This window comes from Mytilus galloprovincialis, chromosome 5 (assembly GCF_965363235.1).
Source record: "Mytilus galloprovincialis chromosome 5, xbMytGall1.hap1.1, whole genome shotgun sequence".
Classification (NCBI taxonomy): Eukaryota; Metazoa; Mollusca; class Bivalvia; order Mytilida; family Mytilidae; genus Mytilus; species Mytilus galloprovincialis.
In genome coordinates, this window is record NC_134842.1 from 80619515 (window position 1) to 80738079 (window position 118565).

At 32.2% G+C, this 118565-nt stretch overlaps 2 protein-coding genes across 11 annotated transcripts; one reads left to right on the forward strand and one right to left on the reverse strand.

Annotated features, from left to right (window-relative positions):
• Positions 1–20251: 20251 nt before the first annotated feature.
• Positions 20252–32814, reverse strand: LOC143076481 (caspase-3-like). 2 transcript variants are annotated; one of them, XM_076252274.1, is made up of 9 exons: positions 32613–32814; positions 30288–30426; positions 29009–29189; positions 28103–28203; positions 26391–26561; positions 24971–25193; positions 24081–24245; positions 23476–23585; positions 20252–20875 (listed from the first exon to the last, which is right to left on the reverse strand). In XM_076252274.1, the coding sequence occupies exons 2-9, from the start codon at positions 30414–30416 to the stop codon at positions 20732–20734; spliced, it is 1224 nt and encodes a 407-aa protein (XP_076108389.1). In that variant the 5' UTR covers positions 30417–30426; positions 32613–32814; the 3' UTR covers positions 20252–20731. The 2 variants fall into 2 exon arrangements, with proteins under 2 accessions (XP_076108389.1, XP_076108390.1); XM_076252275.1 differs by lacking the exon at positions 32613–32814 and adding an exon at positions 31060–31078.
• A 5066-nt stretch (positions 32815–37880) lies between these two features.
• Positions 37881–114927, forward strand: LOC143076486 (kinesin-like protein KIF12). 9 transcript variants are annotated; one of them, XM_076252285.1, is made up of 22 exons: positions 37881–37896; positions 44136–44256; positions 60086–60166; positions 63466–63544; positions 64342–64463; positions 67713–67788; positions 68325–68348; positions 71103–71129; positions 74318–74455; positions 78411–78546; positions 92522–92680; positions 93181–93264; positions 97306–97424; positions 103892–103996; positions 106259–106427; positions 107219–107285; positions 108047–108154; positions 108483–108576; positions 108965–109089; positions 109909–110000; positions 112333–112386; positions 112845–114927. In XM_076252285.1, exons 2-22 carry the CDS (start codon positions 44159–44161, stop codon positions 112982–112984), a joined length of 2097 nt encoding a protein of 698 aa, XP_076108400.1. In that variant the 5' UTR covers positions 37881–37896; positions 44136–44158; the 3' UTR covers positions 112985–114927. The 9 variants fall into 9 exon arrangements, with proteins under 9 accessions (XP_076108400.1, XP_076108401.1, XP_076108399.1 ...); XM_076252286.1 differs by lacking the exons at positions 37881–37896; positions 44136–44256 and adding an exon at positions 46135–46286; XM_076252284.1 differs by lacking the exons at positions 37881–37896; positions 44136–44256 and adding an exon at positions 50539–51579.
• Positions 114928–118565: the final 3638 nt, after the last annotated feature.

The following is a 118565-nucleotide window of genomic DNA, read 5'->3' on the forward strand; positions in this document are numbered from 1 at the left end:
AGAAATAGGATTAATTTAAGATTATAATAGAACTAAATACTGATATTACATTTAAACACAATGCACATTGCAATACTAATTAATAGCAATTAGCTATGTTATATATATATATATATGTCCGGTTTGTTTTGAATCTAACTTCAAACATAAAATATCGTACAGATTACGTTGACATAATCAAAACTAATAAATGAAGGCGGTGATTAATTTTCTTTACCATAACACATGAATATAATAGAAAAGGCGTCTACCAATTTGACAAAATCCGATGAAAATTACAAATATAACATCAATCTAAATACATAAATTTAGGATAGATAAGTACCTTAACACGTCTTATAGTAATGCAAATTCACACTCAGCAAAACAGTCACAATTGGGAATAAGTCACGTTCGGTCATTAAAAGATTAGACGACGTAATGACAAACCACAATCTACCATGTGGTAAAAATGTCCTTACTTAGTTTGGTCAAAGACACATCGTATGGATCAACTAATTCGTGATGCTGTCCATAAAATTTACGGAGTGTCAATTTTAATCTGTTCTCCTCATAACTTTGTTGAAGCAGTTTCTGTGTAAGGAGCACACTTCTGTATATGAAGTCCATATAGTGTGAACATGCACGAGAATAACGTATCAATTGTGATATGTAAACACCATACGAAGAGGCAGAGGGTATGTCACTGCTGAGAAATGGGAAATTGATAATTTGGAAGTTAAAATCGTCCCGTTTATCATAGATTTTCGTGTGAAGTCGTCCATCTGCGTCAATATTGAGGAAAAGATCAAGGTATGAAGCAGTCCTTCTAGTATCAGTAGTATCCTTAATTTCAAGTTTGCTGGGATATATGAGATGTAAGTATTGGCTGAAATATGGGTTATTCAATGATAGAACATCATCAATATATCGGAAAGTAAAATTAAAGAATTTCGCAAGGTGCTTTTTCTTTTTGTCTTTTAGAAGGTTCTGAATGAATTCTGATTCATACGAATACAAAACAAATCGGCCAGTAGGAGTGCACAATTAGTACCCATCGGAATACCGACTGTCTGTTGAAATATAAATCCTCCAAACTCAACAAATATATGTCGATCAAAAAGTCCAGCATTTTGATAATATTATTTTCATTATATTTTCTGGAAGATTCAGTGTGATTCTTCACATAATATGAATAAGTGTAACCCAAATCAGAAATTGTATCTACGATTCCCATTTTTATAGAAAAAGCTCTGTTTTATGAGATAGTGAAGTCGATCTTTCAACTGAGCATGGGGGAATAGTAGTGTATAGCGTAGAAAAATCAAAAGTCTTTATGTTGCTGCAAAGTTGCAAAGATTGTGATTGTAGATTAAGCAGTAGATCTTTCGAATTTTTGAGAATCCACATCTGGTTAACACCACTGGTAGAATATATCTCATCACAATATTTTTGAAGCCCATCTTTAAAAGAGGAACGAAAGATACCAAAGGGACAGTCAAACTCATAAATCTAAAACAAACTGACAACGCCATGGCTAAAAATGAAAAAGACAAACAAACAACAGCAGTTGTGATCCTTTACAAAGTAGGATTTATCCCTGCCCAAGACAAGATACTTGTATCTACGTTGGCCATTCTTTTTTACGAAGCAAAGCAATACCAACTCTTTCAATTTGTCTTTTAGTTTGGAATGTGGAATACTAGTGTACAGAGTAGAAAAGTCAAATGTTTTAATACTGTTACAAGATGAAAGAGAGTTAGATTGTATGTACTCTAAAAGATCTTTGGAATTTTTAAGTATCCACATCTGATTCACGCCCCCTCTAGAATAGGCAGTTTCACAATAACTCTGAAGCCCGTCTTTGATTGCTGATAAAATAGATGTTAATAATTTAGAAAGAGGTTTCGTGGAGCACTTGGAAGACCCAGCAATATACCGTTGTTTGTAAGGACACTTATGTAGTTTAGGTATCCAATACAGTGATGGCAGATCCAGTTCTTCCTCTTTGGTTGAAATTCCAAATGAACACAGAACAGACCTATGATTATCCAGGATTTCCTCTTTGGTAAGTGTCGTGAGGGTATATGTTGAGTGTCCAAGTGAATTGTCAATACCTAATTCGTTTATCAAGCACTTAATGTAATGAGTTTTACATACAAAAATGATGTTGTTTGGGGCTTTATCTGCGGGGACAACAACATATTTGTCATGGCGATAGGATAGGTGTTTTGCAACATTTGGGTCTTTAAAGATTGACGTAGCATGGGCATTGATAGACCCATTCAGTTTCTTTAATCTGATTTGTATTAACGACCTCACTGCCTTAATCCATTCGGAAAGAGTGTCTACGTCTTCTTTCTCGCGCTTAGTCCATTGCCTGGCATAATCCTCAACTGAATCCATCAAAATTTTAAAGTTGTATTTCCAATTGATGGATTTAGGCTCACGATATTTCGGACATTTCGATAACTCATTTCGTAGAGAAGTGTTATTAACAATGTTGAGGTCACCGGTAATAACGTGGCCAGCTGGATTATATGTGAATTGGGAATTATTCTTAACTGTAGAAAGAATAGTAGTCAGTACTTTAGAAAGATGTTTAGTCGAACATTTTGAAGAACCAGCTATGTATCGTTCTTTATATTGAGTTTTGTGTAATTTAGATATTTTGATGTTGATACCAAAAGAAAGAAGGACAGATTTATGATTTTGTAAAATTTCGTCCTTGGTAAATGATGTTAAAGACTATGTCGGGTTACCAGTAGTTTTATTTATTCCAAGTTCTGTTGTGAGACATTGCAAATAATGTTTTTAAGACATCATATAAAGATACTTGCACATAACATAACATAAGCATATTTGCACGTCATATAAAGGTGTTTGCACATCATAAAATGAAAAGGGCACATCATATAACACTAAATTTACATTATTTAATGAAAATGGTTATACAAGACAGTATGGGCGTTCCATACATATCTCACAAAAAACTATTTAAGTAGTCTTTATTTAATGACGTTATAATGGAAGTGTTATCTTGAGGAATAATAAAAAACTGGCACATGTCACTAATATATTGTTAACACTAAAATATATATGGTAAGATTAAAAACCAATTCTTCAGAGAACAATTGAAGGTCTTTCCACCTCGATAATAAGAATGAAATTTAAAAAACGATGTTAGAAAATGTCACTCCTTATTGATGTAATTTGGTTCTTCAAATTGATATTACAAAATAAAATTAATAGGTATATGCAGAAGACTTAATTGTTTTATTATGAACAGAATATAATTTTTAGCGAAGGTCAAAATCTAGAACGTCAAATTGACCTTTGACCTTGACCTCAATTTCAAGGTCATAGGTCAGTGATCTCAAATCAAAAGACCCCATGTCAATCATTTGTATGGTTGTGGAGAAATACTGATTTCAAATACATAAGGGGAGAAAACTCCTATAAGGGTTTACCAAAACACTTCGACTGAAATAGGTTGAAGTTGCGTCTTTTTTGTAAGCAAAAATTTGACAAACAAATCATATCATTAACTGTAACAGTTTCTTTTGAATAACGATAACAAGCAAAATTCTAAATTTATAACATGACCTTGACTTTCGACCTTGATCTCAATTTCAAGGTCATAGGTCAGTGAACTCAAAATAGAAGACCGGAGGTCAATCACTTGTATGGTTGTGGAGAAATACTGATTTGAAATACATAAGGGGAGAAAACTTCTATAAGGGTTAACCATAACACTTTGACTGAAATAGGTTAAAGTTGCGCCTTATTGTAAACAGTTATTTGGCAAATACATCATAGCATTTACTGTCACAGTTTCTGTGGAATAACGATAACAAGCAAAATACAAAATTTAGAACATGACCTTGACCTTTGACCTTGACCTCAATTTCCTTCAAATGGACCAAGGACTTCATATCAAAAGACTGTAGGCCTCTACGACTTATAACGTATGAATTTATCCAACAAAACGCCTATCTTGAATTTTCAAAGGGAAATAACTCCCATAAGATGTCTTCCGATCACTCAAGTCAAATAAATTAAATCATTCTCAAGAGTAGACGAACAATTTGTTGAAAACAGTTTGCTAAAATCTTTTACGGTTTTAGAGATATAGTGATAACAAGAAAAAGGGGACGCGGGGAGATAACTCCTATAAGAATAAGTGTTTGGTCACACAGGGTGAGTTTTGAAATCCCCATTACTGTACAACATCATTGGTCAAATGACAAAAAAAAAGCATCTCAGACGGCAAAAAAAAAAAAAATAATCAGAAGAAAAACAAAAGGTCTTTTCACGAAAAGTGGAAAGACCTAATAATGTAAGCGGACAAGTTTTAGGTGAAGGGGAAGGGTTGAGATCTCACTAAACATGTTTAACCCAGCTGAATTTTCGCACATATCCGAAGTGAGGAGCCTCTGGCCTATGTTAATCTTGTATGATTTTTAATTTTAGTTCATTTATATGTTTTTGAATCTAGTATGACGTACACTGAACTGGAACACATTTTTATTTAGAGGCCAGCTGAAGCCCACATCTGGGTTCGGAATTTTCTCACTGTGTTCAGGACCCTTTGATGGCTTTCGGTTGTTTTCTGCTCTATTGTCGGGTTGTTGTCTTTTTGACACATTCCCCATTTCAATTCTCAAATTTAAATTCACACTTACTTCAAATTTTAAAATAGCTGATGCGTTGATACACAGACATATCGTATATGTCAACCAATACGTTATGTGAACCGTGAAACTTGTAAAGTATCAGTTCCAGTAGGTATTATTCATAAGTGTATATTACCCAATTAAAATGGATTCAGTTAAAATTATTGCCATACTTTTTCATGTTTTTATCGGATAAGGAGGTTTGTTTACTATTTGATCGTTTCTTGCACTAGTAAATAAATTTTACTCATAAAAAACGGTTGTGTTGATCTAAACATCATCTTACGTTATAGTTAGTAAAATGTTGAAGTTATTTTTCAGATATCATCTTGTAAATTATGTACTGCTCGGATAATTACCTTGAAGTCAATACAGTATTTTTCAGTAACCTTTCATGCAATTCAGTAAGTTATTGTTTTATAGAAATAGATAAAGACTCCTGATAATTCTTAACAAAGACTGACCAAATTTTATACGACTGCAAGCCAGTTATTTGAACATAACTGTCCCCAGGAAATAGATCTAAAAATGAAATGAAAGACTTCACAAATCTTAATAATTGGTTTAACGATCTTTTATGAGCTGTTCATAAAGAAATGATTGTTTCAGTTTAAATTTGTTCACTAGTGTTACTGAAATGCGCAAACGAATATCTGTGGCTGATCCCCTAAGAAAATTTAGTCTCCAGAATTTCATCTTTTATAATTAAATTCTTTTCGATAGACAGTGAGTTCCTCTCACGTATTAAAGCTTTAAATTGATTTTCTCTGAAAATGAACAGTTTCGATTAGATAATTGTTTTCTTATAACTAATTCCTGTATGCTAAATTGACGTTCAAACTCATAAAATTGAGAAAGAAAATGAGGAATATGACAAAGAGACAACAACCATACCAAAGAGTAGATAACAGCCGAAGGACACCAATGGATCTTCAATGCAGCGAGAAAATCCAGCATTCAGAGGTGGGCCTAAGCTGGCCCCTAATTAAATTATGCACTAGTTCAGTGAAAATGGATGTCACATTAAACTCCAAAACATATAAATGAACTAAAAATTAAAAAAAAGACCAACAAAAGCCATAGGCTCCATACTTTGGACAGGCGCAAAAATGCGGAAGTGTTAAACATATTTTGTCAGATCTCATCCCTCCCCTATACATCTAGCCAATGTAGAACAAATAAACACACAGTATACACAAGGAAAAAATAAGCAACCCTCCCCTTATACCTCTAGTCAATGTAGAATAAACAAACACACAGTGTACTCACAGTAACTTTACTTTACTATATTTGTTGTATAGTAAGGTACTGACAAACAACTATATGTTAAAGTTGATTTGCTAGCATCTACATAGGGTGGTCTCTGGTGGATACAGAAACTGTCGTAACGGAAATCACAATCACATCTTCTTATTTTTAAATATTAAAAGCAGAAGATGCGGTATGATTGCCAATGAGACAACTCTCCATAAGAGACCAAAATGACAAAGAAATTAACAAATATATGTCACCGTACGGCTTTCACCACTTCAACAATGGGTAAAACTTATACCGCATACTCAGCTATAAAAGGCCCCGTAATGCCAAAATGAAATCAATTCAAACGAGAATTCTAACGGCCTGATTCATGTACACAATGATGAACGAAAAACAATTAAATATCATGTTCAACAACAAACGAAAACCACAAAATAACCGACTTCTGACTTGTGACAGGTACATCAAGAATGTAGCGGGGTTAAAGTAGTCAGATGTCGTTAACTCTTCCTCATAACATGAGACAGTGGTGTAACAGCAAAAACAAATACGCTCTATAAAACTATTAACTAAAAACAAAAGTCATGAACAGAAACAAACAGCAAATACTTTATAAATTACAGGCTCCTGACTTGGGACAGACACTTAAAGAATGGAGCGGGTAAACCTTTTTAAAATATTGAAACATTTATGATGTACTTAGACGCTTAGCGGGCCCCGAACTGTATTATGGAATACTTGTTCAAGCTTAATTTTTATTCCTTTATTTCACAATGTTGTTTATTTATTCTGTGTAAAGTATCATTGATAAAATGTTTACTCACACTATTTAGAAAATGATCTGTAGATCCATCCACTATGTCGACCAAATCTCCATAAAGTTCACCTTACCTCCAGATTGTGTAGTAGTTTTTAATTCCGAGAAAACCAATATTTAAATCTTTAGTTTAGGGTTTTAAAATTATATCTCACCGTTTACAATAAGTAATACGATCTTCTTTTTGATAGTAAGGCTTCGGGGTCAAAACATGAAGGTCATCTTTTGATATCTTAATGAATTAAAATTCACGAGAACAAAACAAGAATGTTTTACAGCCTGTAAAATTAAATTAGAGGTGTGTTTTCTAAAGTGTTCCGATTGGCTGTTATAGTGATGATATAACAACAGATATAAGATATATTTGTTTGTCGATTAGATGAATTAAGGTCGCAATGCAGTATAATCAAGATAATAGAATTTAGTTATGTTAATTTTCGCGGGAAAAACAAATTACTCAAAGATTTACTGTCATTCAACAGAGTTCATTAAGAATTTGTTGCATTCAATATTCTAATATTATGGATGTTGAAGACGACATATCAAACATGCTGGATGAGGAAATAGAAAGATGTTCATCCATACGTGACTATTTCCCCCTTGCATGGTTAATATTCTATAACTGTAAACTCAGAACCTATGGCAGATACTTTTGAATCCTTTAAAACCAATCGGCATGTTAATTTGGTCGATCTCAAACCTGAATTAACAAGAAAGAATTTGTTCTTAAACGTTTTGGGAAGACAAGCTATATAATCTGAAAGGGAAGGCAATTGGCTTTATGTTCGCTATAATATAGAAATCCTAGCCAGGTTTAACAGGTAAAATTAATTGTCCTCTGATTCTATGGTGGCTTCCTTTACCACATAATTAAGTGATAAAGATGGAGAACGAAACAAACTTACAGGCATTGCTGATATCGATATTGATAACAAGAACAACGAAATAGCTGACAACGACGAGTATGAATTGATAATCAGTCAGCCAAAACTTAGAACCTCAAGTTAACGAGAGAGAAACAGCTAAGACTGATAATAATCCTGTCACCCATAATACTTTTGAACGACATTTACCTCATCATTTTCGTGCAGCCACAGTGACGTTTGCCAGTTATACAAACAATATGTCAACTGGAGGAAGAACTGTCCTGTCAGATTCACCTCATCGACCAATGTTTAGGTCTGCCAATACAATTATTAACAAACATTAATTCAACAAAAGAGGGGCGAAGATACAAGAGGGACACTTAAACTAATAGGTAGAAAACAAACTGACAACGCCATGGCTAAAAAAGAATGACAAATATAAAAATAAAAGTACAGAAGACACAACATAGAAAACCAAACTAAGCAACACGAATGCCACCAAATACTGTGGGTGATCTCAGGTGGTCTGGAGGGGTAGGCAGATTCTGTTCCACATGTGGCATCCGTCGTGTTGCTCATGTTATTACACACCCGGTAAATAGTCAAATGTTACAAAAGATCAGTATTGTTTTGTTTTGGTCAAAATCAGGAATTTCATGGTGAATTGCAAGATAGATTACGGTAAAATGTAAATTTTGGGAAACGTCTACAATTAAAAACAGATATTTTCAATGTCTAGACCCTCCGAAAAAAATATTTATGAAAAATAATAAATCAGCATTAAGAATGTTGAATTCGCAGATCTTTTAAAATCGCTGTTTTTATGAAGTTCTCTCTGTTGAAGTCGTATTAAATCCTTTAAGTTTAACGAGAGAAAAAGGAAACAAGAAAAAGACGCATTTTGGACCTTAGTTAACACACATTTCAAAAAGATAACTTGTTATTTGCAGATTGAAGATAAGCCTTACAACTATTCAAACAGGATCATTTCTGTTCTAATTTGATTTAAAATCTAGACAGCATCAATTTGTCATAAAAAAATGTTTTTCATATTACTGTTTTTATGCTTTTGCTCGTGCTGTCTTTTTATCCTGTCGTTTTTGTTTGAGAAAAATAGTAAAATGTTTTGGAGGAAAAATCTTCTGTGAAAATATCTCACTGATGGATTTTAAATAGCTGAATCCTATTTTGAATGTGAACATAACTCAAAATGTATTTGAAATTCTTTTAAAATAAACTCATCATAAATACCAGGATTAAACTTTGTACTTACGACAGACGCGTGTTTCGTCTACAAAAGTCTCATCAGTGACGCTCGAATTCCAAAAAGTTAAAAAGGCCAAATAAAGTACGAAGTAGAAGAGCATTGAGGGCCAAAATTCCAAAAAGTTTTGCCAAATACAGCTAAGGTAATACACTCCTGAGGTAGAAAAAGTGCTTGGTTCTTAGTAATTGAAGAAAAATCAATAGTTTGACCTGAGCGTCACTGATGAAACACGCGTGTGGTGTTTTTAATTATAAGCCTGGTACCTTTGATAACTATGAGCATGTCAAAATGTTCTATTGTATTGTTTATTTGTGCATTTATCTGTCCTGAATTTTCTTGTTTTTATTGGTACTGTAGTCCTGTCATGTAATGATGTCATTTTAGTGTTATATTTAACATTGTCATAAAAGTACGAGGTTTGGCTAGCCATAAAACCAAGTTCAACCCACCATTTTTTTTAAAATGCCCTGTACCAAGTCAGGAAAATGGCAGTTGTTATCTTAGTGTTCTTTTCTGTGTGTGTTGCATCGTCGGTCGGTTTTGTGTTGCACTTCAGTGTTTCTGTTGTTTTGTTGTTGTTCTCTTATAGTTGATGTGTTTCCCCCATTTTTAGTTTGTTGCCCGGATGTGTTTTCTCTTAATCAATTTATGACTTTCGAACAGCGGTATAGTACTGTTGCCTTTCCTTAGTCAGTAATTAGAAAATTAGAGTTCTAGAGAAATGAAACGAAATGTTGAAAAAGTCACTTGAAAATGCATTGTCACACTTAACAATTACATTTACAGGAAAAACTTTAAAATTGCATGCCAACTAAAAACTGTTTATACATTATCATGATTATGAAATCGGTTAGTATTAAACAACATTTACAAAAACTTGCATTCTCTACTTTTTCAATGTGCAAATAGTCCTCCATCAGAAGCTGATATAACAAAAATATACAGAGAAAAGTATCAAATTTTAGTGACAATCATTTAAACCATCGCCGTTACGACATTCGTTTCATTTACCTCTTTTTCTAGACTCAAGACCTCTTAAGTTGATCGCAGAAAGGGACTCACTAAATTATATCAATTGTTTGAATTGTTTTGAGTTGGCTTATTTATTGATTTCTTCACACTTATGGAATTCATGATCATCCCTTTCAGCATAATTGAGTACTAGCGTTAGTGATTACTTATCATGAAGTATGATTATCATGCTCTTACACAAAAAACAGATGAATTTGCCCCATTGTTGTCTATGATTTTTCCACCTACTTTTAACTAAATAAAACAAATTCTTTGACATGTTTTGACCATATAATACCAGATAGACGTATAGTTCTTTTGGAAAAGTTTCTTCAAATAATACAAATATGTGCCATTCGCTATTAAAAGGTGGTTTTTACAATTAAACCAATTTTTGATCACTTTAAATTGATCCCTCATTTAAGGGATAGTCGTTTACCCTTATTTGAGTGGTTGATCCAAACCTGTTGAATATATTCCTTCATAAAGACTGTTTTCTTTTATGAACCATCGTAAATGAACAAGTTGAGACGTAAAACTATGATTGAAACACGTGCGTCGCTAAATTACCCTCTCATATCAATTATCTATATCAAAGTCAAAGGGTAAAGTTTTAAGTTGGAGATTTGTCTTGATTTGAACATATTTCGTCTTAACAACAGTTTTCTGTCCGGACCATCGTCTTTTTAGAAGGAGAGGAGACGTCAACAGTTTGATTCAAACACGTGCGTCGCAAAGTGGTAAATAAATCCTTTCAAGTACATGTGACGGACGCCATTTAACCCTATCATTTTGTCAAACAAAACAATCAACACCTTTATTAACTAATCTTTTGTTACCTACAGCTATAAAATGCAATCAGCTGATTATTGATTTTCTGTCAAAATCTTAACGAGCTCAATGTCAATACCAAGTATTGTCTGATCAGGCAAATTCCGAGAAACCCGAAAAAAAGTAAACAAACAAGATGGATAAAATTTAATTATTTCGCCAAATCCTTTCGCAAATGATGATATTTAATCTCCACAATTATTAGCTTTTGACCGCCAGCGGAAACCCTGATTGGTTGTATTCAAGAATTTTCAGTGTAAATCAAATGTTTATAATTGATGCATGAACTCTTTTAATTTGCAGCATTTCATTTAAAGTTTAGTGTTATTGATGTAGGGAATTTATTTTATTTTAATGTGTTATAGATATCAGTTGACACAACAATACACAGTAAAGATTCCTGATTGTGAGTATGAATGTAAATCATATGATGATTAATTCTTTTTATGTACAGTTTAAATCAATTTATACATTTGAGTTACAGATAATTGTATTGCACAGATAACATTTTGGTCCGGCTTTTTACATCCAACACTATTTCATTATGGCAAGGAAAAAGTAAATTATCAAAAATTCTGAACTCCGAGGAAAATTAAAAATTAAATGGTAAAATCAAAAGTTCAAATAAAGGCAACAGTAGTATACCGCTGTTCAAAACTCATAAATCCATGGACAAAAAACTAAATCGGGGTAACAAACTAAAACCGAGGGAAACACATTAAATATAAGAGGAGAACAACGACACAACACTAAAATGTAACACACAGAAACGGACCAAGCATCAGACAAAATCCCACGAGAATAACAAATATAACATCAAAACCAAATACATGAATTTGGGATAGACAAGTACCGTGACACGTCTTATCGCAATGTGAATTTAAACTAAAAAAAAGAGAAAACAAACGACGCAACATTAAAATGTAACACACACAGAAACGAACAATAACATAACAATGGCCATATTCCTGACTTGGTACAGGACATTCTTAAAGGAAAAAATGGTGGGTTGAACCTGGTTTTGTGGCATGCCAAACCTCGCACTTTAATGGCATTGTTAAATATAACATTGAAATGACAACATAATATTACAGGACTACAATACAAATAAATAGGAGAACGTATTAGACAAAGAAAGTCAAACACATGATTAATAGATAACAAAAAGCACAAGGTTCAAAATTCAATACGCCAAAAACGCGCCTCGTCCACACAAGACTCACCAGTGACGCCCAGATATAAAAGGTTGAAAGTGAAAAAAAGTACAAAGTTGTACAGCACTGAAGATCAAAAGTTGAAAAAGGTTGTGTCAAATACGGCTATGCTTGGGATAAGAACATCCTTGTTATTTAGAACAATCAATGCTATTGCAAACAGTAAATTTTATCCAAATAATATAAAAGATATACATAATGAAACTGGAGTATTAACTAATTACATAAAACAAATCCGAATACATAATGCAAACACCAACACAGAATAGACACACCCGACTCAGTCCAGGCCTCAACGCAATAAATCATAAAAATGACGTCACATACGATGGTGAAAAGGCAGAAAAATTACATCACATTTGAATTCATGAAATTTCTGAAACAGCCCAAAAATGACGTCACATATAAAAAAAAACTATATCTCAAAAGTAAGATAGAATTAGGATTGATTTAAGATTATTATAGAACTAAATACTGATATTACATTTAAACACAGTGCATATTGCAATACTTATTAATAACAATTAACTATAATATATATATATATGTCCAGTTTGTTATGAATCCAACTTCAAACGTAAATTATCGTACAGATTACGTTGAACAAAATTAAATCTAATAAATGAAGGCGGTGATTAATTTTTCTTTCCATACCACATACATATAATAGAAAAGACGTCAACACATTTGACAAAATCCGATGAGAATTAAAAATATAACATTAAACATTTAAACTAAATACATGAATTTGGGATAGACAAGTACCGTAACACGTCTTATAGTAATGCGAATTCACTCAGCAAAACAGTCACAATCGGGAATAAGTCACGTTTGGTAATTAAAAGATTAGATGACATAATGACAAACCACAATCTACCATGTGGTAAAAATGTCCTTAGCTAGTTTGGTCAAAGACACAGCGTATGGATCCACCAATTCGTGATGGTGTCCATAAAATTTACGGAGTGTCAATTTTAATCTGTCCTCCTCATAACTTTGTTGGAGCAGTTTCTGCGTAAGGAGCACACTCCTGTATATGAAGTCCGTATAGTGTGAACAAGCACGTGAATAACGTATCAATTGTGATATGTAAACACCATACGAAGGGGCAGAGGGTATGTTACTGCTGAGAAATGGGAAATTGATAATTGGGAAGTTGAAATCGTCCCGTTTATCATAGATTTTCGTGTGAAGTCGTCCATCTACGTCAATATTGAGGAAAAGTTCAAGGTATGAAGTAGTCCTTCTAGTATCAGTAGTATCCTTAATTTCGAGTTTACTTGGATATATGAGATGTAAGTATTGGGTTATTCAATGATAAAACATCATCAATATATCGGAAAGTAAAGTTAAAGAATTTCGCAAGGTGCTTTTTCTTTTTGTCTTTTAGAAGGTTCTGAATGAATTCTGCTTCATACGAGTACAAAAACAAATCAGCCAGCAGGGGTGCACAATTTCTTGTCCATTCGTTTTGATGCGTTTTGTTATTTGATTTTGCCATGTGATTATGGACTTTCCCAATAGTTCTTCCTCTAAGTTCAGTATTTTTGTGATTTTACTTTTTAGTACCCATTGGAATACCAACTGTCTGTTGAAATATAAATCCTCCAAACTCAACAAATATATTGTCGATCAAAAAGTCCAGCATTTTGATAATATCATCTTCAGTATATTTTCTGGAAGATTCAGTATGATTCTTCACAAAATATGAATTAGTGTAACCCAAAACAAGAAATATGTATCTACGATTCCCATTTTTATAGAAAAAGCTCTGTTTAATGAGATGGCGAAGTCGATCTTTAAACTGAGCATGGGGAATAGTAGTATATAGCGTAGAAAAATCAAAAGTTTTTATGTTGCTGCAAAATTGCAAAGAATGTGATCGAAGGTTAAGCAGTAGATCTTTCGAAATTTTTGAGAATCCACATCTGGTTAACACCACTGGTTGAATATATCTCCTCACAATATGTTTGAAGCCCATCTTTAACTGTAGAAAGAATAGTAGTCAGTACTTTAGAAAGATGTTTAGTCGAACATTTTGAAGAAACAGCTATGTATCGTTCTTTATATGGAGTTTTGTGTAATTTAGGTATCCAGTATAATGAGGGCAAGTTTTCTTCGTTGATGTTGATGACACATCAAACACATCAAACGAATGGATAATGTAAATGTTCTATTTAAATGCCTTTACAAGTTTTAGATATATTCAAAACTTAAATCAAAATTTCTGGCATGTTTTGTTCTTTCTTTATCTTATAGGAATATTGTTACCAACCGCTGGTTCAGCAATCAGAACTTAGAAAACCAGAAATGAAGGTTATTTTATTATTTTAAAATTTAAACATTTTTATGGCATTGCTTTGATATTGTTTATTTGTTTATTTAGGTAATAATTTTACTTCACTAGTAAACTTCTTTTTTTTTATTCACAATTTAACTTTTCGTCAGTTTCAATCACTGTGTTAAATCCTTTCAATCTGATAAATGTGCTCTCCGGAGTAATAATAATTCATTTATAGAAACTTTTGTTTTGAACTGTAAATAGACCAAAATAATGGGATAATCCTTTACTAAGAACATGATTTACATTCAGTATTCACAATTTAGAGACATCAAATCCTACACGAGCATTTTGCTATATTCTAATTATAAGGTATTTCCTTTTTCAAAAGAGAAAGACCTTACTGTATTTTATTCTGATTATTATTATTCTTTTCCCGCCAAACTTTGACGAAGTATGCAGCCTTAACATCAAGACGTGTTGCTTTCGGGTTCACACTATGTATCTTTGTTATTAATACCTACTTGGAACTCACCCGGTTATATTTAAAATTCTGTCGGTCCGGAGTTATACCTCGAAAACCTAAAAACCTTGTTCTCATTCAAACACCGTAACCGTAATAGGTAGAAAAAACGATAGGTGAAATTTGTTCAGGACCAGACCCTGGTTCTTCGTTACATATGGATAGAAAAGATTCAACAACTCATAGGTAGGGTTATGCCACTTTAAAAATTACCCGGTGCCGGTTGGCCACTAAAACTCAGCTACCGTAAAAAGTAAAATCACAAAAATACTAAACTTTGAGGAAAATTCAAAACAGAAAGTCCCTAATCAAATGGCAAAATCAAAAGCTCAAACACATCAAACAAATGGATTACAACTGTCATATTCCTGACTTGGTACAGGCATTTTCTTATGTAGAAAATGGTGGATTAAACCTGGTGTTAAAGCTAGCTAAACATCTCACTTGTATGATAGTGGCATCCAATTCATTATATTGACAACGATGTGTGAACAAAACAAACAGACACAATTGGTAACAATGTCACAACTAGGGGTAAAACAGCAACACGAACCCTACCAAAAACAGGGGTGATCTCAGGTGCTCCGGAAGGGTAAAAATACCCTGCTCGACATGTGGCATCCAGCGTGTTGCTCATGATATTACAAAACAGGTAAATAGTCTAATTCGGTAGATCACAATCGTGAAAAGGGAACGGGATAGTAGTGACGACATAACGAACACTTTCGATATCTTATGTGACACGGAAATTCCATAACGGTCAACCAACTTGTGATGGCGCCCGTTAAATTTACAAAGTGATGATTTCAATTGGGAAGCTGCAATCATCTCTTTTGTCGTAAACTAGTACTGTTATTTTCAATAGACCCTCATAGTCAATTTATAGATATAAGTCCTAATCAAATGTCAAAATCAAAAGCTCAATCATATCAAACAAATGAATAACAACTGTCATATTCATAACCAGATACAAGCATTTTTTTATGTAGAAAATGGTGGATTGAAGCTGGTGTTATAGCTAGCTAAACAGCTCACTTGTATGACAGTCGCATCAAATTCATTATATTGACAACGATACGTAAACAAAACAGACAGGTAAAAATGTCAAATATACAACAGTTAACATTATTTAATTATCCCAATCACTAAAAACAATATATATTACAAAGAAGCACAAATTGGCATAAATTTGCCATAGTAATATAACACAATGACTGGATGTTTAAGTACAGAGCCACGTCATATATGTAACGAAGAAACACAAAAAGGCGTAAGTCGTAGCCACTTAGGATCTCCACCAATGATCATCAATTCATGTGACTTTGAAAATACATCAAGGTCAAATTTGTATGTTGACCTGTGACCTTATACCTTGTTGTGGTATAATCTCAGTAACCATTATACTTACAGAAGTTATGAATAGTGGAAAATTTTGGATCATTTACGCGAAACTTTGTTTAAATTTCACCGGAGTGATTTGACCTTTCTGTAAGCGGCATATCCCTGTTTCAGGTTTCTGAAAAGACAAAATAAGCTTAAACTATATCACCAAAGGTCCTAGATCCATATGGTCTTGAGTAATGACATTTGGGACCAATTACCTTGACAAAGGTCACAAAGTCAGAGGTCAAGGTCATGTCTCAGATAGCCAATTATGTGTTTTTGACTTTCTTTAAAGATGTTCTTGTGTGTTTTAAAGCTTGTAAAAATTGAACTTGACCTCGGACCTTAAAACTTTTTTATTTGATATAGCAAATACGATTTTACTTACAGAAATCGTAAATAGTGAAAAATCTTTAGAACATAAAAGAGCAACTATTTTTCACAATGAATAAAAATATTTGACCTATCCGTAAGGGGCATAACCATTGTTAACTGTTTCTAAAAAAAAAAAAAAACCTTTCACTCTGGTGCCAAAAGTCCTAGACCTATGTGGTCTTTTGTAATGACATTGTGGACCAATGACCTTGACAAAGGTTATAAGGTCAAAAGTCAAGGTCTGTCCCAAATAGAGAATTATAGTGTTTTTGTCATATTCAAATGTGTGTTTTTGAGCTTTTCAATGTATTATATGCCTATTGAAACATATATCTAACATAACAAACTGGAAAGGCCTCTTAATTGTTCAAGAGTAATTGACAATTTAACTATGTTTATATGCCTTCGCTGGGATTTGAAAACCACCTGATAATCTGTTATGTGTGACTGCATTTCTCGAACCAATTTTGATCTATCAGTGCATAACTGAACATGAAAAGAAGGTCAAATAAACTTACTTGCAATACCTTCTAATTAAGATATGTCTTTAATTGTGAAATGACATCAACACAATACTCAAAATCGTTATTTTATATACTATTTTAAGTACGGAGTGGCTATTTTCCGGCTAACTGGACGAATAGTGTTAGGACTATTTGTCCGGCCATTGAAATGCGCACGCCACATGATGTGCGACCGGAAGCGCCTTTAATTTATCTTCAGCAGAAGGTCGCGTGTTAATCCGATCACAGAGTGATAAAAATTTAGGACACGAATACAATATGAACTTAAAACAAAGATATTATTTTATAAAAGGGACTAAAAAACTAATTAATATCTCAAGAAAAGGACAATTAATGGTCACTGAGCGGAGAACTAAGATTTTACCAAATTCGAACCGCTTTAGCTGAATAAATAGTGGAAAAGATTATCATAGCAAGAGTAGTGGAGAACGGCCTTTAAAAAACCACGAATTTAATGATATTCCGAAAATGAATCTTGCGAGTAGCCAGAGAAAGTGGAGGTGCCGAATGACAAGCATTCTGTAAGAGGCGGATAAAAGGGGCTTACAAAAGAGGGAATGTGAGATATAGTTTGTAAATAAAATTTGGCATGGAATTTTAAGACAGTTGACTAAGTAATAAGGCTATAGAATGGCGGTTTATTATAAACAGTATTGCACTTGTATAAATTAACTTTGGGTGTTTAATTTTTGATGTTTAAATGGCACAATTTCAACTATTAAGATTGGGGCTATAACTGTTAATGCTGTAAAAAATGTTTAAAAGAAACTGAACACTCAACCGTATATATCAGATTTGAGAAATCTATTTTAATTCACATGAGCATGTGCCTGGAAGAAGAGATTTTCCTGATGAATGTAGGCTTTATATGAGTATATTTTTTTTTCTCAATCAAAATGAATAATTCTAGTATATATATTTAATGACTTGGTAATTAAAAATAGGAAGAAAGGTTTACATTTAGCCTGTCATATGAGTATAAAATAGTCACAGATCATGCAAGACTGAAAATCAAGACTGGAAATACTTTTTTTTTTTATTTTAATCTAGCAATTTCAACTACAAGTAACGAGATTGGGGACTTACAATTTAAGATAACTTTTTAAATGTCTGTATATATAATATGCGACCCCTGGTGCTGGTTTAGATAATATTACACACAGACACAAGTACACATAAAGTGACATGCGCATTGTATTGGCCGGAAAAATAGTCCTGGAACTATTCATCCGGCTATCTGTACAAATGGCAACTGCCTTTTGAGTATGATGCATATAGTTTTCATCATTTAGAAAAATAATCATAATAAAGATATCTTTACTTTAAGCGTAAGCGATCTCGGGAGTGTTTATGGGTAACATGTTTCAGTAATTGAAAGTGATTTTCAAACCTCTCAATTATCCACTAGTTCTTGAGATTTTGTTCATAGATGCGTCTTGAATAACCAAGGGGTCCTGATAAAGTTAAGGTAATCTTGACCTACATTCCACAAATGAGTTACTGATTAAAGTTTGCGTTAGAGTCCATATCTCAGATACAACTCGTAGAGAAATAATATTTCGTCAGTAGATGCGTCTGTTATAGTCAGAATCGTGGGTCCTACAAAAAAAGTCATCTTGACATAAAATTCATGGATGAGTAAATGAGATGAAAGGCTGCGTTCGCCTCTCCATGCCGTCCTCTTCTTATTTTCATATGAATCGGAGTTCCTTCAGACACTTGTCAAAAACAAGAAGATCAAAGAAGCCAGATTATTTAATTCCACTTTCAGATATATTGATGATGGTCTTTCCATAAATAATCCGAACTTTTCTTATTCCATTAATATATCCCCCAGAACTAGAAATTAAAGAAACAACAGACACGACTTCCTCCGCCTTATTTCTAGACTTATATTTCGATTCTCGACATACACAGTCATCTCAGTACCAGAATCTATGACAAACGAGACAATTTTAATTTTGAAATTATAAATCCCCCCCCCCCCCACCTTAGTAGCAACATGCCAACTTCACCTGCATATGAGATATACATTTCCCAACTTACTCGATATTCAAGAGCCTGCATCTCCTACTCAGACTTTGTAAACGTCAACAGTGTCTGAGCAGAAAGTTGATGAACCAGGGGTATGTCAAAGAACGTCTCGTCCTTTTTCTAAATAAAGTTCATCGGAAGGTACCAAGACCTTGTTGATAAATATTCCGTATCAACTTCACAAATAATACATGATGGTCTTAATGTATAGATTCTGCGTACTGACGTTGTTTATCATCTTAACAACGTGTAACATTGTTCTTTCATTAGTCTTTGTTCTATTATTAATATTACTTTTACTGTTTAGATTGTTTTCTGTGATATCCATTGGACGTGGCTCGGTACTTATGTATACATCCCGTCAATGTGTTTGTATTATATTTCATTTTTGCTGGTGTGTTTTGTATATGCGACTTTTTGTGTTTCTTTGGTTCTTATAACGTGATTCTGTACTTTAAAAGATCCCGTCATTATGGTATTGTTCTATTATATGTCATTATGTTATAGTTCTATTATAAATTAGAAAATACGTTGAACGACAAACGACAAAATTATTGGTATAATCCATTTGTGTATTCTTAAAAATTCTAAAGAACTTCTGGACAATTTTAAATCTCGATCTATTTCTGAAATTCATTCTTACATACTTTTGATTGTTTGACCCTGTATGCCAACATTGCCCATGTGAAATTATAAAATTGTTTTGTATAAACATTGAACGACATAATTTCTTCTTGTGTGACGTAAAAATTTTGTGGTATGGTAAATTTATGTATCCTTGTCTTTCATTTTTGCTAATATGTTGTGTAGATTGTTTTTGTGATTCTTTGTTACAAATGTCTGTGAGATTATGATGATAACACAATGTTGACAGCTGTACCCCTATTTTGACATGTTTACCGTTTATGTCTCCTTGTTTTGTTTAAACATCGTTGTCAATATGGAATTTTATACGACTGTCATACAAGTGAGAGGTATAGCTAGCTATAAAACCAGGTTTAATCCACCATTTTCTACATAAAATAATGCCTATACCAAGTCAGGAATATGACAGTTTTCATCCATTCGTTTGATGAGTTTGAGCTTTTGATTTTGCCATTTGATTAGTGACAAATAGTTTTGGATTTTCCTCGGAGTTAAGTATCATTGAGATTTTACTTTTTACATTATTTTGAAGGTAAATGTTGATAAAATGAAAGACAGATAACACTACAGTAAAATAATTTTAATAACATACTAGAAGTAAAAATTGAAAATAAAACTACAAGATCATTGAGTACTGTTTTTTCCAAAACATTTTAGACGTCAAGAAATTTCTATTTACAATTTTTGTCCCACACAACACACATTTGTGTTTTAGCTGGTAAAAGAGTTAATGAAGAAAAGATGCACATAACACAATTTCAATTCTCAATTTAATAATCATATAAAGATTTTGTCTGAACTTGATCAATTTGTATTTTCTGGATGAAATAAAAAAAATACTCAACTGGTCAGAACATTTTCATTACCATAACAGTACAAAGCTTTTATAATATTTTCGGATTACAATTCCCTCAGATCTTGATACCAAAAATACGCATGACTTATTGATACTTGGTATATAATATGTGGATATGTGTTACATTTACAAAAAATGCAAAATTTATTTTCATCAGTTTCTTTTAAAAGCCAAATTCATTGTTTACTTCATTCATTCCTTGAAAAACTGAGGAGAGTCTCCATAAACACCGGGAAAGAAGTAAAACTTCTTCCTCAGGTTTGATTTAACCTCCGATACAGTCAATTTCTGGTCATATCCAGCATCACCTTTTCCTTTTGCTACTAATCTGTTTACCTAAAAAAAACACTAATAATATAATTTTTTTTATATCAAATTAGTATTGTAAACATTTCTGAAGGATAGTTCTCAATGCCAAATAATGAAGAAAAAATATATCAAGACGATTTGCTATCTATTTCCGTAAGGCTGTGTGCAGTAATGGACTGTTAAATATGGACTAGGTAGTCTGATACAGAAAATGAATAAATAAACTCACCATAGATTCAAGGATTGAAATTTTTTATTTGCGTCAGACGCGCGTTTCGTCTATAAAAGACTCCTTAGTGACGCTAGAATTAAAAAAAAAAGCTAAAAAGGCCAAATTAAATACGTAGTTGAAGATCAAAAATTCCTGAAAGTTTTGCCAAATACAGCTTAAAAGAGTTTCGCTGATAATCTTATTATTCGAATCAAAATGCTGCTTTAATTAGCATGGCATTTTTTTTTTTGGGGGGGGGGGGGGGTATATATTTGAGCTTTTCCGATAAAGGTAAATCCGGATTAGCTTCTCATGCACATGGAATTCATAAAATGGTGTGTTCATTGTTTAACATCAAAACGGGAGTACAGTATTGATACATATATACAACAGAGGGGCAGATGATACAAAAGGGATAGTTGAAATCATAAGTCGAAAAGGAAGTGACAAGACAAAAGACAAAGAAAAAACAAAAGGCCACCATGAGAAGAAAGAATAAAATGTAAAACAAAACGTAACATAGGAACTAGGCAACACAAACCTCACCAACAACAACGTGGGAGTGATAGATGCTCATGAATGGATATCCTGATCCAAATGTGGCACCAGTCATTTTGTTTAAACCCGAGGATAAGTTTACTCGGTAGGTTCTCTTCGAAGAAAAGAGGACGGGATGGTGATTGTAATGCTTGAAAGATATTCCTCGCCATATGTGCAAGAGATCATTGATAATAATCATACCAACTAGTGAAATTTTAAAATCTTGTTTTGATAGTTTCATTATAAGCAATAACGATTTATCAAGGGAATCATGATAGGAAACGAAAGCTCAGACTATTGTTTATTCACAGCAATGGAAAGTTCACAATTGGGAAGCTTAAATCATTTCTTGTGTGGTAAATTTTTGTTCTTAACCGATTGACATTGTCAATTTCCGTAAGTTTGAAAAGTTCGATCTGCTTTATGTGTCCACCATTGTGAGCAAATTGCTTATTAAGTAAAAGAACGACACCTATATAGCAGAACGGGAAGTTAAAGGGTGTTTCCTTTTAAGTGCATTATACTGGAGATAACAGTAGTGAATTTGAAGGTTTTAAGGGAATAATATTTTGATTTAATTACTAAAATTGAGAATGAAAATGGGGAATGTGTCAAAGAGACTACTAGTTCATTTTTTTAGTTAAGTAAACGAAATGTCCAATCTTTTTTCATTTATATCATTTATTCAACTTAATACATTTTTCAGTGTAAAAAACGCGTGTTTCTTGAATAACCTGTATTAGTTTAAATTAAGAAAAAAGAGGCGGAAGGTACAAACTGATACTAAACTGAAACACAACTGACAACGCTATGGAGGAAAAACAACATACAACAAAAGACAAACAATCTATAAAACAATACATAGAAAACTAAAAACAGTTTGACATGGAAACAAAATTACTGAGAGAGGGGACATCTTATGCACATTGTAATATGTATCAGAATACATTTATTATTATTGAGTTATGATTTAAAGCACTAAATATGAAACGAACTATGTCAACAAAGAAACATAAAATGGCTTGTAGACACTACATAGAAAAGGCATATAAGCAAAAATGAAAGACAATTAGCATATCACAATAACGCAATGGCGGGATGTATAAATACCGATTCACGCCAAAAGAATATTACCAAAATTTAACATACTAAACAGTAAAGGTTAAAAATATAGAATGACAAATAAAAGGACACTATAACACGTAATTAAGATGGTAAACAACGTCAGAACCTAAAATCGACACTTCAAGACCATCATGTATTATTTGTGAAGTTGCCACGGAATATTTGTTAACAATATCTTGGTATCTTTAATTAACTCTTTTTACAAAACGAGAAATTTTTTACATTACCTTGTTTCGTCGATTTTCTTGTGAGACTCTGGTAAAAGCACACTACATAAAACTCGGCAGTGTAAAAAATATATTACTAACGAAATTTAACTATATTCCATTGAAACTTGCGACGTCAATTTCTTTCTACGGTCTTTGGATATATCAAGTTTTTTCAAATGCTTTATGTTTCTCAACATGGATGAGAACTTATATACTATTCAGAACAATTGGATATGCCTTTATTTGCCATATTTAGTCAAGTTGCTTTATGTCCTAACTTATTTATTAACACTTACTTCGTTCATTCAATTTATAGTATATAGAAGAGGGAAACGTAATGGGATATTTACCATTACAACAATCCACCAAAAGACCAAAGTTCACAGATATAAGGTAATTCGGGTCATCATGCAGTTTCCTTTGCCAAAAATCATATTGGTGTCGCTTAGTTTTACCAAGATTGAACTTAAATCATATGCGAATTTTCCAAAGTACCCTGTTTCAAAGTACACTTATTTGAGAGACACGTTAAATATACTAACTCTTATAAGTAGATGTTGCAGCTCTTCACGTTTGGCATGGTATTTGAACGTCCAAACAACAGCGTTTAAAAACCAGGATCCACTTTCAATATTCCTGTAGGCGGATGTTCCTGACAAAACATTAGTGTAAAAGACATAATTTTATGCAGTCTTAAACATAACAGGAAACGATTACAAATCATAGCTATAGTGTGTGGGTTGTATAAGTTGCTTCACGGTAAATGAACTGACCATCGGTTTACTTTACTTACGTTTTAATGAACCATTGTATTGAAAGCTTTTGTTATAAGTAATTTACCATTCATGTTTTTGAAGTTCTAGTTGCAGTTATACTTATCATAATTATTTTACAATGGCTCTGATGAATTCGATATTGTTTAACGTGATTAGATCGCTTAAAGAAATTAGGTCGACGTTAAGTTATCTATGGTTGAATTTAAATTTTTCGCTGTGTTGAAGACCCATTGATGACTTTCGGCTTTTTTCTGCTCTTCGGTCGGATTGTTGTCTTTGACACATTCTCCATTTCCATTCTCAATTGTATTTATTTAAATAATTGATATTGCAAAGCTCCTATTATTTTCGTTTTATGTGTTCTAACTTACCTTCTGGTGTTGCATACACAATAAAAAAATCTGCTGAAGGGTGTTTTATTTGTGTTGGCTTTTCCTCCTGAAACGTTTCTGAATCTAGTTCATCACAAGATTTAGGCTGGATTTTCTGATTTTCCACTTTCACGCAAAGTTCTGCTATTTTGTCCTGATCGCTTACTTGAAATGAAATTGAATTAAAAAATGATTCAAACATATATAACAGTAACCAACAAGATAACCCGGTAAAGTTGCAAAAACAATTAAAAATACAGAACTTCAAGGTGAGTTAAAAAAGGAATACTGCACATACCTATATATTATTTGAATATTCCTTTTTATTAAATGTTTCAAACCCCAAAATTATTACGATAATTATTTGTTAAAGTGGTGAAATCACAAACCCGTCCTCTTCATCGCAAAAGTGACAACAGTAATCAATGCGATGAGTTATGAGTTACACCATGGTTAAAACATTTAAAGCGGGGCCAGGTCATTCTTCTACACTTTCAATCATTCTTTTGATGTAAAAATCTCATACATTTTGCAATACGTTGTTCTCGTCTTTGGCAACAAAAATGTCTGACGCAATAGATACATTTTATATGTCAAACGTTAACACGAGACATTTGTTAAATTTTTGAAGGCTTCGGAATTGAAAAGAAATTGTCAAAGAGGACTAGAAACATGCCTATTTTGTTCATACTGAAATATTAGTATAGATTTTTGAATTCATGGTAATGGATTTCCTTACTTACAATCAAACGCGACTATCCATATCCAGCTTCCAGAGTTTGTCCAGGCATATTAAAACCCTTTGCCAATTGATATTTATAAATTCTAAATAGATATATACATAATTTCTAAAATTAATAATCTTTCGCATTTGTTTGTTATCGTTTTACCTCCTCGACAAGCTTGCACAAATACCAATCTTGGTTTGTCATCTAAACCTAGGCAATGTTCTGAATCAAAAACGTCTGTGAGATCGGATAACTTAATTGTTTTGCGGTCGCTTCCGTATATGTAACCGCTTGTCCCATGACTCATAACGATCAGAACTATACATTCAATTGCCTTCCAGTTCTCTATTTTATTTCTTTCTTTAATTAGAAATTCGAACATTTCCTACAATAATATTAAAAAAAACACTTAAAGATATAGGAAGATGTGGTGTGAGTGCCAATGAGACAACTCTCCATCCACTTACAAATTTATATCAATGAAAATCCTTGTCAAATATCTGAAAAACATCATCAATTAAAACAAAAATTTCTAAAGTTGTCTGTATAAATCCCACAATATATCACTAATATATTTTTTTCTTTGAGGTCAACAATTTTACATTGGATAGACACAAAACAAATTATATTTCACCATTCTAATTTTTAAAAATCAAATCGATGGACGATACTGATTGCATGCATATGTATATGCATTACGTAATTAGTTGGAATAATGTATTAGAAGTTAGAAATAGAAGATGGTAAAACATTTTTTGGATCAATTATAATTTTATTTTTTTTACTGTGGAGAGCTACCTGAGAATACATATCGTATGGGTCAACCAATTTGTAAGGTGAACGTAAATTCTGCTCTAGTTACCTTTTTCGGTTATATAAGTTTCTCAATTTTGTTTTATGCTTCGATCTTTAAACATTGTTTCTCGATCATAACACCGAAAAAACATTATCAGTACATGGTGCAGTAACTTTTATACCGTTTCTGCTATAACTATCCGTGTATTCTTAAAAGTTAAAACACTACAATAAACATAGTTATCATATGTTTAGTAGTAAATACAGTAGTTTTGCATATTTGATAAATAGCCTGCTGTTTAATCCATATCGCGCAACTTTGATGCGCACTCTTTATCACATACCCTTTATCACACCCCTACCCTTTATCGCATACCCTTTATCACACCCCTACTTTTTTTTTTTTTTTTTTTACATAAAGTCAGTTGTTTTTTTTTTTTTTGCTTAAGAAAATTTTTCCTCAAAATAGGTCCAATAGAACGGTCATTCACCCTCGACCAATATCATCCCTCGGGCCCTTGGGCTGATATTGGTGTCTCGGGTTGATACGACACATGATACGGATTTTGCCATGTATTATTCTCTACGTACTACGTTTCATGATAACATGACTACAACATAAATTGCTTTGAACCAAAACTTTACACTGGCACGAGAAAAATATAATAACAGACGGGTTTTCTGAATGGTAAAAGATCCCTTTTGTAATATTCGGAGGATCTCAAAGAATATTTTAAATGATTACGTATTGTCCATATGACAAAGATAATTAACTTAATAGCCTCACCTTTGCTGGTGTATCAGTCTTTGTTACAACTTCAAAATGCAACTGTTGGAATAAATCTGTCAGATTTGTTACATCGACATCTGACCCTTCTCTTTCCCATGATGTTTTTGAAAATTTATTATTCATAATAAAGACCTTTCCTCGTTTTTCTCCACAAAGTCTGTAGACATCCTATAGAACAATGTTTTCCAAAATTAATTTGATGCATCAAATAAACAGTTCACCCTTTTATATAGCAACTCGCGTATCAACGTATTCATATACTATTATATCGTCCTTGATATATCGAGGATAATAATTTATTTATCAAGAGCTATCTAAATTCAGTAAAGTGAATAACGAAAAACTATGATAACGTTTTATCGCACATACATGTGTGTCAGAAATAAGCTATATCAAGTAATATCGAGATTAACGTTTTGCTTCATTGTTTAATTATTACATATAAATAATTGGTAGCGTTTGAACACAAACTGTAGGTCTAAGCAGCAAAGTTGATATTGTCTCAGGTTAACATTTCCTGACAGAATTAGAATCTTATTTTTTTTATTCTCAAAGTGAGGTGACAAATACTAAAAGGAAATTCTAAAACATGAACAAACAACGCCATGCAAAAAAGGGAAAAAAACAAAAGACAAACAACAGTACACAAAACAAAGAGTAGAAAGCTAAAAACTAGCCATGTAAATTGCATGCGTCCGACGCGCTTTTCCCGATTGAACTTCACCAGGAGCTTCCAACCATTGAAAGCAATTATCCGCATAGATGTAAAATCAGATAGACGTAATAGGAGTATTATGACGAAAAAGAACATATAAGGTCAACTTTGCATTAGGAATTAGAATACTTTATGAAATCAAGGAGATAAGGTATTGATGACAAAGCGACAACTATCCAACAGTGTTTTACTTATTAAAATATTTCTAATTTATCATAGAGGACTTCTAAAAATGTATATTATGAATTTTTCGAAAAACTAAGGATTTTCTTACCCCCAGGAGTAGATTACCTTAACCGTATTTGGCACAACTTATTGGAATTTTGGGTCCTCAATGCTCTTCAACTTTGTATTTGTTTGGCTTTTTAACTGTTTTGATCTGAGCGTCACTGATGAGTCTTTTGTAGACGAAACGCGCGTCTGACGTATTATATTATAATCCTTGTACTTTTGATAACTTTATAATCATATCAGTACAAAAAAACACTGATAACTGAGCTGATGATACCTAGTCGAACACATTTAGTGCTAGTAAATAAAAATTCCACTTGGAAAATTTTGTATGTCCTAAGCGGTTTTCTGGATATGTCTTTATCATGAACGCTTAATCCTAAATATTTGTTAGAAGTGATAAAAAAACAAGAATAAAAGTTAGGAGCTATATGAGATAACTTCCCATCAGCTTGATATCGACCCAGTAATTCAGTTACTGAGAACATTTTGAAATAAGAAATCACCAGTACAAAAAACAAAAGTGATGTTTCGCAGTTCAAATTATTTTCTTCTTCAATCTACCCATTTTGTATTAGAGATGCTAAAAGACAAACTGCGATATAAATAGATGAATCAACGCTTGAAATGTTAAATGATACGATAAAAAAAATAATTTCAACATACAATCGTTTGGCATATTATATCAAAGCTACCTATATCAATCGGGGGGTAATAAAAATTGATGGTAGGAAAGGTAACAAAAGTGCAATTAATTGTATACTTCTCTGTTATAATCGTGCAATAGAGGACTTTTTAGGTCTTTTATTTTGAAAACTCTATGCTCCTCCATGGTTGTTTGTTCAGGTTTCTCGGGTGGCCATGCTGAAAAAACAAGAAGTGAACTATATCAATAACATCACAATATCAATGCTTCTGTCTTGATTGTTTACTACTGCAGATTTTATCTTTTTGAGTAACATTAATTTCGTGGATTGCGGAGACCTTGAATTTTCGTGGATATGTAATTTCGTGGTTCTACCAAAGTCTGGATACACCTTTATAGAAATTTGTATTTCGTTGAACATTTTAATTCGTGGTTCACACATAAACCCGTGAAACACACGAAAGTTGGTATCCAACGAATAATAACGAGTCCACAGTATCAATTATAAACAAATCGTGGTCTAAGTAAAATATTATATATATATATATGGATCTAGAGATTTTCAAGAAATAAAAGTATAAAAAAAAACATTACTCTAAGGTAAGTTCAAAAAAGGAATTGCCATAAACAAATAATCCACTATATTAACCTAAAAGAAATGGTTAACAACTGTACTATTCCTGAAATTCCTCTGTCATTAATGTAATACTAGTAGCTAGATAGTTAAAATTAAAAAAAAGTGTATGAGCTTCATGTACTTTACCTTTCTTTGTAGTATTATCTGATTTTTTTTTATCTAGAATTTTAATGGATAGAGTGAATCACTATACACCAACACATTTGAATAAAATAAGATATGCCCGAGAGGTGAAGTTGAATTCGTCCTTTCCAAAATTTTACGGACGACATCACGAGTTGGTGAAATATAGGTCCTACAAATGACCTTCTTTGATAAAAACTGTAGCATCAGTTTCGATACGTTAAACTGTAACAATAGTCCAAATCTATACTTATTATGTGTACCTTTTGGGTCATTGAAATTCTCTTTCTGTTCTATAATCTTAGCATAGGGGAGTAACAAATCTGCCAAATGATCATTCCCAGTTTCTTGGAAAGCATTGTAAAGACTTTTAACACTACGTTGACCTCGCCTGTGAAGAGTATCAAGTATCATTCTGTTCTTCTTTTCTGTCTCAGGTTCTTGCTACCAAAAACAATATGATTAAAAAACAGTAAGAAGAAAGCTATCAAACCCACTCATTTGTATTATACTTTTATTACTTAATTCTGAATTCGTTATTCAATTTATCGCCCCTATTCCTTGAAACTGGATATGAATCAAATCCAGAACTGAAATACATAGTATAAATTCCAGTCAAAAACTCATTTGATATAAAAGACAAATAACCATCGTCGGAATTAAACCAAACATATTTTCGTCCGTATTACTCCTGTAAACAAGCTTAAATAAAGGCTACAGTAGTATACTGTTTTTCGAAAGTCGTAAATCGATTGAGAGAAAACAAATCAGAGTTACAAACTAGAACTGAGGTAAACATATCAATTATAAGAGGGAAACAACAAAACAACAGAAACACTGAAGTGCAACAAACAAACAAACGAAAATGCAACACACACAGAAACGAACTATATATAAGATAACTAGTTATCAAAGGTACCAGGATTATAATTAAGTACGCCAGACGCGCGTTTCGTCTACATAAGACTCATCAGTGATGCTCATATCAAAATATTTATAAAGCCAAACAAGTACAAAGTTGAAGAGCATTTATAACAACTGCCATTTTTTTAATTGGTACAGGAAATTTTAAGAAAAAATGGTTGGTTGAACCTGGTTTTGCGGCTAGCCAAACCCCGCGCTTTTATGGCAATGTTTAATATAACACTAAAATGACAATATAACATGACAGGAATACAGTACAAATAAGTGCAAGAACATTAAGGACAAAGAAATACACAAATAAAAGTAACCAGGTCACTTCAAATTTTCAAAATACTTCATTGGAAACTAAATAAAAAAAAGAATTGTCCTTTGAAACATCGAAGATATAAGTTTATGACTCAAAACATAAGTTCTGCAATAAAATGCATAGTTAATTTCCGACATATTCAAGGGAATACACCTTTAATACCAAACATCAGACGAATGACAGGAATCTGGGCTAATTGATTAGCTACCTTTATCTCCTCTTATATCAACAGGTGTGAACTTTAAATCATGATGCAAGCCGGTGGTTTCATAGAATATGCAAAATAAAATTTTGGTTACGAAAAATCTTACTTGTACTGCATCTCTCATTTCCTCTGTAAATACTCTATCGCTAAAAAGAGAGTCAGCCACATTGTTTGGATTGGCTAAGTTCTTCGTAATCTGTACTCTATTTTTCGTAAAAGCCTTTTTCCAGTCCATTATTGATCGACTGGAATGAAATAAAAGGTAAACGGATTTTTGTCATTGCACTTCATTAGTAGAATATAAACTGGTATCCGATCATAGGTGTTATAAACATTTATGTGCGTCTTATTTTGTTTTGTTGCTTCGACAAAAACTGCATAAAATTACCAAATGTGGAAAGTAAAAATGAGTTTATGGAGATCTTTTCAATAAAAGTGAAGGATTCTTAATTAAATACACACAAGCAATATTATACTGGTCAATTTAAACAGATAGAATTTATAAACTTGTTTTTTGATAGTAACTACGATGTTGAGGGTTGGTTGATTGTAAGCAAAAAGTGGAAGTCATACAACTGGGGTTCTAGTATCCTTACATTGATGTTACTATGTATATCAAATCAACTGAATTTTCAATTTGTGGGAATAAAAGAAGGTGGTTCTAGTGATCTTTGATAAAATCACTGTTTATTTTCAGTCTATTTATTGAAAAATATTCACATTTACATGACTGTACTATAAACTTCACATGCGTAAATAAATTTATTTGTAAAAGGATGACGGAGACGTAATATATCGATTCACGGGGACATTGTTCAACTCTTATTTATCCATTTGTTTGACAACGTTTTGAGAAGGTGGTCCAGAAGGAAACTTACAAGTAGTTAATATATATCTTTCATTTTGTTATAATCTCCATTATTCAATGCCACTGCAGTTGGAGTTTTAATTCCCCGAGGGTATCATCAGCACAGTTGTCAGAACTTCTGTATTGACTTAACTGCTCACAAAACGTTGAATTTCTGAAATACTAAGGCTTTTCTACCTCAGGATTAGATTAAATAAGCTGTATTTGGCAAACCTTTTAGGAATTTTTGGTCGTCAATGGTCTTCAATTTCGTACTTTATTTTGTCTTGTTAACTTTTTTTTTTAGCGTCACTGGTGAGTCTTTTGTAGACGCAACGTGCGTCTGGCGCAAAAATAAAATGGCAATCCTGGTATTTATGATGAGTTTATTCATATCGATGAATATGGACTACATCTATTTAGTATTTGGTAACCATAAACGATACAAAATGATTTTTGAGCTGAATGAGTGTTAAGATTATGGATAAATGCATGATGACTGCTTGTTCCAAGATTGTGAATGAAAAGACAAAATGGCTTCGTTATATCTTTGTTAAGTGGATATCATTATTTTATCTGCAACCCTCCTCAATCCCTTATTACAACTGAATGCAACTTTCTCGCAATCTTCACATTAATATGTGCACCTCCTATTTTGAGTTTGGGTCAAAATGATAAATACAGTTTCCTTCAGCAAAACCATGTGCATTAAATACGCATGTCAAATCCCTCTTTAAAACCCTAAATTAAATTTGAGGAATTTTATTTGAAATTCCATCATATAATGCCATTCTATGCCTCTTTTATTGGAACGGATGCAGGGCATATAAGTTTCTATGAATTATCCATAAATTTATCTCCATAAGGGAGTCTAGGTAACCCTGAACCTACCACTTTAATCTGGCCTTTCACGCGACAGAAATTAACCAATTTTAACTTTCTAGGGTCGAATACGATACTGAAAAAATAGATTTGCTTGTTCATTGATGTTACCATGGTTACAGATGCATGTTGATCTATGTGTCATCTATTTGTCATTCTTGTGATTCATATGTTATGTAGTTGACTGTTTTATTGACCATAACCCCAAACCCTATCTAAATATTTAAACCTTGTAGAGTCCTCTCCGTGTTGCCGTGTTACATGTACATGTAGTATGCGTGGGATGAAATACCATTTCTATTTTAATGTATCTGATTCTTGGAAAATGTAGATAAGAAAGAGGACATAATATAAATAAATAGCAAAATTTATTTCGAATTTAATGTTAAGAACAATGTCCATAATAGTACCCTACCTCTACCCACCAAAAATAAAAAAGAAAAAGAAAAAACATATTATAATGATTTAATGTGAAACTGTATTTATTAAAAATCGGAATGATTGGACGTATTTTTTTCCATTAAGTAAACAAAAAGATACCGGAAAAGAATTAACTTTTCGTTCTTTCCTATCAACATTTTGATAATAAAAAAATGAAATAAAATGCGGGACCTTCTCTCTATATGAATAAATGCAGAAGCAGTGCTCATATTTTTGTTTATATATATATATTATTGGACAGATCAATAAACATATACTTACATTGTGTACACCTACGCAATTAACTTCCTCATTCAGTCATGGAGAAATCTATTTTATCCGTATTTAGGTCATTGTCTATGATCAAGGATTGTGTCAGGTCAATTTGTTCAATAAAGAAGAACAGAATGACAAAACAAATGCCTGAATTTTATTTATGTATATCTCAAAACTACTAGACTCTTTTTCCTCTTCTTTTTGTGTATGGTGTTATTTTGTTGAGTAAGATATTTCCCATGTTTCCGGTTGTTATAAACATGATAAAAATATGTATTATTTTAAAGTTTAAAGTTTAACTTGAAAAATTTATGTGGTAGATTTTTACGTAATCTTGTTTTTGGTTTTCTCTATTGCCTTTACATTTGACCTAAATAGAGCCAAACAAAGGATGCATTTGCGAGGCCCCTCATGGGGGGGGGGGGGGTCCTACTAATCACATAATCACCATTTTTTTGCCAATATAATCACATAATCATTAAATATTTGCTTATCTTTAGTAATCAAATAATCATAAACTAAAAATACAGTCCTAGGTAATCAAATAATCATGAAATATTTGGCTTAATAATCAAATAATCATTAAAAAAACGGCCAAGTAATCACATAATCAAAAAACCCATGAGGGCCCTCATTTGCGTTATACTGTAGCCTTCATTGACACATATTGAGGTGTTTAATTATTCCCACTACAGTATTATATTTACATGTTCAGTGTCAGATTAATCAAATAAGGGTTCAACAAAAAATGGTTTTATACTATTCGTATGACTTGCATGTTAAACTTGGTGGTATTGAGTCTAAAATTGCGATTATAAAATATGTTGCACAACAATTAAGTTGAGAACAGGATAAACTATATAAATGTATCCCAAGCAACAGAAATGCCTTGTGAATTAAAGCCGAAAACAGCTTTATTCTCTTCAAATTATATGAATATGACGGAAGGATGAGGATTCTAATTGGGACAGTGTCTTCTTCCAAGTGACGAGTTATTAAGTAGATTCATTATACTACATAACCATCCCTCGTCCTCCCCACACAATATTATCCTTGTCACTTTAAAACAAATCTTTCCTATACAATCAAATTGATAAATAAGCCGCTGAATCTGTAGATGTTATATCCCCTATTCCACCCATTTACCTTCAAATCAGACAATAAGAAAATTCAGTTCATTTAAGATTTGTATCATTCATGTCTTTGGAATACACAGAAATTCTAGGGGTTTTGACGTCCCCACTTATATTAACCTCCGCGCTCTTATCTTAATAGATATTAAAAAGTGCAAAAAAAAAATCACAAAAATACTGAAGTCTGAGGGAAAGTCAAAACGAAAAGTCCATAATCACTTGGCAAAATTAAAAGCTCAAACAAATCAAACGAATGGACAACAACTGTCATATTCCTGACTCGGTACAGGCATTTTCATAAGTAGAAAACGTTGAATTAAACCTATTTTTTTTTTATAGCTTTCTAAAGCTCTCACGTGTATGACAGTCGCATAACATTCCACCATATTTACAAAACAAACAGACATAATAGGTAAACAATGTCAAAATAAGTGTACAGCAATTATAAACATTGTGTTATAATCTGAATCACTATAACACAAAGTCAATCAAATATGTAAAAAAGAAACACAAGAGGGCATATAGGCACATAACAAAAAATGAAAGACAAAAAGACACAAATTTACCATATATATAGCACAATAACACAATCATTCTAGTCTATAAAAACAATCATATGCATAAACAAAAATTTTACCACGGCACAATACCGCAATGGCGGTATGTATAAGTGAAGGGCATCATCATATGTAACAAAAAAAAAAAAAACACAAAAAGCAAATAGACAAAATATATTAGCTAAAATGAAGGATAAGAATACCCCAAAATCATTGAACAATAATACAATGACAGGAAGTATATAAGTACAGAATCACTTCAAATGGAAATCACCAAAAACACATTAAATTTTTATTTATAAAGTCAAAAAAAAAGAATACTATAATACATTATTAAGATGATAAACAAATCAGTACCATGAATCTATACTTCAAGATCATCCTGTATTATTTGTGAAGTTGCTACCAAGGTGGAGGAAATTGATAATTTCAAAATTAAAATCGTCTCGTTTGTGATAGATTATGATACTGAGATGACCGTGTATGTCAAATTCGAGATATGAGTCTAAAAATGAGGCAGAGAAAGCCGTGTCTGTTGTTTCTTTGATATCTAGTTCTGTGGAATATATTAATGGAACCAAATCAGAAAAGTTTGCATTGTTAAAGGACAGAGCATCATCAATATATCTAAATGTGAAATTAAATGACATGGCTTCTGTGATCTTCTTGTTTAAATAAATGTCTGAAGGAGCTCCGATTCATATGAAAAAAGAAGAGTCCGGCAAGGAGAGGCGCACATGTACAGTACGTACCATAGGAATGCCGATAATTGGTTGAAAAAGTCTACCTCCAAATTAACGCTTCGAAATAGTAGTTGTTCATATTTATTCATATATTTATATCTAAATGTCGGGACGTTGGATGTGAAGTTTGAATGCTCAATATCATCAGTATTTGACTGATAGGTTAAACGTTATGCAGTTTTAGATTTTATTGACTTAATAGCAATTTGCTATATTCTCGAAGTTCCAATCATGAAAAAAGGGAAAAAGCAAAGGAAAAAAGATAAAATAAAAAGTGGAGATTTCGAATATAAAAAAAAAAAAGTTTATCTCAACTTGATGAATAAGCTTTTATCATTCAAAAAGAAAAGGGGATCGAACAGTATAGTTTTTAAGCTAGCATAGCTAGAAAGTAGAAAAAAACGCATTATAGCTGTATAAAGAGAGATAACACACGACGGGTGCCACATGTGGAGCAGGATCTGCTTACCCTTCCGGAGCACCTGAGGTCAACCTTAGTTTTTGGTGGGGTTCGTGTTGTTTATTCTTTAGTTTTCTATGTTGTGTCATGTGTACTATTGTTTGTCTGTTTGTCTTTTTTTCATTTTTAGCCATGGCGTTGTCAGTTTGTTTTAGATATATGAGTTTGACTGTCCCTTTGGTATCTTTCGTCCCCTTTTTTTGAATCGCTAATACGTAGCTATCTCTAGTGTCTTCAAAAGTTGACACAGCGCATTTTAAATAAAGGCAACAGTAGTAAACCGGTGTTTAAAAGTTGATGAGTCGATTGAGAGAAAACAAATCCGGGTTACAAATTATTGAAACACATCAACTTTTTGTGAAAATCACACGACGACTTAAGGAATTTACGATACCTGATTCAGAACTGACGACTGTTCTTCCAAACCGCAACATGCCGCACAGGTCCATAAATAAAGGCAAAAGTAGTATAACGCTATTCAGAAGATATAAATCGATTTAGACAAAACAACTCCGGATTACACACTAAAACCGAGGGGAACACATAAGAGGAAAACAACGGAATAACAGAACACAGAAGTGCAACAAAAATCAAACAAAAATGCAACATTCCTAGAAAAGAACTATTCGATAAAAAAAAAATAAACGGTATACATGTCTAAAAAACAAAACAATTATGCTTATTGTCCCGGTAATTCGTCCCTCCTTACTGAATATTGTATTATTTGATATTGCTGTAGCATAATATTTAAAATCATTTTAAATTACGGAATATATATCCCTCATGCAAAGATCTTATCAATCGTCCGGCTTATCACCACCGGATCGGGATCTCTGTTGGTGGACAGTACTCTCCCCAAGGATTCTACCAGTTCGATAGCCTAACAGCATCAATACAAGTAGAATAGAATCGAATTATGACTATTAAACAACGGTATGCTACTGTTGCCTTTATTTATAATATTGTAGATTTTAGTCATATAACCACTGGTGAACAAACACACATTTTTAAGATAGGGAATGGAAACGGGGAATGTGTCAAAGAGAACAATCTAATAAAAGAGCAGAAAACTGCCTAAGACTGCCAATGTGTCTTCAACGCATGGACTAAATCCAGCATCCAGAGGTGGACTTTATTTGCATAACCCCAAATCGATAGTGTATACTAGTCCAGCGAAATGGACACCACACTAGACTAAAAAATGTTTGAGGTGCTTGACTTGGAACAGGTGCAAATATGCAGCGGGATTTAACATGTTCTGTAAAATCTCAAACCCTCCCTTTTATACATATATAGCCAACGTGTAATAAGCAAACACACCGCACAGTAAAACTCAGTTCAAAAGAAGTACGAGTCCAATGTTAGAACAGATAATAGAAGAAACTATAAACAAAAATATCAATGATCAACATAGATTAACAAACTTTATCGTTGAAAAAAACAATTCATTTTGTTTAGAAATTTGAAATTCAAAAGTTATACTTTTTAATAAAAAAAATAGTCGTTATTGAAATGTAATTGAATTAATTGGCCTTATAATAATGTCATAAAAACCCACAAGCGCCCCATTAAAGGACCCCGTGGTGAACCTCAAAATACATCCGGAAATCGATGTGGTGTGTTCTATAGATACATTAAGAATACTAATGTTGCCTTAAGATGGGGGTTGGTAAATAAGTGAAATAGACATTTAATTGACTGGTACTCTATGGTATCGATTGAGAAAACAATTTATCAAAAGAAATTTAAAAACAAGTAAAAATCCTTTAAATATAATTTTCAGTTAGGTTGTTTACCAAGAAAGACGTGAGTACATGTACAAACGTTTTCAATTATATAGTTTTAAGTTTAAATCATATTTATTTGTTTTTAAAATATTTGTTACCAGTAAGAATTGCACATTTTATTTTTCTCGCTTGTAGTGTCATGATCTTCAAAACCATTCATTTTAATATGATACGAAAAAGAAGGAGTGATATTAGATGCGTTGAAATTGAGAATGGAAATGGGGAATATGTCAAAGAGGCTACAACCCGACCCAAACAACATAAACCACGCGAAACCCCCCTACAATGGGTCTTCAACACAGCGAGAAAATCTCAACTGGCCCTTAAATACAAAAATGTGTACTAGTTCAATAAAAATGGACGCCATACTAAACTCCAAAACATATAAAAGAACTAAAATTAAAACACAGACAAGACAACTAGATAATTCTCATTCTGTGTAGGCAAATCACAGAATTAAAATACGCTAAGAACAGCAGATTCTTTTTGTTGCTAGATTATTTCCATAGATGTGTTAATTTGGTCAAATGGTTTGAAAGTCAACTTATGTGTAATTGATGCCATGTCAGTTTAAGCTACCAACCAACACGAAAGGAACAAACACACACAGGTATAAACTAAGTAAACCATATTACTACACAGTGTAGTGCCATTTGTTATCCCACATGATTCGTGTATAAACATTTGCATAAAGCATACAGACCCAAACGGAAGTCCCACTTCGTCAATGGATTTACTGCAGAACTCAATCTCAGAAGTCATGAGAAGACAATTTTTCTATACGTTAGCCAATACTTGAGATTACAAAAACATAAGAAAATTATCATCAGAGTACATATTTTACCGATGTCGTTCAGACATTGCAATCCTTTGTGGGAAGACATTTCGTTTGAAAAAAAAGAACAAAGAGAAGATACCAATAGACAATCCAAAAGCATGAGGGTCTGGATGGGGGGGGGGGGGTCTGTTATTCTGTAAACATTTAATTTTCACCCCTTTTTTCTCTAATCTTTAAAAAAATAACCCCTTTTTTCTCTAATCTTCAAAAAATTAACACCTTTTTTCTCTAATCTTCAATTTATTTGCCCGTTTTTCTCTAATCTTCAATTTTTAAGGGCATTATTCTTTAATCATTTAGCCCCATCCAAACCCTCAAGCATGCATAAGTCCAATAGCCTGAGGCAAACTCATGCCAAAATTAAAACGCGGAACAGACCAAATACTGTTACAATTCAGAACTAATTTTTACATAAATTAGGCCGTTAGTTTTCTCGTTTGAATTGTTTTACATTGTCATTTCGGGGCCTTTTATAGCTGACTATGCAGTATGGGCTTTGCTCATTGTTGAAGGCCGTACGGTGACCTATAGTTGTTAAATTCTGTGTTACTTTGGTCTCTTGTGGACAGTTGTCTCATTGGCAATCATACCACATCTTCTTTTTTTATAAAGTTGATCAACACGATTCCCCAGATGAAGGAAAAATAGGATGCAAATGAGGATCAACATTTTCTACTCAACATTTGACATCCGTCGTGTTACTTTTGTTTACATACAATAGTGAGTCATTTCCATTGAGTACGCATCTCATGACCGCGGAATGATAAATGTCTTGTGTGTGGCTAAACTTTCACCAAGAATTCAGAAACATCGCTACATGTAAATTCTTTTAATACGGGGTTTATAACATTTATAAACTAGCTAGCTATTTATCAACACTACATTTTTAAATTTAGTTCACGTAGGTGTAAATATACTTTCATAATAATTTTCCATCGAACTGATTTATGAATTCTGCATTTCAATTGTAAAAAAAAACTGAGTGTTTTTTTTTATTATTATTTATCATTAAAACTGTCGTTGTATTAAAACATGTACATACATCTTATATATTTGTGGTCCATACCATATTGATGTATCGCTAAAGTTATCTCTCTTTCATTGTAATTTTTAATTTTTTATGTGACCTAAATTGTCATGATTGTTGCTTATATATCTACCACCATATATTTACCCAGGTGCATTGTTTTCTCACAACATCTTGTTTTGTTTGTCATATTGCTGTGGCGAAGAGCTACAGTACCTAGTCAAAGGTATTCGTCACCTGTTATTTTTTTGCTAAATATTTCATATCAAAACACATTTTTTTTCAAAAGAGATATGTGTAAGGCATTTTTGGTTGGAATTTCATATTCGTTGAAGCGTTTCGTTTTTTTTTGTTTTTTTGGCTCTTTTTTTTAAAGACAAGAATTGTGCAACAAATATTTGTATATTTGGTCATAGATTAGTCTACAGTCGTTTTTGTTTTCTCTTGATGTGAAAACAGATAACAAATTTTTACAATTTAATTTGGTAGAAATATATAGCAGGTTTCTTAACAGAAAACAATATGTGTGTTTATGTATGTTACATGTAGATAGTAAAAACCCTTAAAGATATTAGGAAATTCAATACAAGATTAAAAGCGGTCGTTCAAGAGGGTTTTTTTTGTTTTGTTTTTGTTTTAATTGCTCTATAAATTACTCTCCGGGATTTTTTTCCAAACAGAACGAGTCGAAATCGTATTGACCTAATTTCCCATATTTTTATTTTACTCACAGGGCCACAATTTCACATTGTCCCATAAACTAGAAATGGTAATCCCTGGTGTGAAATAGATTGATGGGAAATTGGCCCTTCCGCACGAATCCTATTAAAATATGTTGTCATAAGGTTAAAAAAAGGGGTAACAGTTCATACTCCTCTACAAGTGACATCCATACTGTCCTATGAAAGCTTAAGATATTGCTTAATTTAAAATGAAATTACTTTTCTAGAAATGAAAAAATCTCCAAACATGATTAAAAAAAACAATAACATGGACAAAGACTCCAGAAAAGAGGTAGGACAGTCAAATGAACCCCCAAAAACAAAACACTTTAAAATATTAGGGTGAACTGAAGTGTTCGGAAATGGGTGAGCAGTTCATCTTCACTGGTGGCACAGGTCTTGTTAATCATAACAAATAAAACTGGAGTGATAAATCGGATGAAAAAGAAAGGAGCATTTGATCGTAGACAAGACGAATATATCTTGATATAAGAAGATATTGTATGAGTGCCAATCTCCATCAAAGTCACAATTTGTAAAAGTAAACAATTACAGATCAAACACGGAGCCTTGGGTCACAACGAACAATAAGTTATAAAGAGCCCTCAAAAAGACTAGTGTAAAAAGCTTTAAAAAGCCCCCAAAAAGACTTGTGTAAAAAGCTTAAAGAGCCCCCAAAGAGATTAGTGTAAAAAGCTTTAAAAAGCCCCCAAAAAGACTAGTGTAAAAAGCTTAAAGAGCCCCCAAAGAGATTAGTGTAAAAAGCTTTAAAAAGCCCCCAAAAAGACTAGTGTAAAAAGCTTAAAGAGCCCCCAAAGAGATTAGTGTAAAAAGCTTTAAAAAGCCCCCAAAAAGACTAGTGTAAAAAGCTTAAAGAGCCCCCAAAGAGATTAGTGTAAAAAGCTTTAAAAAGCCCCCAAAAAGACTAGTGTAAAAAGCTTTAAAAAGCCCCCAAAAAGATAGGTGTAAAACCTGACACTTATATTTTATAACGATAAATTAAATAATTTGGCTACTGAAAAAAAAATAATCGCGAAGTTGTCTTCGACTTTACTCCTTCGAAAATCTGAATATTGTATTTAAGATAGTATGACAGGACGTGCATGTCATCGAATAGTGTATCAAATGGTACATTTATGAATTATAGTTAAAAGAACGTTGTTTTTCAAAATGTACTTCTAGTAAGTAGTTTTTATCTTTGAAAGATTTTACCTACGTTGGTTGCCATAGTCCATTTTTGAATTCATGAAAAGATTGAATAATTATATATAGAAATATTGATAATCTTTCATCTGTCAAAGCTGTGACAAGAATATTACAAATTGACTGATTTATTTGTAATATGTCATTTTCAACCTTAAAAAACCTTTTAAAATTGACATTGACTCAATTATATCAATATTCGCTCTAAATACATTCTTGACAATTTTGCAATAATTAAGATTAGTTATTTATGTTTTTTTAAATATCACCTTTGCTGAGGGTCTAAATGGTTTTCATCATTAGTTAAATGAATTTGTAAATTCGGATAAGTTTTTAAAAGGGGGTGGTTATTAGGGAACGACCAATTAATATTCTAATCCATATTTGATGAAAAAAAAAAAATATTCTGGTCAAGGAAATGACCAAAAACAATATTCAGATTTTCCACATACCTTATAGTATTAATATTGGGGTGAAATTCTGATTCAGACAAAAACCATACCCCACCCTGAAGTTTAATGCTTGCTCACTTATCTGTTTCTTAACAGTACATGGCAAACGATATCCTTCAGCATGTGCATTTGTGTATTGAACAATTAGTTTGGTCCATACTAAGCATGGACGAAGTCCAACATTTTGATTTTATTGGAATATTGGTAGATATCAATTATGTTATATATCAGCCATTGATTTGGCGTCTAACTGGAAGTCAGATGACAGCGTAGACTTCGTATAATTCTTACAATCATAATGTAAAGACATATGACACATACAGGTGTGACTTGTAATCACATTCTGCCTCAGGTGTAACAAACACAACCAATATGACTCGGGTGTAACAAGCACACCAAGACTGACTCGGGTGTTTCAAGCACAACAAGGTTGACTCAGGTCTTACAACCACACCAGGCTGACTCATGTGCAACAAGAACAACCAGGGTGACTCGAGTGTTACAAGCACTGTCTGGCTGACTCGGGTGTTTTTAAGCACACCCAGGCTGTTTCAGGTTTTTTTAAGCACCACCAGGGTGACTCAGGTGTTTCTAGGCACATCCAGGCTGACTCAGATGTAACAAGCACACCAGGCTGACTCATGTGTAATAAGAACACCCAGGTTGACTCAGATGTAACAAGCACACACAGGCTGACTCGGGTGTTTCAAGCACACCAAGGATGACTCAGATCTTACAAGCGCATCCAGGCTGACTCATGTGTAACAATCACACATGACTGACTCTGTTTCAAGCGCATCCAGGCTGACTCAGGTGTTACAACCACACCAGGCTGACTCTGTTTCAAGCAAATCCAGGCTGACTCAGGTGTTACAACCACACCAGGCGGACTCTGTTTCAAGCACATTCAGGCTAACTCAGATGTGACAAGAACAACCAGGGTGACTCAGGTTTTACAAACACTGCCTGGCTGACTTGGGTGTTCTTAGGCACACCCAGGCTGATTCAGATATTTTTAAGCACACCCCGGCTGACTAAGGTGTTTGTAGGCACACCCAGGCTGACTTATGTCTTACAAGCACACCCAGGTTGACTCGGGTGTTGTAAGCACACCCAGGCTGACTCAGGTGTTACAAGCACACCACGACTGACTTATGTCTTACAAGCACTTCCAGGTTGACTCGGGTGTTGTAAGCACATCCAGGCTGACTCAGGTGTTACAAGCACATCCCGGTTGACTCATGTGTAAAAAGCACACCTAGTCTGACTCGGTGTCACAATCACATCCAGGCTGACTCAGACGTTCCAAGCACATCCTGGCTGGCTCACGTTTAACAATCATACCAAAGCTGACTCAAATGTTCGAAGCACATTCAGGCTGACACATGTGTAACAAACACACCCAGGCTTACTCCGGTGTTTCAAGCACATCCAGGCTGACCTAGAGGTTATATGCACACCCAGGCTGACTCAGATGTTTCAAGAACATTCTGGCTGACTGCTTTGTTACAAGCGCATCCAAGCAAACAGATTTGGTCTAAATATATTAAGATTAAATAATTATGTATATTCGGTATCAGAGTCTATAACTTGAACAAGTTTAATGTAATCCTGGCTTGTAAACATTGATTCTTACTGTCTTACTTCAGACAACTTTTTGATCCTTGGAGGAGCTGATACATTGTCTTATATATAGCATGCAACATGTTAAAAATGCTTGTCTTAAATGACGGTTACAGACGTATATGCATGATGCATGACAAAAGCTGTTAAGCATTGATTTTTGAAAATAGGGCAAACCTTTTTACTTTGTTTATGTAATGAAAACTGAGGAATTATGTATATAAAATAAATGACTAACTGTAAACGACATTCCTTAACTGAATGTGTGTTTTGAACCCCACTATAATTTTACCACCATTTAACAAGATTGTTTATATCCGCTCAATTATCATTATTTTGACTTTAAAATGTAACGTTTCCAGTCATGATTGAGAAATTTGAGATCTTCTTCAAGAGATCGATTTGGTATGTTTTTATTGGAAACGTATAATTTCTACACAATAGAATATTTCTTTTTGATGTCCGATTTCTTGCAACAGTGGACATTACATGTACGATTTTTAATAACTTGCTAAAACACGGATTTAGATATTTTTACAAAAAGGTTAGCAAAACACTTAATTATGAACTTATTTCATATTTTGAAATTTTACATTTATTTGTTGTAATAAAATGCGTAAAGGAAATGACTAGAAATTGAGTTGAAAGAGGATATATATAATAATTCGTTTCGGTTTAGAATTTTATGCGTTTTCTGATCCTTAAACTTTTTTTTAAAAATATTAATAGTTTTAAATTTTAATATTTTGTACTAAATATCATCATTTATAACATGTTATTTATTGATTGTAGTTAACCTTGGATTTATTCCTTAAAAGAAATCTGATGCATTTTTCCAAATAAAATGGAAAGTTGACGACATTAAATGGGAGGTTATAACTGTTATAGATAACGACATAAACTCAAACGTTTTTATTTGGAATCATTTATAAGTTGTTTTGTTCAGTTTCGGGATTAAAGTTCCATTTATTATTCAACATTTAGAACACTAAAACAGAAAACTGGAGATGAAATTCGATACTTATAAAGGACTGAACAACAAAAGGAAGAAAAATCAAGAGAACAGTGTGCCGTCTTCTAGCAGGTCTTTAGGACTCTTTCCAACGTAAGTTTGTTTTAGTAATCACATATTTTTGACGTATTTGTATACATAGTAGACCGTTGGTTTTCCTGTTTGAATTGTTTTAAACTAGCCATTTTGGGGCCGTCTATAGCTTGTTGATCAGTGTAAGACAAGGCTTTGTGTTGAAGACCATACCTTGACCTATATAGTTGTTAACTTGTTATGCATTGTGACATGGATGTTGAGCAGTCTCATTGGCACTCATACCACATCTTCTTATTTATATGATAATACAGACAAACTGTGGTATAGCCTCTCAGTAAATTATCAGTAGTATATTTCCAAGATATCACAAATAGTCATATTTTAATAGGTTATTTGGTAGTGATTTATTCGTCTTTGCTCTGCAATCCTTCATTGTGTGCTTATTTGTGAATTACTCTTATGAGAAGATACAGAAACGTCGAAGTATATGATGTTTATATTTATGAATACGTAAACTTAAATAATCGGCTTATGTGCGCAGGTCACAAATTTCTGGAGTGACACTCAAATCCTACAGGCCCGAAACTGAAGTAAACGACATTTTAGTTAGATTCTTTTGGCAGGTAGAATTGATTTGTAAAGGCATGACAGCATTTTAACAAGCCTTGCATGACTGGTGGGCTTGTTGTTGAGTATGAACGCATACATAGTAACATGTATATTTAAGCATATTAATTCCCACTTCGCTACAGATATATACTTTTATTTAGATTGGGTATCAGGTAATGAAGGCTGATCACAAATAAGATGATCATGGTAAAAACGATCTTATTGAAAGTTTTTTGTTGTCACGAAATTTGCTTCATAATATAAATTCCTTTCGAAATTTAATGGGATAGTTTAGTTTAGTTTAGTTTGAACATATTTATTTATATATTATAGTGGATTGGGAAACAAGTTTTGCAACTTATATTAATCCATTTCACTTTGCGGGTGCGAGTGCTGCCTTGTAGCGGCATTAGCCTGCTCTTTTCCGAAATCTACAAGGGTGTCTTTCAAACGTGCAAGAGATATGGCTCTCTCTTAACACGGGTCAGCCATTTGTCGTCCCCTTCCGACGGACTTTCATTGTTTCGTCAAGACCATTCTCGCAAATGGTGTCAAGGGAGAGCCGAAAATTGAGTTCCTGGAATTCTTATCCGGGAACGGAAATCGAACCAGAAACCTTTGTGTTAGTAGTCCGATGTCCTAACCACTATACCACGGCTCTCTGAAAAGATATTATGACAATGTTTACAACAAAGTGTCCGGGGGAACCTCTGTAAGGCGTAGCAAATATACGATGACAGTGTAGTTTCTTTGGAGCCATGGTCACGAGGGGTAGAAAAATAAGGACGAATTAAATATCATTCATGCAATGAGACAGCTGTTTGTAGCGTAGGCGTTCGAAAAGTAGTCTTTCCTTTTAAATCACGGGCTTTCCCTTCTAAAAAAGATATATAACTCAATAGTTTACCGTTTTTATTTATTAATAATTATTCCTCTGTTTGTTTGTTTATCTATTTATGATTTTTCCATGGTGACATATATCCAGAGAATGCGGAAAGCTTGAGTGTTTAATTATTTCCGTGGAATTATTCGTTTTAGGGCATTTAAAAATTAAAATTAAGTCTAAATGGTCAATATTTATCTTTCTCTTTAAAATAACTATCGAATAAAATTAGTGATGTTTTAAATTTTCAATAAAGATCTAAATTCATAAAAATCTTAATGTCATATTAAAGTTTATTTTATGGTAACAATAGAATGACTCCAAGGAACATTAAATCTTCACCTACTTTTAAAATTACCACAAATTTGGTCTGGTTTCTAATTTAAACTCAAAATTTACGACAACCACTTACTTCTATGTAAACAATTATAGTTTTACAGTGTTTTAATTGTACGGACAATAACTTGAGATTTCGACTTCAGTGTATATAAAATTAGGTGTATATCTAAAAGAGACTTTCGTAGAATTGTTCTTAAACGGAATATGTAATGTCTCAGGGATTTTCAATCAGAAGAGCAAGCTTACGAAGCAACAGGTATAGTGTTCATATAGTATTCATGGGTTCATTCATTAATCATGGGTTTATATAGTATTCGTGTGTTTATATAGTATTCATTAATTAATACAGTAGTCATGGATTCATAGAGTTTTCATGGGTTCATATAGTATTCATGGGTTTAGACAGTATTCATGGGTCCATATAATATTCATGGGTTCATATAGTATTCATGGGTTTAGATAGTATTCATGGGTTCATATAGTATTCATCGGTTCAGATAGTATTCACGGGTACATATAGTATTCATGGGTTCAGTATAGTATTCATGGGTTCAGTATAGTATTCATGGGTTTATTCATTAATCATGGGTGTATATAGTATTCATTCATGGGTTCATAATTATAGTATTCAAGGGTTCATATAGTATCCAAAGGTTCATATAGTATTCATGGGTTCAAACAGTATTCAAGGGTTCATACAGTATTCATGGGTTCATATAGTATTCATGGCTTCATAATTATAGTATTCAAGGGTTCATACAGTATTCAAGGGTTCATACAGTATTCATGGGTTCATATAGTATTCATGTACTTTATGTCTTATACAGTATTCATGGGCTCAAGTGTGCGTCATGTCCTAAGTCAAAAGCCTCTAGTCATGTGTATATTTTGCAGTAAACACGTTTTTAACATATGTCACAGACTCACAGTATACATATGTTACAGATGTCTTAGTGGATAAGTGTTCATCTTAAGTTCAAGTGGACACATGTCTAACATATGTCACAACGAACACATATGTAACATGTTCAACGAAGTACATGCTTAACATACATGTATGTAACAGGAGACATGTTTAACATACTTCCAACGAGGCAAATGCGTAGCATATGTAACAGGAGACATGTTTAACATATGTCTCAGGGAACACGTGTGTAAGAAGTCACATGAGGCATATGTGTAACATATGTTCCAGGATACACATATGTATCAAATCACTATAGTATTTAAAAGCATTTGAAACCATCAGAATGCACAGGATAATATATCATTCATTTAGCTTTCATTTAATTAAAATTTACTTTTTCACAGAAATAATTTTTCCTCGTTTTGTCTTTTTCTGTGCTCGAGTTCCTGTGACAAGTCTTCCTACTTATGTCTTCCGTTTTTCTCTATCCGGCTTTTTTCAGACATTTAGATCGTCCTAAGTCTATTTACATAAAACAAACCCATTTCAGTTTATGGTATTAATGAAACGTTTAATTCGTCTGAAATGTCATTAAATGCATTGACTTTTAGGAACACCATCAAGGGCTTTTGATTGAGAATTAACGAGCAGTGAAGAGATTGCTATTAACAGAACAAATCTTGTAAAACCATTTATAGTCTAGAGTAATTAAGTAAGGCCAAATAAAGTTATATGTGTGTTTCCTATTTCCCTGCCTACCCTATAACTTGAGATCACCCCAGTTTTTGGTGGGGTTCGTGTTGCTTAGTCTTTAGTTTTCTATGTTGTGTCTTCTGTACTATTATTTGTCTGTTTGTCTTTTTATTTAGCCATGGCGTTGTCAGTTTATTTTTTAATTTTTGAGTTTGACTGTCACTCTGGTATCTTTCGTCCCTCTCTTATAAGTACCCTACCTTAAAGTTTTGTTTGTTCATTTTTTCAATAAGCACTGTTAAAGTCAGAATGTCTCTCCAATAGTCTCAATGTACGATCTAAATGTCTGAAAAAAGCCGGATAGAGAAAAACGGAAGACATAAGTAGGATGACTTGTCACAGGAAAGGACCAAACAAGGAAAATGTATTTCTGTGAAAAGTAGATTTTTTATCTAGATGCTACCTACTCTATTTTTTCAAATATGTTATAGGAAACACACATATTATTTTATTTGGCCCTAGAGTAATTAAGTAATGCGATAAAACGTCTCTAAAGTGTTTGATCGTGTTGTTATTTATTGAGGTGTAAAATGTTAATCGATCTATTGTATCGATCTTCCATATAAGTCGTGTAAGTTTAAGTGGGGAAGAAGGGAATAAGAAAAGTATAGGGTTAATAATGGTTTTACATTTTGTCTTCAATCGCTTTTAACATAAAAGATGTCAATCTCGAGATATTTAAGCGTGTGTATATGTTTTTAATATGTTCAGCGGTATCTTCACTACGATAATTTTTGAATATATGATTTTTCAATATACGAAAAAATAAAGATTAAAGTGCATCAACGAGATTGCATCCCATCAGTATTAAACATATTAATGTCGTATGTATTAACTTCTATTGAAGGTTTGTGTCATAAGGTTGCTGTTACTGTAAGTGATTCCTAAAGCCTTCGAATGCTTCACTGATGTTTGTTTTGACTCCTGGGTTGATGTCTCTTTAAAGGTTTAAATGCCTTCGAATGCATTACTAATTTTGTCTATTTCGGTTTCCGTCCGGGGTTGCTGTCTCTGTAAGGGTTTCTTAAAACCTTCGAGCACTTTATTAATTTTGTAGCTTTTGGTTTGCGTCCCGGGTTGCTGTCTCTGTAAGGGTTTCTTAAAACCTTCGAGCACTTTATTAATTTTGTAGCTTTTGGTTTGCGTCCCGGGTTGCTGTCTCTGTAAGGGTTTCTTAAAACCTTCGAGCACTTTATTAATTTTGTAGCTTTTGGTTTGCGCCCCGGGTTGCTGTCTCTGTAAGGGTTTCTTAAAACCTTCGAGCACTTTATTAATTTTGTAGCTTTTGGTTTGCGTCCCGGGTTGCTGTCTCTGTAAGGGTTTCTTAAAACCTTCGAGCACTTTATTAATTTTGTAGCTTTTGGTTTGCGTCCCGGGTTGCTGTCTCTGTAAGGGTTTCCTAAAACCTTCGAGCACTTTATTAATTTTGTAGCTTTTGGTTTGCGTTCCGGGTTGCTGTCTCTGTAAGGGTTTCTTAAAACCTTCGAGCACTTTATTAATTTTGTAGCTTTTGGTTTGCGTCCCGGGTTGCTGTCTCTGTAAGGGTTTCTTCGAATGCTTTCCTTATTTTGTTTCTTTTGGTTTGCGTCCTGGGTTGTTGTCTCTGCAAGGGTTTCTTAAAACCTTCGAGCACTTTATTAATTTTGTAGCTTTTGGTTTGCGTCCCGGGTTGCTGTCTCTGTAAGGGTTTCCTAAAACCTTCGAGCACTTTATTAATTTTGTAGCTTTTGGTTTGCGTTCCGGGTTGCTGTCTCTGTAAGGGTTTCTTAAAACCTTCGAGCACTTTATTAATTTTGTAGCTTTTGGTTTGCGTCCCGGGTTGCTGTCTTTGTAAGGGTTTCTTAAAACCTTCGAGCACTTTATTAATTTTGTAGCTTTTGGTTTGCGTCCCGGTTTACTGTCTCTGTAAGGGTTTCTTAAAACCTTCGAGCACTTTATTAATTTTGTAGCTTTTGGTTTGCGCCCCGGGTTGCTGTCTCTGTAAGGGTTTCTTAAAACCTTCGAGCACTTTATTAATTTTGTAGCTTTTGGTTTGCGCCCCGGGTTGCTGTCTCTGTAAGGGTTTCTTAAAACCTTCGAGCACTTTATTAATTTTGTAGCTTTTGGTTTGCGTCCCGGTTTACTGTCTCTGTAAGGGTTTCTTAAAACCTTCGAGCACTTTATTAATTTTGTAGCTTTTCGTATTTTGTCTATTTCGATTTACATTCTGGTTTGCTGTCTCTTTGTCGTATATCCTAATCACTTTTAATCCTAATCCTAAATTGGAAGATGTTTGATTGGTCAAGTTGACCTGTTTGTATTCCGACTTTAGCTCGGGAAGTAAAGCATTTCTGCTGTATTATAATTTGTACGAAATAGATTTTTGAATTTGACCTGATTTGAAACATCACCAAGCATAGATATTGTATTAATTAAATCTTAAATAAATAAATGTTTACCAAATTAAACACAATGATTACACATTCATAATTTATGTATGGTATTAATACCCAATTGTATGGACCCCCTACGGACAAAAGAATGGGTTGGTTTTTAAAAAAATTAAATGTACAATTTAAATTGTCTCATATGAAAATGTTTCTGAATTTAAATCTCATTATCTGTTTGAGATACTATTTCAGACCGGACTGTGACATAAAGATATGTTTTAGTGATATGATCTTATATCTGAAGTGCGGGGGATAAAAACATTATCGTAATCCTCGAGTGGCTTTGAAATTTGTTTGAGTTCGTCCACATTTTGTCACTAAGGGATGATTTTATTATTTCGGATATTTTATGACGTGATATAGTTTCAGTTTATCTCCGAGATTTTGTTTAAAAATTTAATCAAAATTTGACTATATTGTCAATATTTAGCAACTCTATTAAATTCCCGAGAGACAATTGAAAAATTTATTAAATGGATTTGGAACAAAATAATTCTTTGATTTGTAATTACTTCGACTAATTAAGACTTTGACATGTAAACACGCTTTGGCAGTTTGCCATTAATTACACAAAATTGTATTTATTACAAAGTCGTAATTAAGGAAAATATTACAAGTATAAGCAGGGATATACTATTATCAATTTAGTGAGATTTTCGCAGTTTTTCTCCACCGACTTAAAATTTAAAGCACCAGGGGGTCACGCTTGATTTGGTCTATTAGATAATGCTTTAATCAGTGTGTATTGTTTCCGTGGCTATATAGATGGACTGCACCATTTGAATGTATGAATAATAAACGAAGTACTTCGGCATTTATTAGTATTGTGTCTATTTGTGTGCTTAAGACAAACCTGAGGAGGTGAAACAACTTGGATGAATCTTAGATACAGGGCGTCCTGTATACATGTAGTAACAACCTGTACGATTTAGTTTTTGGAAACATTGAAAGAAAAGGATTTAATAAACACTATTGGATTGTGCAAACTGTGATAAATTATTGTTTGACGCGCAGGATTTCATGTTTTTTATTGTGATAAACTTGCCACACTTGGAGTGTATTTGCACATAATCTTAAGTCTGTTTGTTTTGGTTTTTGGAATATCTTTTAAAAGTTTTATTTGGAAGTTTTCTATAATTTATAATCAAGAGATTGTCATTCATCTTTTGGGAGAAATAATACGAAATGAATGGAGTTGTTAGTGCAGGCAACAAAAAAGATTCGCGAAATGGAAACGCTTCAGTGTCCGGAAGTCAAAAAGATTTGCGGACTATGTCTGGGAGTCAAAAAGATGTACGAAATGGAAATCTCTCAGCATCATCGAGTCAACGAGATTTACAGAATGGAGGCGGGTCTGTAAACGGAAGTCAGAGAGATTTGAGAATTAATAGTGGTGATGGCGACGATGAAAAGTATAGGGGAAAATTTACAGGAAAATCTACGCTTAAAAATCCTTTTGGGTAAGTTGGTAAAGAAAAACGAGAGTAGGGGGTATAGTGGGTGGAATAAACAATGAATTTTTATTAAGGTATATTCATAATGCTGCTGAAAGTGATTATTGTCATTGTTATCATACTGCAGATTGTACAACGGAATTCAATGTCATCTTTTTAAAAATAATTGGAAATTTTCATTTTACTTTCTTTTCTTTTTTTTTCATCGACTTCAGTTTACACGCGTTTAAATATATGTAAGACCTGCTTCCTTTAATGGAATGAACTGTTTGTTTCCATATTGTCATTTCTAGTCGTTTTGTTGGTTGAGTCTTAAGCGTTTGGTTTTGTCGAGTTTTAGTGACCCCCCTTTTTTAAGATTTTTTTACTAGAGTTCGAGACTTTTATAATTATTTCTGTTATTAATAAATGTGTTGTATTCATCTATGCCGCGGGTTAGTTTTCGTTCTACAGGTTAAAATATCTTGTTGCAATGGGGAAAAGGGTTTCAACATCTCACGTATTTCACTAGGAAAATGCACAAGTGAGAAAGATACAGAGCTTGAATTGTTGTTCTTCCCCTAACCTTTGTTAATACATACTTCATCACTTCAAAATAATGCCTCGGATAGGTTTAAATTATGTTGCAGGATTCATTATTATCTTTTTTTTTTTACATTAACACGATGGTAAATATATTAAAGACCTGCTTCCTTTAATGAATTGAGTTGTTGTTTCCAAAACAAACAGAGGATGTATAAGTACATGGGGTGAACTTTAAAAAACCTTAGAATGCAAATATTAATTTTTAAAACAGGATGACCACTACATCGGTCATCTGTACTAAGTTTTTTTTAATCCTTCCTAATATTTATTTCGACGTTACTAAAATAAGAAACTTTCAGCAACCAGTTCCCAGGCAACGAGAAAACATTTCCATTGAGTACGAGTGAACCAAAATCGGCAATGGTGTAAAATATATTTTTCTTTTAAAAAAACTGAAAGATGGCAAAAAAAAATCTCCAACCAGCTGTCTCCAACAGACATTTAGACGCTCAAAAACAAAATTTAGTTGTTTTTCTTCAATCTCTGTGAAATTAATTTTTAATCCATGATGAAATATGAGGGCCAGACAAACATACAACCATCGTTATCCACAATGCAGACAGATAATTGGTTCTTTTCTTATTGTTTGGTTGCTGCCTCATCAGTGTATACTATATATCACATTTTCTTCTAAAAGAAATATAGCAAACTGGAAGAAAAAAAAAATAATACAAAATCTAAATACACTTCATAAACTTTTAAACTGTTAAATAATTAATAAACAAAAATAAAATAAACAGTTATAAATATAAGCGGATCAACTTATATATATTTAACAATACTTTTACATTATGTAATAGTCTTAAACTCTTAGATTGGACCAAGGACGTATATTCTATTGTAATATAAATCTATGATTTTGTTATACATTTGTATAAGAACTTGTATACATAAATAGCAACATGTCAACATATCATATTAAGCTGACACCTAGAAAATGTTTTCTTAATATAAGCTTGACACCCAATCGCGGAATTCTTTATTTTTTAGATATAAAAATAGATAGACATAGATCTAGACACTTTCTTTAAAACTTGAAACAAACGGTATAAGCAGACATCTGGTGCGTTGTTTTCTCTCTGTGTTGGTGGCTTTGACCTTTTTCTGCTCTGTTTGTCGGGTTGTTGTGTCTTTGAATCACCCCTTCCCATTCTCTATTTTATTGATCATTAAGTATGTTAAGCTATTTCGATGATGTTCATCATCTGAACCAATTAACAGCCTTTTCATCCAAGAAGTGACATGATAAAAATGGGAATGCAAACACTCCATCCTTGAGCTTTATAACAGCGATGTAAGATCGTATCCGTCTTAATTCTTTTCACTTGCGCGGTCTGTTCTATATCATAACAAGACTTTTGAGTAAGCATTAGTTTGTATAATGATGGCTACGTGACTACATAAAACTTTTTTTTTCATTTTTAAAACGTTTTTGCTAAATTGTTGATCATGTTGTTAGCAAGACGTTTATGCAGAAAATCTATGGCAGAAACAATTTTCAATATCCGCAATTTGGTTATCTAGTTTGAAACTAGTAGAAAACACGTGATTTCAATAATAGCATCTTCCGGTGATATCTTGCTCTCGGAGTTAATGGTTTTATCAATATTCCACCTATATTTGAAAAATATCATTCTATATAAGAACCGCGGGTATTTTCTTCATTTCGAAGTATTTATGGAATGAGAATTATAAAGTGATGTGGGTATTTACATGAACAACAATGATTCAACAACCTCGTAAAACCAACAAAAACCTTACCGACATCCAGTGGCGGATCCAGGGGGATTCCGGGGGTTGGAACCCCCTTTCTTTGGACGATCAATGCATTTGAATGGGGGATGTGGTTGGAACCTCCCCTTTTTGTCCTGTGTTGGGAACCACCCCCGGCCTTTTTAAAATTGCTGGATCCGCCCCTGGACATCTTAGGGCAACGATATGCCATCAAGTATGTCATCTTGAATCAACGTACCCATTGCAACAGTGGTTTCAAACTCGAAACTGAATGCGTAATGATCTAAATATTTTTAATATAATTTAATGCGCTGCAAAAACCCGAGTTATTTACTAACGTGACACCCGTTGTGTGTAACCAGGGACATCAGCACAGAAGAAAAATATTTTGTCAACAATACTGTGTTATTGTCAATCATAACACAGAAAATGTTTTTGTTTCAAAACTTGGATATGTTGACTTTAAATACGGAAATAGTTCCGCATGTTATGATTTTATGTGTGGCATCATCTAGACAGAATTGTCGGAACCAAAACATATAGTTAGATCATTAAAACAGGGATGCTGCAGTACATTATGTAGTGCGAATAATGTTTAGTTATACTACAGATTCATATCTTTTTTTCTTCTCTTGATATTAAAAGAATTTTAGGTGGAAAAATTTGATCAATTCTTATATTTTCTGTTTTTTAAGAGTTTTTTGTTGAGTTTATTGTTAAAATCGTTCGTGGTTATAGTTTCTAGTATTGCTCTTAATTCTTCTTTATTTCTTTTCTGTTAGAGTTAATAATTGTTTATTTTTAAGGATAGTATCATCTCAATATCTTTTACATTCAAAACTTTATCGTACTGAATGACCTTGGTGCTTATGTAACCAGAGAGCATGATTTACCTTCCAAAAATCATTACTGTATATACATACCAGTTTAGAATCATCCCCGACCCCCTGACATTAGCCACCACTCTATCCTTAGCTTAAAGGGTACTCCGCTTGCACAGCTAAGTAGAGGGTGGTTGCATCTACTAGATAAGGGGAAGCACCGTAGCGCGGTGCTTCTCCTTACTTAGTGCATTTTAGAAGTTTAGTGCACTAAGGCAGTGTTTATAATGTTTAGACGTTCCGATGTTGTACAGAATAAATTGCCATACAGAAGACGAGAATGCATAAGTAAATATACTTTTAATTTAAATCAACATATATAATTTATGAATTGAGAATGCTAAAAGTTGTCGTAAAATATATATCATAATCCATTGTGAATATTTGAAAATCTAGATGAAAAGATAGCATAGGTTTGCCAATGTCAAATTAACCCGTTTTCGTCGCTATAATCATTCATTATTACTATGTTAAATTATATAAAGAACAAGTCATTTTTTATAATAAGAAAGAAAAAATAACAGTTATTAAACTCAACTGGCGAAAAGAATTGTTCATTTTGGAACGGCACACCTCGACTCAATTTCATGTTAATTTCAATACATACAATTTAAAAGACGAGATGTTATCAATTTTTAAAATTGTAAATGGTGTAATTAAAGGTTGCAATTCACTAAAAAAATCAGTTACTTTTTTACAAATGAAATATCGAATGGGCTGACAATGGCAAGGTACACTTACGGTGGTCAAAATGAATTACGAAGGTCGATCTCACAATATCCTTTTAATCACTAAATTTGACCCCTAAAAGTTTTTAAATAAGACGTGTATCCAATTCCGATTTTCTGAGATGATAGTTTGGTCTCGAAGGTCAACAAGTTACACTTTCAATTACAAGTAAATAATCAAAAAGACTGGGGTTATTGAAGTTAAATTTCTTTTTCTTTACTCAGAGTCTTGCAGTGCAATATAGTACAACTTGGGTGAGGAATTTCAACTTCTCAGATCTCTCTGATTAACGTTTGTGAATTTAAACAAAATGTAAACTGCCACTCGCTTTTGTTCGACATAAAACATGTAAAAGTGTCAAAGAATTTGCACTCAAAAGTTATTTTTCTACATTTCAAAAACTTTCAATTATGTATATATTAAAAGGAATTCCCAAAATAATGATATGTTTCCCGAAATACAATCATGATTTAACATTTAAGTCTTCCTTCTATAGAAATGAGACCCATTCCTCTACCCATCCAACTCTTTGTTATTAAAAAAAATAAAAAAAATAATGTTTCTCTTTGATCTAGAGTGGGGCGCACATATTCGGCGGGGACACAATTTCGCCGTTTTATGACATTGAGGTGAAAAACTTCAAAGAATGGCTGAAATGGAAGAAATATGCCGATAAATCATATTTTTATAACAAATATGATTATTTTTTAAACTTAAACAAAATTGCGGCACTTACTGCAAAGGACCGAAAAACGGACAACGATTTTCGGCCAATTTTCTGAATGAAAAACACGATTTTCAAGGAAGTTTTTTTTTAGTAATTTTTTCACTGATTGGCCTGAATTTCTGTTTTTACACCTTTGAAATGTCTGCTGTTCATCTATAATGAAATTTATTTGATAAATATTATATAAAGCTGCAGTTATTTGGTTTTAAATAGATGTGTAAAAACGGCGAATATGTGTCCCCCATTGACAAAACATCAGGAAATGTCAAACACCCTTTAATCTAACTTTACAGATGATTATTTTCAAACAAACATATTTTCAAGCTTAGGAATGTTTTGCATTTGAAGTTATCTTCATATAGAAATATCAGTATACTTCAAAAACATATAGACCTGAACATAAACTGTAGAAAACATGGAAAGATATGGCGAAAATGAGCACCCCACTCTATACATACTTTCAAATTGCTATAACTCATAACATCAGACAATTAGTTTAAATTACAACAATGTATATATGGTGTCATAATTATTGTTTTCCTTTGAAACTTCATTCGGGCGTCATCGTGTTTGCCTCGAAGTGTTTATGCTTTGGTATATATATATATATATATATATATATATATATATATATACAACTCGTCTAAACATCAACCCAAAAATGTTGGATCTGTAAATTTGCTTTCGCAAATTTTTGCGAAAGCAAATTTACAGATCTAACATTGTTGGGTTGATGTTTAGACGAGTTGTATATACATAATGTACACAGCCATGTATCACCATCATTGCTGGTGATCCGATGGATAAATCTGTTGTAGAGTTGTCACTGACTCAGACGTACTTATTATATATATATATATGTTCAGTGAAAATGTACTAAGAACAATTAAATAAAATAGTAAACACTGAAAGTGGTAGCTATCTGCCCGGTGTCCAGTTTTATAACAATATATCTAACCAACATAGAATCTGACATGTAAAAGGTATGCGAAGAAAAGATTCATAGTGTGACATATCTTCAAAGACATGAATGAAAAATAAATGGACTCGACGATCTATTGGAAAATTGTTCAATATAAAAATAAGAAGATGTGGTAAGATTGCCAATGAGACATCTCTCCATCAGAGACCAAGACGTAGAAGTTAACAACTTTATAGGTCATCAAACGACCTTCCACAACGAGCAATATCCAAAGATTGAAAGCAAGCAACCACCATGACCAAAAACAAAGCAAAAAAAACATTAATCAACATAGATTTATCTGTAAATTTCTTCTATAGATAAAAGACAGGACGGGATGTGTCATTCTCCTTAATGAAATTTGTCTTACAGATTGTTTTAGAATTCTCGTTCACTAATTGGTTAATTCATAAATAATTCTTTTTATTCTAGATTTTATCGCCCAGCGCTGCTAAGGCAAAACAATCTAAAGTGTATCCATTTCCTATTCAAGTCATTCCATTATTAGATATTGAAAATCTATAGTCGATCGATCTAAACGTTAAATGTTTAATGATTTGCAAGTCCTTAAGCTATCCATTATATTAACGACTTGAAATAATTAAACCTCTAAGACACATGTTTACCAAACATCGCAGGGTGTCCTGAAGCAGTATAAAACACATTTTGATAAGTTCTTTAGTTTTTAATTAACATAAAATTCTCGTCAATAATAACATTGTGAATTTATTAAAAGACTTTTTTGTATTTAATATATTTTGTATTGTTGTCTTACGAGACGAAGTCGAGATGCATTGTTTTCGTCTGTTTATGATGAATTGTATACAGGAACAAGTTCCGGTGTCATCAATGAAGAGATAGTATCAAAGCACTTTTAGTCATGAGTTGAACTGAGTTGATGTCTAAAAACATGAAGATGCAACATAACGTATCATGCTCTTTTACTATGGAATAAAGTAACGAGTCTAGGCCTTGAAGTCATAAAACTTTTGAGTCAGTTTTTTGTACTCATACTCCAAAATCAACCAATCAAAATGATGGATTTCATGTTTCGAGGATGATTTTTGTGCTCCGAGCCCTGAGCAAAGTTTTACGACTTCAATCCCAGATGAAACCTAATGGATCTCTTGTAGAGATAAATATTTGTGTTCGATATGCTGTTTTATGTAGATAAGGTAATTAATTTCATCGGTCTGAGAAAATCTGCTTTCGTAACGTTAATCTAAAATTATATTTTTGCTCAAGATGTCTCGTTATCTGATTTTTTCTTGCGTTGCCTTTTGATTGAATTTAGTGAAAGTAGCCATGACCAGATGAACTGTAACTAAGCCGAATGAAGCTTATCTGTAGCTCGGATCAGTATATATATGTTCATGACTGTAGTAAACAATCTTTATAGAGTTTGTTATACAAGAACAACATACACGTTATCAAACATGTATCTGCGAATGAGGGCGCGATCACTCTCTCTCTCTCGCTCGCTCGTACGGCTTTCTGATTACTAGAGTCAAAGATTATCACAGTGCACAAAAGACTTGAAGTGCTCCGTTTTCTGTCTTTGTATAAATTCGAATAGGTCAAACGCATTCCATTGTTCAATTGTTCAAGTATGGAATTCTAAGTGGCCTACCATTAATATTTCTATATTAATAACATAAATGTATTACTCTTTTTTATAATCTTCTAATCCAGATTTTTATTCATTCAAATTATCCACTGATTCAAAAACACAGGCTTTGTTTGACGATTAACGCGATTTATTTTATTTCATTATGAGGAATTATAAATGAAAATGTTGTTTTACAAACGTAAAAAAACGAAATGATAAAAATGGAGTTTTATTTTAAGATAATAAACTATTCCAAGTAGAGGACAATTATATATTTAGTGCATTCAGAAATTGTTCCGTTTTATGAGAAATAAATAATAATATTGATACAGTTGGTCGAAAACATGTCGGCACGGACGAACTTCAAACAACAGAATTCTAAATCAAAAACTGCTGGAAAACGAAAATCGCATAAAAATGCGTCAGGTGCAGATTCAAATTCTTCCACACCAAGGGATACACCTGTACAAATGGAATTGTCTAACGATTCAGCGGGACCGACACCTTCCAATGATAGTTCTACAACCCGATCAGCGGTCCCGACACCATCAAATTTATATGTTATAAATGAGGGAAAGCCGATGCTCGGCGATGACAATCACTTGGAGATCCCGGATGACACTAATGAAGGATATCTTTCGAGGTTATCCATAGAAAGTTTTGATGATCACGAGGGAATACTCTCAAATAAACATAGTGCTAGGGATGATTCTAGCAGGAATCCGAGTATTACTCCGACAGGAGGAAAAAAGAGTTCAAAACATGTTAAATTTAGCTTGAACACGGATGCTTGGTAGGTTCATGTCTTCTTTACGTTTAAATTTAGCTTGAACACGGACACTTGGTAGGTTCATGTTTTCTTTACTTTTCAATGAAATTTAACTAACAATATTAAATCATACTTAGTGCCGCATTTCGTTTTGGTCGTGTTTTACTTTTAAAATGTCCCGACCGTCGATGATTATTCGATTAATCGATTTCATTTATTGCGAATCCTTCGTTGTAATCGAAAACATCGTCGATATTATTTGGAGAAGACAATGTCGTTAGCCGTTGATTTAAATCACGGGCTGACAAGAGATATGGTATGGTTGTCACCAGAGCCCCAATGACCTAGATGTATATAGGTCACCGTCTGATACAATCTGGTATGACAACCACCAGAGTCAAAATGACCTTAAAATATAGGTCAACGTCTGAACAGAGTAGGTATGATTGTCACTAGAGTCTATATTGCTGGGTGTATATATAGATCACCTCTAATTATTTTTCTATTTTACTTGCAGGAGTTCCACCACTTTGTCGTCGACAGCGCCTACAGAAAACTCAGGAGATGATCTGGATGATCACATCAACGTTGTTCTTAGGTTAGTTCTTAATGCATGGCAATACAAATTATTGTGGAAAAATATGGTTGATTACATAGGGAATCATTGAAGCATGACTGGAGCATCTTATGCCAGTCAGCGGGCCCCCTTTATAAAATTTCTTTATCCGCCATTGGTTATATATACTGTCATTGTTTATGGATAACGAGAGTAAACTATTCGGAAACAGTCGACCGCTGGTCTCAGTTATACTATAGTTATGGTTACATAGTATACGATGCAAACTCGAAAGAAGTCACTGTTTGGATAACCGTTCAAGATTTCACAGTGATTGCGTGCTAGGCTCATTATTAATTTTCTTCAGCTTTCTAACAACTGCGTCGGTGATAGCACTTTTTTGTGGGTTGTCATCTACAAATTGAATTATTGCATATTTTGTATGAGGAGTTTTAGTTCTTGTTATTTATTCGAGGGGAAGAAATTTTCACATGCTAATTCTTATGTGTATGTCCAAAAGGTGTACTGTTACATGGAACAAACATGTTCGATTTGACCTGAATGGAATAAAACTTTAATGACAAACCAGGATTCAAATATTAAGCAAATGTTCTCGGATATGTTTTATCATTCCATGGCTACAATAAAAAACGTTTTAGGCCCCAACCACATTAGGTCTCCCAGTACAAAGTTTGTGTGTTTCCCTCCTTCAAGGAAGGTCAGTTTGTTCAATAATCTCTTATCCAAAATTTGCCTTTAATCTTTGAGTACAAATCCTTAAAACCGTATCTTATAGCTGTAAAAATAGTTTCAAGTGTATTTGAAACAATGATTTGGGTTATATCTTTAAGTCGTTTTATCAAACAAAGTTTAAACATTTGGAAAGATTTGTTTAAATGACCCATGCTTGCAATATTTATTGTATCATCGAAACCGTCAAATACTGAATGTTTCAGTAAAAATAATGTGATTGCGATGTCTTTATTTTGACAAGAAAAGTAGCGGAAATCTTTTTATCAGACAAGTTCAGTCTTTGATGAGCAAAAACTTTATTTTACGATCGGCTGAATTACACGTTTAGGATAAGATTCTATTTACAAACGGATTGTTCACAATTCTGATGTATTAAAAAACTACGCATTTCTTTAGGTCGTTACACCTCCCGTGTGCATATAAGTTTCTGCCGAGTCAATAAGTACATTGACAGTAGCACTAACAAATCTCGTGATTCGGCGTGACCGTCATATATTATTCACAACATTATTTGTATTCTTTAAAAATAATGATAGATGTAAAATCTCCGATAATTCACGGTACAAAGAAGACTTTGAGTAAGGCTTTATTCAATCCATGTGCTATTATTGTTTTGTCGATAACTGGGGAGAAGTGTTTGCTTTTTTAAGTCCATTAATATATCTGAGACTACTATATAACTGGCACAGTACTCTCAGACTATATATAAAATATTTCCGGAATATTAAACCCGCGTTTGTGTTGGCTCATAGTTTAATGACTTCCTGTTATAATTTTGGTGACAAATTGCCACAGTAACATTGATAATTTGGTGGTACATGAAGTAATTTTAGATTTTAGTATATATATGCCACAGTGCATGAACTTTTAAAGTAATAGACATTGATTAGTGTATAATTGATATAACGTATGTGATTTATATGGAGTTCAAATGTATATAGTATGGTGATGGAACAGTTTCCTGCACGTTTACAAAAGTGATTTGACATTAAGTTATTTTAAAGTTTATGTTTGAATTGAGCTCCTAGCTGGGATCGCAGCCTTAGCTCAATTTGGATAAGACCAACTGCCGTTGCGTTGTAAATTGGTGGTGGGTACGCCAGGCTGTGTTGACATCCAATACACCAGTATCTAGAACAATATATTTAGGCGAAATAATACTGGTATTATATGCACCGATCATATACACTGTATAATATTCCTGCACATGCACACAGTTGCTTACAGTAAATCAGTTGCTAATCCGTGCTACACTACAAAAGTAGTGGTACTCCAGATAGTGGAGGAAAGAATAAAGAAGAAGAAGGTGGCGTTCAGGATTTTCTCACAAATAAAAGTGAGTCTGACCACAATAACAAAATTGACAGATCTTCTTGTATTTCAAATATTCATTTAATCCAAAGAAGTCATTTTCGTAGTGCACTTGTGAAGGAATTATCCTCAGATTTCTTCTGAAGATGTGAAAATGCACAAACTGCGGACCCTTGGCTGTGGATATGATAGGTTACAACAGTAGCATAATATGAATATATGTCTGGTCAGAGCTAGTAAACCTTTCATTTTTATCTACCCTTTATGAAAAAGCATCAGACCTTCAGCCCACATGTAATGGACTTCAGAAAGCAGTGGTGAATCCAGAAATTTTCAAAAGTGGGGCTCACTGACTGCCTAAGAGGGGGTCAGCTCCGGTCACGCTTCAGTGATTCCCTATATAAACAACCAAATTTTTCCCTGAAAAGGGGGCCCAGCCCCCCAAAATGTGCCTCTGGAAAGCAAACATCCCTTCCCCCAGAAATCGACAAAACAATAATAGCACATGGATTTAAAAAAGTTTCGGTGCATTACGTTTGCATGCATTACCATTACATTTGCGCGCATTTTTTTGACAGGTAAACTCAGGTAAAATACAGGTCATAATACTTTATTATTTATTAATTTGTTCAATTATTTACAAGTATCAGTACCCCTTCCATTAGTCTAAGTCTCCTAAGGCACCTATTTTGAAAGAATTCAATCAATAATATTTTAGGGAAAATACAGGTCATAATACTTATTTATTTATCAATTTGTTCAATTATTTGCAATTATCAGTACCCCTTCCATTAGTCTAAGTCTCTTCTTAGGCAGGGAAAAAAGGAGATAAAGCCGCATATTTTTGTTCGATTTTCAGCAATACATTTCAACAAGTCTAAGGTGTAGAAAAAAGTCTAAGAAATCTGTGACATAGCCCATTTATCATAACGTGAACTTAAGATATAACGGGGTTTTAGAATTCAATATGAACAATATATAATTTGAATTAACAAACTATTTTCAAAATTAATAATTGATAGTCATATCTATTATGAAAATACCAATAAAGTATAGTCATTTATAATTTAATATCTATGAATTATTATTTTTACCTGAGATTACCTGTAAAATGAATGTGCGCAAATGTAATCAAAAGCTGCGCGCAAACGTAAAATATTTTAATCCCCAAATGCGTGCAAACGTAGTGCGTCCAAAAGCTTTACTTCTTTGAACCACATGTATGCTGACTAATTATATAAGTAATGTCTAGATGTAATAATCTCTATCCATTTCAGAGTTAGACCTGCAAATGGCCAGGAGAGGGATAGAAAAGATCAGTTAGTAACAAAATTCCATGGAGAGGGCAGAGTGGAGGTAAATTTATGTTTCTTATTTTGCAGTTTTCATGTTCATTTAATTTGATATTGGAATCAGTAAACACACATTTCTATTACTTGAGTTTGGCTATTTCTCTAGCCTTGAACATGTTGAAGGAAAAAATGCTCATCAACAATTAAAAAATAATATACTGATATAAAAAATTTGAAAAACTATCACATACCTACCAACTTTTCAAAATTCCCAGGTTTTTTTTTACGTGCAAGATGGCTCTTATGGTTCTACAAAACCTTCTACAACTTCTACCTATATACTTTACATTTAATGCAAGTTAGAAAACAATTTTCTTTTCCTGCTTAATAATTTACTATGTTTTTCAAATGTTTGTAAATTTATATCAAAAACACTTTAATACTGTGTTTTTCATACTTTTGTCTTAAAATAAAAATGTTTAGTTTTTAAAGATTTCATTTATTTTGAATCTCAGCAGCCGCAGACATCTCCATTTAATATTTATACTAGATCAGAGAAGACATTTTTTTTCATCCAAGAAAGCAAAACTGACAAAGTTCTCTCTTTAACATCCTTGGGTTTAACTGCTGATGGGATAAGAAATCCAAATTACCTTTAATATCAATACCATAGGAAAACTGATTGAATCAAAACGGCCTTAAGCACTATTTTTTACCCTGGTGAAATTTTTGGATGATATTATAATAGAATGTTTATGAAACCTTGTCTCATTTGCTTTGGTACTTTTTGAAAATTCTGGGAAGAATACTGATGTTGAAGACTTTGCGTACAACTGTAGACCTCTGAACTGTGTATTTCAGGTTGATCATGTGTCCGTGAACAGATCGTTTGTATACAATGTTGTGTTTGAACCAGAAGCTTTGCAGGAAGATGTGTTTGACCACTCTGGGGTTAAAAAGTTAATTGATATGTCTATCAATGGGTAAGTACAAGTATTCTATTGCAATCTTATGTAACATCATTTTTCATTGGCTAAAATGTATTGTTAAATCCATAAATGTCTATGACTGCCATTTTGATTGGCTGAAAATCTCAAATGTTCGATGAATAAGATATATAAAAATAATAATCCAGAATTAACCCTAACCAATCGCAAATACCATGTTTATATGAGATTTTTATCCAAATCTGAATTTTACATACACGTACATGTCACCAGTAAGACTGCATTTGATGGTGGCAACTCTTTAAATTACAGTACTGTTATACCTTATTTACAATTTGAACACAAATTTCACTTAGTTCATGCATGCATACATCTTGAAATCTTGAACTCACTTTTTTTTCATTTTTTTTTTTTATGTTTTGAACTTTTAAACAGATAAAAGGCAAAAATTAAGTTTACATAATAATAGTCATGCAATGTCTGTAGACATATGTTTAAAAAAATTGTGTGATAATAAGATTGGTAGATATATTCAGAATATATATAATCAGTCTTTTATAGGTTCAATATTTTCTGTTATGACCATGGGATCGTAACACGGGTATATAACCATAAATCAAACTAAATAGAATATATGACTTTAAACATCACAAACTCCCTTTAAACAAGAATTTTTAAATTTACTATAGAAACCTCTGGCATTACCTCAATAAAAAAGCATATTTAACACTCTATAAACATTTTTATTGCTGTTAAACTACCAATAAAAGTAACTATTTAAATACAATACCCTTTTCTCATTCAAATTTTGTAAAAGCAGAGCAATATTAATATTGTAACCCTGCCCTACACAATAGATATAGGAAGATGTGGTGTGAGTGCCAATGAGACAACTCTCCATACAAATAACAATTTAAAAAGTAAACCATTATAGGTTAAAGTACGGCCTTCAACACGGAGCCTTGGCTCACACCGAACAACAAGCTATAAAGGGCCCCAAAATTACTATGACTAGGATCACAATACAGATTTCATTTATTTAGAATCTCACCAGCAGCAGACATCTCATTCATCATTCAGGCGTGGATCCAGAGGGGGGGGGGATGTTTAGGGGGTTGGAACCTCCCTTTTTTTAGCTGATCAATGCATTCGAATGGGGACATGTAGTTGGAACCCCCCTCTTTGTCCTGGGTTAGAACACCCCTTTTTTAAAATGGCTGGATCTGCCCCTATCATGTCTTATCTTTCTGTTTAAAAGTTCAAAACTGTAAAACCAACAAATGTAAAAGCAAAGTAATAAGGGGACGAAGTCCCCTATTACAGTAGAAAATTCAATTAAAAAAAAAAAAAAAAAAATCGGGAAAATTTCCCGAATTTTTCATTGTACTAATGAACTCAAAATCGTTCAATTTTTTTTTGTCGTGTTTTTTAAATTCCGGATCTGCGCAGAACACATAACTCTACTTCCTTCTTCCGGTCTTGTTGTCGTGAGACTTTGATTAGTCTAGTAAAATATAGGAACTCAAGGAACACAATACCAATATTTCATTTTTAATCATTCTTTGTCTTTGGTATGAATAAACGTTAGGCCTACCTGATGCATTGCGTTTCTTTGTTTACATTGAACATGACGTCATAACTTAAATAACGTCACAAGTAAAATCCCTAACAACAGAACCAAAATCGGAAACGTTACGGTATTTCCGTATCTTTTTTTTAACAAATATTTAAAATACAAAAAAAATAATTTAAACAAAGTTCGTCCCCATTCACAGGTAATGCCTGCCTCATATTATTGTAAACCCTGCCCTATGACTATAGGATCACAATACTCATAATAATAAATGAATAATACAGCATTTGATTACTTTAAAGATAATTTATAAAACTATTTGTAATTAATCTCTCATTAGAATCAATGTGTTATTAACCCACTTATATAGACTCAATGGACTTTAAGCTGTACATTTTTTGTCTAGCATTTGATCACCTGCCAGCTGGCATTTAGATCCCCATCCATGACAAACGTCTTTAAATTGTAAAGATTTAAAAAATCTTTTGTTTTATTGTTTGTTGACATACGGACTGCAAATGTATCTCAGTTGAACTTTTAACTTTGTTGATTTTTACCGAAGTTTATCAACTTTAATTTACAAATCTGAACCTGTTTCCTCATGTATGATTAATTAATGCTAAATCAGAATGAAAATTTAATGACAATATAAACTGGAATTTACAATTGAGGCAAAATTAGGAAGTTGAAATCATCTCTTCTGTTGTAAACTTTTGTTTCCAGCTGACCTTCATTGTCAGTTTCTAGATGTCTTTTAGAATAAGTTTATTTAGAGGTTCACTTATTTTCCCTGCATTCTATATAAATTTTGGGCTTGGTAACTAAATATCGGGGCAGAAAGCATAGGTGGATCCAGGGGGGGCCCTGGGGGCCCGGGCCCCTCCTTTCGTGGGAAAAATTTGGTTGATTATATAGGGAATCACTGAAGCATGACTGGAGTGAGCCCCCCTTAGGTCAGTCAGCGGGCCCCCCTTATGAAAAGTTCTGGATCCGCCACTGCAAAGAAGTTAATTTAAAAAGTAATATGACAACTGTATACCTTACAACCTAACCTATTTATTGTATCATTCAAGTTGATCCCTAAAGAAATAAAAAGGTCTTTTTCTGGTACTCGACAGAATTGATAATTATTCTGATATGCTTTAAATTACATCATAAATATATTGTTGTTAATAATTCATGTTGTGTTTAATTGCAAGTATCAAAAAGATCAGATAAAAGAAACACCGATTTATTATCCACCCACATAAAATAACTTGGTTAAATCTTTTCATATAAAATTTGACACAATGAATTAGATACTATCATTCATAAAGAAATATTGAGAACTATAATAATTTGAAGGGTGTAGACTACAAAATCAAGGAGACAAAAAATTTAAACAAATGGGACCCACCAACATGCACTAAAAAAACTATTTCAAGGCTGTTCGTTCTAAAACAATTGACAACTTTATAAGTCAAAGTAAAGCTCTATTTTATGCATTTATTATCGCGATTTTGTCATTTTAGACTAAAATGTGATTTTAAAGTTTGCGATGTTGAGAAAAATCTTGTTAAATTCATTTAAAATATTTCTAAATGCAAGTTTGAATTTTTGCTATTATAACCTTCTCACATTGTTCTCAATAATTTCTGAAATTACAGTATATAAAAAAACAAGTACTGTGGTAGATGGTTATTTTATGTTTTATTTTTTTCCTTTTTCTACAGGTATGCATGTACAGCCTTTGCCTTTGGACAAACAGGATCTGGTAAAACTCACACAATGACTGGTCCCCCACAACAGGTAATATAGATTATTGAGGTTGTGTCATGAAGGGGAACAGTTGAAATTGATCCTTTAGTAAAACAGAACCTGGCTAAGCATACACTGTATTACAGGAAAAAGAAGAAACATGATTTCTAAATTTAGTAACCTACAATCTTGCAATATGAAAATATATCTTGGGTCTTTCAGTCCCAGTTTAGATAGGATTTTACTGCACTATTTTTTTTACAAAATGTTTCCTAACTTTCCTTCAAAAAGTAACTTGGAATTCATTATTCAATTTGGGTTGCTAGTTTTTGTGGATTTCATCCCTTTCCAGGAATTATAATGATGAAACACAAAATTCACAAAAACACAACTATTCCTGGACCCACGAAAATAGATAACTACAAAATCAAATGGATCTGCCACTTTTATCAAAAGTTTCTTTTTTTAAAGATGAATACAAAATTAGTCTCCTTAAAAATAGAAAATGACACTACATAATAAATTTGTGAAAACATGTATAAAAACTTTGGCCACATTTGATTATTTTTCCTTTTTTATCACTAAAGAAAGATGGGAAAATATATATACCGGTAAGTCCAAACACAATATTTTGTTTATTCACGTTGGAATGTTGTTAAGAAATCACACAATTTTGCATGAAAGTCCGTCGGAATGTTTATTGGACTGGGGAATAAGAATATGATCTGCATGTATATTTGCATAACTCTTTGTACAGCAAGTGTTAAGATTTGTATGTTTTATAATTTACTAAATGTTTTCAGGTTATGCAGGTCCATGTGGTTAATGATCTTTTAGCTTATTGATAAAAAATAGCTTGCCTCTATAAGTCTATGTATGAAATGTGCCATACATTTTCCATTGCTTTTTCTGAGTACAATACTTAAATTTCTTGGACAAATGGATGAGTTTGCTTTGGGTTTAGTTGGGACTGAACTGTTGAACTTAATTTTCCCATCATTGCTAAAAAAACATCTGCTCATTAGAAGGGATTTTATTGAAAGCTTTGACAGATTCTATCAGAAACATTTCATTTATCTTTTTTAAAAGACTTTCAAAAATATACTTTAATGGACCTAATTTAAGTTTGAATATTTGTACCATAACTGTTAAATTGGCAAGTACTAATATGCGTAAATAACAACTGTCAATGGATACTTTCTTATTTAAAAATGCACTTCTTAAATAAGTGTTAAATTCTGTGTCTGCTATTTACAGCATTATATAATAGGATATAGGATTAAAAAAACAAGAGGACTTAATAAACCACTGCCAAAACATTTCGTAAATTTTATTTTCTATGATACCCTGTCAACTTAGGTTAATAAACATTCAAAAATATACTGCACTTAATTTAAGTTTGAAATTTGGTACCAAACTATTATTGGCAATAAATATGCAACTTTCAATGGGTACTTTCTAAGTAGTGTAAAATGTTTACAGCATTGTATAATAGGATATAGAATTAAGAAACAAGAGTACTTGATCTACCACTGCCAAAACAATTTGTTTACATGTCAACACCGTGCTACTATTTAAATGTTTTTGTCTGATTTAAAATTATTAAGTAGGTAACAATAGATTTATACTATTACATATAATCATCTAATTATGTGTAAATATGTACATTGATATACCTCATAGGACTTTAAACAAGAAGGGTACACAAAAGAATTTATATCTGTACAGACAGTCAAATCTGTTTGTCTATATATTGTCAATTATATCAGTATTTTGAATTTGATCTTGAAAATGTACTTCTGAAATAAACATGCATACATGTATACATTCATGCACACATGCTTACATGCATGCATATTGAAGACCCATATAGATGACCTTGAGCTGTTTCTGCTCTTTGGTTGTGTTGTTGTCTCTTTGACATATATCCCAATCTCTATTTTCTTTATAACCGTCAGAAAAGATATCTAATGATTGATACCTAAACCAAATGCTTCTGAGTGAAAGTATAAATAAGAAATTTGTGCAATAGTCCAATTAAGCTTGTCATTCTTAAACTCATAACTGAAAAGGGATAAAACAAATAAAGAAAAGCTTCAATTAAGCCTCTAACTCTTCAAAACTGAGAGAGAAAAGAAAGAAAACTAAATGTCAAATAAAGATAAGCTAGAGAATGCTAGAATTCAGCACATATTTATGAAAATTTATATTTTTCTCAATGAAATTCTGTGACTAATTTGTACTCCTGCTAAGTTAAATGTTTCAGCTATTAACTATAATTGGAGTGTTTACTAAAATAAAAGGAAGTTATTATTTTACACATTTTATTAGAAAAATCTCGGTCAGACAATATTATGAATTCAATACAATAATTAAACATAATTCGATCTTTTTTATCCATTTTTCCTGTGATTTCTACCAAAGGACAGACTGACGGCATTATGATGTAAGAAACAGGAAAACAGAGCTTGATTGAACAGGTTTACTGTAATCTGTTAAAAAGGAAATCTAATTTAATGTCGTAATTTGTTAGATTGACATGATTATAAGTTAATTGGTTGATTAGACCATTGTAAAGAGGTTCCTAATGTTTTTAAAATCTATCTTTTTATCTGCCAATGATCACAATGAAAGTTAGAGTGCCCATGCACCAAATAAGTTAAACCATGCAGTGGCGGATCAAGGGGGGGGGGAGAGTTGCAAACCCCCCTTTTTTTTGGCCGATCAATGCATTTGAATGGGAGCATATAGTGGGAACCCCCCCTTTTTAAAATGGCTGGATCTGCCACTGCCATGTTAATGTTATGAGTATGTTTTAAAACAATTATTTACATAATTTGGTACTCAAGATGCCGGTTTTGTCAACATACAATTCATTAGTAGATGAACTCAAATTGTATATTGAAGATGGTATTGAATACAAAACAATTCTGAAAAGTTTTGCCAAATAAGAATAAAGCCTTGGGTTAGAAAATCTAAGTGTTTTAAATAATTGAATAGTTCCTTAACAGTTTTATGTTACATGAACATATCAATTATTATTATATAATTTCAACACAGGATTCTGACAAATGGCACTTGAAGTTTATGCTCTAACTACTGGTTCTTAAATTTTGTTTGTTCTTTCTGTTGAATTCTAGAAAAAATTCTGTGAAGCAGAAAATGTTTAAATACCTTGTATCAGCTGCTCTGCATGTATTAGCTAATTGAACAGTCAATTACAAGACTGTAACCATAGAAGTGTTATGTGGCTGATGTTCTGTGATACAATGTACTTCGGAGACTGAAATTCACAGGAAGTGGTCATTTATTGCTATTTAATGATCTCATGTTTTTTCGATTTCTTAATTTGTCTTAATTTTCAGCTTCCAGCTACAGAGAATGGAGAAGAGGTCTGTCCTGAGTTATTTCCCTTGATTTCCTCAAACCAATTTCCTGTTATTGTTACATGTTACTTTCTTTGCAGATTCTCATGAAATTATCCAAAGGGGAATCTTTTTATTTATACACTCATTTTATGTTTATCTGTAATATTTCTGTTGATTAAAGTAAATGTAACTTGCATTTAAATGATTATCTCCCCTTATAACAAAGATTTATAAGTTTTGAAAATGGAATTTTAGAATTGTGTAAAACTATATTTTGGAAGATTGTAAGTGAAATAATGCTGCTTGAAAATTACAAATAAAACAATTTCAAAAATTACTAATGACAATGATACAACAATTTCAGTTGAGAAGAAGTTGTGTTTTAAAACTTATTCATTTTTAAAAATACTGTTGAAGCCTTAATATATCTAATTGTATCTATATGGTAAACTTAAAATGAGTGGATGCTTGTATTTTTTATTTTTTTTTATGATTTTTTTTTTTACAAATTCTGATTATCATTTGTAACATTTATATTTGGCACCAGTGTGAATTAAACACATGCTTTTCTTTGGATTAATGCAAGAATTCTTTTAATTCAATTCATTTTAATACTTTTCAATTAATCATTGTATAATTTATAAATCAGACTGTTGCAGTATTTTGCAAATTATCAAAAGAAAAGGATATTCTCTAGTAGTACGTTTGATAAAATTCCCTGCAAATTTCATTTGAATTATATCATTCAAAGTCCTTCAAATTCTTTATTTTGTGTGGACTAACTACAAGTTTCTAGTAACAATAACGAATTAACATGTTAAAGTCCTAAAACTCTGGTAATGGGTTCCATAAAGATATTTTAACATTCTTCCTCACATTTGTGGAGTTATCTCCCATTGTAAACAGTTTATTTTAATATATATGTATATGCCTTACATGAAATTTCAATGGTAGCCCACTGCCACCTTTGTGCATTGCTTTGATTTTGCATTTTGTATTTTATAAATCAAAAATGCGAAATTGTGGCATCTTGCCACCTTTCATTTACAGTTTTGACTTATTTATTCATGTATATATAAATCAAGGTAGGATAAACCGAAGTGGCTGCAATTATATACAGTGATTATGCACCATAAATTTGTGGTCATATTCTCTGAAGATGACATTTAGATCATGAAAATGTAAAGGCAATTATGTGGGTCAATATTTTGTCTGTTATATTAAGAAATAGCTTGTTTCTTCAATGGGAGATAATTCTTGTAAAGGTGATAATCCAGATTTAAAATGGTGGAATGGTCTTGTTACTGTTTTTATTTCAGCTGAGTTTTCAACCCTATATATTGATTCTAATGCTAACCTTCAAAATCTCTGCAGGTAAAAAATGGTGTTACTTGTTTAATGATGTTAAAAAAAAATGTGTAAGTTTAGTTATATTGCTTGAATGTGATGCTATATCTGAAATTATTTTGTTAAAGATGCAATTGATTTTCAAAATTGCAATAAAATCCTGGCTCCTTGCAAGATTTTAACATTTACTGGATTGCATTTGGAAATAAAACTCAAGAAGAGACACCATTTACATTTACCTTAGACAGAAGTTTTGACTTCATTATTTTTAACCTGAGCACTTAACAATGCTGCATTTGATTTATAACTTCACGTTCCTGGTGGTCGAAAAAATAGTTTATAAAAACCAAAAAGATACATGGGAAGACATACTTAAGGCAATATGCACAATATATAGAGTCAAAACAAACATGTAAATCTTACCTGATGGTCCTCAACATAGATCATAAACTTGCACAATGTAGGTAGCTAGGTAGCTTAAGTTGGCCCTGTTTTTTTATGGGTTAGAAATCAGTTTATTAAAATGCCAAATGTCATTTATCTTTTGTCTTGTGTAAGATTTGTTTATATGTATACGCTAAAGCTCTTGTTGATTTGGTCATTTCTACCCGCCCTATGGAGTTGGTACAGAGGTGAAGGTATTCTTAGTTAATTATTTGTACATACAGTTGTAGGACATGAAGAGTCATTTCTTTCATCATGAGAATTGAAGAAATAGATTTAAGAAGATGTGGTATGAGTGCCAATGAGACAACTCTCCATTCATTAGTTATAATTTGTAAAAGTAAACGATTTTAAGTCAAAAGTATGGTCTTTAACAATTCTGTTAAAAAATGTGTTAAGTACAAGGTTTTGCTTAGTGTTGAAGACAGGGTATCTATCCTATAGGTTCTTAAGGTGGTACCTAACACTACAGGGAGATAACTCTGTAAAGTCAGCTAAACGTTTTAATTACGTTGTGTGGTAAAGGGAATATTAAGCTTCTCAGTGATCAAAATTGGTGTTTGTCAAACTGCTATATAACCAGTGTAATTTTTCTGATAAAATGGTTGGTTCAAAATTTTTGAAATTTTTATATTTTTGTAAAAGGGTCAAAGTAAATACTTTGTGAAAATTTTATGAAAATTAAACGAGCTAAATTGATTTTAGTGAAAGTGTTTGGTACCACCTTAAACTTGTTTCATCTGGAATCTGTTGGATAGTTGTCCCATTATGATTAGTACTTGGTACAGGCATCACGTGTATGAGTCAAATGAACGAAATGATATAACATTGCATGACCAAAGTATCTTAGAAGTTGAGACTTCCATTTTAAATCTTTTGTAATTGAAATTTTGTCACACTTCACTGGTTTTCACTTAAGTAATAATCATCAGAATTTCTTCCAGATTTTACTTGCAAAAAGTTAAGCTTTCTTCATTTATTAATTACATTAATGGCTATAATTTTGTTAATTTGAAATAGAATGAAGCTAGATAATTTTATTTATAATTTACATTTACATCATACAAGGTCATTTGTTTTCAATTTGATAATAGTACAACTGCTTGCACTGTTTTGCTTTTTTTCTTTTCTAGAGGCTGCATTCAACCTTAATTTGAAGAGACATTTTTGTGGATTTGCTACAAGGAAATGATTTGTTTTAATATGATTTGTCCAATGAAAGCCAAATCAGGGTAGATAAATTGCAAGTTCCTTAATTTCATATTTTCAGTTAGTCTGTTCATTTCCTTAAAATAAAATGAAATGAGCAGACTGACAGAATAAATGAATAGTAATGAATCAGCAATTTGTATTATTTAAAGTTTTAACAATACATGTAACAAATTTAATAAATTCTGGAATTATATTTTTGTGTATTTCAGTTTGAAGGTGGCAACCATCCAGAATCAGACATGCAAGGGGTGATCCAGAGGTCATTCAGATACCTGGTACAACAATTAGGACAGGTCACAGGAAATAAAACAATTAAAGCTTCTTATCTGGAGATATACAATGAACAGGTATAAAATCATCATTATCTCCTGTCTGATGGATTAGTAATATTCAAATTATCTCCCTTGGATAGAGGAATAATCCTGGCTACTGTCAAGCCCTGTAAGCATTTCTTGTTATGAAATGAACTTTTTGCCCTTGTGCATTTTAAAATTTTGTCTGACCTTATCAAAGGTTCAATATTTATTTTGTTGTTTTGTTTGTTGTTAGTAGACCAAGTGTCCAGTTTAAAGAGGAAAGGTCCTCTGAATCTGTTCTCCATAGTTATCTCCCTTTTGTAGATAAAAAAAAAGATGAAACTGAAGTACTGTAGATTCATTATTATCGATTGGATACCAAATCTCTTTGCTTTCAAGGGTAAAAGTGAACCATGAATTAAAATGTTCAACAATGTACCAGTTTTTAACCGGATTTTTGTGACAAAAATGTCGGTTATTGATTTGGGGATGTACGGCGGGCGGCTGGACGGTCGGGTGGCCGGGCAGTCGGGCGGCAGGGCGGGCGGCAATCAAATGTTGTCCGTGCATTAACTCATGAACCGTTCAGCCAAAGCTTTTAAAATTTTAATATGTTGTTACTGACAACTAAATGAAGGTCAAGTTCAATAATGGCGATTTTGACTTTTACCGTTCAGGAGTTATGGTTCTTGGAAGATTGAAAAATGGAGTTTTCAGTCGTGTCCGTGCATTTACGCATGAACTGTTTTACCAAAGCTTCCCAAATTTTAATATGTTGTTACTGATGACAAAATGGAGGTCAAGTTCAATAATGACGATTTTGACTTTTACCGTTCAGGAGTTATGGTTCTTTAAAGATTGAAAAATGGAGTTTCCAGTTGTGTCCGTGCATTTACGCATGAACTGTTCTACCAAAGCTTCCCAAATTTTACTATGTTGTAACTGATGACAAAATAGAGGTCAAGTTAAATAATGACGATTTTGACTTCTACCGTTCAGGAGTTATGGTTCTTGAAAGATTGAAAAATGGTGTTTCCAGTCGTGTCCGTGCATTTTCTCATGAACCATTCAACCAAAGCTTTTGAAATTTTTATATGTTGTTACTGATGACAAAATAGAGGTCAAGTTCAATAATGACGATTTTGACTTTTACCGTTCAGGCGTTATGGTTCTTGAAAGATTGTAAAATGGCGTTTCCATTCACGTTGTTGCATTTACTCATGAACCATTCAATCTAAGCTTTTCAAATTTTAATATGTTGATACTGATGACAAAATGGTGGTCAAATTTGATATTAACGATTTTCACTTTCACCATTCATCAGTAATGGTTCTTGTGATATTGCCAGGACACAAATAAATATTAATAAATCCGGTTTGCTGTCGTTGTGACAACCTCTTGTCTATAGGATTGTATGCAAACCTTGGCAAAACCATGAAACCAAACGTTTACGAAAATACAATTTTTCCCTCAATAAAAGAAAATTGGTACCCAAGAAAATAAATGCATTGACAGTGTATTATAAAGAGGAGCAAACACAGAAATCAATAAACGTATTTACACTTTTGGTATTTAGCTGTATCTTGCCTCCGAATGACTTTAGATAGACTCCGAATCACCTTTTGATGCAAGCAACAGTCACTTTTAAATTGTGACGTCAAATATTTTAAATTATGATGTCAAAGTTTACGGGAACCTGTGTGATTTTACGTAATGGCGGACAAATTTGCATACAAGTGTAAATACGTCTATTGAACAGTTCTCATACAAGATAATTAAAAAAAACTAAGGGCTAGGACAAAGGAGAAATGTTTGGTAGGTGGTTAAAACTTTGTTCATAATCTCTTATTTTACTGACCTGAAGGTGAAGTAAAATACGTTTTTGAAAGTTTTGTTCATTACAAATGCGATTATGTCCTAATATGCACCTCATTAAAAAATGTGATTTATCTCTAAAAGATTGTTATCTTCAAACTCATCCCACTATTGATTAGCCTCAGCACTAAACTGCTCTGAACCATAGCCCTCTTTAAAAATATCAATGGTTAGTGTATAGATCATGAGAAATATCTTTAGAATTTAAAAAGATAAGACAAAAAAGACCATTCTTTTATAATAATATTTTCTTCCCTTTTGTGTAAAGAAATTTATGACGTATAAAATTGTAATATAAATATTTAATAAGTTAATTGTTACATATAACGTATACTGAGATTTTCTTCTCCAAATGTACATTTCTAATGAATCATATGTTATTGATCAATACAAAGACTAATGTTTGATACAAATTAACTAACGTGTTATAATTATAACCCCATTTCAAATTTTAATAATAGTTTCATAAACGCTGCTTGAATATTTTGTTGACATTAAATTTTGTTCAAACAACGTCTCAATATCTTTGTTAAACAACGCTGACAGTTTTCTTTATCTCGATCCACAAACAAGGAAGCCCTTGAAATCCGAGTCTACATAACCCCAGAGTATAAAACCTTGTAAGTTTCAACTTGAAATTGACGTGATCAAATTGAAATTCGACGACTATTGTAATTTATGCTATTTCTGCTTTGTAAATACTTTGGGGTTCTTTCACAGTTCAATATTTATCTGTCAATTTTAGGCTTTTTCTTTAATATAACAAGTTTTTTACAAGTGTTTGTCTAAAGATTAAGATATCGAAACCTGGGTTTTTTGTTCGTCTGAAAGTGAAGCACTTTTGTTGAGATATATGTTTCACATTCCTACTCAGACATTAGAATTAGGTAAAAAATGTGGCCCAAATTTTTCTGTTGTCTTTTATGTACTAAAAATATCACAAAAAAAGAAATAAATAAACTTAAATTGGTGAATTTATAGGTAATCAAAGGGAAAAAATTGCAGAGATGTAGAGATATGATACTTTTACCAGGGAGACAAATTTTTAATTTAATTGCAATCTCAAGCTTTTCAACTGAGAGGAGTTTTTCTTGGTTGTGTCAAATATTGAGAATGTGATGATGTCATAAGTTAACATCATTGATGTTGCCTTAGTAGAATAATAACAATAAACAGATTAGTGTTAGTCTATCAAACTTGAAGAAGTTTCTGAGTTCGAGTGATTGCCCTTTTGATGAGATTGGCTCAAAGAATTTCAATCCTTTGTTTAAAACCCTAAATGATCTATAATATTTGATGATTTTTTTTATGTGCTCCTGTGTCATTAATTGGTATATATTATTCCATGCATGTGGAATCTATGGAATTATTATTCTGTATGGTTTAAAATAATGTTGGATATCGTGGGAACAGGGGAACCATGAATTCAGATGTCCACAAATTACAAGTTTTGTAGAGGAATTTTGGAAAAACCACAAAATCAAATTTTCATGAAAATGCAAGTTTTCCTCAAATATCAAAATTAGTACCCATGAAAATAAATGAATCTACAGAAATAGATGAAATTCAAAACAGTGTAGCTGTGGCCATTGATTGACACATTAAAATCATCCATTGACAGGGACAATTTAGGTGAACGTTTGTATGTAACGACCAATGCTCACTATGTACTTTTTAAAGACACTTAAACTATGGGGTCACCAAAGGTTCTCAACACCTAAATAAAGTAATTCGAAAAATTAATCAGAAATAACACGATATTTTGATTTATATCAATTATATAAATCAAAACACAAAAGTTATTCCTGATTAATTTTTCGAATTATTTTATAATTAAAGGCGTTAAGAAGCCTTTGGTGACCCCACAGTTTAAATGTCTATCGTAGGTACGTCGTGAACAGTGGTCGTTACAGACAAACGTTCACGTAAATTGTCCCAGTCAGTGGATGATTTTAATGTGTCAATCAATGGCCACAGCTACACTGTTTTGAATTTCATTCTACAAGTAAATGAAAATAGCACATAAGATATTTCCTGCATCAGAAGGGCTTTCTTATTTTTATGGTGAATTACTATGTTATGTAAAAACATATAAAGAGATATGTAATGTTATAAATACTTTTATTGTTAGGTGATAGATCTGTTGAACACCAACCACAGAAGATACTTGAATGTCCGATGGTCCAAAAATAAAGGTTTCTACGTAGAGAATCTGTTTATAGTAGAATGTGAGACGGTGGATGATCTCATGGCTGTCTTGGAAGAAGGTAGGATATTGGTGCCTTGATTTTATGCCCCACTATGGGGCATTATGTTTTTCAATCTGTGTGACTGTTTGTCAGTTAGTCTGTTCCTCCATTCTTGAAGTCCAATCAACTTGAACATTAGTACACATGTTCCTTATGATATGATCTGTCTAATTTTAATGCCAAGTTAGAGTTCTGACTGACCATATTTCACTGTCCACTGAACATAGAAAATGATAGTATGAGTAGGGCATCCATGTACTATGGACACATTCTTGTTGTTATAAAATATTCCATCAGGAAATGTACATGCAAGCTTATAGAAAATGTTGTATGATATCAATAGGTCAAAATTTTTGCAAAATCTTAGTTTAAATGTTAAACAATATTGAATTACATTAGAGTCTACGATATACAGCCAAAGCTGTTTCATGAGAAATGGGTTATTGGATTTGCTCATTGTTGAAGGCTGTTGAAGGCTGTAGCTGACATATAGTTGTTAATTTCTTTGCCATTTTGTCTCTTGTGAAGATTGGCAATCATACCACATCTTTTTGCAGAGTTCGTGAAAGCTTTGTTTGACCTATTGGTCATGGGACCGACAAAGAAAGATTATTTGTCAGTCCTACAAAATTTTAGCTAGTCCTAAAAAATCTGTCAATTTGATCCTAAAATAAAAATAATAACATCTTTTATCCAAAAGTAACTTTATTATTATTCTTTTTATTTTTCACAGCCACGGACAAATTAATAATGAAGGACCCGTTCTGATCTTCTGATTGTTCTTAATTAAAGTCATTTTCTCTATCCATTTCATCATCTGAATCATTTTTTCAGTATTTGTTATCTCCATCTAAGATTTCAATTGCCGATTGTTTGCCATGAACAAATTTAGCAGGCCACGTGTAGATCGGCACTTTGGTTTCCATAGGTTTCAGTTTGTTTATAACAGGAAACCAGTACCAGAAATTAGTAGCAGGTACATCTTAAGACTGATGTTAACACATATTGGAATTAGCTGCGGTACAACTAATTACCGATAAAAAAAGCACTGCAACGGCCGTTTTTACATCAGTCATAAGGACCGGCACTAGCTTTCAAAATACTGGTCCCAGCCTCATTTTGACCGATAGGACCGACAGGACCGACCATTTTCGTGAACTCTGTTTTTGATAGATAGGTATGGACCCATTAATCCAAGGCATAGTCAGGAAAACATGCAGAAAAGTAGGGGGTAGAACATAATGAAAACAAAACATTCCTACACATAGCTGTAACTTTTGATATATGAAGCAAAGAAAAGGAGAATCAATAGGTCCATTTTTTCAAGTTTTTAAAAGCCTTTGTTTTGTTAAAAGACATTAAATTTACAGGTTTAAAAAAAAAATATATTGGGATAAGGGAAATAACTCTATTTCATTTACCTACCAAATAAAATGATAGTTTAAGTATGATATGTTATTTACATCTACATCTAGGACATAGCGAAGATATGTTGTCATTCCAAAAGGGTACTTCGACCAATCACTCAAGTATAAGATTTTACTTTGATGTCTTCCAACATGACAAAAACATTGTAAATAACATTTAATAAAAATAGTTCCAAATTGTGCTCATAATTGACGTACAGGTGCTGGTTAAAAACATCTATCTTTTGAGTGTGTTAATTAGCCACTACAGTCAGAGGAGCTTGGTGAGTTAGGTCTTGAACTCCTCACTGCTCTCAATCTCTAATAGCTCGTCTGGTAGTTTATTCCAGTCTCTGATGGTTCGAGGAATAAAGCTGTACTTGTAAATTTAGAAGGATGTATGGACACATTGGTATTGCAACAATCAGAATATCAACAAGAGCAACTGTCATTCTTCTTTTAAGCTTGCCTTTTCATAAGAACTTTTTAAACTCCCTTAACTGAATTCTTTGATCCTTCAAATTGATATAGTGAGTTTCTGGTGTGTTTACATATCATATTATTATGGGATGTCCAACTGCTTGACAAAAGTTATATAGTTAATTTAAATCGAAAATAAAAAAAAAAATATTTGATTCTTCTAAACTGCAGTAATTCAGAAATATCAACTGATTTCTTTCCAAAGTTATGTTAGTATCTTTTAAATCACTCTGCATTCTCAGTTATTTTTTCATGGACTGTTTTGGGCTCTTTATCTTTCTCTTTTCCTATGGTCTCTCTGTTTTGCCACCATGGGATTTTTTCAAAGTCAATGTCCATTTAAGGTGGTACCCAACACTTTCACTAGAATAAATTTGGCTTGTTTAATTTTCATTAAATTTTGACAAAGTATTTACTTTGACTCTTTAACAAAAATATAAAAATTTCAAAAATTTTGAACCAACAGTTTTTGTCAGAAAAATTACACTGGTTACATAGTAGTTTGACAAACACCAATTTTGATCATTGAGAAGCTTAATATTCCCCTTACAACACAACGTAAGTAAAACCTTTAGCTGATTTTACAGAGTTATCTACCTGTAGTGTTAGGTACCATCTTAAAGTATACACCTACAAAGAAACTGTAACTATAAAACAATCCTGGAAAAATTATGCTATCAAGAACAATTAATGTTTGTATGGACTGTGATAAATGTTAGCTTTCAAATCATTTCTATCTTGTAACAGTGTATTTTGACTAAAGCCTAACTGGTTATATTTTAAGTTATAATGTCCCTGTACTAGTGGTGCCCTTTAATATATTGTACAGTTATGGGTTGTTTGCTTGTAACTTGTTGCTTCATTGGCTGAATCATACCACATCTTCTTATTTTTATATACAAAAGGTAACAAGAATGCGCTAAAGGAGATATCAAGAATTAGTCAATGTTGAATGAAACGCCAATAAAAATGAAATTAACTGCTGGTATATAATGTCTAGATGACATACATTGTGAGTGCACAAAAGTTGTGAAAATCTCAACAGAAGCAATTAAACAGCACAGAAGTAATAAAACAGCTACTATCAATGGTATTGATATACAGAAGAAGTTTTATTTCTGTATAAAACTTAAAAGTGTGGTCATTGTTTAAAATGGCCTTAATTTTTCTGCCTGGAGCTAGTTGGAACAAAGTTAGAATTAAGCCCTAGAACAAAGTTAATTTTGGTCCAATACATTTGGGTTCTACAATTAAACTCAGGGTTCTCAATATACCTTGATTATATACTGTTTAACACAGGGATTGTTATGCCAGTCATTCAAAAAATGCAAAAAATCTTTATGCAGTTGATTGAAATTTTAAGATAGAGCATACATACAATCTATGGGAGATAACTCTATTTCTTTAAAGACATAATCAACTTCAAACTAAAATTGCCCCATGCCTTATAACTATAATGTGCATTTTCTCATGAAAAACTAATAGATAAACAATGTGTTTATCAATAAAAAAACAATAAATCTTCTCAAAACCGCAGGAAGATCTTCCCCTGGGATCTGGTTTTGTTTAAATTCTACGAGTTATTGATGATCTATGAAATTTTACTTGATTGACATTGTTACGTGCGTACAGGTATTTTGAATTATACGTAATTAATGAATCAATAAGTTTGTGTGAGAGGTCTTTAATAACGTCCTGTTTATAATGGCAAAGATGTATTGTCAGTGGGTTAGGATCTTTGGAATGGCAATCGTTGCCATGGTCTGACGGTTAATTTCTGTTTCTTGTTATTCTTTTTGAAAGCGAATTTCCTATTTGTGATCATGCTTATTGAACAAAATATATAAAGTTTAACTATGATATGAGTACATTTATACTTGCAATTTAAGTTAAAAAACATGAAAAAATGCAAAATGGTAAAATTTTGTCATTTTAAAAATGATTTAATTGCTACTGTGAAAAATTTTTTTTTTTTGAAATTGTCAGAGAGAGAAAATATTCTTTAATGAACATAATATGTACAATGCACTATTGAACAGAAAATGTGTCGAAGTAGTCAGTATATAATTATTCGTCTGTACTGTAGAAATTCTTTTCACCTTATGGAAGAAAAATTGGTAGAATGATTATTTTAATCATTTATAAATATTTTACTTAATTTATTGATGCACATCATGCATACATAAACTTGAAACATGCACAGAAGGTACAAGCCTTTAAATTAATTCTTAAATGATTTATATCCTTACTGAATTGTTTGGTAACAGTTTAAAATTTTCGTATCGCTACAATAAAAGAAAGTAAACGTTTAAAGGCATATCTTGTTTAAATGGAATTTAAGCTTTAAATTAAGCTATTGAATGGTGATCTTAAACAAAAGAATGTAAAATGACCGAGTTAAGTCGTTTAAATTAAATAAGTAAGAATTATTACAGGTGACCCCATATTATTATTCACCTGTAATCAAATTTTTCTTCTCTTCCTTTGTTCCCATAATTCAAGAATTCAACATGGAGATCAAAAATAATATTTTTCTGTATTACGAACAAATGTATGTAAATTTGACAATGATTTGACGGTTTTTGGATCATTCTTTTAAAACATCATGTAAAGAAGAAATGGGAAGAAAGTTTTTAAAATTTTAAAAGATATATATATGGATTGATTGTAGTGAAAAAATATATGAGCATTGAACATTGGATTTAATTAAATTTCTGACAATGAAGTATTACAAAATGGATTTGTAAATGAAAATTTAAACAAATAATTGCTCAGTCTTTACATGTAACGGTACAAAAGGAGATTTACAGATAAAAGCGTGTAAAAGACTGTTTGAAAAGGGCAATTGATACTTTTGTATTATGTCTTTAAATCTTAATGATAGACTTTGACAGACAAATACTGGTATTATTGAGTGATCATAAAAATTGTCTCGGGTAGAAAAGTCAATAGTACGGATATAACCTGAGATTTTAAAATCCCAGGTAAACATAAAATACTGCTATGAATAAAACTGCCAATAATCGAACAAACAGCAGCAAACAGACCGGTAGTCCTGGTAGAGACACAACGTATAGCGCTCGTTACAAAGCCACGAGACGTGATGCTCTACAGAGTGCTAAGGTTAAATCTAACGAGAATGTCAGTGTAACTGTTATAGGTAAAGGCAGACCGTCTTCATTTCCAAGTGAGAGTACTACACTTCCAGAGTTAAAGAAAAGCCATAATAATCCTAGAGTTAAAAATGGTCCGGCAATACAATCCAGAACTGATAATCAATCAAGTAGGAATTCTGGGAGAGGAAGTGTAACGAGTTACAAACCTAAAGTTTCACCAGAGCCATCGAGACGTGTGATGAGTCATGAGAATGTTAGACAGGAAACCAGATCACCTACGTTGAATCATACTAGTCAATCATATCGGGATGTAAGAGCTATGGAAAATGGACATTCCAACCAATTTGTACATCCTCCAAATGGGGATAACAGAAATAATAGGAATGTAAGGTTTGATCAAAATGATAATGTAAACTCTAGAGGAATTCCAAATGGGGATATACAAAGAGACCAACATAATTATCAAAGCTCTAACAAGCAGTATGACTATATGAAACCTTTTGTTGGTACATACCCAGAATCACATGTTGCACGTGGGCCAGGTCAACCTAACAGGAACCATAATCAAGTTCCTGAGCATGCTCAGAATGAAGTGTATGCTCAAAAAGCTTCTTTTTATGATCCAAGGGCAGGAAATGGTGTTCAGCAGGAACCCAGTATACAACAAGGTGCTCAACACCATACAAAACAGGAATACGGAGAATATCATGATCGCCGTGCCATGCAACCTCCAGTTCCGAGGTCACCTAAAAATAGACAACAAGCTAGTCAAGATACTTATAGAACTAATAATTCAAATTATAGAAACAATGATAGATCAAGCCAAGGGACTTCAAGTGTAAGGTCAAATGACAGACAGAATAGTGAAACAGACAGAAGTCCTCCTAGTCCAAGAAAACGTCGGAATCCTCCGTCTGATCCTAATCAGGAAAGAGTCGAAATAAAAACGAAGGATAATAAAGTGCAATATGTAATTCGTAATCCATCTAAAATGTCCGACCGGGAGGAACAAATACAGGAATCACAACGAAGTAGAATCAGTCAAAACAATGAAAGTGTAAACAAAAATCATAAACCTGAGGTTAAAAATATACAGGAACCTAAAATAAATTCTAAAGGATACGATTTTCCTGAAGTTGCAGACGTTGACGACTTCAGTATGGATGACGTTGGTTCTGAGTACGAAGGGAATGACGTTTATATGTGTTATCTTAAAACTGATGCAGGAGATGTGATTGGTCCTTTAAGATTAGATATTGAGGATGTACAATTAGGACTCCCTAAATTCGATCAGGAAAAAACAGAACAAAATCAGGATCAAAAGGATCAAAATCAGGACTCAGGTAAAATAATCATGCTTGTCCTTCCATATGTGAAGTAAACTGAAATGATCCAGCAAAAAAATTCTAGCTTTGCACCAATATGATTTTTTTAAGATCTGAATTTAAGCTACATTTGGAGTTGCATTTGTTTAACAAAAAAAGGTTAAACAGTATTATGGATTTTATTTTCATTGTTTGAGAAATGTTAACTTGATGTACCGTTCTGGTCATAGTTTGCTCTTACTAGGGTACCTGAGTTCATGATTTAATTATTACATTGGCAGACCCCCTTTAAAACAATTGACTTTATAGGAAAATAGTTTTTTTTCTAGATTTGTAAGATGAATTAGAGAAGATTTTTTATATTAATCTTAGCTTGTCTAGACTTCGGCAATTTAAAGCTTGATACATGTACTGTATTTCTTGGTATTTTAAAGAATGTTTTGGCAGTTTGGACCTTGGATTGGGCCTTTAATATTCACAGTGTTAATTAATCATGTTTCATGGCCTTATACAATACATTTGAATTGACAGTGAATGTTCTCATAGGTTCATTTCTTGATTAATGTTTATCATGAAAAAAAGGAAAAAATTTGACACAGTCACCATGATTTCCCTATATATGTTACCGGTATATAAAATTCACACTGTGTTGAAGACCGTACTTTGACCTAGAATGGTTTTTCTTTTACAAATTGTCACTTGGATGGAGAGTTGTCTCATTAGCATTTATCTTATATCTATTGTCTATCATGTTTGACCTCTGCAATGTCTAATTTTGTTTTAGTAATTTTATTATGTTGGATTGACACATTGGCATTTACTCTAGGGTACATGTTTTGAAAAGAAGAACGTTTTACCACTTTATCTTTTTTTTAGTTGGAAGATGAATATCATACTAAATTAAATTCATTTGTACATAAACTGATCGTAGACCCACCTACAATTAATCATGTGATTAATGGGTAAGACCTTATAATCACTGAATGTCTGACATTTTTGCACTTCCCTAAACTAATATTTCCATTTGTACTATGGCCTAGATTCACATTGTTTAATGGGTTCACTTACTTTTATACTTTTATGGGTTCACTTATTTCAATGACTTTCATATTTTTGTGGATTAAGGGAAATTTGTTATTTCTTGGAGGGGGTCTCATTGGGGAGTTCCAACCCCGGATCCCGCTTACTGTTTTGTCAGATTCCCGTATCCTGCTTACACTATGTACGTAAGCAATTCTCATTTTCTTGTCATTTCCCAGGTCCCGCTAGACCTCATTTCCCGTTTTCCCGATACAATAATTTGATTTTCACGTGTCACGCTTACAAAAAATCGGCAATCCCGTGTTACGCTTATAATAGACTTGGATACTTAATTTTATGTTGTTTTTTTTTTTTAAAATGCATGGAAATTTTTTATTTAGGATATACCCAGGAAATCCAAAATACACATGTACCCTTCATTAAATAATGAATCCAAATTGTTAGAGCTCTAAAAAAAGGAAGATGTGGTATGATTGGTGATGAGACAACTCTCCACAAAAGATCAGATGACACAAAAATTAACAACTATAAGTTACCTTAAGGCCTTGAACAATGAGTAAAGTTTAATCCATACCAAAGAATTGGGTTTAGATAGGGAAGTGAGTGTGGTCAAAAAGGAAAGACATAGTTTTGACAATTAGTTTTATGACAGGTTATCAGTTAGTTGTCTGTCAATTTGACATTCGTGGGAGCGTTGGAGTCTTAAATCAAAGGGTCTGTTTGATTCTTCCTATTGTATTTGTTTAACAGGTTGTCTCTTTTTTATTGTATATGTTTAATAAGTGACAAATGAGGTGAATGTCAACTTTAAAAAAAAAATATCGGGTCTCCGTGCCCTCATGTAACGATCGTGTTGACACTTGAGAAATTTAATTTGGCCCTTGTTAAAGTGAGCAGATCACTAATTTTCTATGGTGTCAAAACAATGTTGATAAATATCAGATTCAAATAGGGTAATTTAAAACTTTTAGAAAATGTCTTAATTCTTCTGAAGAAGTAGGTCAAGTGCATCTCTAAAGTAAAAAGTCAATATGATTGTTTAATCAATGGAGTGTCTTTTATCTATAATTAAATTTATTTATAAATAATTCTTATATGATTTGCATATCTATAAATACTTGAATTGGATTGGTCAATTAGAATTTTTCTCTAAGTTTACACTTCGATAAAACATGTTTCCGAAACTACTTTTGTAATCTATTCATGCGCGATACACAAGCTTGCAGTGATCCCGGGATTTTCAGCAAATTGAGATTAAAAAACAATTGCATAACAGTTGTGACTATTCTAGTGCATATATAACAAAAAAAAAGAAATAAATTTATTGCACTAAAGCTTCGAAAATGTACAAAAAATAAATTTAATAAAACTCCGCGAAATTTCATGAAGGATTTGGCGAATTTACGTCATGGCAAAACACGACGTCATACGAATGGAAATTTTCAAGGGAAAGATTATTTCGTTACGTGTACGCTTCAAATTCGGATAACATTTAATTAAAATGAAGTTTTTGATGTAGGTGCTATTTCATTTAAGATTCTGTTGTATTTATCGGACATTTATGGTTTTTAGAAAGTCAAGATGGCGGCGTACTCCTTAGTTACGACTTGCCATTGTGCTTTTGATTGTAAATATATATAGTAGCCATCAACAAAAAAAATGTTTGGCTGAAGAATTATAAGGATTAAACACATTTTTTCTAGAGGTTATTGATGTGTAAACCGGGGCTCTTACTCACAAACTCAACATAAAAGTCCTTCGGACTTTTATTCAGTTTGTGAGTTAATCGCCCCAGTTTACACATCAATAACCTCTAGAAAAAATGTGTTTAATCCTATAAGGTTATGATCTTTTTGATAAAATCAAACCCATTAACAAGTTTTTATAGAGACATTAAATAATGACTGACAAACTGTTTTCTGTAAAACTGTTTTCTACAGAAAACAAAGTCCTGATCAAAATGTGTCTTTCCTGAGTAAGAACCTTGTTTTTGAAATAGAAGGTCCTTCATAATATAAGTTCCAAAAGGAAGAAATATTTTGCGATATTAGTTCAACTGGAACATATAGTACAGTATTTTTTTCCTTACATAATAAAAGGTAGAGAAAATGTCCTAACAGGAAGAGATATCTTAGTATTGTTTATAACGAAGTTTACAGCAGAACTTTAACTTTTGTTAGAGAGATCAATGAGAAGTGAATTGACATGTACCTTTTCTGTTGAAGGGGTTTCAATCGACGTATTATGCAAATTTGTCCGCCATTACATAAAATCACACAGGTTCCCGTAAACTTTGACATCATAATTTAAAATATTTGACGTCACAATTTAAAAGTGATTGTTGCTTGACGTCAAAAGGTGATTAGGAGTAGATCTAAGGTCATTCGGAGGCAAGATACAGCTAAATACCAAAAGTGTAAATATGTTTATTGTCATTTTTATGCCCCACATAGGGGCATTGTGTTTTTCAGTCTGCATGTCTGCTCATTCATTTGTTCAACTGTCTGTTCCTCTTCAGGTTAAAGATTTTTGTCATGGTAGCTTTTGATAAAGAAGTCTTGAACTTACTACACATGATCTCTATGATATGATCTTTCTAATTTTAATGCCAAATTAGAGTTTGACCCCTATTTCAGGGTACATTGAACATTGAAAATGGCAGTGTGATTGGGGCATTCGTGTACTATGGACACTTACTTTTTGTTTGGAGAATTTTGTTGTAGAGCTTGGTTAGTCAATGTTATTTTACTCCCACTTATTTTATATCACCTGGCTGTCTGTTGTTGAAGACTGAATTTGTTTGTTCTAGATGTCTATTTGTTCTTTATTTTGCTTGGTTACTGCTTATTGTATAGTTCATAATCTACTTGTGTTGGGCTGAAGGTGTTTTGGTTCTTTATTGTGCTTGGTTACTGCTTATTGTATAGTCCATAATCTACTTGTGTTGGGCTGAAGGTGTTTTGGTTCTTTATTTTGCTTGGTTACTGCTTATTGTATAGTCCATACATCTACTTGTGTTGGGCTGAAGGTCTTTTGGTTCTTTATTTTGCTTGGTTACTGCTTATTGTATAGTCCATAATCTACTTGTGTTGGGCTGAAGGTCTTTTGGTTCTTTATTTTGCTTGGTTACTGCTTATTGTATAGTCCTTACATCTACTTGTGTTGGGCTGAAGGTCTTTTGGTTCTTTATTTTGCTTGGTTACTGCTTATTGTATAGTCCATAATCTACTTGTGTTGGGCTGAAGGTCTTTTGGTTCTTTATTTTGCTTGGTTACTGCTTATTGTATAGTCCCTACATCTACTTGTGTTGGGCTGAAGGTCTTTTGGTTCTTTATTTTGCTTGGTTACTGCTTATTGTATAGTCCATACATCTACTTGTGTTGGGCTGAAGGTCTTTTGGTTCTTTATTGTGCTTGGTTACTGCTTATTGTATAGTCCATACATCTACTTGTGTTGGGCTGAAGGTCTTTTGGTTCTTTATTGTGCTTGGTTACTGCTTATTGTTTGGTCCATACATCTACTTGTGTTGGGCTGAAGGTCTTTTAGTTCTTTATTGTGCTTGGTCACTGCTTATTGTATGGTCCTTACATCTACTTGTGTTGGGCTGAAGGTCTTTTGGTTCTTTATTGTGCTTGGTTACTGCTTATTGTATAGTCCATACATCTACTTGTGTTGGGCTGAAGGTCTTTTGGTTCTTTATTGTGCTTGGTTACTGCTTATTGTATGGTCCATACATCTACTTGTGTTGGGCTGAAGGTCTTTTGGTTCTTTATTGTGCTTGGTTACTGCTTATTGTATAGTCCATACATCTACTTGTGTTGGGCTGAAGGTCTTTTGGTTCTTTATTTTGCTTGGTTACTGCTTATTGTATAGTCCTTACATCTACCTGTGTTGGGCTGAAGGTCTTTTGGTTCTTTATTTTGCTTGGTTACTGCTAATTGTATAGTCCATAATCTACTTGTGTTGGGCTGAAGGTCTTTTGGTTCTTTATTTTGCTTGGTTACTGCTTATTGTATAGTCCCTACATCTACTTGTGTTGGGCTGAAGGTCTTTTGGTTCTTTATTGTGCTTGGTTACTGCTTATTGTATAGTCCATACATCTACTTGTGTTGGGCTGAAGGTCTTTTGGTTCTTTATTGTGCTTGGTTACTGCTTATTGTTTGGTCCATACATCTACTTGTGTTGGGCTGAAGGTCTTTTAGTTCTTTATTGTGCTTGGTTACTGCTTATTGTATGGTCCTTACATCTACTTGTGTTGGGCTGAAGGTCTTTTGGTTCTTTATTGTGCTTGGTTACTGCTTATTGTATAGTCCATACATCTACTTGTGTTGGGCTGAAGGTCTTTTGGTTCTTTATTGTGCTTGGTTACTGCTTATTGTATGGTCCATACATCTACTTGTGTTGGGCTGAAGGTCTTTTGGTTCTTTATTGTGCTTGGTTACTGCTTATTGTATAGTCCATACATCTACTTGTGTTGGGCTGAAGGTCTTTTGGTTCTTTATTTTGCTTGGTTACTGCTTATTGTATAGTCCATACATCTACTTGTGTTGGGCTGAAGGTCTTTTGGTTCTTTATTGTGCTTGGTTACTGCTCATTGTATGGTCCATACACCTACTTGTATTCATAAAAATAATAAGACAAAGAAAGTTATACTGAAGTTTTTTTAACCATTGTAGTATTGTAACAGCTAGAAGATTTGATAAATAGAAAGTTTCTAATGAAGTTAACCACAAGGTTGTATAGGCAGGATATAAAGTTCTTTATTTCTATTGATTTTTCATGAGATACAATGAGTTTTATACAAATGTAAAGGGATGCTACTTATATTAGATCAATAAACCTAATGTTATTATATTGCAGTTTTTAAAACACTGCATTAAATTTGTTCGTTCTTCCGTGAAGATGTAAAATTGGTAATTGAATGCAAATTGATAATATAAAGTTACTTTGTATTTGTACAGACTAAAAAGCTCTCACTTTAACAGGGTAGATACAAATTGGATACCATTATAAGGTTAAATGAAATATTTAGAAATTGATCTTATAAAGAATAGAAATTTATATTAAATTCTTGCATGGATGGGATACATAAAGGGTGTCGGTATTACATGTATATTTAATTGGAAAGCATATTTCACTACAATTAAACTTACAATTAGAATATTGTGTTGGTCGAGTATTAGTGAAAAGAGTATGTTCAACATGTAAGGGAAACTGAGGTTTTATTTTGTTGACCTTATAAAGATGATAGAATCTTAATTGTTGTAAATTTAAAATTAAGGCACCTTTACTTTAAGTCTGCTAAAAAAACTTCATTATGATTGACATTTAGAATTCTTTCTGAACGAAAGTCAAACAGAGGCATCTTAATTAGTGACCTCTGTAAACAAAAGTTCAATATTGACTATCGTCAGACTGTTCATAATAACTTGACGATGTTTACTTTTGTTGTAGTTCACCAATTCTGTAATATTGTGTACATAAATCTTCATAGATTTAATGATATTGGATTGACGTCCAGTTTATACCTATATGTAAACAAATTGTCCACAAGGTTAACAATAGAAAGTAATATAACAACTATCAATTGATCTGAAGTTTGTTTAGGTTTGGGATTTGTTGGTATGAATATTTTATTGAGAAGTAGTTGTAATGTCATAGATTACTGGATGATCAAATAAGCAGTTGTCTGGCTATTCTTGTGCATGAACTCACCCTTTAATCTATAAAAATTATTTGCTACACATATAATGCATTTATATATAATTACATTAGATGTATGTTTCATTATAATACGTTATTCTGATTGGCTAACTAGCAATCTCGTGATATTCCTTAATCAATTGCATTACACAATGCAACTTTTCATTCATGATGACACGAGGTCCCACAATAAAGTGCACTGGTAAATGAAATAAAAACTTGATAAAAGGCGTGTTTTCATGATCCTATAGGTAAAAATGTAATTATAAGTATTGAATGCTTTTTTTTGTAACTTTATAGGGTTGTAAAAGCGTTGACCGTGCGCACATTTTTAGTATAAAGTGCTTCCGCGCTTCATACAAAATGTACTTCGGTCAACGCTTTTACACCCCAATAAATTTACAAAAAAGTGCATTCAATTCTTAAATGAACACATTGACAAATGATAAAGAAAAATAACATATCTGTAAAATATTTTATGTATATTTTAGCCCCCAAAAGTTTTAGTATATTTTCACTAGGTGACTATCTTAACTTTCCAATCTCCTGAACCTTGAGAATATAAAAAAGAAGATGTGGTATGATTGCCAATGAGACAACTATCCACAAAAGACCAAAATGACACAGAAATTAACAACTATGGGTCACCGTACAGCCTTCAACAATGAGCAAAGCCCATACCGCATAGTCAGCTATAAAAGGCCCCGATAAGACACTGTAAAACAATTCAGACGAGAAATTCATTTTAAGTTTGATACTTTCTAGGATTTGCAAGAGTCATCTTTCTTGGGAGCTGATATTTTCTTGAAAATGACATTTCAGTATGACACATGAACAAAGGAATCTGCTTTGATCTTTTGATTAATGGGCAAAGAAAACATAAAAAAAATAATTCTTATATTTTAAAACTTTCTATTTTCAGGTATGAGAAATCGTCAAACAGGTTCCCATGGTCTAAATGAATTTTCTAGTCGTAGTCATAGTATGTTAACGTTAACAGTGGACACAGAGCAGGTTGATCCAGACGATGAAAATTTATACCTGACGAAACGAGGAAAATTAACATTCGTAGATCTGGCAGGTAGGTTTGATATTACAACATCAGCTTTTCTTATTTCCTTAGTAAAGGTCATAATTTTCTCCTTATGACTTAACTGAATATGATCACCAATTCTGAGTTCATCACATTGGTTTACCTAAGCTGCCATAACACATTATATTTCTTACATCCGGAAGAGCTCAGTGGTACTGGTTCATTGTCCCCCCATAAACTACAAATTTTCTTTTTCTTTCTTGTGGGGTGGGGGGGGGGGGGGGAGGGGTAAGTCTTGCTTGTTTTTGGAACATTTTCCCAAATCTACTTTTTTTATTACCTTTTCCGATGTTTTCATTTTCCTCAGTTCATCATCCTTGGTTCACCCTTACCATTTGTTGTCCCTTTAATTCAGGTAACAAAAGAATTGGTGAAAAATTGGTGAATTTTAACCAAAATTGACACCCAAACTCTTTTAACCTTGAAAATTTTCAGTATAATACCTACCATGTATAGAGAAAGTTATTTTTATATGTTTTATTTTACAGGTAGCGAAAAAGTTAAAGATTCTGGTTCTAGTGCTGAGATGTTGATAGAATCCAATAACATCAACAGGAGTTTACTGGTTCTAGGTAAAGACAAATATTTATAACTGATTTTGTGGTATGGTCTTTGCTCATTATTAAAGTATGTATAATTTTGGGGCCCTTTAAAGCTTGTTGTTCGGTGTGAGCCAAGGCTCCGTGTTGAAGGCCGTACATTGACCTATAATGGTTTACTTTTTTTTTTAAATTGTTATTTGGATGGAGAGTTGTCTCATTGGCACTCACACCACATCTTCCTATATCTATGGTGACCTATAGTTGTTAATGTCTGTGTCATTTGGCCTATTGTAGAGAGTTGTCTCATTGGCATTCAAACCATATTTTCTTTTATTATTCTATTTCATCACTCATCAAGTTGTCTCATATTTTGAAACATAATTTTGTTGTTCATGACTGAACATGTCATTTCTAACCTAATTTTTAAATTTTCGATCAACTGTTCATTGTTATTCAAAATTGAAATCACTGCAATTAGCCTTTAACTTGTCTAAATATCACACTTTTTATTCTTATCTAATCTTTCAATATTTTTATAATTTAAGTAATACATTTAAAAAATTTAATGTAAGTAAATAAGAACTTTATTGAGGTTAACATTTGTAGTCAAGTTCTAATAGGTGATTTCAATATTACGACTGTGTGGATCAAATTTCTTATGGATAAATATTGCCGATTAAGTATTTGAGATGCTATAAATAATGCATAAAGTGAGAGGTGTCAACGTGTTCAAAATCATTTAATTATTTTTCACTTTGATACGGGGCTTGTACAAGTATAGGTTTTTAACATTCAACAGTGCGGATAAGTATTATTAAATCATTTTTATCAGCCCGTTCATTTACGTGTAGTGACATTCCAATCAAGTCAGGGAAAGTCATTTATCTTTTTAAATACTGAGGAATATTGTTACAACTGTACATGTACATTGATAAGAAAATCCAATAGTTTACCATTTGGATAGTTAATTCTATGTATATATTCATTGACTTTATTTAAATTTGAAGATTTTTTACCTCAGAGACAAGTTTATTTAATTTGGAATTTTGTGAAATTTACATAAAATGGATTATTTCATAATAGTTATGTGTAACTTTCTATACAAATTCAGGTAAGAAACAGTAAATAAGCGATATATCTGTAAGTTTTTTTGTTTTACTCATTTTCAGTTTCTTTATAAAGTTGATAAAAATTTCAATCTCTACATATAAAATGCTAAGGCTGCTGAAATCCTGCCATTTTCAAAAGTTTGGTATCCAACAAGGATAAAAAGGGGGAGGGGGTTCCAACTATATGTCCCTTTTCAAATGCATTGATCATCCAAACAAAGGGGGTGTTCCAGCCTTCATGCACTGAAATGAAACATTTGTATTTGGTGACGAGCATCTCTGTGTGAAATTTCATAAGTTAGAAGGGAGCCCTATGGCTGCACTTATATTGAGCATAAATGATTAAAGGCTACGATAGATATGATATTATTGCCCATGTCAGGCAGGCTTTGAACTTAAACCAATAGGCAAAGCAACTATATGCCAGTGTTATGTCTTCAACAATGAGCAAAACCCACACTGTTAAAATTGGTTTGGCACACTTTTATCACAGATGCTGGGTTTTCAGAAAAGTGTTAAGAATTTGGTGTTTAAATAGTTATCAGGTCTTTAGTCTAAATTGTTTTCAATGTGCCATGGCTTAGTGGTTGCAGTTTATATGCCTACAATAGTATGGGTCATTTGTTTTGTGGTCTGTTTGTCTTTCTGTAGTCAATCTGTCTCGTATCAGGTTCAAGTTTTTTGTCGAGATATGCACTCGGTCAAGATATGGATCAAACCAGCAAGCTATAAAGGGCCCCAACATGACTAGTGTAAATTAATTCATTCAGGACGGCCAATGGTCTAATCTATGTAAAAAAGGAGAAACAAGAAACACTTATGAACCACATCAACAAAGACAAAACTTCTCATGAACAACAGGTTCCTGACTTGAATGTAATCTTATTTCAAAAAATGCTTCTATAATGGCATTGACAGGACCAAAATATAACATACAAATAAAACTGCATTATATTGGTAGCTTCTGAAGTCTATAGATCACAATATAAAAGTACAGATAACCAGACATCAAATTACACATGTTTGTTCATTAAAGTACACATGTTTGTTCATTAAATAAAATTGAGAATGGAAATGGGGAATGTGTCAAAGAGACAACAACCCGATCATAGAAAAAACAACAGAAGAAGGTCACCAACAGGTCTTCAATGTAGCGAGAATTCCCACAACACCTGGAGGTGTCCTTCAGCTAGCCCCTAAACAAATATATACTAGTTCAGTGATAAAGAACGCCATACTAATTTCCAAGTTGTACACAAGAAACTAAAATTAAAAAATACAAGACTAACAAAGGCCAGAGGCTCCTGACTTGGAATAGGTGCAAAAATGTGGCAGGGTTAAACATGTTTATTAGATCTCAACCCTCCCCCTATACCTCTAGCCAATGTAGAAAAGTAAACAATATGCACATTAAAATTCAGTTCAAGAGAAGTCTCAGTCTGATGTCAGAATACACATGTAAGCTCAAAAGTACATTACTTTCCTTGGGAAGATGTTCCAACAGTGATGTGACGTAAATTAATGTGCGTTGGCATTAATAATAATCTCTGTAATCTTTACAAAGTCAGTACATGTATTAAAATCCCCTGGTTTATAATCTAGACATTAGGTTAGAGGACACATTCTTCTTTTCATAGATCGCACTGCTCTCCTGAAAAATTCTGAAGCATTGTACTCTTAAGTAGATCTCGTCTTAGGTGAAAAGAAGGGAGATAATTTGTATAATATTTTTAAAAGCTCCTTCACAGAGTTCATAAAGTTGCTTGTTGTTATCTTAAACTGGACAATTAATTAAGTGACCGATTATGATAAAACTTGTGTGATAAAAATTTTACTGGACTATATAAAGATAAAGGATTACATAACATTCAAAACATAAGATTGAGGAAAAGAGCTAAGATCTCATTATTTGGTTAGACAAACATTTCATTGCATTTTACCATTAGACTTATGTCCATCCAACATTGCCATCTGGGTTTTTGAAAGAAAAATATAAAAACTGGTTTCATCAGAATCTGTTTACTACAAATTGCTTATGGAGTTAAAGTTGGTATCATTTACAGGACAGGGATGTCCCTGAATCTAATCAAGGGCTTTAGATTGTTAAAAGCAATTTAGAAATTACCCATTTAGAACATTTTTTTATTTATTAAAACAGTTGCTAGTCTAGAAATCTTGGGATGCTTTTCTAAGACAATATCTGGACCAAATTAGACAAATATTGCGTAAACCAATAAACTTTTCATTTAATATGTAGTCCTAATATCCCTAAGTGCTTGTCTTTATATTTGTGCACTGCATGTGTGATTAGTCAAGTTTTAAATGTTAATAAAGATGTGAATTATTCATGTTATGTGTTATTGGTTTTCTTAATCATTTAAATATCGTAATTATATCTTCAAAGGTACAAATGAAATGATGGAGTATTAAGTTTAAACATGTATAATTGTTAGTTCGTGTTATTACATTTGATGTCTCTATTATGTTTTAAATTGAGGTTGTGTGTAGGCATTTCTTATTAAGGGGAGATAATTTTTGAGAAATAAAGAAATAAATTTGATAACAATTCATTTGAGAGAGAGAAAAGTACTTTGTTGAAATTCTGTCCCATATAAAAGAACATAACATTTTCGAAATCAATTTTTTCTAAGTACAATTTTTATTAGAAAAAATGTAGTTTTCTATGAGGCTGCAATTTAATTTTGATGCTCAAGAGTGTTGATATAGGATATGCCATAACATTTCTGTCCTGTCCAGTTTTTGCCTGGGAGTTACTTTATATAAAAAGAAATTTCCTTATAACCAGTAAAAAATTTGTAGCAAGCTTAAAGTAAACTGAACACAAATAACTTTCCTTGTAAGTCTAAATCTAAGTTAAGTCTTGTTTTCGATATAATGAGAAGCTAATTTGCCACGCTACATTGGTAAAATAATTATCAATTTCTTTATCTGTTTATTTCAGGTAACTGTATATCATCCTTAGGAGATCCAAAGAAACGTCAAGGTCATATACCATACAGAGACAGCAAACTAACAAAACTTCTGGCGGACAGTTTAGGGGGAAATGGTGTAACATTGATGGTAAGTTAGGGTGGGACCTTGGGGGGGGGGGGATGTTAGGTTGGGCAGGACTTTTAACAATTAACTTTACATCAATAACAGGTTGATAAAACTTCTAGTTATTTGCCTAGGTTAGTTTTGGTAAAAATGAGGGAAACTTTTAGGACAACCAATTAACTTATAGTAGTAACAGGTTTTGTAAGTTGGTGTGTTTTTATACCAATTGAAGTAATTGTTTTTTAGGTTTTGTTTTTCTAGGTCTGTTTTTGGTTATTCAAATATGGGTTGGGTGGTCACATAGTTTGTTGAAATTGGTCAGTTACAAAATTTAATAAGGTTTTTATGACAGACTTTTAAGTCCATTTTCATATTGATGGTATGTATGCAACTTTGATATGTGGAGACCTGATTATGCTGATGGACTATTGATTACTCAAGATTTCAATTATCCTGATAAGATATTCCAGGGAAAAAAAAAAACATTATGAGGAAATAGCATGTTGTTCTTTATGAAATATCTTGACACAAAACAGCGGGCTATTCGAAGATTTGCATTAATTTTGTAACTGTTACAAATAATTTATTCTCTTACTAAGAAAATGAGATAAAAAGTTTAAAATTAAGTATAAAAATAAATTGTCTAATATTGATTTTATAAAGTAGTGATCATATAAAAGGGAAATTTCTTTTTCAAAATCAAAGAAGATAGAATATTCAAGATAAGAATTTTTTCAAAAGAATATTTTTATGAAAGAAGAAATCACCATAGTGAGGAATTCTTTATATAGAAAAACTTTGGATTTAAAAATGGAATAGGAAAACCATTATAGGATTAAATTGGTATAGGTTTAAAAACATTTCAGAAGCAAAGGATTTTTTTAATGGAAGGAGGAGGGAGTGTCCAACTCCAGTCTCCAACTCAAAAAATGATTGGACAATAATTGAATCAATTACAGATTAACCATAAAGCAACCAGTGCTAACTTTTATCAAAATTGGCTCAGATTTTACAAAAGTCAGATGAAAATTGTAGTACTTCACAAACAGGTGACAGTGTCAGATTTAGAGGGGGGGTCCCAGGATGGAAAAATAAAATGTGGTTGGTTCTGTTGGGAATTACTGAAACATGTCCCCCTCTCTAAAGAATATTGAGTTACTTGCTACTCTCAGATTAAATGATTGTCTGCCTCTGAATTCACTGTAGTCATAGCAATGCACATGATTTTTTGGCCACCTTTTGTAAGCATGCATTTTTACAATTTACTTGGTAACTTAATACTGGTATATGGTGCATTATATTTTAATTAGAAGGCTTTTTATTTAGAAAGTTCTGCGGTGTACAATGCAAAACAAAACTGACATTTGTGTTCATAAATGATTTATACATAGAATTATAAAACATAAGTCGATTGATCAGCATTTATTTAATGCGAGGGTGGTAATGGGGATGTTATGGGAATAAATGATGATGAACAATACTTTTTTTGTCTAAAATAATGGGGAAAAAAATGAATACAAATTCAAATTCAAAAACTAAATAGTTTGACAAACGTTTACCTGCTTTTACTGTGAATAAAGTTGTTCAATGGTAAAACTCATTCACATCCTCGTGAAAATAAAACTGCATTTGTATTGCAGTTTTCTATTATATAGGATAAAGGAGGTGTTGTTGTTCAGATGAAATTGAGCAAAGTGATAAGTTTTACATTGTTAGGGTGAATTTCATCTCTTTTTAATAACAGAACAATTTCTGATTGTACTGCAATCTATAATCAGTGCATAATGAAGTGAAAGGTTTTTAATGCATATTTTATCAGAATCAGAAATCCGGGATACTTGGTATAGAAAATAATGAGAATTCCTGTGCAAAGTTGTTTTTCATCATACGAATTGATTCTATATCAAATAGCAACAACTTTGTGATAATGATAGTAAAATTTTAAAAGTATTATAAAACCAGTATGAATATTGGGAAATATTCCAAATTCTTTGTTTTTATATTATTTTAATTTGTTTTTTAAAACTATTTATGAATGAAAATGTCCCCCCAACTGCCTTGTTAACTTTTGTAATGGAATGTAAATGCATTCATCAATAAGACAGCAACCAAACAACAAAACTAGATCACAGATCAACTTCAGTTTTCATCAAAGGAAAGTCAATATTTAATATTATTGTTCTCCTGAATATGCATGTAATATTTTCTGCAGGACATTATTGAACAATCAATTAATCATTTTCAATATTCTTGATGGTCAAAATTTGTCTTTATTTTTCAACTGAATATAAAGTCTAATTTAAATTTCTTTGACCACTGACAGACCTTTTCTTTGACCAAATGAAAATTGGAAAATGCACACATGTAACTTCTAAACTGTAGGTGTGATTTTTTTTTATTAAAATAACATCCAGTTTAATAAAAGCTAAAACAATATCTATACTATTAAACGAGAAGACCTCATTTTGGGTGTCGCTTCTCCTCCTTCCACAATAAATTAATCATCATGCCTCTGTGTCCTATAGGTAACATGTATAGTCGCATTTGTCATCCATTCTTATTATCATTCAGTTTGGGTTATTTTGGGATCAAAACGAAAAAGAATGCGTCCGGATATTTTCCCGTCATGGACAAAACTTTAAGTCAGATTAGACTTCCGGTTTGTGTTTTTCTGTACTTTGGACATACAAAGACTATGAATAAAGTATATGAATTTGCTTTCTGCTGTCATTTTGAGTTCTAGCATGTATCATCCTTGCTTAACGTGTTTCAGTTTGGGCTATTTTGGGAGGAAAACTAAAATGAATAATATTTGCTATTTACTATCAATTAGTTTACAGTGGCGGATCCAGAACTTTTCATATAAAGGGAGGGGGGCACTGACTGACCTAAAAGGGAGGGAGGGTTCCTCTCAACATTCAGCGATTCCCCATATAATCAACAAATTTTTTCAACGAAATGGGGGGCATGGCCCCTAGCCCCCCCCCCCTTTTGGGATCCGCCTATGGTTTATAATCAACGGCGGTCACTGCGGATATATTTCTGTACATACTTACATACATTTACTATGAATAACTGTATTTGTTATAATTTACTATAAATTTCTTTTCTGTACCTTGAACATACAAAGACTATGAATAAAGTATATAAATTTGCTTTCTGCTATCATTTTGAGTTCTAGCATTTATCATACTTGCTTAACGTGTTTCAGTTTGGGTTATTTTGGGAGGAAAACGAAAATGAATAATATTTGTTATTTACTATCATTTAGTTCACAGTGTCGGATCCAGAACTTTTCATAAGGGAGGGGGGCCTTCCTCTCATATTTCAGTGATTCCCCCTATAATCAACAATTTTTTTTCAACGGGTCCCCCCCTGGGATCCTCCTATGGTTTATTATCAACGGCGTTCACTGCGGATATATTTCTGTATACATAAATTTACTATGAATAACTGTATTTGTTATAATTTACTATAAATTCCAATGGTTATCTTGGGGGGGGGGGGGGGGGTTCATAGAGTACAGAAAAACAGAAGGTATAAAAATCGGTATTTGGAAAATAGGGGGAGGGCAAAAAAATGTGCCCAGTCCCTAAGTACCCTTGACTTTTGATACCTCTCCTGAAATTCTCTGTATAGTAATTAAAGTATATATGCATGTTCATAGAGTACAGAAAAACAGAAGGTATAAAAATCGGTATTTGGAAAATAGGGGGAGGGCAAAAAAATGTGCCCAGTCCCTTAGTACCCTTGACTTTTGATACCTCTCCTGAAATTCTCTGTATAGTAATTAAAGTATATATGCATGTTCATAGAGTACAGAAAAACAGAAGGTATAAAAATCGGTATTTGGAAAATAGGGGGAGGGCAAAAAAATGTGCCCAGTCCCTAAGTACCTTTGACTTTTGATATCTCTCCTGAAATTCTCCAGTCAGTATATTTTTTTTACAGTTTACATACTCTCTATTTCCCCGTGATTTCGCGGGTGTGTTCTAGTTAATATATAAAATAGTTTTAGCCTGAACAAATATGGTAATGGATATCTATATTTGTTTAGTCTACATAAACTATATTTTGATATGATCTCTAACTTAATGAAATGATAATCTTCCAAAAGTTCTCCCACAAAGACAGGGTAAAAAGGCTAAAGTATGGGGGTCATTCTAATATGACCTTAGTGAACCCCAGGGTGGGTCACATACTATTGGATGTCAGTGATGCCATGAGTAGTTGGTATGTTATAAATACTAACTATACAATAAAAAAAGGAAACAAAGTGATATCAAAGAGATGTCTACAATACTGGATTCTAAAGTACAATAATTTTAAATGTGTATGAAATATTTGTCACTGGACATTGAATTAACAATCAAATAGAATTTCCAGTTTTCCAATGTAATCCATTAAATTTTGCATAGAGAACAATACTTAATGTATCTTTAATAAAAGGAGATATGTTGATGGTACATGTACCTCAATAAGACAGAAATCCAAGACACCACAAAGTCCATGGGGGGGCATCCTGCAATTTTTAAAAGGGGGGTTCCCAACCCAAGGATAAAGTTGGTGTTCCAACTATATGTCCCCATTCAGTTGTATTGATCATAAAAAAGGACAGAACCCTCCACCTGGATCCCTCGCTGAAGACCATTAACGTTCTTCACAATAGTCAATATCTGTATACAATGTCAATATTCTGAATTCTGAAATTATTAAATAAAGATTAACACCAATTCCCTGAAGAACAAAAGCATTAAATATTCCAACAAAGTCAAGTATGAATCCAGGGTTTCTAGTAAATGTATATCTAAAATTAACTATTAGTGACCCTCCTACCCAATTACCCCTATCATCACCATCTGTATATGGATTTAAAAAAAATTGACTTTTAATGTTATGTATATTTAGTACATATATATCTAAGTTAGCTGTTATTATGAGGTCCTACCCTTCTCTGCAACAACCACCAATCACCATATCTGTAAAAGGATTTAAAAATTGACTTTTTACATTATGTAAAACGTAAATAACTGACTGAATTACTGTAACTAAGATCATGACCAGTTATCATTTAATTTTAATTGATCATTGTAACAGTTCGTCAGTTGACATTTAAGTTGCAATCTTTATCACCTTTATATATTGATTCCCAATGAAAAAACATAACTTTGCTTTCAAACTGAATATATTCTAAACAGTTTAACTACTGATATGAAACAGACGATGAATTATGTATTAATCTGTTATTAGATTGTTATTTTGTTAAAATATTTAAAAAATTGACAGGATTTTTTAGATTTAGACTCATATTTATTTGTGTTGTTGCTGAGGAGTATTATATACTTGGATGAAGAGTGGTCTCATTGGCACTCACATCTATTGTATAAAGGAGTATTGTGGTCCATCAGTTTAAAAGTTATTTTAACATTTTATGAAGACTTGAGAATTTGGGATAGTTAAGTTATTTATGGAATATTATTAGAATTTGCCAAGTTTATGGAGCGTAAACTAACCAAAATTCCAATTCCGGTAAGTTTTTTTGGTATTTGAGTTTGGTTGTAGATTGTTATAATTAGTTGTAGTAAAATCTTAATAAATAAATATTTAAAAAAAAATCAAATCTAGGGAGACATACTTAGTCTTATCTGTTGATCATATTTTTCAAAGTCAGTAAAATTTAAAAAATTCAATTACGTATAAAAGAATAGTTTAACACTGTAACTGCATGATAAAATTTTCAATATATGCTTATATACGTGTACAGTGCAAAGACTGGCCAAATGTCTTTGTGTGTCTGCATTAAATTTCTAAATTTATGTATTCCTTGCCAAAAGATTAAGATGAAAAGTTCATTAAAACTTATTCAAAAAAGTTTTTTTATGACAAGGTAAGGTACATGTACAGGTCAGTGTTTACCTGCATAGATTGAATGTAATATTTTGAACTGGTTTATTGAGGTATGTATTTGTGGCCTTAGACTGTTTTCTGCTGTTTTGTTGGTTTGTTGTCACTTTGATATATACTGTGGATTCATTATTATTTGTGGGATACAAATTTTCATGATTTTTAAGTTGGAACATGTGAACCACAAATTTCAAGAAATCACAAATTTACTTTTGGGTTGTATACAAACTTCGACAAAACCACGAAATCAAATATCCTAAAAAATGCAACATTTCCTCAATCCATGAAAATTGATACCTACGAAAATAAATAAATCCACAGTACCGTTTTCATTCTCAATTTAATGTAGTTATAATCCCTAGTACCGTTTCCATTCTCAATTTAATGTAGTTATAATCCCTAGTACCGTTTCCATTCTCAATTTAATGTAGTTATAATCCCTGGTATCGTTTCCATTCTCAATTCAATGTAGTTATAATCCCTAGTACCGTTTCCATTCTCAATTTAATGTAGTTATAATCCCTAGTACCGTTTCCCTTCTCAATTTAATGTAGTTGTTATATATGTATTTTTTTGTTTGTTTTCAGATTGCTTGTGTGACGCCGTCTGCTTACCATGTACATGAAACAACAAACACACTCCGATACGCTAGCAGAGCTAAGAGAATTAAAAGTAAACCAGTTATTAAAATGGTATGTATTATTTTTACCCAGAATGCTGTGCACATAATCATTTGAACATCATATCTTTATGAGAAGTTGAATCGGTTTCCTCCAATTTGCAAGAGTTTTTCTAGAGATACTAAAAGATACTTTTAGGGCAAATGTCCAGTAGAACTGACGAAAGATAAAACTAACGTTGGTACGAATCTGGACAAATGATAAAAATACAGACCTATTCATAGAAACATAGAATACTTTTGATGAAGAGGGAATTAAATTACTAAATGTTTTTGTCTATTATCAGAATCTAAATAGAAATTACATTTTTGTCAAAAATCTTACTAAATGTTTGAGAAGTTGAGCTTAAATGAAATATTCAGCATGGTTTTTCCAAATCAGATAAAAGCACATTAATTATTTTTTGCTACCATTGTACAGCCAATGTAATTCTAAATTTCTGTACATGTATCATATTGTATACCAGAATGGCAATGCATCATCTCAATATATTTACTGATTAGGGTGTGGTCTGATAATGTATCAACTTATAAGTTCATTAAACTCTCACAAAGCCTTATTGATTATGATTTTAGAATATTCTTTCAATAGCACATCTATCCAGATTCATATTTCTATGAAAAATTCAAAAAAAGAAAATAGAACTTTATAAATGTTATACTTTTCAAGTGCTTCTCTGGATTAACCTTTACCAGGAGAGCTAGTAATTATTACCAATAAAAAAAGAAACTTAAGGTGGTACCCAACACTTTCACTAAAATCAATTTGGCTCGTTTAATTCTCATAAAATTTTGTCGAGGTATTTACTTTGACCCTTTAACAAAAATATAAAAAATTCAAAAATTTTGAACCAACCATTTTGTCAGAAAAATTACAATGGTTATATAGTAGTTTGACTAACACCAGTTTTGATCATTGAGAAGCTTAATATTCCTTTTACAACACAATGTAATTAAAACGTTTAGCTGACTTTACAGAGTTATCTCCCTGTAGTGTTAGGTACCACCTTAATGAACATGAACATATTAATAATTTAAAAGTTTGAAATTAGATTCTTTAAAAACAAATTTATGAAAGTATACACAAAGGAATTGTTACTATTTGAATCGCCTACTTGGAACAGAGGGTAAATAGAGTGATCTAGTAGTAAAAAAAAATCAGTTGTGTGAGATTTTGAAAAATTTCAGACATATTATTTCCATATAAAACTATGTAGTTCACATTTCATTTTAAAACTAGTGATTTAGATTTAAGCATAAATTAGTTGAATTGGAGTTTTAGATATAATTTATAGTTGATATGATTTATAGATACTAATGACTGAGTCAATTCAGATTACAAACAAGCGTTCTATTGTTTAAGGTGGTACCTAACACTTTCACTAAAATTAATTTGGCTTGTTTAATTTTGATAAAATTTTGACAAAGTATTTACTTTGAACCTTTAACAGAAATATAAAAATTTCAAAAATTTTGAACCAACCATTTTGTCAGAAAAATTACACTGGTTATATAGCAGTTTGACAAACACCAATTTTGATCTTTGAGAAGCTTATTATTCCCTTTACAACACAAGGAAATTAAAACGTTTAGCTGACTTTACAGAGTTATATCCCTGTAGTGTTAGGTACCACCTTAAACTATTGATTCATGCTGAAATATTAGTTCATATATCAGGTTAGCATTTTCATTTAGTATTTTCAAAAATATAATAATGTATAAGCTAGTTAGAAGCTGACGACTAAATGCAAAATGCAAAATGCAAATACATGAGAAAAAAACACTATATAGACAACTTATATTTTTTATGAAATGTATTTTTATTGTTATGTTGAAATATATATTATATAAAAAAAAGAAAATAATTATGTACCAAAAAAATAAAATGAACAAAAAACAAATATGTGAACAAGTCACAAACGTACATACATACATACATACATACATACAGAATGTGGCAGGGTTAACATGTTAGCGTGAACCCAACACTCCCCTAACCTGGGACAGTGGTATAACAGTACAACATAAAACAAATTATCAAAATCAGTAGAGAAAGGTTTGACTCATCAGAAGGATACAAATAGAAATGCATATACAAATTATAACACGTGGATGGGACAAGGTATTTTTACATCCCAGCAACAAAAAGTCACTCATTACAGATCTGAGAGTACTTGCAGTTAGTGAGAGTTCTAATCTTATTAAAACTTATATAAGAAATCATGCAACTAAGACTAAATTATCAATTATTAATTATGTTTTATTATGTTTTCAGGACCCTAGAGAAAAATTAATATTGAGTTTAAAAAGAGAAATTAAGATTTTACGAAATGAAAATCATTATTTACGAGAACAATTAGAATTTCCTGCAAAACCCAAAGGTGATTTACAAAAGAACAATGATGAAAAATTCATGAAGATGGTAAAAGATATGCAGTCTAAAGGTAAAGTTATCTGACTTTTAAAATATTCATAAAAATTATTTAAGAAAAAATAAAAAAAAAATATTGATAAAACTTAGAAAAAAAAAAGAAGAAAATATTGAGTTCACAAGCTGAAAGCCATCAGATGAAGAAAAAAAAACCCCAACAACATGAAATGACAAACAATAGTCCTTTAGTCCATAAATATTTAAATATTTAAGAGAAATTATTTGAAGAAAAAAATGAGTGAACAAGCTGTTGTAAAAGCCTTCAGATGAAAAAAAAAAAAACAACATGAAATGAAAATAACAAAAAAAGTCCTTAAAATGTTTCAAAGAGCATCAAGAAAATAAGAAACACAAAAATGGATGGTTAAAGAAAATCATATCTAGCTTCTCTATATAAGAAGTAAATGATACCTGTTTGATATACCGGTACTGTAAATTCACAAATTATTGCGTGCATTTATTATTGTGATTTTGTCATTTTAGACTTAAATGCCATTTTAATTTTTACGATTTTGAGAAAAATCCTGTTAAATTCATATAAAATATTTCAAAATGCGAGTTTAAATTATTGCGTTTACAACTCAGTCACATTTTTCGCGATAATAAAAACCTCGCATTAATTTTTGAACTTACAGTATTTTTATATTTGTAACCAGTTATGCTGGTTAAAATGAACCCTGTAGAACAAGTTGTCAGGCTTAGGTTAAAACTCATGTGTCAGAACTTACCATGATTATTCATTAGTCGTTTAATAAATATAAACTTAAAGTCTTTACTAATGAATTATTTCTTTAATTCTTACAGCTAGTCCTGGCGACAAAGATCTGTATGCCATGTTACAAGAATATATGATAGAAAATGAAGCATTAAGGTAGGTCAAAAGTTCATTGATGTGACAAAATATTCTACAATGTATCTAAATTTTTATTAATTAAGACAGACAAAGAGAATTAAATTATTATTTTATTTAATAGCAACTGTGCTATTTGGGCAGTGAAATTGCTTTGATGGTATATTCATTTGTGAAATTGATAAGGTGTTTAGGAAGAGAATGAGATTTATTAATGACATCAATAATGAGTACAGGTTTTCAGAAATTTTTACATTGTCCACTCCAAATTAATAATTGATGGTAACCCAAAATATTTTATTGGGATCAGTTGTTACAAAGTTCCAGTACACAAGTTTATTAGTGTTGCATCAACATTATTTAATTATAGAATAACTAATCGAAGAATTCAGATAGAGAAAAATATTCAACGCGTGACCAAACGACACATTAATTCACGAATGCGTGTAGCGCATGAGTTAATTATCAGTGTTGTTCGGTCATGTGTTGAATATTTTTCGATATTTGAATTCTTTAATTAGTTATTCTTTTTATTTCATTGGCAAATGGATTTTTTAAAAGAAATTAATGTAAAACATGTAAGAAACTATATCTTTTTTCTACGCATTCCCAATTTGTTTTGATCTGCCGTTATCGACGTCTTGGCAACGCCTATTGTTGTGTGACGTCAGAGAGTGAAATAACCCCGTTTATTAATTATTGGTTTTTATTTAACTAGGAAATCAATGTAATTCATTGCAACCAATGTAATAAATGCTTATATTTAGTGCATTATATTTTAGAAATGAGAATTCTGAGTTGCACAGAAACAAAGATCAGCTTCACAGAGATCATCAATCCTTGTCCAAACATAACGAGAGACTTCAAGTAGATATCGAAAAACTGCAAAGGTAAATTGTACTTGAAGATTATTTTGAAGTAAAGATGATTTCTGTTTGAACAGAACACTTGCATATTGTATTAAATATTGTAAAATGAATGATTTTAAAGAATTGATGCAGATGTGTATTGTTTAAAGTGTTTTTCTGTCTATATTTTTATAATATATCGGCTAAGCCTAATAGTTTTGATTCTGATGGTAATATTTTACTTTAATTAAAGATCATAACAATATTACAATACAGTAGAAAAACAAAGGAATTGGTTATCCATCCATGACACAAAATCCATGTTTGCATTATTTTATTTCTTCCTCAATAATTATTTCTCTAATTACAGAATGGACAAGGTTCGGCACAACAATGGTGAATCCTATAGATCTCCTCAGAACAGCAGTAAACCTCCTTACAACCCTCCTCCTCAACGTCTTCCGGTAAGTCTTGTTCCTTTTATAAAATATCAATAATAAAGATTTTTTGTTTTTTGATTCAGTATCTTGTCTTTAATAGTAAAGTATGCTAACTGAAGTTAAATATTTTTTACAGAAAAAAATAAAATTGTATAAAGCAAACCTGAAAATCTGCCATCTCATTTTGCATTACATTTAAATAGCATTAACGTTTTTCAAGCAATTTGTATAACTACCTCCAACAACAAAAAGACTTCAGATTATATTGATGAGCATATGTGGTGAACTGAGACTTTTATTACTTTTTTGTGCAAATGTGAAAAAAAATAAGTAAAGTAAATTACATGGTTTGTGTTAAAATGAATATTTATAACTATTATAATAAACTATTTTATTGTTCTGTATATTTTAGCCTAATAATCAGAATCAAGGATATGTGAGTCCTACTGCAGGACGAGGGAAACCTCCTCCTAGTCATGGACAACCTAAACGACCACCTCATCGCCTCTCTGAACCATTGATGAGACCGGCTCAACTGTAAGTAGTCTCAACTTTTGCATTCTTCTAACAGTCTATCATAGGCTGTCTAAACCACTCAAACAAAAATACAGTATAACTTTCCAAATTTGACACCTGGCCTAACGGTCATAAAACTTTTGAGCATGATTTTTGTACTCAGACTCGAAAATAAACCAATCAAATTGCTGGATTTCATGTTACGAGCATGATTTTTGTGCTCCAAGCACTGAGCAAAGTTTAATGCCTTCAAGGCCTGATTATGCCAACATTTTGCTTTAAAAGACACATTTTCATGGTACCAAAAAATGCCTATTCTTGTAGAAAAAGCATGATTATATTCCTATATCCTGCTTAATCTATCATTTTCGTCTTGTCCCCCAGTGTGTCTGGTAACACAGGTTACACTGAATCTTCATTCTAAAGATATATGACATAGTCATGCAATCTGCACCGTTAGCCATTAGTCCGATGCCCCAGACTAGTACAATTTTACTTGGACTAGCAATTATTTGCAAAACTTTGTTTAGGCACATAAGAAGAATGGTGGAAGATTGGTCTTCGACTAGTAGTTAGAAAAGTTTTTGGTGCAGACTGGTCCGACTCATGAAAAACCTAACCAATAGACTATCTGAATTGTTAATATGACCGTGACCAGCTGACAAGCAGTAACCATTTTATATGTCTAAGTTGATCATTGACAACCTGACTCATTTTTTGCATATTTTCCAACCTTGTTTGAAATTGTTGTTAAAGTTTCAAAATACTATCATCTCATTTCAAATAATAAAATGGTCAATCTCAAATTCACATTATTGAGTTCTTTATTTATTTTTTCAGACCTCCAGAACATTTACAGAATGGCTATGTAGAAGAAGGTTATATGTCTCCTAGGGGACGACCTCCAATACAAAATGGTGGAATGAGACAAGGTAAGGGGAATGATTCTGTAACTCTCATGTTGCCAGACTGTCTCAAAGAACAAAATAATTAGATGGGGACTGAATTGCTTTCTAAAATTATACTCAGTGCTTTTAACTATTGCTAAAAAGATTTAAAACATTGCAATCTTAGGTTTTGTTTTCATTACTAAAAGGCGTTAACAGATTTGGTACATTCATAATAGAGAGAAGAATAATTGTTAGCTAGGCAAAGAAAAGAATACACTCAACAGTTAATACGATTTTTTGATATACAGGGAAAATTGTCTGTTTGGTAAAACATGAAAATGATGAAAAGGCATTTTAAAACAACAGTATAACAGCTACATTTTCATTATGAAAAAATCTATACAAACAGAACTTTCAATTAATTAGATGGACTAAAACAGGTCTGTTTATAATATGAATTTCCTACTTGTATTAGATTCTCTGACCAATGTTAGTCTGCCTGCCATTCCGACAGTCGATCAGACCTATGTACTAATACACTCACGAAGGCAGTATTTACATAGATTGAAGCGACAGAAATATAATAGCGTTGGTGATTTGCGAGCGGCTACTTCGTTCTCATCGTATTCGTATCTGTGTGAGTTGGAATGGAGCATGTGTATTGTTAGATTTGGCTTTTTAGACGGATGTTTAGATCTGTAGGGTATAGCAGCCTTCTGTGTCATTAAATATTAAGTGAATACATTTTTTCAATTATATGTGATAGGGAAATTCTACTTACATTTTTTTTAACAAGATATTTCTAGAATTTAAGAAAATGGTAAATTATGCATTACTTTTGAAATCATTTATTCTAAGGTTTTGTGATTGTATGACATGTAAATTTAAGTGTGAAGAAAATTGTTTTAAGATAAAAAAAAAAATCCCATAGACATTGTTTTAATGTTGGCTATAAAACTTATTCTTTGTTGCTGGGCTCTTTTGTGCATTATTTCTAGTTTTGCATATTTTTTTTTCAATTATGTATGATTTTTTTGACTGATTGAGATCTGTAGCTAGTGTATATTTGTGAGTTTGATTGCTTCAGTTTAGTGGATATGTTTGAACTGTTTATATATAGTACATTCCATGTTAAATAGTCGAATCAAAATGGATTTTTTCTTCAGTATGTAATATCTTTCCAGATTTCACAAAATTTGACCGTTTTTTTCTAGATAAAATAGATGTGTGAAACATTTTGTAACATAAAACAAAAAAGAACATAAATAAGAAATATAAGAATAAGTCAAATTTAAAAAAAAAAAAAATTGAATTTGGATCACAAACAAATTTTGACACACTTTACAAATTTATACCTCAGGATCAGACAAACAGAGAAAACCAACAGGGGAGGTAACTGTGTTTTGTAAAGATTTAATAGCATAACACATATTAGGTTTTGGCGTAAAATTGTAATATCTGCACACAATGTCAATTTAGATTATTTGATCACTTGAATGTATGATTTTGATAAATACTTGTAATAGTACTAGTATCTTTTTTTTAAAAGAATATATGTGGTAAAATGTTTAAGTGAATTAAAAAATTTTGAGAAAATATACAGAATTCTGTTCTGATTGCTTATACAAAAAGATTTTGAAGAAAATTGATTGACAAAATGGTACATTTCAATCGTGAATTAAAATGACTTTTTTAAAGTTATAAAAATAATCATAGTAATTCATTAATAAGATTTTTTATGTACCGGGAACAAGAAAAACTTTTTGGTATGAATAAATGGTCATCTTTTGAATCTTGGTAATGGGTTTGCACCTTTTGTAAGTGCACACCAGTTCAAAGGTCAGGGTGGATTATAAAATCAAGGACAAAAAGGAAATTGCTTGATATTGAATGATATGTGTGTATATGTACATTTAGATAGGTGGTAAGGGAGGTACTCTTTGGATGATGCACCATACAATATATTCATTCACAGTAGTATAAGCCTGAACACATTGTAGATAGTGCTGAATTGAATGTATCAAAATATACTATAGTTTATTTGAGTATTTGTGACCAATGCAGCACACAAGCTTTTAGAATATAAATTCATAGTGTATGTCCCCCTTAAAATGGCACTCATAGTATCAATGAATCAACAGAACTTAGACTTAATATGAGTTTCATACTTATGGATTTTAATATGCTGTTAAGTGCAAAAGAAAATTGAAGACTACATGTATACATGTATTATCTTCAGTTTCAAAGGAATTACCAGCATAAATGTTTACACATGTAAAAAAAAAATGATTTAGAAATAATGTAGAGAATTATATCTGAAACTATTTTTATAATAAGTTTTCACTGAACCTAAATATTATTGTTTTTATTTTAGAATCCCCAATGAGGCTGACAGATAGTCGACGATCTTCCCAATCATCTACAGCAGGTATGGAAATAGAGATTCTTACATTCAGGGGCAGATTCAGCCAACTATATGTCCCCATTCAAATGCATTGAAAGTCCAAAAAAGAGAGGATTTATTCTACTGAGACAGTATTAATTACTGAATTTTAAAATTCAAACAGAGTTGGAAACAATTGTCTATTTTAGAATATACTTTGTTAATTTAAAATGTTTATCAGAGTCAAATTAATATTTTTAGGGCCAAATTTAGGAGTTTAATTTTCCATAACATTAACTGAATAATATATAAAAGTTTTCAATCTAGTAAATGTTTAATAATTTATGAATTTGGGTGTGAATAAAATAGGATTCAATTTTTTGGGCTATGTTTTACAGTGAATTCTAGAAAGTCTACAATTTATATATTTGAGTCTATTGTTAAGAATAAGAATATATTGGTACATTGAGTGATTTAAATCTTCATTTTTCTTTCTTTTTCAGACACTATAAAAAGTATTAACGAAAAATTAAAACAAGAACTTTATGATATAGAGGGACAAATCAACCACCATCACCTTGTGAATACTCGGACAAGGTCAATATATGGCTCACAGACATCCATGCGTTCTGTACACCGATGACCACAACTGTGATATTAACCAATCACATTACAGCAATCATAAACTCGGTGTAATCATGTGACAGGATTTCAGTCAATTGATTGGATATTACACTTGTCAGGTGATATAGTCCAAAGAAGTTCATTGGATGTATAAAAATAATCATGTGATAAAAAGTGAAGATTTGATTAAATACTGAACTGGATGTTCTATGCAAATTATTCACAGAAATATACAGGAAAAATTGGCACAATTTTCTGACAGTACTTTTGCATTTTATACTTATCTGAAATACAATTGGATATTGTGCCAGCCGTGTGATATTTTTCAAAAACATTATCATGGATTAAACAATGTGATAAGAATTTGGAGATAGGTTGCCACCCTGTGAGTTCTAAGTGCTTTGTTTATAAATAGAAAGATTCAGTTTTAGCTTCTCTACTGATGAGAGCACAAAGATGGAAATTGTGTGAATGTATGAAAAATATTTTGTTTTTTTATTACTGTTCTGCTATTTATTTAAGTAATTTTCTTTTGTATGTTTATCATTTTGAAGTAAATATGTTTAGTGTTTAATGTTTGATAAAAAGAAAAAAGTTTAACTGATTGTCAGACCCCAAAACAATTATATATGTTATACTGTAATTTTGAGTTTGTCTTCTTATTAAGAAAATTAAAGATTTTCTCCTTGATCTGTTAATGAAAACCAAATATTACCCAATCAAATGCATATTTGCCAATCCTTTATGATTACTAAGTTTGAAGCCATTATAAAAAAATCCACCCACTAATTATTTATCACCAACTCCAAAATTGAAATCCATTAACATATTATCAGACATATTGTTTTTCCTGTACCATAATTATGTGTATTGATGATGCAAGATGGTAAATTCTACATTTCTATTACCACAAGGGACTACGACAAGTAAGATGAAGGAACATTTTTCATTCAGTTCCCTCAATAGTTCTGTTATTGTAATTTTTATATACATATATCTTTGAATTTGTCTTTCAAAAAATCTTGTATTGTTTTGTATTTATTTGTAAAAAGAAGGAAATTTCGTAACTTAATACATTTTGCATTGTAATCCGTTCATTTTAAATTGTCCATTTTAAAAGGTCAATTTTATATATCAGAAATGCCGTCCCTTTTACCTGTAATTATAAGAAATGAAGAGTGTTCATTACAAGTCTTTTCGAATGCAAGGTCAAGTAAGCATGATTAACATTTTTTTTTATTGCATAACAAGTATTTCATAAATAATTTATGAAGAGGAGATATATTATAGTTTCTGAAATATGTAATATATAGATGATTTTATTACTGCTACACATTTTGGGTTGAAATAAAACTTATCCTCTGATTATGAATGAATTTATCATAGCAAAGAACACTACTTTTTACATTTGACCTCACCATTGAGCAAAAGATAGATGAGAAGATATACAAATCTTCACTTACAACAAATATGGGAAAACTCAAAACTCATCGAATATTACTGCAAAACAATGATAATTCATTTACTACAAATTACAAGTATAGATAAATATTTTATTTGCATGTCATACATTAAACTATTCGAAAATATTTCGAGCTTTCATAGTAATTTTCTGTGTTTAATAATGAATAAAACGTTTCATTATTAATTTATAATGACCAGCTCTAACAGCTCATATATGACATAATTTTCCAACACATTTGTATAATCTCGAACAGGACATTATTTCTATAACAGGGGGGTATTGTAACGTTATGAAAAAATAAACTGATGTGGTGAACCTGGTAATTTTTTAACCTTTCTATTGTTGCATGTATGTATTTGTTAGGATTTTGAAATCCAGAATTTTATAGATTTATTGTTATATTTTTTGTTATAAAGAGAAAACTATTTATTATGTCATTGTTGATATTTCATAAATCATAACCAAGTAAAACTGTGATAAAAATAATTTATATGCTGCTTTATCTTGCTTATTTATAAAAATAGTGATGCTTATCTGGTGCCTTATCTAAAATCACAAAGACATGTGAACTGTTATCGTAGTAAACTAACCTAGCCTTACACCATGTACACTGTTTCCTTTAAAAACTTGTTTCTGCTTTAGGACTGGTTACTTATCAGTTAAAGGTTTCTGCTGTCAACCCATATCCATTTCCATAACTTGTTTACATAGGTAACTGGAAATATAATGTAAGCATACTGTTTGGAAGGTCTGACTACTGAGTCGGTGATAATCTTAGAAATTTGAGTCAATTTCTAGCAGTGGTTTGGATCATATGCTAGTAAAGTAAAACACTCATTGTTTTATCACCATGGAATTATGTTTTGGGAAAAGTTTGCATTAATGTATTTTGTTGTCATAAAAGAAAGGTGAATGAAACCTAAGGGACATTCAAACTCATCATAAAAAATAAACTTACAACTACATAACAAAAAACTGCAGAAAAACTGAAGAAAAGATGGAAATAAATAAAACACAACATAATCAAGTAAAAATTGAGCAACAACAGGGGTGATCTCAGGTTCTCTGGAAGGATAGCAGATCCTGCTCCACTTGTGGCAAACATCTAATGTAGGTCACATTCAAGGAAAAGACCATGGAATTGTGGTTATGACAACCTAAACATATCTGTTAGAGTAATTTGCGATACGAATATTCTATAACTGTCATCCAATTCATCTGTATAATTTCAAAGAGATAATTTCAACTGCACCAATTTGAACTCTGGATTAAGTAGGAATATCACATCATCTGAGACATATATATCCCATATACAGGCACTGCTTGAATGTCGCAACATAAAAATGGAAAATTCCCATTTGGAAAACTGAAATCATCTCTTTTAATTTTGTCGGTTTAAATTATGTTAACTGTCAACCTTTTTGTTGTATCCTTTATTTCAATTACAATGGGAAAGATTGACATGGAACTGTGAATTATTAAGGGAGATGACATCACCTATCACTGTATGAATCAACCTCATATGAATAGATGATTAAGTTGGCAAGAAGAGAAGCACAGTATGTTCCAGAGGTATTGCCATTATTTAAACCCTTTTTCATTGGTCAGGTCATGACAATCAAAATTATTATAATGGCATACACCCTTTACGACAAATTCTTGCACACCCAAAACATTTCTTTAAGTGTTGGTAAAATCTATGATTTTGAAGTAATTTTTATAAATAGTGCATATGCAATCATTAGACTTTTGATACATTCACCATTTCCATTCTCAATTTTACTTCTTCAGTGATGAGTCAATGAGTGAGTATTTATGCTTTGACTAAGAATAACCTTTATGACTATTTTCACCTGGAACTCATCACAGTGTTCCCTAATTGGCTGGAAATCACAGGTTACATCCATGGTTGGTGAAACCAAAGACTTCAATATCAATATTAACTTCTCTGCTAGTAACTCATAATTTAGCAGTAAAGGCAGGTAGGTTCATGGTGATAAATCAAGAAATTATGAGAAGTTAAACGTGTCTCATCCTCAACATGTTGACTATGACGAGCAACACTAGACCAACTTTTAATTTTGAAATCATAAATTTACCCCACTTTAACAGCAATATACTAAATACAACTGCATATGGGATCAAACTTATTCACAATTCAAGAGCTTGCAGCTGCTATTCCAACTTATAAAATGTCACCAGTGTCTGAGCAGAAAGTTGAAGATCAGAGGGTTATATCAAAGGATGTCTTATCCTTTTTAAAAAACAAATCATAGGAATATACCAACACTTCACAAATAATGTGATGGTCTTGAAGTTAAGATCTTAGGAACTGGCATTTTCTATGTCAATTTAATAACATGTAATAGCGTTCTTTATATTTGTTCTTGCATAACCTTTCATTCCAAGTATTTTCTAAAAATTAATCCTATGCTGACATTAAACAGGAGACTTTTTTCAAAATGCCTGAGTTTCAACTAAAATGTGGAACATCTATAACTGTAAAACCATACCGTTCCCCTACTATTATTCAATAATGCAGTTCTAAAAAGGGAGACAATCACTTTCTTACAGCTGTATGCTGTCAGGCAACTCTTAATATGAGGTCCTTTTTTTTATGGTTTGGAAACAAAGACATGTTCTTATTACAATAAAACATGGGCTGCTCATGATTGACGTCAAATGAACAGTTTTGTTGGTGTTGCTTGCTAGGTAATAAAATAAAATCATTCTAAAAGTATGTTTACATATATATGTTAATTTTTCATTGTTTTACTGTTGATTTTTATAAAGGTTTTGGTTCATCAAATTAAAATGGCTGCCTTTTGAATGTGTATTATAGGTCCATATCGAGGACAAAAGTTCTAAATATTCCTATCAGAGGGAAATAATTCATCATGCCATGCTTTAAGAAAATTTTAACATGGGTAAGCATTGACATTTTTCAATAATTTATTTCAATTACCCTGAGTATCAAGAATGTGTCCAAAGTACACGGATGCACCACTCGCACTATCATTTTTCATGTTCAATGGACCATGAAATTGGGTAAAAAAATCTAATTTGGCATTTAAATTATAAAGATCATATCATATGGAACATGTGTACTAAGTTTCAAGTTGATTGGACTTCAGCTTCATCAAAAACTACCTTGACCAAAAACTTTAACCTGAACGGACGGACGCACAGACCAGAAAACATAATGCCCCTCTACTATCGTAGGTTGGGCATAAAAAGATATTAACAAATGTAATGCCTACCCATGTCAAAATGATCATAATTCATTTCATTTATTTTAAGCCCAACTTTGTTTACCTTTGTCATAGATTATAAGAAAATTAAAACACAAGAAACTAAACAATATTTTTTATTTTTCATGTAAAATCACAATTGAATAAATTAAACTAAAAAATTAAACTAATTAATCACAGTCTAGGTTGAAAATATCACAGGTATAAAACAAATACAGTAACAAAATTACTTATATAGTACATACATTGTAGTACATTAAAACATCATGAACATCGTGATATCGCTTCCTATAGTAAAATGGTGGCTTTAAGAAAAAGCTTTTGAAGTAATTTCTCAAGCACTGTAGCAATATGAAAATCATCTGCATATTATATTTTATAGATTCTATTCAGTTTTATTATAATACTATAAACGATGATTTTCTTAATCAATTATTTGAATTTAAAGCATCATATCTAAACCAACAAATTAAAATAATTAAATTAGCAGAGTAAATTAAGGAATGAAAAATTTATGATCGTGTTAAAATTATGACAACTTAAATCAAATATGGAATTAATGTAGCAGACAAATTGTTTAATGCTTCTTTTTGAGATAAAATCAAAAGAGCAATGGTGTCATTATAATGACTAATATTTGTTCTATTTACGACTACACGGAATCTGAACAACAAATAGTACATCTCATAACCATACTGAGAAAGATTCTGATCACATGTTAAATTCATTCTTCTTACAATAACTAATATATGCAGCAACATAATTCCTTTTTCTGACACTCTATCCAAAATATAGAGCAATTATAATTGTTATTAAATACTTTAATAAGCACTATGTATTACACATTTCTAAAGCACTACAATTTGAGACATATTATTATCAGA

What these genes read in the sequence shown, in the direction of transcription:
- LOC143076481 (XM_076252274.1), bottom strand. Translation starts at nt 30,416, where the DNA reads ATGGACTGGAAAAAGGCTTTTACGAAAAATAGAGTACAGATTACGAAG. An exon ending in AAATGAGAGATGCAGTACAA is followed by an intron (nt 29,190 to 30,287) that starts GTAAGATTTTTC and finishes TGTTTTTGGTAG; the next exon opens with CAAGAACCTGAGACAGAAAA. An exon ending in TGCAACATCTACTTATAAGA is followed by an intron (nt 20,876 to 23,475) that starts GTTAGTATATTT and finishes TGTTTTTTTTAG; the next exon opens with GTAAACAGATTAGTAGCAAA.
- LOC143076486 (XM_076252277.1), top strand. Translation starts at nt 83,418, where the DNA reads ATGAATAAAACTGCCAATAATCGAACAAACAGCAGCAAACAGACCGGT. An exon ending in AAAAGATATGCAGTCTAAAG is followed by an intron (nt 106,428 to 107,218) that starts GTAAAGTTATCT and finishes TAATTCTTACAG; the next exon opens with CTAGTCCTGGCGACAAAGAT. An exon ending in TTCCCAATCATCTACAGCAG is followed by an intron (nt 112,387 to 112,844) that starts GTATGGAAATAG and finishes TTTCTTTTTCAG; the next exon opens with ACACTATAAAAAGTATTAAC.